We start from the raw sequence: 144,179 nt of genomic DNA, 5'->3' as shown, positions 1-144,179 counted from the left end.
GCATTGTCTTGACACATGATAAAAATAAAACTGATATAAGTTGTCCAAAAAAACTTTAAGAGGCCAAAAAGAAAAGAAACATTTTATCATGAATTTTGTACGGAGACCTACTTTTGCACTAGTCTGGAAAATTCAAAGGGCTGTCAGATGATGAGAAAAATTTTTTCTCATTGGATATTAAGAGAAATTTCTTTTTTGAGTTCAATAAAAAGACAAATTTTTGGACCAAAATCAAAGAGGGTTATGAGCAAATATTGGTGTGTTTGGCATGAAATGACCCATGTAGTCAGCTGCATAAAATTTAGATGAGCTATATTACATGCACACATCTTTTTTTTTAAGCAATGTTACTGCCTCAGGACTTATAAAGGTGGTATGTTTGGGTGGTTTCGCTAGATGCTAAAATAAACTGATGACCACTTGCTTTGAACATGTATAGCAGACCTACCAACATGACAACTTTGGCCCAATACACAAATTCAAATGTTATGCTCATTAAATTTTTCTGGTGCTGGCGAGAACGGTGGTAGAAGCCGCGTCAGAACTTGAACATTTATTGTGCCGAACACAAAACAATTGAACACTTGTAAATTCAGAAGTGGAAATATACCAGTAATACAAAAATGGCAACCCTTATCCATTCATTTTAATTAATGAAATACAACCAAATTAAACTATTCAGTTCAAATCTGCATTAGCTATTATAATTTACTCAAGTTCTCTCATGGCCCATGCAGAGGCAGTAAGAGAGGGGAGTGAGCGGTTGCAAAGTGATACATAAGAACAATGCTGAACTGCAGGTTTTTCCAGGAAAAATAAATGCACGTATATATTAAAATATTGCAACATCATTATACAGGATTACAGGGCAAAGGAAATACACATTACACATTGCTATAAAACATATGTCTTGTACAAAAGATATTAGGGTGAGAAACAAAACAATGCAAGCCGCAGTATCATAATTGGTTCAAAATGTTTAGAAACAGGCGCAACAGCAGCAACCAACAACACCACAATGGCAAAACAATGTATAATTTGTATCAAGAACAATAAAAATAATGCTCAAACATGAAAAATCCGCTCAGTGAATAAATTCAGTGATTTTGGTAGAATATTTTAATTTAATTGTTTCAATTTGCTTGGAGATGAGTATTGCACTTCCCTTAATTAATGCATTAATTACTGAAATAATGAACTCGATTCCGCTATTGCACGCACTTAATGACATGTTCAATTCTAAGAGATTCACTTGTCAAATGGTTTCACTTGTATATAGATTCACGAAATTATGCAAATAAAAATGCGTACATGCTGTCCTATAGCTGCCACATCTGTCGAAGACAGGATAAGGAGCGGATTACCTCCCAGGCGCAAAAAAAAATGTAATAACGGTATGCATAGCATGTGCCCATCACCTTGTCACTTCAATACGGCGAATCGAAACCATGTGCGCCCGCGCTTCGCATGTATACGGCAACGAGCCACGATACTCGATAATGCTGTATTTCGAGCTGGCCAGGTTACTGATACGCCTATGCGCGGGCCATTTTGGAGCATGCATATATGTTTTCTTTGCATTTCACGCGACAGTACGCGCTAACTCGTTCATATGGTTTCTTTTTCTCCTCTCGTTGCAGCTGCCAATCCCTACAGTGAGTTGTTCGCCGCGAAAACTGACAGTGCTGTCTTGATAATCGCAGCGCTGATAAAAGCTGAATGTATACATACCTTGAAAACGAGCAGCACTTGCTTTGTCCGGCCAAGAAATGCTGTCTTGTTTGGCACACAGTTGCAGTCGCCGTCAACGACGTGCTGTTCGCGCGCCATTAGTTGCATCAGCAGCCGCGTTTTGTGGCACTCCGCGCTGTGTGCTGCGGCTCCAGGGGGGTGGTATCGCTCCGCAAGACAATCATGTTCTGAAGAATAAAAGACGATATTTGCGCTTACGAACAGCCTGAGAGTGCGTGACGCTTATAATAAGCGTGCAATCGCTCTGTGTAGCGCTGAGCATAATAGCACGAATGTACCAAGTCTTTCGCACTTTAGTTGCACATTTCTGAATTGCGTAGCAGTTCCCGTTTCGAAACCGAAACTACACTTTGGCGATTGCGCCGACGTGCGGGACGGGAGCCGTTCAGCCTCTCCCGTAGTTTTACAGAATTTTCTAACAGTGTACACGTCAAAAACCAGACAATGTGCTGTCACGTGGGTCCGGAAAACCGTGACGTCGGTTGGGCACGTCGTCTGCTTAACACGCACGTGCGTAACGGAGACGACGGAGATACGGGAGCAGGGCAAGTCGCAAATTAATGGCGAATAGTTCCGAGTCAGAAGCCGAATAATTTTATTTTGGCGAGGACACTGATTATGAGGCATCGGAGGACGACACAGACGATGAAGAAGACGCCGCGTTTGCGAACCCAGCAGCCACTTTATTTTTACACAAGAACCAAGGGCAGGGATAAAGGAGGGACTGGGAGAAGAAAGAGGTGCCGTAGTGGTGGGCCGCCACTACTGCACCCGATCCTCTCGCCCACGTGGCTCAGCTACCCAGGCTGCGCGGCAGTGGCTAAGTACCTGGCGGTGTTGCGCTGGCTTGCTAAGTTTCTCCTTCTTTTTGTCTGTGCCTGTTTGCTCCTGTTCTGGGGTGATTGGGTGCGGGACGAGAGCTTAATGTCTACTTCTTCTCCTGGCCAGGGGTTTTCCCCTTGGTCGGCATCTCTTCCTAAAGACCAGCTCCCAATTGATCTCTTTTTCTGCAGTGGTGTTTCAAGCATTCCGGTCGCTTTAGTGCCTACCGATGGCGGCGCTATCCGACTGAACAACCCGGAGGCAGTGCAGGCGGCTCTTAGGTCCACATCGCAGCACTTCATGCACATTACCGATGTCCGGCAGTTCAGCAGGGGTGGTATTTTGTGCAGGTCGCCGGATAAAGACTGTATTGAAGATCTTAAGTGTACGACCTTCGCCAGCCACCCGGTGAGTGCATTCATTCCGCCTCATCTAGCATGTTCCAAGGGCTTGGTCCGAGGGGTCGACTCTCGATTGAGCCCTGCGGAAACGCTTGAGAACCTCTCGCCTGCGGGAGTGATTGCTGTCCATCGATGCAGCAGGATGGTTGACGGAGTAAAAATTCCTACGGAGTCCGTCATTGCCACATTTGCAGGAATATTTTGCCCGTCAGAGATTAAGGTGTGGCCTTTAACTCTCGGTCCCTTCAGTGTCAAAACTGCTGGCGATTTGGCCACAGCGGCAAAGCCTGCAAATCGGCCTTACGCTGTTGTGCCTGTGGGGAACGTCATTGCAGAGAGGAATGTCCTGAACAGCAAGAGAAATGTTGTTTGTGTAGCGGTGCTCACCCTGCTGATTCGCCTGACTGTCCTGCACGAGCACAAGAAGTTCAGGTGCTCGAGCTTATAGACAAGCGCCGATGCACGCGGAGAGAGGATTTTGCCGCAGTCAAGGGGAGAGCCTCAGCCTACTCTAGTGTGGCCGCCAAATGCCCACCCATAATGGATTCTAGTTGGTCCCAGGCTATTACAGCGGCAGTTGAGAAAGCTGTGGCAAATGCAATGGATCGAATTATGGAAACCGTGTCCACGTGCATTTCGCAGGTCATAGCTGCTCAGATGACCAATCTTCTGCAGGCGTCCACCGCTCCGCTCTTGTCTTCTTTGGCTTCGGAAGCTACCCCTCCTTCTGTAGTAATCGATTCCGCTCCACAGGGCCAAAAACAATGTGAGCAACAAAATACCTCTCAGGCCTCTCCTTCGCATAGCGTTATGGACGCATCCTCTATGGATTGTATGGATATGGAGTCTGATCTCCGCGCCCAGAAACGAAGTGGGTCTCCTCTGAATATTGCAGGTCCATCTTGCCCCCAGTCAAAGACAAAGAAAAGTAACGCAAGTCAAAACGCTAAGACCAAGATTCTAGAAAAGGCAGTCGCGGCTGCGGCACTTCCGCCAAGATAGGGTTCTTAAGTGTACTCCAGTGGAATTGTCGATCTATATTCTCAGCTTCAACAGATTTAAATTGCCTATGCAATCAGCTTCTACCAGATTTAGTTGCTTTACAGGAAACATGGCTAACTTCAAATTTCAATTATCATCTCAAGGATTACCATCCGTTCCGGCTTGACCGGTCATCACGAGGGGGAGGGTTGTTAGTGCTCGTATCTACAAAGTTTTGCCACAGGGCATGCATTTCTTTTCAATATGCGGACAATGAATGTGAAATCCTTGCGGTTGACCTCAGTGTCCCAGGTCAACAGCCCTTTACGGTAGCTAATGCATATTTCCCGTCTGGTGTGCGTGACACTCGGCCCCCTGACTCACTCATGTCTAGTAGCCGATCTCGGGTTCTATTACTTGGCGACTTCAATTCGCACCATGTGACTTGAGGGTTTAAAACAGACAGCTTTGGTTCTAGACTATTTGATTGGGCTTCTGGCAACAACTTGATCTGCAACAATTCCGGATTGCCTACGTTTGTTCGCAGTCAATGCCGCTCTGCCTTGGATTTAACTTTTTCCTCCCCAGGAGTCACTGTTATGTCTTGGGCGCCTGTTGACTGCAACAAACAGTGATCAGCTACCGATTAGTTTCAAGTTTGCGTGTAAATTAACTCTTCCTGAGCGACATCAGCGCACGTTAATAAATTACAGTTGCTTTAAAGACACGCTAAAATCAGCCCTCCAAATCACACTTGCGCTCAGACAAGTGCCGAAAGCAAGGCTGCACATCTATGTTCAGTACTGGACCATGCAACGCAAAAGTCTGAATTTTTGGTTAAGAGAACAAAGGGTGCAATCGCGAACAATTGGTGGAATGTTGACTGCATGCGTGCATATAGACGACGGAAAGCAGCTTGGAAGAAACTTCTCATCAATCAATGCCCGAAAAATTGGCTGGATTATAAGTATGTTGCAGCAACATTTAAGCGCACTGTCGCCCGTGCAAAGGAGGAGTATAATACAAATCATTATGATTTCCTTTCCCAATCAGGAAATAAACGAGCTTTGTTTGATTTCATGAGGCGCAACAAGGTAATTCCTCCGGCTGCCAACATTGAATCCCTCGTTCAGTCCCCTGCTGACATCGCAAAGGCCTTAGAAGATATTGCGTGTGGCCTAGAGCTTCGCTTTACATCTGCTTTACCTTCTCCTACTATATTCACATGCACCCCAAGTGATTTCACTGAGGTCTCTATGCCTGAGCTGTCGCAAATTGTTCTGCGCTTATCCCCAGCGGCTCCTGGCCCCGATAAGGTCACTTCATCTATGATCAAAATTTTGTTCAATGAATGTCCTGCAGACCTGCTGGCTCTAATTAACCATTCTATTAAAGGTCCTTGGATACCGCATGAGTGGCGTCTTGCTGAAATAGTTCCATTGCTTAAAAAGCAAGGGGAGGGCTTAACTTTAGACAATATACGCCCTATTTCGTTAACATCGAACCTAGTGAAATTGGTGGAAAGGGTCCTTCTCAGCCGTGTCATGTCATTCATTTCAGAAAATGCTGTATTGAATCCATGTCAAATTGGTTTCAGGCCGGGTTGTTCAATTTGGTGTGCTCATACTCACCTTGAGAGTCGTATTAAATTAGCTCACAATAGAAAAAAGTTTGCTGCGCTTGTCACCTTGGATGTCAGTAAAGCATACGACAGCGTGGAGCACTGGACTCTATTACTAAGATTACAGGAACTCAACTTCCCAAGCTATTTTGTAGCCTGGATTTCTGTTTTTTTTTGGAAAATAGAGAATTTTACTGCTGCCAAAAGGGTGTTTCCTCAAGGAGATTTCCGCAGACAAGAGGTGTTCCGCAAGGATCAGTTCTCTCACCTGTTCTTTTTAACATTTTTCTAAGCTCAATTCCATGCATTCAAAATGTGAAAACTTATGTGTACGCCGACGATATTGCATTTTTTGCATCAGCAGGTGGCATTCACACTCTTTATCGAACCCTGCAAAATTACCTCAATGTTCTTGACAACTGGCTAGGAAGAATTCATCTGTCCCTTAATGTGAAGAAATGCGCATTGTTAGTATTTCCAGTTTCTGTTCCTGTAAATATCTGCCTGGTCTATAGAAATAACATAATACCTCAAGTTCAGACGGTGAAGTATCTCGGTGTAATATACGACTCTACTCTCTCCTGGCGGCCACACATTGAGCAAGTTTCTGCAAAAGGAGTTCGGGCCATTGGCATCCTGCGCAGGCTTTGTAGTGCTAGGTCAGGCATGAGAAGGCATACGCTTCTGATGATTTATAAAATGTACGTCCGCCCAATTTTGGAGTTCGGGTGTGTTTTATTCTCAGGAGCTCCTGCCTATAAACTTCGCCCTCTTGTGCTTTTGGAGCGTGAGGCGTTGCGCCTTTGTCTGGGGCTTCCAAAATATGTCGCCAATGCTGTTCTGCACCTTGAGGCGCGAATGCCTTCGTTATCAGCTAGGTTTCGCCTTTTAACAGTTCAAACATTTTTAAAATTGTGCGACTCACCTCTTCACGCTTCCAGTATAATATTTCTTAGTCAACCTTCCGCCTTTTTTAGTGCTGCCTGGTCTCGATTTCATACCCCGCAGATATGTTACGTGCAGTCCCTCCTTGATCGCATAAATATTCATTTCACAGATGTCCGCCAAATATATAACAACTCCTCATCTGTCCAGAATGAATTCGATGACATTTTCCCATCGAATGCAAAGCTGCAGCCCTTCCCGCTTCTTCAGGGTCTATTGCAGGACCACCTAAGGTCCTTTCCCTCTCATGTTCTTATTGCTACCGATGCCTCGCAGGATCGCGAAAAGGCAGGTGTGGGAATTTTTTCGCCTTCACTGGATTGGTATTTTTCTCTCCGTCTTCCTGACTTCCCTCCAATTTTTCTGGCTGAATTATTAGCAGTAATCTTAGCCTTACGAAACTACCGTTTCCCAGGTCGTGGTTATGACAGACTGTCCATTTGCTCTTCCTTATCCTCACCCACTGAGTCTCGGGCATTACGCCTCTTTAAGTTCCTGATTCCGCTCCATCTAAATTCGGTAAGGTTGCTTTGGGTACCAGGTCACATGGGCTTTCACTTAAATGAGGTTGCAGATTCCTTAGCAAGAGCCTCTCTCAGCGGCCCAATTGTTGCTGTCCTGCCATCGTGTGCATATACAGCTGCGGTGAGGTTTCGCAGCTACACAATATTTCAGGAATTTGCTGCCTCGGCTCTTACATCATCTCCCGAATATCAGCATCTTCTGCATACTTGGAGTAGCAAAGACTGGCGCTCACGCAGACTAGAGGTCTCTTTCACGCGCTTGCGTTGCCGGGTTCCCCTTCTAAATTTCTACCTTCACAGATCTGGCCTGGCAGCTTCCCCACTGTGCCATTTTTGTGCCGAACCTGAGACAATAGATCACTTCCTGCTGTTCTGCCGCCGCTTTTCTCATTTGAGGAAGCGTCTTTTGCAAATTCCATTTCATCAACTGGGCTTGCCTGTGTCTTCCGCGGTTGTTCTTTCCATTGGCGCTTCTTTGCTTGGACGAAGCGACAGGAGTGTGCGCTCTGCTGTGCAAAATTTTCTTCAAAAAAAGCAGCGACTCCCATTCTAATTTCTTTTTCCCGCTCTCAGACAGTAAGACATTGCAACATTACAGGCATTGTGTAGTATTATGCACATTAAGCAATTGTCCCGTCTTCGATCTCCAAGTTAAATGGACCCCTTTCCTTCCCTCTTCCAATCTATCAGACTACATACTATTGCCACTCCTTTTCCCGTCAAAACTTTCCTGTATCCAGTAATTAACCGCCTGTGTCTTGGCCACTCCCCGTAGTGGGTATGTGCCAGCAACGTCTGAGGCCTTCCTTCCTTCCTTCCTTCCTTCCTTCCTTCCTTCCTTCCTTCCTTCCTTCCTTCCTTCCTTCCTTCCTTCCTTCCTTCCTTCCTTCCTTCCTTCCTTCCTTCCTTCCTTCCTTCCTTCCTTCCTTCCTTATTTTTACACCGCTTGAGATAAACATGGATGAGTTTTTTCCTGTTTGGATCTGCACCAAACCCTGGCCTATCCCCCATCGTGGGTATGTGCCATCGCATTTCAGGCAACAACAACTTTATTTTTGACCCGCTGGCCAGCGATTCCGAAGAGGAGGCAGGCGACAGGCCCGACGCAGTTCAGGTTGTGCTCAGGTTGTGTTCAGGTTGTTCAGGAGTGGCTGCCTGTGTCTTGGCCAGTCCCCCGTAGTGGGTATGTGCTGGCAACGTCTGATGCTTTCCTTCCTTCCTTCCATCGGACGCCGAGCGTGTAGGCAACGTCAACTGGTAAGCAGCGTTGTTGTCGTGTTATTTTGCTGCTCGTCTAAGGGATTTTTCTTTGTTTTCGTCCCAACTGCAGTGCCCGATCTCTTTGCCATTATGTCAGTCACTAGCAGTCAAACATATAACGCGGACAAAATTTAAACGAGGCCCCTAACACGTGCAACCCCGCATGTTTTAACTCGGTCTTTGCTGTTTGCGTAAATAATGCGTATATATTTGGTCGCGAGCACCCATTACGCCGTTTGGATGCCATTTCTCTACTCGCTCAAGACACTATTGTGGCCGCAGGGCAGTGCGCGCACCCGTGAGCGAACTATGGTGAGCCTCTGTGCATTTCTCGAACAGCTAGACGGGCTTGACGTCCCGTCTGTTCTGCGCCAGGTAGTGATGCGCTGTGACCGAACGCTCCCCGTGCACTACCTCGGACGCTTAACAGCTGGGCGCCCCACCCCAGCTGTTGTGTGCAAAGTGTTGTGCGCGTACTGTGTTTTTATTTCTTTTTCCTTCTTCACTGTACACGCGCACAACCTGGACAACTTTATTATTACCATTTGTAAATAGTGTATATATGACCACTCCCTAGCTAGATGCCCTTTCTTAATTGCTGTCCCCTCACCTCTTTCATTTCTCTTCTTCATACTGCCTGCTTTCCTTTATTTCCGCTGCCCCAGCTCGGGTGCCGCCGACACAGTGATGGCAGATGCCGGGGTTGGAAATAATCTTTTAACTTCTTTTTATTATAATTTTTCTATCAATAAACACTTACTACTACATGCCATTTCTCTCTGAACTGTTTGCACGTGTTCTCCCACGTACACGTATAGTTACGCGTAGACTTTGCGTGATTGAGGGGCATAATTTTGCCGCTCCAGCAAGCCATTCGCACACCTCCATTCGTTTCTTTAATTTTGTTTGTGCTCCGTGAAACACATGATCTTGCGCTTGTCGCATGATTCGTGGCGAGCGTGCGCTAATTCGAGAAGTCGCAAAAACGCGCCCGATGAATGCACAAAGCGGTCTTTCCGAAATTGCCTTCGGCTGCGGGCGCGACGGCTTGCAAGCGCAGTTTTGCGTGCTGCAATAGTAGTAGGAGTAATAATAATAATAACGACGTTTATCCTAGGTGTGAATGCGACCGCTGTCGCGCCATGGATGGACACCGTGCTCGAGTCTGTGCTGCCGTGAAGTGGCCGCATTTCAAAGATTTATATCCCCGCCCCGGGTGTCCAGTCTGCAAGAACAGAGACTGCGAGGCGGATATCCACCACCTGTTGCGGGACTGCCCGGCGCAGAAGCCGACGAGAATTCGGCACCTGGCGTCAGTGGGACTCTCACCGGAAAATCCGGATTCATATATTGCATGGACACAGGGTCCATATCATCGTGCACTTCTTGATTTCATCAGATCAGCTCCACTTTTTTTTATTTATTTAAGCATCTTACTCATCTTTCACTTCATAGTTTTTATGCCCTGAGGCAATAAACATCGCTTCAAAGAAAAAAAAATCCTTGAAGCAGCTGCCCACATCCCCGAGTGTGCGCTGTGCATCACCAGCAGCCACATGTTTGTACAGGGGTGCCTTAACATCTACGCACTAAAACTTGCACATTTGGCGCTACTGGAAGACAGTACGGCCTTGTCAACGCACCAGAGATCCACAGGTAACTGGATGTTGCATGTTCGATCATATATAAGAGGCACTTGCGATATTGTCATGCTCCACTCCTGTATCAGTTTCAATGATGACATTTGTGTCTCCTGCATTAAACTCCACATCTGTCTTGACCTTCAAACCTAGCTTCGCCACCATTTCGCTTGCAGCTATATATAGTTTGAATGCAGCCACCTTCGTATGAACTAATTAAGTTTTAAAGTTTCAGGACAGTGGTTGAAATTTTGGCAATCCTGACAGCAAGGCTGAAAGCAGTGAAAATATAGCTTCCTACATAATATTGCTACATACTCTCCTTTTCTGTCTATACACCTAGCCTGGCGCCTCAGTTGCTGGCACTTGCCACTGATATTGAACAACTAATGGAAGAACTGATTCAGGGTTCTGTAACTAACAGTTTTTTTTGTGTTTTTCACATCACCATCATAAATCAGCGACTATTTTTTGCAGTCGTTACAGGTACACAACGTACCGACAGTTTGTGCGCTGGATTTGGCGTCGCCTTGGGAGGAGGAATCGCAGAGTTTTGCAAGCTGTGTCATGGGAGAAATGAGAAATGCTTTCCCCGCACAGCGATACTGTAGGTTTCACTACCTGGAATAAATCAGTGTCAGAAATGAACTGTGCCCACTGAAGGTAACAAGGTGTACAGTCATTTATTTCACATCAAAATGCAAAGCAGAACAAATATATGCACTCCAGGTAAAACAAAATAATAAAATGTACATTAGTCTGAATTATTAGAACTGATATTTCGGACAAATGTGTACAGATATACATATACATACTCTGGGCTGGCCTAGCTTCACATACAATTCATATGCATGAAATGCTGCCTTCAACAATACAACTGCCGAAATTCACACCACATAACAGGGGTTGTACCTGTGATATAATATCACACTGCTCTGTAATCACTATGAATGAACACACACATTTTCATACGCAACAGTAAAATGGCAGAACAGCTATACCTGCATTAGCTCCCATGCATAAAGAGTGACCCCAGCCGAGCCAGTTTGTGCCAAGCATATGCGGGTATGACAGACATCGCTATACAATAGACTTCCTCAGTTGTATGCACTTTTTGCAAATTCCTGAGAAGTGCATCAAGCTCGCATACTGCGTCAGGGTGCATGCCTTGCCTTCTGCAAAGCACTGATTATTATCATGTTAGCATTTCCTCAATATGCATGTTATCCAGATGAACCAGTTTCATAGAATCAAACCTTGCCTTCTGCAAAGCACTGATTATTATCATGCTAGCATTTCCTCAATATCCATGTTATCCAGATGAACCAGTTTCATAAAATCAAACTCTCTCCCATTATCTTTTTTTTCTCCCATTTGCTGACCTCTGTTTGAAAGGAAAAGCAAACAAATTCTACCCTGATCAGCAATACACTAATGAAGTTTTGTACACGCAATACAGCATTTAAAGTCATTTCCAAATATCAAATGACTTTAAAGGGCTGATTTCGTTGAAGGCGAATAATGAACTTAATATAAACTTCCCCAATCAGAGCATTTAAGAAATGCACAAAACTTGCATTGCTTTAAAAAAACTACTATAGTGACATACGTTAAGGTAATAATATTTCCGTTAAGAATCTTGGAACAGCTGTGCTTCACAATGCAGAACATTAAAAACAAGCATTTTCTTATTTCTTTCTCATGCAGAGCCTAACCCAGAATATTACGACTACGATTAATAATAACTCCACCGATCTCAACAGCTTCCTTATAATTCAACTAGCCCACTTACCAGATATCGAGATGTTGAGAACTGAAGCTCGATGCCGCACGTAAAGACTGACATGCCCAAAGCATGCCAGCAATTTAACCTGTTTCTCATTTCCATCCAGAATAAACAAGCTTCTAAAAAGTTGTATTCTATACCACTGTTTAAGTACTCCGTCGGATCGAGAGAGGCACTGGTAATTACGTGCATGAGATCTACGGATTTTAAATTAATCAAGGGTGGCGCTTTAAATTTCACTGCCATAATGTTCTCGATTTCAACGTTTTAATTTCCAGTACAATGAACATATCGCACGTTCCTTCAGCTAGTGTGCTGTTTATTGCTTAATCTTATTGTCATTCTTTATTTTCACTTCAGTATGGTCAAATTAAGCCTATGTGGTAAGGGGCTTAAGACATTCTGAAATAATTCCGCTCTCGAGAGCTTAGTAAATAAAAAAAAACGGTTGCATGGTTAGCATCGTGTTTTTTGCGGGCGAAAGCAAACTGCTAGAATACGTCAAAAAATTGATCTATATTTGGTACTGCAAAATGTGCGCACTGTGAATGAGCTCGCGTAGTTCTTATAGTACGAAATATTTTTTTTAAAAGAGCGCTCTAAATACAAAAAAAAGTTTGCTTCGCGCTCCTCCGAGCGCGCGTATCACGGCGCGAATTCAACGCAAATGCACCCACCCGCACCACAGCGCACCAAGCGGGCGCCGCCGGAAATCATCGACATCGGGACCTTCGCCATAGCCAGCGCTTGCCACACTAGGTAGTATATTTCTAGGCGCACAGCGTCGGTGCGTTCGCTCTGCGACTGACAAATGGGGAGCGCAGAGACGGCGTGCGACGTGGGGTCACGTGGGAGCTGTTGCCGCGGTGGAAGCAAACTGTCTATTCTAATCAAAACTTGCGAAATATTGCCTTGCATCTAAAAATACGCTGGTCATAAAATCAACACATATTCCGTGTGACGTTTCTGTCGCGGTTAATAATGGGTTGCCTATGCAAACCTTGCCTGTCCCTCCGACCAATAACGCTGTGTCGTTGTTGCATGCAAAGACAGCGAGGGAAAATCGCACTGCGGCCTCACCGAGGACAACATTTTCGGTCCAGTCCCTGAAGCGGGCCTCCCGTGGATGATAACAAGTAAGCGGCGAGCAATTCCGTGCCTTTTGAGCGCTGTCATACCCAGCGAAAGCGCAGGCTTACGTCAGCCAGTTTACGCACGCAGCGAGGGAGCAGCGGCCGTCGGTCGGCTGCGGCCACCGGCGCGAAGTTACTTTCGGCAAAGACGGCACATCACGTGAAGGAGTTAGGGTTGTCAGGCGCCACTGAGATGCGACAAGCGCGCCGCTGTACTTCCAAGGCGGTACTTCCTCACGAGGAAGAACACTTCATTCATCGGCAAGGGTTGGGAGATGGCGGGTTGTTGGTCGCAATAGGTGGCCGGAAGCCACTGGCTCTCGGGAGCCTCTTTGGCCCGCTCGACGGCCCGGTGTTGCACCTTCGTGTCGGAGCTGAGCAACACTGCCTCCCACTGCTCGGAAGAATAAGGAGCTGACCAAGGTCCGAAAGAGGCGGGCCTTCCGGGCAGTTCCAGAGTGTATGAACTCTTTTAATGTGACTTTATCGCCACAATGAGTGCAGGAGGGAGAGCATTGACTGGGGTATATGTGAGATTATACTGCAGGGTAGGGGAAGGAGTGGGTCTGTAGCCGGCGCCAGGTGATAAATGCTCAGTATTTTGCGTGCCTGAGGATTTCGCTGCTTTTAAAAAGACGATTTAGCGCAGCCGCTCGGCCGTCCAATACGGTAACGCGTGGCCGCTGCTACCGTTGCGCAGTGTTTGCCCGCATTTTCCATGCGGTCGTTTAGGTACTTTAGTTAGCGTATTTACCGTGTGGGAGTAACCGTAAGAGTATTTACCGTATGAGAGACTAAAATACTCCCTGTGTCCTGCGGCTGTAGTGCGCAAGCAAAAAAATTTGAGCATGGTGCAACTGTCGTGCTGTGCACTCAATACGGAGAAGTTTCGGTCACGAATCAGAAAAGCACAATGTTAACGCTTTCTACAGTTAGAAAACGGTACTGAAAGCAACTGCCGGTTGGTGCACATAAGGAAGACATCACTGAGCGAAGGAAGTAAATAATAGTTAATAATCCGGCTCAGGTGGAAAGACGCCAAGTGATCAAACAGTTGATTCCAGCTGAAACCGGTTGGCACCACCTGAAAAAAGCTCCCTTAAACCACATCTGGGACAAGAAGGGTGACATGTTTACAACGAGCCCTACCGACCCAGTAGTGAAATAATGACATTTGAAGCGAGACGAAGTAAACCGTTCCGGCATGCCCTTACAAAAATTGTCTATAGACAGTCTATAGACTTCTTATAGGCTTTATTGCTTTCCTATAGATATTTCTTTTTCTCTATTCATAGTCTATAGACTGTCTATAGACGAAAGTCTACTAAAAGTGTATGGCCATAAATATATAGATTGTCTATAGGGTTTGTATTGCCTATAGACTGCTCTCTAGGGTTTGTTTATAGAGATTCTATGGGCAGTCTATCGACTGTCTAAAGAAATGTTTTGTAAGGGTGAGAAAATACCCTGAAGCTATATTTACTTTAATAATTTTCCATCGCGCATCGAAACTTTCCAGGTGATTCATGTACCGCAGTGTGCTTCACGTATACAAACAGGTTCCGCAGCAGAATCGCCTTCCCCATGAGCCGTTGTTTTCTGAAATCATCATGCAGTGGTTTTCAAAAGGGATAAAAGTTAAAATGATAATTTGCGCTCAAAACAAATCGGCTCCAAATGAATTTTTTCTCACAGAAAAATATGCGCTAACATAGCGATCCTCTGGCTCGATAAAAGTGTCAATTTAACAACAGTGCCAAGCGGTAGTAAGCCGGGTGGGTCTCATTTGGTTCCGCACAGCCAAGGAAAGCTTGCCACATATTCTCGAGTGACTTATGGAGAGTCAATCTCAATTATTGTCGCATGAAATTTGCCTTCCTAGCTTCATTCTTCGGTAACCGACAAACGCTACAGTGCGTGTGATGCAGCGAATGCTTCAAGCGCGATCAAGCGACTGGAGCTGTCGAACCAACTTCCTGGCGAAATATCGCATGTGCAAGCCTGCGCAATGGACAGCGATGCGACAACTCAACGCTCTGTGTTTACAGTCGGCAGTCTTAAGCAAACTGTGAACGCAGCAGGGCGCGCTGCCGCGATCGGATTGCAGCCGTTGGAGTTCGCAGGGCGGCGAGCTAGTCCTGCAGCAGGTTCGCTCATCGCCGCGAGGGGCGCCCCTGTCGGCGCCGGAGTTACGTTCGCCCGTTGCCTCAATCCTGAGGTTCTTTTCTGCGACACAGGACCCTAAACGTTAATGCGTTAAATGTAGCTACGTTACAGTAGTCCGGAAAGCGAACTCGATAAAAGGATATACTGCTCATACACGAGCTCGAAAAAGCCAGTTCAGCACCTCATTACCAGCTGAACTTCACAGTCAGAACCGATTCACATTAAGAAGGAAGCGCGCTTTTGTCATTTCGAAATCATTCACACAGAACGAGCTGAGCATCAATACACGTGGCGCGCCTGCCGGCTTGATTGAAAACCACATCCCTCCCTGTGTTTATAATACCTATCAGTCGGGAGACCAAAAAATAAAAGGAAAGCATGCGTCAGTCTCAATAATATTTCGACAGCATGGACGCAGGGAGACACGTTCCGCAAACCGCAACACCACTCATGGCAGGCGCCGTTGTACCTGCTCGCTTGGTTGAAAAATAACGAGCCAGGCTGTTTTAGAGCGATAGCTCTACTCAATGCATAACTCGAGTTTCAGTTCGAGTGATCCGCATGACATTGAAGTGACCTTCGGACTTGTCATAGCAATAACCTTCAGTCAGATGTCGAAGGATACTTTGACTGTGGCCAATCCGATGGTCTCTCGAAATTAGAAGCGGGAGGTTTCCAAAACGCTGCCCATTCCACCCCCAAATTTGGCCCACCCCACTCCCGAAGACCTTCACCCATTTGGACCAAAATCGATGTACAGGCTAATTTAATTGTGCTCGATACGATGGTAGTCTACAAACTTTACCAGGGTACTCCTAAATTTGGCCCACCTCCGAAAGTTAAACTTCTTCGACTTAAAATCGAGGTGCAAACTAACTTGACTACGGGCATCACGGTGGTAATCTCCAAATTTGACCCGGGTCACTCCCAAAATTTAGCCCACCCAACCCCCAAAATTTGACCTTCGATTTGGCCCAAACCATGTCCAGCCTACTTTGACCTTAGACATTCCGTTGGTTTGACCTTTGCGAAGCCTCGGCATTTAAACGGAATCCAAAGCAAGAACAGCTATCGCTCGACCATTCGGTGCAACATGCTTAAACCGCTGCTTTTTTTTTTCTAAGCGACAAGCACTGCACACACATGACTCAACGGGGAATGCACGAAGCAACGCTCCCGCCTTAGTTCTTTGACGAGAGCCAAGGCGCAAACACGTTAGTGCACATTTCCCCATTTTCGATCCATTCACAAGCCACTAACCCCCCTCCTCGCCGAGCACACCAACAATGTGATATCGGAAATGTACGGGGCATTCATTCGTAGATCACAATCGGCACATTGGCGGCGGACGGCGCTTGAGGACCTCACACTGCACAAGAGAGCGTACGAAGGCGTACGAACGTGAAACAACAACCTGCCACAGAGATGTCTACTGCTCGCCGCGATGCGACGCGTTACTCGTCGGTCACTCAGCAACGCGCCACAGTGGTAGTTGTCGGGGCGCGGGACCACTGCGCAACTTAGCGCATATCCGAAGGAAATTGTCAACTGGCGTGGTCAAATCAGAAGGCGTTGGCTCCGCGTTGCAATTAAGGCGGAGGAGGTTGTGGGCAGAGGAAAGGAGCGGTGACTGACGCGCTCTGTCACTGATCTCTGGCGGTTCGCGGAGCGACAGCTGGCCGCGATTTTGCGCCCACAAGTGAAACGACCCACCTGGTGTGAAATCCCAGGAGTGTAGGCCATGTAGTTATCGCTGCAGAAGTGCTGTGTCAAGATAAGATGATCAGATTCACTGGCACTTGGATTATATCAGCTGGCTGTGAAATAAACAGACCCAAAAAAGCCTGTGGGGGCGCTACCACAGCTATACACTGAGCTGATTGCTGTTATTATCATTTCATCGAAACACTGAAGGACACGATGAGGTGGCTTGAGGTCTCGATCGTAATTTATCGAGCTCGATTTGCTAAATTTTGTCTTCTCATTCCTTTATTGGAAGCGCCAGATTTTAATTGATGTCCAGAGCCGCAGCGGACGTCCTGTAAGCAAGGCCTTTCTACGCGCACGCCACGTAAGTTTCCTCATAGCTGTCATTCATATCGATCATAATCTCGACGTACAGAAGGAAGCACATGGGCCGCCGCGGTGGCTGAGTGGTTATGGCGCTCGGCTGCTGGCCCGAAAGACGCGGGTGCGATCCCGGCCGCGGCAGTCGAATTTCGATGGAGGCGAAATTATAGAGACCCGTGTACTGTGCGATGTCAGTGCACGTTAAAAAGCCCCAGGTGGTCGAAATTTCCGGAGCCCTTCACTACGGCGTTTCTGATAGCCTGAGTCGCTTTGGGGCGTTAAACCCCCATAAACCATAAACCAAACCAGAAGGAAGCACATGCTTGACTTGATGGCGGATTCGCCTTTCTCCCGGTTGTATTTAGGTGCCTGTGAACATTGATTGCCGTGTCATCGACTCCTGCACCCCTCGGTACTGGAGATGGCTGACCGCAACCTGCGATGGCAAGCCGCTTGGGAGGTCTCATCCTTTATGCCCGGTAAGGTGCAAATAAGTCACGTCTGTAGCGGCATTCAATCGTGTGAAACAGCACTGAACTCTGTTGTCCTCCATGTCGGCTTTCACAGGGCGCGGCGTCGACAGGCTGCATGACGACTGCGTCGGCACTTACTGGCAATCCGAGGGCCAACTTCCGCACCTAGTCAACATCCAGCTTCTAAGAGAGACGACAGTCCGCGGTGTGATGATTTACACTATCTACATAGAAGACTTCAGTTACACTCCTCGCAGGTACGTGTTTCCTGCAAACCGAGTCGGCACGCCTCACTCATGCTCTTATATGGCAGCATCGCTAAGGCTCGTGCACAGCTCAAGAACGCGTTGCATAGCAGCCTCCGGAACCGTAGTTCCTCCAAAGAAATGAAGAAATCACGGTGCAATATAAAGCGGCTGCAATAATGGCAGTTCGTTAAACGTTCCCTGGCCGACCTATGGAAGAGCTGAATGCACTTGTTTAAACGCTCAATCTATTATCGTGTCATTAACATGCCGGTCTTCCGTTGCAGTCCCTGCTGGAGGGGGAACGAGACGCTGCGCTGCGTCGTATGATTGGCCGAATATTGTGGTCGCTGCTACGTGTCATGAAGACGTACTGTTTTGTGCACACCCCGGTCTTGTTCATGTTGACGCTGACATTGGTCTTCAACTGTACTCCTACATTTGCTGCAAAAGGTCGGCTCTCCACGGATCCTTCCTTCTTTGAGTCTTCACTTACATTCCCACGGTTGAAAAGAGGAAAAGCGGGAGAGTCTTCAGTTAACGTGTTGCCAGTTAACGTGTTGGCTTTCGTCATATATGTCGTAACGAGCACCTCTTTTTCCTTCCCTTTGTCTGCTCAATGTCCAAAAGCGTCATTTCCGACTGGGGCCTCTCTGAGGAGCTAGAACGCCATATAGACTTCCGATGACGAACACAAGTATCTCCATCCAGGCCAATGATCGCCAAGATCGTAGTTGAATTCGCTGGGGACTTCGGGACAACGATAGAGCGAGCACGACCTGCCTGCCTGTTAAGTAAAAAATGCCCATAAACACAAGTATGCGCGCAAAAGCTCTACGCATCCATTAGCGAAGTTCACGCTGCAGATCCTGTCAGCTCTTATCGGCTGTTGTTTTCGCCCTCTTTCATCATTCAGAAAGCCTACGTAGCTGCTTAATTACGCGTATACATAATCAGAACATTCGACTCCGCAGCAACTCGACAGCACTGAAAAATGCAGCTAGCTGTCGCCAAACGAGGTGCGCTGCACCAGACAATTTTTTTTTTCGGCAACCAAGCCAGACAGCGGCAGTTGCACGTGCACCATACCTTATCTGGGACATAGACCAGAAAAGATTTTCAGGTTTCAAGACTGGTTCGGTTGCTTCCGCAGCAGAAACGTTTAGGTTTGATGGTCTAGCGGTCGATAACGTGGTATTGGTCGAGGGCTCAGTGGTGAGGGTGCTCGGCTTCGTACTCGAAAGAGGCGGGTTCGATCCCGGCCGCGGCGGTCGCATTTCTACTGAGGCGAAATGCTAGAGACCCGTGTACAGTGGTGAGCAGCCTTGTCTAGAGCGCGCCGACGGTGCTGTGCGGAGCAAGTCAACGCCATCTAACGTTAGGCTCTGGGTTCAAGTTGTGCGTCCCGTGCGCATGCGCGGCCAGAATAAAGCAGTACCTGCTGGTGGGCTCTCGACCTCATTTCCGCTCAGTGCTTGGGCTTCACGCCGCCAGGACCGCGCTGAATGATATAAAACAGCGGCCGGAAAACCAACGCGTTTCGCGCGAATCACGAGGCGGCTAGGCAAGCAGGCGGAAGTGATATCGGGTGATCGCGCGTTTCAAAAGCATGTGCAAGTGATAGCGGGTGTTCGCGCGTTTCAAACACGCACTTGTTGGGTGTCTGTTTTCGTCTTGTCCTTATAAGGTTAATTACAATTGCAGTGGCATAAGAAGTCCCAGAGGCAGCCAAGTTGGCCGGTCTGAGCAGACGCGAAATGCGCCGTCTCTCGTAGCTTTAGTACGCAGCGCAGATACATGCCGAAAGACACTATGGCCGAGGCCAGTGGTGCGTATGCAGAAACGCACGATCATCCGCTATCACTCGCGCTTGCTTTCCTGGCCGTCTCGTCACACTCGTGAAACACGGCGGCATGGCGACGCCCTGGCCGCCGTCATAGCGGCACACATGCAGGCAGCGCGGCCCTGGCACGAAACGAACTCGCAAGGCGGTAGCTGGACAAGGAAGCGATGAGCAGGCATCCCTCTGTTTTTGCCAGGCATGCGCGCGGGACGCATAGCTCAAACCCAGAGCCTAGCGTTGTGACGTTCCTTGTGTGTGCTACGAGGGTCCGCGTTCGACGGCGCGGCGTAGACGGAGCCCCAGTGGCGGCAAAAGCACTCAAGGGAAAACAATTCAGCTGGAAGAGAGGAGATCGGCGATAGCCGGTCTCGTTTTGGAAGCAGCCAGCACACATGTTTCTACTGTATATGGCTGCAAGCAACTTGAGTGGGATTGCTTTCGGGCCTGCCGCCATGGACCGCACGGAAAAGACCCAGGTGACAGCGGCGTCATCAATTACCGAGCCATACTCGTTGAGAGTGAACGACCAAAACGAAGGGGTTTAAGCACAACCGGACCCCCTTTCCATAGTGTCGGCACGTGTCGAACGCCGCCGCCGCGGGGAGACGGGCGTTATCTTCCCCAATTGCCGTGGCCGTCCCGGGGACAATAGGGCCTCGTTTCGGCGGGCCTGGCCCCGTGGCAAGACGGCGGGCATCATCACCAACACTCCCGAGCACATCCTAGGACAAGGGACCACTTTCCCGGCCTTTTAGTGACCTCGCGTTCCGGCCTTGAGTGGCGAGTGTCATTTGATGGAGAACGGAGGCCGGTGACCCGCGGGAACAGTCAGCGGGCCAGAGCGCGCCTTACCACAGCCGACGCTATGCGCTACCTCGACGACAACCTTCTTTCCCTCGGACTCAACACGTGACGGGGGCGAGACCATAAGTGCGGTGGTGTGTTTGTGCGCCCAAGTGAAAGCCCTAGGCCCCTCCCACTCCGGCGTGGGCGTCCTCACCCTAGGGAATGTGGGGATAAGAGGATATAAAAATCGACAAGCAGTACGGAAGAAGGACGCTCAGGACGACATCGTTCGCCAAGGGGGCCTTCAGCGCCGAAGCCCGACGGCGTGCAGCTTCTGCCAGCAACCGTTCGAGCTCAACTCCGGAGCCCCTCCATCGTCCCCATGAAGTCGTCGGCACGTAAGCTCGGACGCCCCAGCCTCTGAATCATAATAATGTATAATTATTGAATATATTTGTTTGTTTAAACTGAGCCATACGGTGTCTCTTTGCCTCTCCGTCCCGTGTGGACCTGCGCATTATGAGGGGTCGTCACAACGTTAGATGGCGCTGACTTGCTCCGCAGGGCTAGGGTGCCTCGATGGTAATCATAATAATAATAATTGTTTTTTGGGGAAAGGAAATGACGCAGTATCTGTCTCATATATCGTTGGACACCTGAGCCGCGCCGCAAGGGAAGGGATAAAGGAGGGAGTGAAAGAAGAAAGAAAGGTGCCGTAGTGGAGGGCTCCGGAATAATTTTGACCACCTGGAGATTTTTAACGTGCACTGACATCGCACAGTACACGGGCGCCTTAGCGCTTTTCCTTCATAAAAACGCAGCCGCCGCGGTCGGGTTCGAACCCGGGAACTCCGGATCAGTAGTCGAGCGCCCTAACCACTGAGCCACCTTGGCGGGTGCCTGGATGATGATAATAATAATAATAATAATAATAATAATAATAATTGGTTTTTGGGGAAAGGAAATGACGCAGTATCTGTCTCACATATCGTTGGACACCGGAACCACGCCGTAAGGCGAAGGGATAAAGGAGGGAGTGAAAGAAGAAAGAAGAGGTGCCGTAGTGGAGGGCTCCGGAATAATATCGACCACCTGGGGATCTTTAACGTGCACTGACACCGCACAGCACACGGGCGCCTTAGCGTTTTTCCTCCATAAAAACGCAGCCGCCGAGGTCGGGTTCGAACCCGGGAACACCGGATCAGTAGTCGAGCGCCCTAACCACTGAGACACCGCGGCGGGTCAAAGCCTGGATGGTCCAGCGCCGCTTTCAGGGTGAAGACACCGCTCTCAGCGGGGTCATGTTGAGTCCCACTCTCCCATTCAGCTGCATTGAGCGCAATGCGGCGGCGCGCCGTTTCGAAGAGAAAACTAGCTGCCGCGTGAAATTGAGGAAATTTGGTTTTCTACCGACAGAGTGGTACCAGAGATTGTTTGAAAAGTGAATCGGAGGCAGTTAATCTAAAGTATACTATCTTTCGCAGCTAATCTGCCGAGAAAGTCGACGCCTAAGGAACAGTCGGTGCACTCATGCGTGTTGGTTCTCTGCTGTAGCGTTCATTTTGCGCTGTGTTCCTTCATAATAGCATTATTTCAATTCGCGCAGCATATTCCAGTGCAATCTCTTGACCCGGATGCTGTACATTTCAGTTACTTTTCCAACAATCAGGATTACTTATTTGGAGCTGCAGTTGCATATTGGCCAAAGCCTGCCATTCAGGCAGGTTCTCGTTCGGCATGAAACAAATGCGAGAAGCTGCTTTCATGGCTGCTAATTCAAATAATTATGAGGATGCAAAGATAGTTTGTTCATTATTCCTCCGTCCCCAGAAAAAATTGTTCTGAAAAACGAGCGTTTTCGCATGCCTTACCTCTCATCATTTGGGGTTAACTGTTGGTCAGGGCGTCTGGTTTGACCTGCGATTGGCCATTTTTTCGGCGCGCGCTGTTACGAGCAAAGCCAAATAGCCGGTGCACTTTAATAGTGTGGGCAGAACACCCGGGAAAACAACAGTGCCTCATAACTTGGTCTCGAACTGCTGCATCACACTACGAGCTCGCTTCAAGCAAATGGGCGTGGCCCGTTTTCGCCACGGTTTTGCAAGTTTCGTGCGCTCTCCGCCGCCTTTCTTCTTCGGATTAGAGGCGCCTCGTTGTCGTTACGCGTAACGGCGTCTCTTCTCCCGATTACAGCCGCCTCGGTACACATCGCACGTTCTTCACCACGCTGTCAGAAGTCGCATGTTTTGTCCACCAGACCACAAGCGCTAGCATTGATGACGTAGACCAAGACAGCTAAAAAGCGAGTGTTAAAACCTGCCAGACCACATCAAAAATTTGCCGAGCGGCTTCTTCACAACCTGATCACAAAGACATTTCCCAATAAGGCAGCTGTATTATTTAGACGCTCTTGCGGTTAAGCCAGTATGTGAAGCTCTCGTCGCAGCGTTTTGTTCAGTTTATTATTTGTTTTGTCTTAATGGCACGGAAGCATTATAACCCCTCCCCTATCTTTACTTCATTGCGCCAGCTCACTACGAATATCCTGGCGCCAAACCTATCTTCTGTGCGTCAGTGAGCATACAAGCCGTGGCTGCGTGACGCGAACGAAAGGCGGCTTGTTTCCCCAGTAATCGTTTATTTTCCCCCCTTTTCGTATCGTTTTTAAAGAAATCACAACCGGGGAAAAAGGGCTCCCTTCATTGCCGTCACGCAGCCACGTCAGTAAAATTAGTCACGCGTGTTTCTGGCCAACCATATCCTATAGATTACTTTTTTCTGCCTGTTTCGATGACAGCAGCAGCAGAGATGCAAGCTTGTCAGTCGTGTTCACTAGCCCGCGTCTTTCTGCGTGCTTTACCTCGAACGTGGTTTTCCAACTAGCCCAGACTCATTCCTTAATGAGAGATCTATTGCCTCGCCCGACGACTACCGAGTGAGACAGCAAGCAAGCGTCTCATAGCAACTGGAGCAGACGGTTATTCCGGCTGCGGTAGCCGCGTTTCGATGGAGGCGAAACGCTATGGCGCCCGTGTGCTGTGCGATGTCAGTGAAAGATCCCCAGAGGGTCGAAAATTTTCCGGGGACCTCCACTACGACACCTTTTTTTCTCTTTATTCTTTTACTCCCACCTTCCTCTCTTCACTTACGGCGCGGTTAGGGTGTTCGCCGAGATATGTGAGACAATTACTGCGCCATTTCCTTTCCTCAAAAACCAATTTTCAATTTTTTTCCTGTGCTGCTCTGGCTCCCCTTTCTTAGTTTACCCTGGCAGAGACAATGGCATGGAAAATAAGTAGTTATCAGAGGCTGAGTTTGTGAGGTCCCTTTGTGGATCAGTCGCTTTTGATGATTTTTCTTCATGTTTTGAAAGGAGAAATAAATTGGTAATTTAAATTTGTCCACGAATAAAGCGACTTAGTCGCAATGAATTAGGAAGACGTCGTCGCATCGCATCATCAGTCTACGTGCAGTCAACACCATTCAAAAGGAAACGCAACCATTGAATTATTTTGTTGCGGCCACAAGCCTCTAAGGGAAGCAGTTCAGAAAATATGACTGGTTTCAGACGCGTCCCCAGCTTTTCACTCCAGAGCAGTGAGGCGACAGATTACTTGGAAGAGAAATTTGACATAATTACTTTGAATTTTTCACATACTGTGCAGCAACAATACAAAGGGACTTCAAAGAATGTTCGAAAAGTGGATGTTGATTACGCAAAATTATTGTATTTGGCAGGTCATGCATGCTCCGCGCTGCTTCTATACAAGAGAAACTTGCGGTCTTGTGAACACTCTATATGTTCAAAACAAGAAAAGCAATAATTCTATGCAATTCAGTGACCCTAATATAGTCCATATTATCACTATCAAGGAACATCAAACAAATGCTGTCCCTTTGAAGTGCAGCCGTTGACTGCGAAACAGAGCAGTCCGTCATAACTTTTCGATTATAGTGAAGTCGGAGCGAGTGCATCATGCATAAAATACGCTCAAAACTGCCAAAAAACTACTGCCCGTGACTGAAAAAAGTATGCACTCTCTATTTCCAGACCAGTAGCATTATTACAGTCGCCACGCGACCGCACAGGAACCGTGCCAGACGCACAGCGCTCTGCACGCAACTGACGCGTGGGACTCAACATGCCGCTGCGAGGGGGAAACGGCGGCGCGGGTTACTACAGAGGGTGCCCCCACCCTGAAAGCTGAGGAGAGCGGGTATCCAGGCAACCTACGGCAGGACACCGTCGGCAAGCTCTAGAAGGGCTGCTCACCACTGTACTGTGCAACGCCAGTGCATGTTAAGAACCCCAGGTGCTCTCCAGTATACGGCGTCCCTCATAGCCTGTGTCGCTTTGGGACGTACAACCCCATAAACCAAACACCAAACCTAAAGACTTCACTACCGCACCGGGTGCGACACTGACAGGGTGTGCAAGGTTTTGGTGTGGTTTCGGAAAGTTTTCAGGTTAGCCTAAGGTTGGCACCAAGATTACCAAGGTACACATACAGCGATTAACAGTAAGCAAACAATGTGTGTGTACTACGGCCTGGGGGCGAAGCCGTTTTACGTGCTGCGATGTTGACGAGAAGAAAATAAAGCGCTCACAATTAGCACGACATTTGGCCCTTTTTGTTCCTCCTTTGTTCCTTTGTCAATCGGCGCACTTGTTGCGGTTCGGCCAATAGGCGTGATATGTCTCTCGGGGAGCGCGCAAGCCTGGTAGTTCTCAAGACCTCTGAGGTAGAAATAAACTGCCAACAACCTTTGAAAAATGCCGCCTTTGCCTTTCGGCCGCTTTGAGGCATAGCTATTTTAAATACGGGATTAACGCACGATAAGTGCGACCCATACGTGACACTGCATGCCGGCTTTTGTTTAGCTATAAACAAAGCAGGTCGGCTGTAAAGACATGTTCAGGAATTCTTCGATCGTTCTGAAGTATGGTAACTAAGAGCGCAATTGTTACGTTGCAAACAAGTGCTAAAGCGTATTTTTCATATCGGTAGTTCCCCACCAGGTGTAGAAGTGTCAGCAAGACTAGAGTTAGTGTGCTTTTCTTTTTTTGAACATTGAAGTGCGACTGTGCCAAGACGTACAGATGTGTTGTTCAGTGTGACTTGCAACGCGGAGGGTGTAGTCTGAGATTTCTTCAAGGCTACTGGTAGTTCGGTAGCTCTAGCGTAAATGAAAACGCATTGCTTCCAGGCGTGTTTATCACGGCAAATTCAATTGATATGCAAGGTGTTTTACCTAAGACTTAACACTGTTTTTAAAATAGGCTTTTTGAGTTATAAGAGCGCTTTTTTTTCGGCACAGCATTGTCACCGCTGTAGTACATAGAATACTGCTGAGACGTGCTAACTAGCAAGGTGATTAACTAATATTGAATAGTTAAGTTTTTAACTAATTACTTTTACGCTAGCTACTTAGTTACTGAGAGTCTACATCGCGCCAAAATACATGCGCTTTCGAGAAGCTTGCAGGCAAAGCAACCTCTCCAGTGTATGCACCTCGTAGAAATAGCCAAATTTTGTTGAGCCACATCGCCGAGGGTAACTGCGTTTTCGAAATCGTAAAATCTGATACGGATATTACTAACGGTGGGCTACACGCCTCTCAATAATTAAGGATCCAAACAGTAATAGCTCAAAAGTCAACTATTCAATATTAGTTAGCCAGCCTGCTAGTTAGCTCATCTTAGCTGTATTCTGATGTACTGTAGACCGTTTACAGAGAGCAGTTTGCTCTGTCCACGACAGGTGGCGCCACTAGGACGGCCGCCACTTCTGGCCTTCGGAGCCGTCGTTAGCAGCACCGGCGCGCAGTGCGAAACGCTGCTGCACAGCTTGTGGACGGACGTCAAGCGACGAAGTAATATCTAGAGCTAATGTCCCTGTGGTCTAGTGCCAGAAAAATAGTCGCACGTGTTACATATGGGAAACTTCGCGACAATATTGCCGCAGTTTTTCTAAGAGCTGTCTTGCCACTTCATGGTGCTTGCAGGGAGAACAGAACGTTAAAGTGTTGTTCCACTCACAAAAAAATCATAATCTTATCACAAACGCCATGCGCCACTTTACTTCAGAGCCAGCAGTAGCTGCGGGAATGCCAGAACGAGCGTACATGCCTGTAACTTTGCTCATCTTCAACACTGATCCAGCGCACTAAATACGTTGCATTATTATTCACCGATGCAGCTTAATACGCATTTAATGGCCGCATTTTATTTTCTCCCGTTTTTATTTCTTTTATTTTACCTTTCCCGCACCTCTCTCTTTCCGTCTTTAGCTCCCAAACTACCTTCCCCTTGCAGACTACCATGCCAGTGACTTCCAAACGCCGGCTAAATTATATTTTTCCATTAAATGATTTTTATCTATGTATAATCGGTGCTATTTTAGACCTTTGCAATAAGTGCTTCCTGGGCGTCGGCACAGTGCTGACTAAACTGTCGTGCGTACTTGGCGCTAGCACGGTGGAAGCGGTAACAGAGCTTTTGCAAAAGTCCTCAGAGGAGGCGTTTCGACATGCAATTCTCTCTCCCAATGCAAAGCTCTACGGAAGTACTCTAATGCACCGGACAGAGGTGAAATTTATCAAGACATGTATATTTTCGCTTACTCTGGCTGGCTACATCTGCGGGTGCTGAACTTCGGAGCAGTTTTCAGTTGTACGTAGCAAGAGAGCACAGTCGAACGTCGCCGAGCTTCTGAAGGGGCCCTGGAAAAAGATGCATATTCTTCTTTCGGAAGGCGGAATGTTAACGGATGATAAGGTAAATGGCTGGGCGATCGGCCGGCGATCGCACGCACGTTCGGTTGTAAGACGCGTGTGCACAGTGCGGAGCTGTGAACCCATATTCCTTCAGTCAGCAAAAACATCGAGCTCTAAAAAGCAAGCTTTCAGGCATTGTCCCGCTTCTAATCTGCAGTTCGACAACAAGGTATGCGATCCAAAAATAGCGTTATACAGTGAATTGACTGAATAAATATGAACGTCAGGTAGCTAAGCGCGGTTTGTTGACAGATTCGAGCCAATGCTTATGGTTTATAGGTATTTAACGTCCCAAAGCGATTCGGGCTATGAGGGACGCCGTGTGAAGGGCTTCGGAAATTTCGGCCACCTGGGGTTCTTTAACGTGCACTGACATCGCACAGTATACGGGCCTCTAGAATTTCGCCTCTATCGAAATTCGAACGCCGCGGCCGGGATCGAACCCGCGTCTTTCGGGCCATCGAGCCGATGCGGGCGGTCCGAAGGAGACGAGTAAATGAGCTGGTTGAACCAAACATTTTCCAGTGCCAACACGTTCTATGAGCACTCACACTAAGTTTTTGTGCCGTCCAACAGCTCGTTATTCACATTGAGAGCTGGAGAAGCGTTTTGCAGCCGGGCACCAGCGCGCCGGCAGCCGTCGGAACGAGAAGGCCCGAAGGCCGGCGATGGCGAAATGGTCACGTGACCAAATATGGCGGCGCTCATGCTCCCGCGCTGTAAAGCGTCTATACCGCTGGTAATGCTACGCCTAAAAAAGCTCTCCTCTAACTCAAGAAGCCTAACGTAAAAAAATTGCCTAAATTCTTAGGTGAAACACCCTGTGTAGCGCAAATCGCATTACATCGGACGTGGCTGCATTGCAGGTGAGGCTGAGTCCGACTGTGCATCCAAAAGAGAAAATTAGGGTTTTGCACAGGTAGCAGGAAGCAGTGCCAGTTCATTCGGTCTAGGAAATCGTGTCAGCAACTCGATCGATTCTGGCGTGCACGCTGATTATCACTTGAGGGCAACAAGCGGACCGTGGTAATGAGTAGGCATTAATGCTTTTCCTCTTTCCAGGGTATCTGTGCGAGTGGGACCCACCCTCCAAGACCTGCACGAAGTGCACGAAGCGCAGCTGTGCGCGCCCATGGGCTGGGTGTACCTGCCAACGGAGGACTCGGCCGGCCAGCCTGTGCGCACCTCCGTCGTACAGCTCGCGGTGCTCTCCAATCACCACTGCGGAGAGAACAGCCGCCTGCGGCTGGCCATGCTGCACTGTTAGCAAAAAAAAAAGGGAGTATAAATGGTTAAAGCCACTCTTTAAACTCCGTACGTGAAAACATTTACTCCATGAATATGGAGTAAGAACATAACTGTCCTTCTTTTTACTCCCATGAATGAGTAATGGAGTAAAATGGAGGATTGACCTACATTTACTCCAGTCTAGAAATGGAGTTAAGCCAAATACTCCCTCAGTCCTGAAATGGAGTAAAAAAGTTGTTTTTTATTTAGCAAGTACAATGTACGGCAAAATTTTTTTAGAAGTGATACATTCACATTAACAGGTACTGCGCTACAATTCACGGATACGTAATGGCATTCGCAAGTAAGGGGCACAAAAAGAAATTCCATTAATTAGCAATAAATTCACAAAAGGATGACATTTTTAAAAATTTCCTTTTAGTTTGACCCATATGCACTGAAACATAGCTGCATAATCGCTGCTGCGAACAGGATCTCTCGCGGCTCCCAGCTGTCAATGTTTGTGTCGATTAAAAAGTATGAGGACATTTCAGTCACCTTAAGAGTGGAATGCGATAGCATTAGATTTCACATTTGTCCCTGCTTCTGTTGAAACTTCTGTATGTGTTTGCGACAGTTTCTTCGCAATTGTCGGTCTATCAACTGTCATGTTCGTCATACCAGCGGCAACAGAAGGTATTCTTCTTTTGGTGTGACATTGCCGATATTTGAATATATCCCATATATTTTTATTTCGTTTTTGTTGCAATTTTTGTTGAACTGAAACACCTAACTGACCTGTATCCATTTATTTCGAGTAGCCTTCTGCTGCCTCTTCATCCATGCCATCAATTTATCTTCCACCTGCCACGGCGAGTCGGCTGTGAAGACGTCACAAGGCCACATGACTTCGCTCGCTATATCAGTATGTCGCATCAGAGTATGTTAGGATGACGACACGAGGGCACGTCGCCTCTCTGGACCAACCAGCGAATTTTGTTACATCGGACGGCGGATTTGGCTCCTGACGTGAGCTGCAATTCTATTACTACAATGATATTGCCCTTTTATGTGTATAGACACCAAATTTTAGGTTGCGCGTGTTCTTGCAGTCATGCTTAAGATGCCAGCATGCATGAATCGCCCTGTGATGTTCGCCTACGACCGCTAAATAATTTATAGAATATCTTCTCTCACTTGTTTCGGTTTCAACAACCAAGTGATGACTATGGCGCCAAAGGTCATCATAGGTCACGCGAGGCTTAAAAAATGTGCGGTGTACTCCCTGCTTCGTTGTTTTAAATATGTGCTGCGTCAAAGGGAGCCTGCATCAAGAACAGGAATCACACCGGATGAAAATTGGTTTCTTGGAAAAGAGTGCAGTAAATGTCTAATTTCTCAGTGAACACATCAACCTCGCCGGGAGGGAAGGAAGGAAGATGGGAGTGAAAGTGGAAAGAGAGAAATGGGTGGTGTAGTGTAAGGCTGCGAAATAATTTAGCCCACCTGTCTTTCTAGGAATAGTGTAGAAACAGCAACGGCAATTATGCTGCCGTTGTCCTCATGCCTGACGTGGCCTGCACTAAGCTTTAATGCTGTAGCCATTTCTTGGCTGTTGATACCGAAACAAAAGAGAGGAGAAATTCAATTATAAATTATTTAGCGGTCTAAGGCAAACACCCCTCGCGATTTCACGCTAGCATATCCAAGGGGATCAGTCAATTAAAGGGGAGAGGGGGAGAATCTGTCGACGCCATTGCCTCTAGAAGCTCCTATAAGGAGCATATCCTGGACTCTAACCTATACACTGACAGGCAACGTTTCTAAGTGTTATAATTGTCAAGGTGGTGCAATAAATACTTTTGCTTCCAATGGTCAATTATAATTCACTTTCGTAATGATCAAACGGTGAGTACCCTTGGTATATAGCAACAGAAAACTATTGGGCTGAACCTTGTTGGCATCTCCGATGGGCAGGTCGTGCACATAGAATGGCAACACTGAAGGCCAGGGCTGTCACTGTGTTCAATGCACAGAACATCGGTATTTATTATGGAACGAAATGCTCAAAAACAGCAAGCAGTGACAGAAAGCATCCAGACTTCCCAGCAACGAGGTGGCAACGCACCCAAAAACATAACAGCACAAAGAATTAAACATTCCCATCAGAGCAATGAACAGCATCAGACATAGTATGAGTGAGCTTATGTCCCACTGGACACAATCAGTTATTATGCTTTTGCTGAACTATTGCATTACGTTGCACTACAAGAATGCCCAGACAGTCAATTGTCTGACAGGCTGTTTTAATGAAAGTTAGCTTGTGCTCTAGGAAAAAGGTGAAAAGGGGAAGCGTAAAATATGCTTAGGAGAGCATGTTAAATGTAACAAAACATTTCTTTTTCTGTCCCGAGTCAGTCTGGTGCAGAATAAATGCAGTCAGCCTTTCAACCCGCGTGATCTGAAGCAATAAATAAGATAAACAGTAAAATGAGTCCACTCTCATACCTTTGTGTTATTACACGTAAGCCCCTTTTTGGACACTGAGATACATTCAGGAACTGGAGATATGTGCTTTATAGCGACACATGTAACATTATGCAACAGATTTTAAGAACCGCATACTTGTGACATTAACTGGTGCAGTCAAACACTCATGAAGCAAACGCAAAGTACAAAAAACATGTGAACAGAATGGGAAGTAAGATTTCAAAAAATGGTGTACAAATAGAAGGACGGTGTGCTATGAGCAGCACATGCTGTTTCACCAGATTCTGAACAGCGAATGGATAACACGACGTGGCACTAAGGTTTATATGCATGAAGAAACAAAGCAAACAGACTGCTTACAACTGTATTTTGTTCATTGCATGGCACACTCACATACACGTAAAAGACGATGAGGTGCATCTCTTACAAACTGCAGAGGATTATTTCTGAAGAGGTGCCGCAGACCACCAAAGAAAGAAATAACTTGTCACTTGTGCTGTAAAGGAAGTGTTGCACCAATCATGTCAACCGGTTTCTTTCCTTTATTAATGACTGTGTGAAAATGAGCAAACAAGCTATCATGGGCTGACTTACAATTTGCATAGATAGGGCAATGTGTAGACCCTTGTTTAAAAGCATACGCCTACTTACAATGGGTTACATCACACATAGACTCAGGCACTGAAATGTGCAATTGTTAGTGAAATTGCACACTTGAAAATGTTTTTGTAGTATCAGCAGAAATGTAAACGTAAAAAAACATACATTTCCACAAACCAAATCTGAAAATTAGTATACTTATGTACTTTTGGCGCTGAACATGGGCCATACTTTACTACATTTACAAGTAGGAACACAAAGCAGTGTAAATATGGTGCAATTAGGCAATTAAAACACTGAACATGCTAATTAAATGCGCTCTGTTCTGCAGTACCAACCGCTCCAAGCGGCCCATGCATAGCCTTAGCGCAAGGTTCATGGAATGAAAGCGAATACCGAATACACCTCACATGCGCGCGTCCAAATCTTATTGGATAATTGGCAGCACGACCTTATTGTGGGCATATTGCGATAAGATATCAGTGATTGCACTTCTGTCATCTACTCACGTTGCCTTTGCTGCATGACTGTTTAAGAAAAACACAACAGTGACAAATTGCAGGAAAAAGTATTAGCCTTAGACAATGTCCATGAGGTCCGGCTCCAATTCCTCACAGAAGAAAGCATACCGAGGACTAATGTAGTAGCATTCTCCCTGTTTGTGCAAACGCAGGGGTTCAAAGAACTCTCCATGGTGATTCGTATCTCCAATTATAACATTATAGTCAATGTGGGTTACAACAAAATCATGCAAATGTTCAAAATATTTGCTCTTAAGCAGAGCAGCAAAAATGAATATGTTCGTACCACAGATTGCAATTAATGTTATGGCTGCAAATTGAGGAAAATCATCTTCTGAAACAGTCAAATGAATCACGGAGCCTACAGAGAGCTTACTTTCCGCTGCTGTTAAAGATGAGACCAAATTAACATCCATGCCTACAAGGCCAAGGTCCTGAAGCCTGTCTTTCAAAAGGTCAGGTAGAGAGTTGGCATCTGCTTTCTTGCTACCCACAGTGCGCACCGATACTTGCGACTGGCTCAGGGCATACATGACCTGCCTCTGGTGTCGGCGAGTCAGCGTTGAGCACACGTTCTTGAAGTTCTTAGTTTTGCGGGTACTCGACTTAAAGAACTGGTGCTTCGCTTTGAAACGCATGGAAGAAAGTTTAGAAAGCGGGCCATACAGGAGCAGCAGCCTTGGGTAATGAACAAGGTAGTGCATCTTGGGGATGATGTTAAAATCTGGAAATGTTTGCCGGAATGAGGCATAGAAGTCGAATTAATGTTTCCAAGTATGGCACTGCACTGTAACTTGCGGTGCAAGAACAATGTCCATCAATGACCTTAAATCAAGGTAAACATTGTATGCTTATTTTCTTGGGGACACTGTTACCAACAATGAAATAAAAAATGCGGAAGAAACACAGCCTCTCTGCAGTGGGCCCTTTTATTGATGCGTTGCCAAATATTGCTTGATGGGAAAGCGGTGGAAGCCTGTATTTCTTATCCTCTCCGTGCAAAGGGAATGTGGCAAGCCTCCGGTTCAACTCCTCAAGGGTAATGAAATGACGATATGATTTGGCATATTACATGCTTGAGAACGAAGTGAGTAACCCCTTCAAACATGTCATGCATAACGGCACAGGGAAACCTCTAGTGACGTCAAATGAATGCAGTGTGGTGAAACAGCTTTCACCGGCGATGCCATAGACACTTGACAGTCTTGAGTCGGGTTTTGTCAGTTGTACATGTTGGGCATGCATCTCTTTTGTTCGCAAAGTGAAGTCATCTTCGTGCCATTTGTGATTTAATTTCGATTTGTCTGCTAAGCAAAAGTGGCATATAAAGCCCGAAGAGAAGAATTCGCGAAAACCGTCCAGTTGGTGGCTAGAGAGATTGTCACCACTCACAAATAGAAGGGTGCCTTTCACCACTTCTTCGTTGATCTCGTTTCCAGGCGTTGTAGATCAGCCAGCAGTGGCTGCATTGTCTTACGCAGACCGAGCTTCATAACAGCTGATGATTTCACAAGCAGGACAAGGTACTTGTCCTTTAGTTTGGAGCGAGATTTTGGTGAAAAATTAAAAAGGGTTAAATAGCTAGCCAAGAGTTTGTGCCTGCCACGTTTGCTTCCAAGAGGGTTACAAATTTCAAATTCATCAAAGTGCAACTGGAGAGCCAATGACTTTTCATCTTCAGTGTTTTTAAATGTGCTGTGTTCTTTGTAGTACCTGCCGTCAAAGACATCCTGAAGGAAGGTTGCGTTGCTTTCTTTTTCCTCGAAAAGACTGAACCTTTCCTATGGCTGTGATGGTGTCAAGACAGAAAAATACTCATAGTTGTCACTTAAATCTCCCTCCGTTAAGGACACAGACCGAGAAGGCACAAAAAGAAACAAATTTTTCCAATAGTTTTTTCTGCCAGTTTTCGTGGCAAATTTTTCAAGCTGTGACATGTCAACCACCGTATTTGCATCTGGAATGAATTCAGTAACAATATTTACGATGTCTTTTGCTACCTCGTCAACGGTACTCTCCGGCAGCTGCCTGCCCTTCTGCCACTTGGGCAAAATTGATCCCAAATGCATTGCAGACTGGTCACGAGCAGATAAACCGGCTTCGCATCGTTGCTGACTCGAGATGCTCTCAGGAGCGCCGTGTCCATTGGATGCACTTACATCCTGGTGCACGTCAAAGATTTCTTGGATCGAGGAAGGCAAGGGTTCCTCCGCACACGGCGGCAACAAACCATGGGAATCATCCAGGTGTGCTTGACTGGATGGAGGAGCACGTTTCTGGGAACATGATTGCGACAGATGCTGGTGGCACCGGCGGACATGTTTCCGGAAGGAACTGTGCTGCCTGAAGGTCTTCACACAACCTTCAAAGTTGCATGCCCAGTCGCTCTCAGTGCCCTGCCATGTGGCAAAGTGGCGGAAAAGTGCAGCCAACGAGTGGGTCCTCTGATGGCACCGGCTGCAGGCATGTGTGTTCATGGAGGTCATCTGAAATACAAAAAATGAATTTAAAAATGTGTTTTGGTATCAGGATGACCAATACTAAGTTTTCTCTAACAATGCCTCGTAGTATGAAGGGCTTGCATGAGAGGTAGAGAATACTGATCGCTTTTTAAAATTTCTTTTACAGGTGGCACTTAATTTCTGGCTTAATGTGAAAAAAGAGCTGATGCGTAATATCTATCCGTGGCACTGAATTGCCTCATGAGGTACCACTGCAACACAAAGAACTCGCTCGTGTTCTTAAAACATTTCGTGTCCGAGCCTTGACCACTTTATGTCAGTAAATCCACCTAAACTCAAGACCTCACGAAAATAAATTATATCGGAACACTCCACTACGGCACCTCTTTCTCCTTTCCCTCTTTCGCTACATCCCTCGTCTCTCCTCTTACAAAGCGGCTGAGGCGTCCACCGAGAGAAATCCCATTAGTGCACATTTGGTTTCACGAAATACAGTTTTCGTATTACGTGCCTTTGTAGTGCTAGATAGATATAGATAATTGAGGCCGCAACCTTTGTAACTAGGCGGGCACCACTAGGCTGGGCGCCCGAACCGGCTAGTAGTAAACTCGAATGTTCCAGTAACTTACTAGTTGCATGTGGCCCCCTCGGTAGGCAGCAGCCCTCACTAGACTAAGTGAAAGTAGAATTCACTCTACCGAAAGGAACGGTTCCGAAAGCGAAGCAAGTTGAGTCAAGGGCCATTGGTCTTAATAAGTTTTAAAAAATAAGCACGAGACGACCGCAAACCGTATAAACGCTGTGTATACATATGTGTGTGATCGCCCCAGGATGAATTTCCGTGGGAACTAAAGAAGTAGCTGCAGGCGTGCCGGTCGCAGGGCCAGTTTTAAAATATAGGAGGTAGCATAAATGAATCCGCGGCCGAATGTATTTATTCCGATGGTTGTTGTATATTTATTTCAGTCATAAACCGGTGCTATACTACTGCTATTACTAATGCCACTAATACTAATTATAATTACTGGCGTAAAGTGCTGAGCGCGCGTTTTTACGCGCTCACATTCCGACCTCACTGATGCAGAAGGGGGGACTGGCGAGCGCAGCTTGGCGCGAGATTTTCTTTCTGCGCGCCGCAGCGAAAAAAATTGATGTCTTAAATGAACTTGATAAGTTGAGCGGACTTTATAATAACACACACAAACACACAGAGCAGGGGCTGTTTAGGAATTGAAACCAAAGCCAAGCGGTAGGTTGTGTCTGCATGCGATAAATAAAGGATGCAACTCACCATCTAAGACCTTTTTCACAGCACGTCGAGGTGTGTTAGCTGTCGCTCGCCTTCGGCGTTGGTATCTGAGGAGGGAGACAGGCCTCGCAGTGGTTGCTGCAGCGCTTTTCACAGCACTGCGACGAATCAAACCTTGAAATTCTTGCTGCTATATGGTTTTCACTGCTCACGAAGTGCTCTGTTTCAGCGCATTTATCGGTCCCTCCGATCGGGCCGCGCGCGGTTAAGCAGACGCGATAGTCACAAGTACGTTTCTATTGGTTTTTAAAGGTCACGTGCAATGACGCCACTACCGCCGACTGGCGTCGGAATCTGTAACCGGTGCCTGTGCCCTTTTGCGTGACCGATGGCGTGACGGCTTATGCGTGCTGCGACAGACGCTGGCTACGCGTGGTTGCGTTGTTTACACTTTTCAGAAGTTTCGATTTCAGCGTGTGGATCCACAAACGCCGCTACTTCTTTGCATTGCGTTCACCAAAGTGCATGTGTGCTTTCGTCGCTTTCGTGGCCTGGTCACCCTGGTGCCGTTATTGGGGCAGTTCACGACTGCCAGCTGTGTGTGTGTGTGTGCGTGTGGTGCAGCGTACGTGGTGGCACCGGAAAGGCTTCCATTTCTTATGGCGTGGTTTCGGAATCGCCGACGCGCATTTTGCACTGCGTAAACTGCGTTCAGCGCGTGTACTGAAAACGTTTCTTAACGAAATCGCCGCGACCTCTTACAATGTGGAAATGCACGCGTAGACTTGCGATTTCTGTATGCTCTTGAACGGCGACCAGTGAGATAAAAAATTGGAGGACGCTTAAGCTTCGTCTTAAATAGTGGGACGCGACAGTGCTTTGCAGCTTTGCCAAGGGGTCCGACGCGCGGTGCCGACAACTACTACTACTACGTCGCCAACGGCTTTTCGACCGAACGAGCTGTATGCGCGCTGTCGCCTAAAATGACAGAGCTCAATTTCAAGGACATAGCACGTCCTCTCGTGAACAGAGCATGAACCCGTGTATTGCGCGCATGATCTTGTTGGATGAGGAAGCTTAGCAATCGGCGGAATTGACCTGTAGAGGCCAATACATCCGATCTTCTGAAGCGTCCAAGTACGTACAGCAAGGGATATGCGATGTTGCGCTTGTATTGCTTTATGTATAAATGTCACAATATGCTTAGGTGGTGGTGGTAGTGGTTTTATTAAAATAATAGTAAAAAGGAAGGAAAAGATTTTTGCTAGCCCCGGCATCTGCCATCGATACTGAAGCACCTGAGCTGGGGCAGCGGAAATAAAGGACAGCAGGCAGAATGGAGAAATGAAATGAAAGAGGTGAGGGGACAGGAATAGAGGACAGGGGGAGAAGTAATATGTACAAACTATTTACACAATAAGTAATGTGTCCAGGTTGTGCGCGTGATTAGTTCATTTAAGAGGAATTAAATCACACACGCGCACAGCACTGTGTAGGTTACAACTGGAGTGGGGCGTCCAGTTATTAATCGTTCAAGGTAGAACTCGCGGAGCGTTCGGTCACTGCGTGTAACTACCTGACGGAGAACAGACGGGACGTCAAGCCCGTGTGTTCGAGGAATGCACAGAGGCTCACCAAAGTTCGCTCACGAGTGCGCGCACTGCCCTGCGGCCACAATAGCGTCTTGATGGAGTCTGGTAGTATGCCCTGCGCCCTATAGGCCGCGAGCATATCGCGACGAGCATCGGCGAACGCGGAGCAGCGAAGGAGCAGATGTTCTAGTGTTTCCACTGCACCGCATCCGTCACACACATCACTCGTCGCGATTCCGTGACGCACCCGTCGTTCCCCGGGCCACACGCAGCCAATGCGCGCGCGGAGGATCATTGCACGTTGCGACCGTGTAAGTGCGCGACAGGCGGTGACACTGTCGATGCGCTCACCTCCCGCGATGCGTGGGTCGGGGTGCTGCTTTCGGAGATGGTCGTGAATGGCCGCACGCACGTCCTCCAGCGCAAGGGGCAGATCGCTGGCAGGTAGTTGGTGTGCAGCGGTCGCGAGGTCGTCAGCTTCTTCGTTGCCTGCGTGTCTAACTCGATCGTTTGCTGCGGCTACATACATGTACCTGTTAGTTTGAAAGACCAGCCGGGCATGCGCGCTTTGTAGCCAAATCAGCGTCTTGCTGAAGGAATAAGGGTTGCTCATTACGTACTAGTACGCGTCACCTTGTTGCAGCGCCGTCTACGATGGCTTCTTTTTAGCAGTACTTTTTTGCAAGTTGGTAGGTGGAACGTACGCCTCGATCGTGTATTGTAATCTTGTAGTAAGCATTCCTAAAAGTTTGTGGGTATACATATGGGAGCGTAGATTGATGTGTAGTCTCGAAGTTAAGTTTTTGCTTGTGCCATTGCCATTGATGGGTGCTGTAAAACCTCCAGTGTTGTCTCTGTGTACTGCAATGGTTCGAAAGCAGAGGTAATAAAAGGTTAGGTTTACGTGCCGTCTGTCCGTGTGTTCTGCTGTATGCATCATATCGCGTGCCGTTGTGATTGAGATTTACATAAAAGTGAAACATTCACATAACAGTGAATCTCGATCCAGGTGCAATACTTTCAAGCTGCTGTAGCCAGAAACAGCGCTTTCATTTGGGAAAAGATGGCAGCTGGAGTCCCAACAAGTGCCAAATAATGTATGCGTAAGGATGAAATGACGATATCGCAATGAACTGACAGCATATGTCAGAATGATGTCTTTAGTGAACGTTGCTGTCTCGAGCAGTCTGCTTGAATTTGTTTCATTGTCCGTTAGGAGGTACAGACTCTCACCTCTAAGGTACTGTTATTGCTCAATGTATTTTCAGGCATTTCGTCGCGATATATTGGAAGTTATTGAGGAACTAGTTTGGCAAATACAGGAGTGCGCGTAAGCACTGCAGTCCACCTTTCCGCAGTCACAAACGTTTGGGGCTTTGAAACTTTTTATCGACAAAACTAAATGCAAGTCCGTTATTACCAGTCATCAGGCAATGATATATAGGAATATCAGGCTTGTGGAAGTAGTCGAACCACACCTTTGCATGATCTCTGAAATTACCGAGCTTGTTAAAGTGAAAGCCATTAATGGCTCGTACTTGCGGTCATGACCTTGTCCGGTCTCAAGTCATGTCACACCGATGACTAAATTAAATCCTTATCATAAGTTGAATGATGGAAACAGAGGCGGCAAAATCTGCGCATTACTTAGGCGTCACAAGACGAAGAAAACCGCGAAATTAGATAACTCTCCGGCCCCACACGGGGCCGGGATCGCGATGAAGTCACCGCCATCAGCTTCGACTAGGTTCGACAACATCGGCTACCTCTCGCCACACGACAATTTGCTTGACGGAGCAGGGCTCGCAACATGCGTTGCCGCGTTTAACGGCAATGCGCCGTTTAGCTGCTGTTTTAGCTTTAGCTGCCATTTAGCTGCGTCTTCGATGCACCCACTCAAGGCTAGCTGAGGTCACAAATTATCTCTGTCATTATCTGGCCGCTTCCCTTCCTTGGCTGGCTCGCGGTTAGAAAACCGCTGGCAGCGAAGGATCCACTTTCGGCCACGATCGTTCGGTAGGCCTCGCACACAGGTTGAGCTCACAGCGCGCTGCGACGACGTAAACTAAGGAGCTAAAAGTGTCCACCTAGCGTGGCTTAAGCGTCACGACACCAAATCGCGATGTTTTCGCGCTTGACTGTTGGGATTTTTTTCGCTGAAGCGATCAGGCATTGCCAGCGGCGCCATTGTGGCATGAGCGCTGTATACATGGCCTCCGAGAGCAACCGCTATCTGCAACCCATGGTTGCTTCAGCTTGCTTGCTTGCTTGCTGTGTTTGTCAGGAAGAACGAAAAGGAAAGTGCACAGGTTTGCCCACTGGCTCAAGCTGACCCATAATCCGCTGACAAGTGCCGAAAGTATAGGAGAGTTGAAAGATAGGAGAGCAAAGATGGAATGAAGAGACGCGCGCTGAAATTTTCCGGGCCGATCCCGGAGGCAGTGCAATACCGGGCCAACCCGTGGGAGGCTAAGCAAGTGTCAAGCACTCCGCCACATTTGCAAAATTGAGTTCAATATCTTTGGTCCAAATGAGACTAGTATCAGATATACATGATATTCAGCCTTCTGGAAACGGTACTGGCTATGAGGGCAACGAATTTGAAGATAGCTTCAGCCTTATTCTAAAGGTGATGACCGTGACTATCACAATGCTGCTGGAGGCTACTGCATTATGCAATGGCACAAGCAGTTATTTCATACAGCGCCGAAGCTTCAACTGAGCAAATCTAAACAATTGAACAAGGGGCGGCGCCCGGTTTGCTAAAAAAGTTACCGTGTTCAGCCAACTGCATTGCGTTACTGAATCTGTGCATGGTTGTTTATCAAACGGTTATTTTAATTTATTCAAAATACGAGCAAAGACTGAGACGCCGTTCAAAAAACTCAGGAGGGCACTTTGTTGACCTAAAGTGCGGCGAGGCGAAAGCTTTTATCGCGAAATTGCTGCTTCCGCCCCGACGTGGGTGCGCCCGCGACGGCTACGGGGACTCCCTGAAAAGGGAGGTACACTAACGCGGTTCCTCAGGACCATCAATAAAGTTCTTTGTCTGTCTGCCTGTCTGCTTGTGCCGCGTTCGGTCATTAGTGCGCGCACGCTTGGTTGCTGGAGACACAGAAGAGCGTTTATGCGGCAACCTTGAAAATAATAATAATTGTTTTTTTTGGGGGGGGGGAAAGGAAATGGCGTAGTATCTGTCTCATATATCGTTGGACACCTGAACCGCGCCGTAAGGGAAGGGATAAGGGAGGGAGTGAAAGAAGAAAGGAAGAAATAGGTGCCGTAGTGGAGGGCTCCGGAATAATTTCGACCACCTGGGGATCTTTAACGTGCACTGACATCGCACAGCACACGGGCGCCTTAGCGTTTTTTCTCCATAAAAACGCAGCCGCCGCGGTCGGGTTCGAACCCGGGAACTCCGGATCAGTAGTCGAGCGCCCTAACCACTGAGCCACCGCGGCGGGGCAGCCTTGAAAATGAAAATTGGTTTTTGGGGAAAGGAAATGGCGCAGTATCTGCCTCACATATCGGCGGACACCTGAACCGCACCGAAAGAGAAGGGATAAAAGAGGGAGTGAATGAAGAAAGGAAGGAAGAGGTGCCGTAGTGGAGGGCTCCGTAATAATTTCGACCGCCTGGGGATCTTTAACGTGCACTACCATCGCACAAGCACACGGGCGCCTTTGCGTTTTGCCTCCATCGAAACGCGGCCGCCGCGGCCGGGATCAAGAATGAGTACTCCGGTTCAATAGGCGAGCGCCCTAACCACTGAGCCACCGCGGCGGGTAATCTTCGTGATCAGCGTTCAGGAGGCGTCTGGCGAGATTGCCTGGGCCCCTCGAACGATCGTGGCGCCAATAAATGACGTCACACGCATGCGAAGTAAGCAGAAGCGCAGGTGCATTAGTCTGCTTACGTGGAGGAATGCGCTAGCATGTGTTTTGAGGAAAAGAAAGGGGATTTAGGAAAGGAAAGGACGCAGTAGCTCTCAGATCTCGACATCTCGGTGGACACCTCAACTGCGCCTTAAAGTATACAACTGAAGGTGCATATGTCATTGTTCTGAACTACTGTCGCAAGCTAGCCTCCAACTTGGCTAAAAGATGTAAGCTTTATGCAAAGAGAAATGCTAAGACACCACTCACTTCTTTCACACCCTCCTTTATCCCTTACCTTACGGCGCGGTTCAGGTGTCCGCCGATATGTGACACATATACTGCGCCATTTCCTTTCCTCAAAAACCAATTTTGATTTTTAATGCAGCACGACGAACGTTCGCTCATTAGTTGGGTTAATATTGTTGCATTCCGGAATACTGCCACCAAATCGAAGTCAACCAGTGAAGACATCGCTGGGATTTCATGTGCACTTGCGATATCTGTTGCTGAAGCCAGTATCGCCGCTTCGGCGGACGCGGTTTTGCCACCGCGCCTCTGTTTCCATCATTAAAATTATGATAAGGATTTAATTCTAGTCATCGGTGTGACAGGACTTGAGACCGGAGAAGGTCATGACCGCAAGTACGAGCCATTAAAGGCTTTCGGTTTAACAAGCTCGGTAATTTCAGAGACCATGCCAAGGTGTGGTTAGACGTCTTCCATCAGCCTGATATTCCTATACATCATTGCCTGATGACTGGTAATAACGGATTTGCATTAAGTTTTGTCGATAAAAAGTTTCAAAGCCCCAAACGTTTGCGATTGCGGAAAGGTAGACTACAGTGCTTACGCTTACTCCTGTGTTTGCCAAACTTGTTCCTGAATAACTTCCAATATATCGCGACGAAATGTCTGATAATATACATTGAGCGAATGTTTAGAAGGCCGTATATAGACCGCGCACAGTTATTAGCGCGAAAGCACTTCTAGCCGCACTCCTGGGATTTCAGCGGTGTGTGTCGCAGTGAAGCCTCTGAGTAGAAAGGTTAACTCTCTCACTGCGTCAGTGGAAAGGAAAGTTCAATCTCGCGGTGAGTAGGCCATGGCATCCACCAGCAAGCTGACAGAGTAATGCGCCTTTGCTTTTCTTAAACCCATTAGAAGGCTGAGTTTGCTTGCGCTTCCTTTATGTAAGCACGGCCACCTTGATCGGCGCGCGCGGCGGGTTTGAGCAAGTCCCGCCGCGCACACCTGATCGAGGCGGCCGTAATATAAGTAACGTCGCCAAGGGGAGGCAGCGGGGAGCAAAAACTTGAGGTCCGCTTTTTTCAACTCCTAACGAGAAGACCGCCTACTAGCCTCCTTCTTGGGTAAGCGAGTATGTGAAGCTGTCGGCGCTGCCGTTCGTCCATTCTATTAATTTTCTCTTCACGAAAGCAGCACAGCAGATGCATCATTCCTACAATATGCCCCCCCCCCCCCCCCCCCGCCCTCGCTTTCCTTCTCCGCGCCACTGTGCTCTGAACACCCCGGTGCCCTCCGTGATTTCTATGTTGCCTGTTTTTTTCTTGGCCACCTTGCCTCATATTTCGAGCGTGCGAAATAAACTTTTTGCTACTGTTCCTCCACGTAGAGCGTCGCTGGCCCTAGTATTGTCGCGGAAACCCATTAACTGCTTTAACAGCATAAGATAGGCAAATGGCTTCTGTATTTGCTATATTAGAAATGCGAGGGATGCCATTTTAAAAATGCGCATTGCGGGAAGACAGCATTAGGAGATAAAGAATGCGTATTTTTGACGTTAAATATTTCGAACTGCATTGCCGACAAAGAAAATTTGAAAACTGTACTCAGCTTTTTTCTTGACGAACTTCAATTTCTCTATATAGTGTTGGCCCTTAAAATGAACAATAAAAATTTGATGAGCTAATTTAAGTTAATTAATCCTTTAATCACTGAGCTATATCACCAACATAATGTCTGCCTTGCTGTACGTATAATCTACGTGCACTGAGCGCACCGACGTATCTCACGCAGGGTTTAAAATAACTATCTGAAAACAGCGAAAAAAAACGGTTAAATGGTTTATGGGGCTTCAACGCCCCACAGACTCAGGCTATGAAGGGCGCCGTATTTGAGGGCTCCCGAAATTTAACCAGTGGGGTTCTTTAACGTGCACTGCCATCGCACAGTACACGGGCCTCTAGAATTTCGCCTCCATCGGAATTCGACGACCGCGGCCGTGATCGAACCCGCGTGTTTCAGGTCAGCAGCCAAGCACCATTATAACTAATGAGCCACCGCGGCGCCCCCCCCCCCCCCCCCCTCCTGCGAGGCGCACCTCCCACACACACACGCGCACACACGCGCACACACACGCACACACACGAGCGCGCGCGCCTGGTGGGCAGGTTGCCACCGGGTTGCTCCGGAGGCATGAGAAAACATCGTGTTTTTTTCACTGTGCGCGGGTTGATAGCGGAATGATATGTATTATGGCAATGGCACTCTGCCTCAGGTAAAGCGAACAACCGTGGCCGCAGAACTCTGTTAAAGCGAGCGAGGAGGAGCCGTAATCTCGCCTCTGCCGTTGAAAAACACGCGCTTCCCGCCAGACATCATGAGTGGCCGTTTACCAGTACCCTTAGAGGGGAAATCATATAAGAGCTGTATCCAGTGTTGTAGGCGTTATCGAAAAAAAGCAACTAAATACGTTAGTCTTTACGCAAAAGAAATGAACGCGTTACCGGCCTACGTTAGCTACAGTAAAAAGTAACGCATTACCGTTACCGTTACCGAAAAAAACTATCGCACGTTACTTTGCCAATGGAGTGCATAATGCAATCGCGCAAAACGACGAGGGACGAAGAGAAGAAGCATGCTCGGCATGGTTCTGCTCTTTAGCAGGTTGTGTGTGTAAGTGGTTTGGGAAGGGGAGGTAGGTGAAGGCAAGTGTGTGAATATGTGTTCGTGCACATGTTTCGTTGCTTATGGATACTCTGTCTTCTTCTTTTTTCTTTTAGTTGAGTGCGTCGTCAATGGCAGGTGTCTCCTGCCATGCAACAAGGGTCGTCAAGAGCACCTGTGCATTTTGTTTATTTGCAACATCGCTTTAGGCGCACTGGGCTTTCTTTTTTCTAAAAAGGGGGAGCAGGGGGACAATTGGAATAAAAAGTAACTAGTAACGTGACACCTAACGCTACCGATAAATGTTAGCGTAAGTACGTTACCCGTTACAGTTACGAAATGACAAGGAGTACGTTACCAACTTACCGAAGAAAGTAACGCGTTACCGGTAACGCCGTTACTTGTAACGCGCTGCCGCCAACACTGGCTGCATCTTATCGGTACTCACCTATGGGCCAGAAAGGTGGAGGCTAACGAACCGGGTTCAACTTAATCGTGTCAAGGCAGAAGCTCAGGCAAGTTGGTTAACTTAAATTGAGGACTACGCATCGAGCTGTGGAAAGGAAAATTATAGTAGATGTAAAGTTAAGACACAGGAAGAGAGCAGAGTGGATGAGGGAACAAACGCGGGTTACTGATATCCTAGTCGAAATCAAGAGGAAGATATGGGCGCGGGCAGGATATGTAATGCTAAGGCAGGATAACCGCTGGTCCTTAAGGGTAACGAACTGGATACGAAGAGGAGGCAAGGGTAGCAGGGGATGGCAGAAAGTTAGGTGGGCGAATGAGAGTAAAAAGTTTGCGAGGATACGGTGGCCGCACCAGCACAGAACAGGGTTAATTAGAGGGATATGGGAGAAGCCTTTGTTCCGCAGTGGGCATAGTCAGGCTGATGATGACGATTATTGTGATGATGTAGTACACGAATTACTCGCGCATTACGACCAATTTTGAAGCGGCTGTGCGCAAAAACAAAGTGTGCACAGAAATGTACAGTCCGAGGTCATTCCAACTCCTATAGGCGGCGCAGCGGTAGTACGACATGGTGGACGAGGCGGTGATGGCTCTGCTGCCATGGTGTGCGCATAGTAGAAGCAAAGCGGCTTCTTGACGTTGTGACTTCTTCTGTGTGGGACTTAGCGCCTATATAAGCAGCAGTTAGTAATTTTGAGTTATTATTGACAACCTATGCTTGAGTTTAGCTGCATTACAGGCTCGAAATAAACTTTTATCGACATGAGCATGGCTAGCTCGCAGCTGATAAATATAATTAATGAAACGAAGGCAAAGAGGGTGCCCAGAAGGATTGATATTCTGCCTACTACTCTGCATTGGGGAAGGGAAAGAGAAGAAAAAAGGGTTATGATGGGTGAAATGTGCACCAAACTCAGCAGAGTAAAGTGCAACAAACATTTGAAGCAGTAATTTTTCTGTGCTTTCACTTTCTTTTTCTTTCGGCGCGCTTCTTTGCGGTGATTAGCACCTCCGCCCGGGTCATGGAGTCAGGTTTTTCCGTAATTTTGGCCGCTTTCGACGCTTACCCGAAAAGGAAATTCTACAGGCCAGTTTTTAAGCCAGCTAGACAGTCTGACGCTATATTTGGTGCCTACACAAGTGCGGCCCTTACCTGCATAAATACGGCATGTGTTTATGTACGGACAGAATTAAAAAAAAGCAGTTGGTTGTTTAGGTAAAAAGGAAGGGTTTTCGAGCGGTCTATATTTTCTCATAACGATGTGGGCGAAGCTTCACAGCAGATTGAGCTGTATCCAACTATATATAGTTTATTTTCAGAGTACGTTGGTCACATATGCGGTAGTAGAAGAGGCAGTGTATACTGATGTTTGAAGCGACAGCCAGAGTGTCATTCGAGCTTAATAATACAGTCGGAATTGTCGCTCAAAATGTGTTTTCGACTAGCGTTGAAAAGCGCTGTGATCGATTGAGCAGACGACATTCGATACGAAATGTTTGAGGTTATTCAGCCACTTTGTACATTATGTCAGAGAAATGAAAATAAAATTGACATTTTCTTGAAATTCATGTCACCATTTCGCAATCAAGGTGTGGGCACAAAGCCGTGTTTGATCTTGACCGAAATGGACTGAAGCTTGATGACAGTTTTTCGTTTGCTGCAAACGTCCGCCTCAAAATATAACTAATATACTTCACATTAACTCAGTTTTTAAGCACTGCACTGCTTTCATGTAACTGCAACACGCACACGAAGGTCGTATGAACAAAGTTCCGATCTGGAAAGCATTGAAGACGCGCTGTCGTAGCGTCAACAAAGTACGTTCATTTTCATATTTTCATTTTTGACACGTATCTTCGCGTTCCAAACCACTGTGATCCCACGCGCCGCGCAGAGCGGTCACCGGCTCGCTGCTTCCGCAAGAGGCCGCGTGGCGCCGCCACCATCGCTGGAATGACCGAATCGACCGCCTCACCAAACGTCAACATACCAGGTGTTTCACGGAAGGTGATCACTAATTTTTAAACAGAAGGTTTTTGAGTTAACGAGAAGTACTTTGCGGCATAGTAATATGAGTGTTGCGGGACGTCAAAAAACACGTGAATCATCTTAACTAGCTAAGTGATTAACTAAATTCTAATAGTTAACTTTTTAACTATCACCAATAAGCACCTGATTGCAATTAGAGATTTTTAACCGGCCGTTAGTAATTGCCATATGGGTTTTTATAATTTCGAAAAGGCCATTACTCTCGCCGATGTGGCACTACTAAATTTGGCTATTTTGACTAGTTATGACCACTGGAGGGGATGCTTTGCCTGCATACTCTTCGAAAGTGCTTGTATTTTAGCACGATGTAGCCAGATTTTGTCGTGCCACAACTTCAAGAGTAATGGCGTTTTCGAAATTCTGAAAACTGATATGGCTATTACTAATGGCCGGCTACAAATCTCCAATTGCCATCAGGTGCCTATTGGTAATAGTTAAAAAGTTAACTATTAGAATTTAGTTCATCATTTAGCTAGTTAAGGTGATTCGCCTGTTTTTTTATGTGAGCCAACGCTGGCATTACTATGCCGGAAAGAGATTCCGTTTACCTAAACAAACCTATTTTTAAACACGAGTGATCGCCTTCCCTGAAACGCCTGGTATACAGTACAACACGACCGCACCCGTCACCTATTTATGAACAACTGCCGCATTACGGCTCAGTAAAAGAGATTCCCGGCAAGACTGGATGCCTCAACTGCTCGTCATTTACTTCGAACTCATAGGCGTGCGCAGGTTTCTACATTATGGGGAGCCAAGTTTCACCGCAGCGCCCCTCTCCCCTCAAGACCACTCTCACCAAGGCCCTCATGGCCAAAACGCAGAGCGAATGTGATGACTATTTATAAAACATTTATTTCATTGTGCTGTAATTGCAAAATATGCAAAATATTATGGAGCTGCAGTATTTACATCGGCAGAGAAAAGCAGCCCCTGCAACTCTGAGGCACCATTGTAAAAAAGCTCTTCCGAAGTAATTTTTATTCTCTGTAAACCACAGACAATATACGACACATCTGTATTTTGTTAACTGCAAAAAAAGTGAAGATATTGCCTCAAAGTTACTAGGCAAGTAAACAGTTCTTCGAACGCAACATAACGGGTCCTCGGCCGCCAGTATCGTCAGAAAACTGCATAGCCATAACACTGCATTATGAAAAATGACGGGACAGGTCCGACAGAGTGAAGGTATGGGGCACACTTGGCGCCCCCCTTAGATGATTAGGGAGGCGGACGCACCCCCTGCTCCCGCAGTGCGCACGCCTATGTTCTGCGTGTAAGTTAAATGGCTGAAAACTGCGTCGGGAACAGCGTCGTTTCATGCGGGGCAGTGGCTCTTTCTGCTTGATTTGATTTATGGGGCTTTAACGTCCCAAGCGACTCAGGCAATGAGGGACGTCGTAGTGGAGGGCTCCGGAAATTTCGACCACCTGGGGTTCTTTAACGTGCACCGAAATCACACAGTACACGCGCCTCTAGAATTTCGCGTCCATCAAAATTCGACCGCCGTGGCCGGGATCGAACACGCGTCTTTCGGGTCAGCAACCGAGCGCCATAACCACTGAGCCACCGCGGCGGCTTGGCTCTTTTTGCTGCTTTCGCTTTTCGAAATGCCGGGTCTTTAGACAGCAATTAATATTGTACTCCTCGAAATGAACGCGTAACATGCAAATATGCAAAATGAATGGGAACACTCACATAACCACATAGCTTTATTGGCTTCATCGGAAACGTCGCCTGAACTGAACTATCGCTAGCTAACAGATCATTTCGTTCTAGTACAGACTGCGTGTCCAGAGTTACGCGGAGTTGCACCGCAGCCGAAGCAGCGATTGGATTATCACGGCCCGACGCAGTGGAGGCAGTCGAACAAACCAGGCTTCAACTTATTGCGACGACGCCTGAGGCTGCTCCGGGGACCGGCACGTGCCTGGCAGGCCGCCAGACGCTCGGCGAACGTAGCGGCGGCCGCCATGCCCATGCCCATGATCCAGACGGCGAACAGGCCCGAAATGTCGTCGGCACGAATGGCCTCCACCGCGGGGGAGGAGCTCTCGATCTGCCTCCATGTCTGCAGCAGCACTTGGTCCAAGTGGCGATCGAGCAGCCCGGACTCGCAGATCCAGCGTGTCCTGCACGTGACGGGGAGCCTGCTTACGATTTGCCGCTTGTGCCGATGAACTAGGACACGATGACCTCTCTGCACGAAACAGCCATACTGTTACGACTTAAGTTGTCCAATGAGATCTACTTTCTGGCTGGATGGTAAAGGTTCACGTCACGAACGACTGTGAGGCTGAAAACAGAGACGCATAATGATTGTTTTTATTGATCATCCTACACTGCATGCCCTTCACTGCACCTAGGTTGAGTTGCATTTTCAGAGGTGAATTTTTTTTGCGAAGAGATAAAGGCGCGAAACAAAGAACTTAAGCTATAGACGCAAAGTAGTAGTTGATTTGAAGGTTAACGCACGGGAATTGAACGTTTGGGCAATACGCAAGGAGTGTCCTATCACATCACTATTCCTGAAGGCAGGTACATAAAGCGTGAGCTGGAACGCACAACTTCTATTTAATAAACTTTTACGGCAGCGCTGTCAGTGGTGGCAACACCATGCAGCGTTTTCAGTGGAAAGCGCATGACACAAGAAGTAGACATCGATTATCAAAGGAAGTCCTTTAAGGGATTAGGAAATCGTAAACCGAAATCCACACGCAGGTTTCTTATCATTTTCATGATATGCCTGAACCAGCCTCATACTTTTTGGTTTCATTTCACACCTCCTGCTTCAGACAGGGTTACATGCGCGCCGTGTTTTTCGCCTATGAGCAAATTAAGAAAATTAGGAACAATAGGAAACTTAAAGCTCTCCAACCGCGACCCGATCAGGTGTGGCGGCAACTGAACGATTCTCAGAACTAACGCTCAGTTAGAAAATCGAGGTTCATGCTCTCTACAGACAGAAAAATGGCTGTGTCCTTATCACGTCAGAGCATTAGAAAAGATGAATGCTGCTGAAAGCAGCTCCACTACTGCCATTAGAGCTTCAGTAGAGTGGAAAGCTGGGCGAGTTGTTGCATATTTAGAAAAAATAAAAACCAGGGGAAGGATGCAGACAAAGAGAGCCACAGCCTCACGAAAATTGGCTTAATTTGCGCACAGGGGTTGGTCAGAAAAAGAACAAAACTTCACAGTACATTCATACCGGGGAAAAAGATTCCACAAAAAACACAGGACAAGCGCTGCCTCACAACTCAGGGTTTATTCATAAAACCTGGGGTGTATCAAGGATGAAGGAAAGGCATGACAGGTGAATTAAAGGCAAGACATGAAAACAAAACAAACGTTTGCGCGCCGCTCAAAAATGGTCAAGAAATAAGAGCTTGTTAGATCACACAACAGTATGTTTACTAACGCAGCCGCGTTGCTCCATTGCGATAGAATATGCATCTGCCGATTCCAGCGTGGTCTTGTCCTTGTGGGAGTATAACACCTAAGCGTGACGTAACAGAGAAGAGCATTTTTTCTTTTTCTTCATCATCTCGCACCCCGGACAGTGTGTGACAAGATGAGACTGATCATTGCTGTCTGCAAGATTATTTTGTTGCTCTTGCAAACGCTTGTTTTTTCCAATATGAATTTATAGCAACTCGCCGAGTTGAACGTTCTACTAAGTCACAGTACACTGTAAACCACACATCGAAGTATGTCACCTGAGCAGCGCAAGTCGTCTATTGTACACCGTTATTTTGCGGGAAAGTGTACGTTGGTCAAACGGGCCGCTGTTTAAATGCCCGGCTTAGAGACCATGAAAGGTCTGCATTTTCTGATGACGGGGCGAATTCACCGAAGCATTGCAGGAAGCATAACTGAACTCCGTTGCTCAAGAACACCACCATTCTTGGGCGGTGTAAAACAAGAAGCCAACGTGAAATTTTAGAGGCATGTCACGTCATCAAAAAAAAGAACATGCATGTGACAGTGATACGTCAGCGAGCTTGCTCCATAAGGAAATTAGTTTCTTGAGCTCTTTAGAGCACACATATATAAGTAGTAAGCGTGGTGTGACGCGCATCTTTTCCTCTCATGTTGTCTGATTGTTTAATGTTGTCATGTGCGCATGTCTGGTTTCATTGCTGAAGGGTATGTATGCGTGAGCTTCACTGAAGTAAATTCCGTTGATAGTCCAGTGTTGTCCCGTGTACCTCCCTGTGTCTACGCCTTTCCGCTGGTTTTATTTGTTCGAAATATTAGAGCTCGATGGGACTTACGCGCGATGCAGCGTTTTCTTTACGAAGGTCGTGGCGTTGTAGCTCACGAATATGGCGCACGGAACGGTGAGAACGTTGACCTTGCCGAAATAAAACTGGCCTCTCGGGGGCTCTTGAGAGTAGTGGCGTCGAATGCCGTAGTGATACAGTGACTGCTCCATGAACACCACCTGCGGAAACAGGCCAAGATTGTATTAATCATGCGTAAAACAATCCCTCAGTGGCTTTTTACAACACAATGAAAATAGATGGCTGTGAGAATGTTCGATGCTCCGAGCAAGTATCAGGTCGTTTCCTCTCCTTTGCAGCGTACTTGATTCAAAATTATGTGGGTGCTTCGAATGCTTCCATCACGCCCAAGTATTCAGGGGAATGCGATTATTACATTGATGCTAAGATTTTTTTTTTCTATTTGGCAATCAGCACGTCTTAGTCAACTGCAGTCGTCACATACCCAACAATTCTGGACAAAAGTATTTTTGAACGGGAAAGAGTTTTTGAGGTCAATTTTTTATATATTGCAAGATTTCGGTATAGTTATCAACATATCTGCTGATCTCCCGCTGGGAGGCTTGCATAATGTTTTCTATCTATGTTTATGCTATCGTCAAAAGCGTGCCCCCTTGGTTTTCTATGGCAGTCTTAACTGCTCGATGCGAGCGATGGAAACACTACAAATTAAATATTTTGCTAGAATGGATCATGAGCTTCAATATTTCTATACTAGTACTTTACAGTATTTCAATATTCAAAATTTTTGTTCAAGAATGCTCGACATGTTAAGGGACGTAGCTTTAGTGCACAAGCCAAAATTTATACGCACATCATGGTGTCAGCATGTACTGCCTTTTTATACCCCTTTCCCTTCGTGCCGTGGACGCAAAAACTATCTTTACCTTCCACGTACCGATCGCTTGCGTGCTGATGAGGTCAGCACGGTATATTTAATTACATTATTTACACGCATGGACATCTCACAACACCAGAGCTTCTGCGCGTCAACACCTATAAAATGGTGCCATATAATCAGAAAAACATTTCGAGATCATGTTTATGAACATTAGCAGCGCGCGATTTGGTAGCTTGTTTAGCTGGTCAGGAGACTTCCTTAAATGTTTCAGATGATACAAAAAAAAAAGCACGTGAGGTGCGAGCGTCGATAAGGAGCAGCAGGCCAGCGTCCTGCTAGCTCACATCATGGCGAAAGTTTTACATGTCGATAGAGATTAAAGAGTTGGGAGCACCATAAAGGAGATCCAGAGAAGTGCGGGTGTCTGTTAGGGGCTGTGGGTTGAGGTGGTTCCGAGAAAAGGAAAGGCGCAGTAACTGCCTTCCAATGGACACCAGAACCGCGTCACGAGGGAAGGAATCTAAGAGAAGGCGAAAGGACGGAGACAAAAAAATAAAATAAAGCCGCTGTATTGGGGAGCTGCAGATTAATTTTGACCAGTTGAGGTTCTTTCACGTGTGTTGCAATCGCACAGAACATGAGCAGTTTTACATTTCTGCGTGGATAGATGCGATGAAGTGCATCTTGCAGGATCATTGCCAGCGTAACGGGACGGCGCATATATAAGACACAGGACAGCAGTACTCTTGTGCTGACTTAGCGCTGTCCTGTTCCTTCTCTTCGTGTGTCGTCTCGTTGCGCTGCAAGAAATCCTGCAAAAGATGCTAACCAACAAGCCCCGCTTGAAATTTTGCTGCAATGAAGTGCAGCGTGACGTTAGTCCCAAAATGAATTTCCAGACGTTTTTACAACACGCAAAACTTCGTCAATTCATAAAAACTGGACACTGAGCAGCATGGTCACGCATCCTTTTTATAGCGGTCCCTTTTCGTCCTGTTTTCGCGAGACCATGTAAAAAAACCTTAAGCTTCCAGTTCTTCCGCAGTCATTTACTTCAGTTTGAATGCTTCCAACAGAAACGCTAATGACATTGGAGCAGAAATTTCGATAGCTTTAAAACCTCCTTTGGTGTACCAGTATTGCATATGATCCAATAGCCCAAGTTGTCAAACCTCGTTAAGCCAAAATGACGATATCTCTATTAAAAGACGTGTTGAGTGCACTTCTATTTCTCCTGATCGTCCCGTTGAAAGGTGTGGTCCCACTTACACCACCTACAGTACTTTGAGTTTCAATAAAGGGCGCGATAAAATAGTCGGGGCATGAGTGTCTATCGAAAAAAGATAAACAGAGACCCGTGTCGAGAGATAAAGTTGGAAAGAAACTTCCGTGAAGTGTCTATAGCGGATGTTTCAGCGAACATTTTCAAAAAATTGAAAAATAGGGTTTTTGGGGCAAAAATATGGCTTTTGCGGCCTAGTATTGCATGTGTTGGCGGGCACCTAAAAACTGGTGAATCGTCTTAAGTAGTAAGCTGGCTAACTAATTTTTAATAATAAACTTTTTAAGTAGTAGAGTTAGGCACCTATTTGGAATTAGAGATTTTAACCAGTCATTAGTAATAGCCATACCAGTCTTTAGAATTTCGAAAACTCGGTTATCCTTGGCTCTGTGGCTGGACAAAATTTGGATTTTTTGACTAGTTACGTGCACTCGAGGGTTTTCTTTGCCTGCATGCTTTCGAAAGCGCATGTATTTTCGCACGATGCAGCCAAAATTTGTCGACCCACAGTGGCGAGCGTAATCGCGTTTTCGAAGCTCTCAAAACATATATGGCTATTACTAACAACCAGCTACAAATATCTAATTGCAACCAGTTGCTTATCTGTGATAATTAGAAGGTTAGTTTTCAGAAATTAATGAAACAGCTTAACACTTAAGACAATTCATCTGGCTTTCGATGTCCGCCAAGACTGGTAATACTATGCCTCAAAAGCCATATTTGTACTCCAAAAAGCCCACTTTTGAAAATTTTTGAAAATCTTCTCTGAAACACCTGGCATACTGGCGCGTGCTTAACGGCGATTTTGATGCTAGGCAGACGTAAAAGTTCTTCGCTTTTTATTGAAAATGCAGCTGCCTCACCTGCCGACCATCCAGGACAGCCTCATACGTCTCTCGACGGAAGACCTGCCTGAACGGCAGCTGGCTTCGGTGCTGCTGGACGCGGCGCCATAGCTCCTGGTCCTCGGCGTTGGCGGACGTCTAGCGCCGTAAAGGAAAAAAAAAAGGATTGGTTTTAGGACCAGAAAAACTCATCCTTGCCTCAATACCACAGATTTCTTTGACACCTTGAAAAACACTGCGTAAACATGAATGAGCCTTCGAAACCTCGTGGCCGTTTTTGTGCGCAAGTGTGAGCAAAGAAAGGTTCACGCAGTGCGTTTGAGCGCTAATAAAGGGACGCGAGAAATTATAAGTGCCACTGAATTCACCTGTGAAGGGACATAACGCGCAAGAAACATCCTTTCTGAGAGTGCCATTGAATTTGAGCATCTTCGTTTGCAGCGATTCGCCTATGTTTTTTGGCATAAGATACGCTCACTACTCGATCATTCTCAGTTTTCTGCAAAGTGCGTGGGACAAGAAAAGAAGAGCATTGAATTTTTGAATTTCCTTCAAGAGTGCCGTTCCGCTGCACTGGATATGCATTGCACCTCTGGGGTCGGTCGGAATGGCCGAACCCTCTGGCAGAACTGACTGCACATATGTGTGTTTGTGCGGTCCTAGAAGCAGTACTTCACAAATCAGCAAGTTTCAGTGCAAAGAATGTCATGTAGGACTTACTTCAAATGTCTAATGCACTTAAGTGGACATGACAATGTTTGAGGCACCACAATAACGCAAAGCAAGCAGACAGCATTCCCCTGATGCGAAGAAGAAAGAAAAAACGTCAGGTTGAGCATGTACATCAGGGCATACATCAGTAAGCGCTCAACAAAAATTGATGGCAGGGGTCTACGATGCAGAAATCTATCGTCAGCCGTGAGGAAACCGAGATTCGCCATTTGTTTCTGTTTGGGTAAAGTATAGGCGGCCTGTTGGCGAAAGGACAGAGATGGAAGGTGAAGCGAGTGAAGTGCCGCACGTGGCCTTGCCGCGGTTGCTCAGTGGCTATGGCTCTCGGCTGCTGACCTGAAATACGCGGGTTCGATGCCGGTCGTGGCGGTCTCATTTCGATGGGGGCGAAATTCTAGAGGCCCGTATACTGTGCGATGTGAGTGCACGTTAAAAAAACCCAGGTGGTGAAATTGTCTGGTGCCCTTCACTACGGCGTCCCTCATAGCCTGAGTCGATTTGGGACGTTAAACCCCGGTAAACAATAGCAAGTGTCGCAAATGTATGTGAGCTGCTTTTCAGAAATCCCCGTGCCACTAAGAGTGCGAAAGGGAGAAGGGGTGCTTCAGACAATTAGAATGCCAGTCGTCACTGTATGAATTCTGTAGGGCTCAAAAGAGCTTAATAGCTTCTCTGTGCACTCGCCTAATTTTGGGTTACGAAAAACATAATCCAATGAGCGGGGAGAAAAAATCCCGCCAATAAAAGAAACATGCAACGGACAACGAAGAGGCACTTATGATGATAACAGCTTTATAATAAAGTAGAAAACTTGAATTTTAACTCAGAAATGTCGTCTTAGTGGCTACCTCTTTGATCATGTTCTAATAGCTATATTTACACAATGAACATTTTACTGTTAACAACATTGCATGATGACAATTTGGACGGCCAGAGGGCGCGAGGAAATTCACTTAAACGAATGGCGCGAATAAAAATTAAGAAATCACGTGATCTTTGCAGATGGCAGTTGTAACGTGTTTGCCAGCGCTCTGAACAAAAGTGGAAAATCAGAAAATTTTGCAGCAGCAGCCCGTACTGTGAACATCCAGCAACTGGCGGCGCCTGCATGAGGCCCCTGACATAGCCCAACCGCGGTCGCCGTCAGCGCGCTGCAGTCGCGAAATTCTCCCGCGTTTCGTCTGCTTGTTTCACAGCGAAAAAAAATCTCTGGAACAAACTTATATTAAAAGAAAAATGACCTTTGGGTTTTTTTTTTCTAACACCTAGACTTTTTTGACTAAAACATTGTGCGCATTTTCTTTGATGTTAGTGGGCATTGTTAACAAATATTAACTTTAAAAATGGAGAAAAAAAAACAATCGGGGCTATTCGGGGCGGCCGCAAGAAGTCCGCTGTTCCAGTCTTGCTCTCGCTATTTGTGCCTAGCGCCGTATTTTGTGACGTTTATTTTTGTAAAATAAAATTTTAAATTGCGGCGCTTAATGTCCTTTAGCGGCGCCTGGGTAATGAGGCACGCGTAGTTGAAGGCTCAGGATCAGTTTAGAAAACCCGGGGTTCTCTAACGTGCGCTGACACCGCACAGCACACGTGTGCCTTTTCGCGTTTTGCCTCTATTGAATCCGGCTAGCGCGGCAATGATTGAACCCGGGTCCTCCGAATCTGTAGCCGAGCCCCTGAACTAATCATCGCTGCGGGTGCATTTCTTTTTCAGATCCATTATTTTATCCTCCCTCCCACCCTCCCCCTCTTTTCACACTTGATGCCTTATGTTTAGCACTGGCAGCTTGCAATACTCGCCAGCCACCGCCCCTGAGATTAAAGGCCGGGTTTAACGCTATCAAAGGTAAATAAGTCACTTGTGAAGCGAACTCCGGTTCATTCACATTGCGCTTGCACGAACTGAGTGTGCTCACTTTTTCACACTAACACTTCAGCAGACATTGCTATTAAAACTACGCCGATTAATAGGTACCGATACTCCAGAGAAAACAAATCCTCCTGCTAAAGAGGTCATAAAAATTAATTGTGAAGAGAATGGTTATCAATATGACGACAGTTGTTTTTTGCTTTAGCCTGTGGCTTAGATTACGTGGGAAATTCCGCAAATCATATCACTCAAAAGAATAAGAATATTGGTTTGGTCGAAAGAGCCCAACATCAGAGAATATGCTCGAGGTGGTCGTAGAGCTGGAAGGCTGTGCCGTGTAAAAGAAAACAAAACTTCAGACAGGGAAATTTGCTAGTGTTGTTCAGGGTGAGCTGTTAAACAGCGCGAGCCCTGCTACGCTTAATGGACTCAATTAGGTTTGACCAGAGCGCAACATAAAGTGGACAGGACTGAGCAAATGCATAGATGAGCAGCGTGGCACTGGTGTGGATAACTTATAACGAAGCCAAGAAATAAACTAAAATGAAACTTGATCCTATCTGCACAATCGGAACACTTTTCTTTCAACCCAACGTGCAAACTCGATGCCTACGGGCACTTTAATCTACCCCCCCCCCCCCCCCCACACACACACACACACACCGGTCGCAATTCACCGGGACAGAACTTTAATGCAAAATTATGCGCATAGAACTTGATAGTAAATTACACAGAGGTGTTGTGTGAACGAAAATCCAGATAATATAACGACTGACTAAATAACGCGTAGGAAGGAAACGGCTATCGCTGGCGTTTACTTCACACGAGAAATAATGAGGAGCGATTTCGGCCAAATTAAGCTTCTCAAGCGCATATCTACTGTACATTTAAATACGCTGGTTTCATTTCACAGTGAAAAAAAAAACATCTCATCAACCTAAGGGAAGCGGCGGCACGTCGTACCTTAAAGAAGACGTCGAAGGCCATGCCGTCAATGATGGTGGGCACGATGCGGCGGTGCTTGAGGATGTCGGAGACGCTCTCCAGGCGGGCTACCTCAGTCTTGATGGCCATGCTGGCCTGCATGTGGCTTGTGAAGGAGGTGGTCGCGAACACCACGGCTACCCACCACACGCCTATCAACACGCGTGTGTTCTCGGGACATCGGGAAGGGCCTGCGTATGTGTTGTGACGATCAAAGAATGGTGGCTCCGATGTGCTGTAAGGAGCCGCGTTATGTGCACCAAGAGTGTGCTTGAAAAAGCTTCCATTCTATCACTGGCGACCCTACGGAAATAAATTTGGCCCAGTAAGTATTGCTTTGAAAGCACTGTAGTAATAGGCATGTTTGGCTTTGGTTTTATGGGGTTCAACATCCCAACATCCCAAAGCGGCTCAGGCCATGACGAACGCCGTAGTGAAGGGCTCCGGACAATTTCGACCTCCTGTGGTTCTTTAGAGTGGACTGGCATCGCACAGTACATGAGCCTCTAGCATTTCGCCTTCATCGAAATGCGACCTCCGCTGTCGGGATCGAACCCACTTCTTTTTGGGCAGCAGCCGAGCAGCATGACCACTGAGCCACCTCGGCCGCTGGCAATAATCATGCGCTCAATGATGCAGTTACAAAAGGTTCAAGCGCACGATATGACCAAGGGCAAAAGTGCGACTGCGTTCGCCATTGCTCGTGCCGTATAGAACACGTTGCATAAGCTACAAATCGAGGGAGGCTGACAACAGATTATATGTATATCGAAGAATGTTAAAAAAAGCCCTGATGGCCTTCCACCTAGCGTCGGAGTTTACGCATAGAGAGGACGTCGCTGCTATGTCTCAGCTAAGGGGCACTGTCCTGAGCAGTGCTTAGCGCAGCGCCGAGAGAGGTGTCATTAGTGTATCAGAGCGGCCTCGTACGCTTTATTAGCTCAGAAGCAGCCGCAGTGCAATGACGTCGCACGGTTGCTCAAATGTGTCTGCCATTGCTTGACGGTCGCGATGCCGTAAGCACGCCTCTGCATGCCGACACTGATAGCCTAGCTAAGATGCGCCTAATCCTGAAATACTCTCATGCTATATTCCAATCAATAGACCAGACTTATTGCAACGACTGAATGAATGCCACAACGACGCACGATGGCCGCCTGCTCAACTCTGCTCACATTCATTTGCTTCACCGGCGGCTGTGCTGCGCCAGTGGTTCTTGAGCTCCCGGTTTCACTTCTCAGATATTGCGGGCACAAGCAGATATTTAGCAGCACACGATAACAACAGCTGGTAGAAAAGAATCGATGTGTTACGAGCGAGCACCTCGCAACAGCTGCGAGAGTAGTCATGGCCTGGACAACGGTGACCAGCCGTTGACCAGTCAAAGAAAGTCTTCGGAGTTGAGGTGCCGTACCTTAAATCCTTGCGCTCTGGTTGCGCACTAGGGGAGAATTGATTTGGAACAGCATCGCTTGTAAAGCGCCGTTGCGACTTTAGGGCGTTTCTCGTGATCGACAAAGAAGTGACCATCACTGGGCACGCCAATGTGTCCTAGGGCGACGTCCGGAAAAAGGGAGGCAGGATAGAAAGAGACCGTATAGATAGGAGGTGGTCTCTCCCATACCACTGCTGTGTAGTCAGTAAACAACCGAGGGGAGAAAAATATTACTTTATTAAGACGGCTCGGTCGTCGGCGCCTTCTTACTACTTAGTATAGCGTAGATGCGCCTTGAATTGCTATGCCCTCCCGCTGATGATGGAAAGGATTGCAAGTGAGGAAATTCAAGCTCTGACCCAGTTAACAACGTGCCCTCAGTGCTTCAGATCCGCAAATACGGTTTTAAGTTCAAGACACTTGGAACTCAGTGTTTAAGGAACGCTCGCGGCGACAGGGGCGAGGTTCAGAATAACTGGCTTGTCACAGAAACGGCCACTAAAGTTTTTGGAGATTCGCTGCGTCTGGATGGCACAGCATTTGCTGGTATACCTTCGACTTCCACAAACCCCGTCCGTTCAGGGCAAGACACGGATAAGCTCTGAACATCGCTTGTTATTAACTAGATTCTGCGAGTATCGCGGCCGCATACTGAGGTGTCACGCTACGTTAACCTCCAATTGGTCCGCGAGGCCTACGGGAGGCGGAAGTTTATTTCCTCGGAGTCAGGCTGCGGGCACGCAGTGGAGTTTGGAAGAAGTCAACGACAGGTGTGGAAGCGGGGTCCGGGAGGAAGCGGAGAGCAGGCTGGGAGACCATTTTTCGCTGTTCTCGAAGCCTAATTCACCGAAGGACGTCTGCGTGCTTTGGCTCGCTTGCAGTACTGCGACGCGCTGAGACATCGTCGCCCTGCTTTGGAGAACTTGGGAGCGTCCGATGATATATGCTGAGTTCCAGCCGGTGCTCATCTGAGTCAGTGTCGATTTCCGCCGCTTTTCCTGCCGTAACAGGCAGAGGTAAGCATTTGACCTCAAATACCTCGACCTCACCTCAATCTGAAGCAAAATTTGGTGACCTCACTCAACCTCAACCTCAAGTGGTGAGGTTGAGGTCTCCTCAGCCACCCTCACCTAATTTTTGCAGAAGCCACTAGCGACCTCACTCAACCTCACTTCCACCTCATAATGTGAGGTTGAGGTCGGATGCCGGACCTCAAAAAATAAAAAGAAATAAAACTGAAGTTTGAGCAGGCAATTAAAAATTTATCCACCGAAGATCCTGTGAGTGAAACGAGCTAAAATGATGAGAGTAGCTTATTGACATCTAGTTATGGCATTTAAAGGTGTATAATTATTAGATCTGCGCTTTACTGTGACCGAAGGTGACAGTTTTTATCCAGCAGCATGTCATTTTGCTCGTTTCGATGCGTGGTGCTCCAGCTTGGCCTAAATGCTGAAAGGCGCCACAAACGCAGCGAACCATGCAACCTCGACAGTAGCATGTCATTTTTGCACCGGACACTACATACATCATCCAATTTATATGCAAGAAGAAAAACCGGTATTCTGGCATAAGAGCTCGAATGGCTTTTGTATGACTTCTACGTAGACAGCTACTAATCCCGAGTCTCGTTACGGTCACTTTGGAGGGATTATTGTTCAGGCGGGTCATTAACGGTTTGATATATAATACAATCATGAGCAAATATACGAATTTTACAGGACACACGCGACAGGAATAATGGTCACTGAGGCGCGACACAAACGAGTTGTATTCATTTTTATGTACTAGTAAGCGGCTACATTGTTGTTGATTTGCCTGTTATCATTTTTTATTATTTTTCACGAATGTCCACTTCTTTTAATTTACACTTGTGAAAACAGGTAGGCCACAGTGGCACAAAAGTTGAAATGTGCGTCTTTTACATCGGTTCGCCCCTCAAAGTCCGCTTGAATGAAACCTCTCGCCCCTCTGCAGAGCATCTGAAGTCTCTGCAAAACGCCAGACGAAAACTGCACGGTGTTGCCGATCCTCTCTAGAGCAGCTCACCAACGTAACTAACGCTATAAGAGAGAAGGACATGGAAATAAAAGTATAATGGCTAACCCATCATCATCATCATCAGCGTTACTACTGTTGTAGGTACGAATTGCGCACAAAAGACACACACAGGAAAAAGCACGAGGGAGACTGTGTGTGTCTTTTGTGCGCAATTCGTACCTACAACAGTATGCACCAACTCGCCCAACAAGAAGTTCTTAACTACCAGCGTTACTACTGCAGGACAAAGATCTCTCCAATTAACTCTGTCCTTTGCAAGTTGCACCCACCGTATGCCCGTCAACTTCTTCACCTCATCCGCCCACCTAACTTTCTGCCGCCCCCTGCTACGCTTGCCTTCACTTGGAATCCACTCCGTTACCCCTAAGGACCAGCGGTTATCTTGCTTTCGCATTACATGCCCTGCCCAAGCCCATTTCTTCGTCTTGATTTCGACTAGGAAGTCATTAACCCGCGTTAGTTCCCTCACGCACTCTGACCGCTTTCGGTCTCCTAATGTTACACCTAACATTTTTCTTTCCATAGCCAGGTGCTTTATCCTTAACTTGAGCTGAACCCTTTTCGTTAGCCTCCGCGTTTCTGCCCCATAGGTGAGTACGGGTACGATACAGCTTTTGTACACTTTTCTCTTGAGGGATATTGGCAAACTGCCATTCATGATCTGAGAGAACCTGCCATATGCGCACCACGGCTCCACGCCTCCACGTCATTCTTATTGGTCTAGTTATTTCCCTTCCATGATCCGGTTCAGCGGTCACTACCTGCCCTAAGTAGACGTATTCTTTCACCACTTCTAGCACCTCGCTACCAATTGTGAGCTGCTGTTACCTTGCGAGACTGTTGAATATTAGCTTGGTTTTCTGCATCATAATTTTTAGACCCACCGTTCTGCTCTGCCTCTCTAACTCTTTGATCATGCTTTGCAATTCATTTGAGTGACTCAGCAAGAGAATCTCATCAGCTAATCGCAGATTACTTAGGCATTCTCCATGAACTCTTATCCCTAACTGTTCCCAATCCAGGCCTCGAAATACTTCCTGTAAACAGGCAGTGAAAAGCATTGGCGTGATTGTGTTTCTTTGCCTGACGCCCTTCCTTATTGGAATTTTGTAGCTTACTTTATGGAGAACTATGGGAGCTGTGTAGTTGCTATGGACGTCTTCTAGTATTTTCGCATAAGGCTGTTCTACCTCTTGATTCCGTAGTGCCTGCAGACTGCCAAGGTATCTACTGAGTCAACTGCTTTCTCGTAATTTATAAAGGCTATATATAGGCTTTGGTTATATTCTGCGCATTTCTCTATTACCTGACCGATAGTGTGAATATTATATAATGTGGAATATCCTTTACAAAAGCCTGCCTGATCATTTGGTTGATTGAAGTCTAAGGTTGTCCTGATTCTATTAGCGATTACTTTAGTAAATACCCTATAGGCAACGGACAGAAAGCTGATCAGTCTAATTTTTAAAGTCCTTGACGTCTCCTTTCTTATGAATTAAGATAATGTTATCGTTCTTCCAAGCTTCTGGTACTCTCGAAGGCATAAGGCATTCCGTATATAGGGTGGCTAGTTTTTCTAGTACAATCTCCCCTCCGCGTTTCAACAGATTAGCTGTTACCTGATCATCACCAACCGATTTTACCCCTTTGCGTTGCTTACAAGGCTTTATTTACTTCCTCTTTCTATACTGGTGGGATGTACCATTGTAGTGCGCTACTGTCTCTCTCATCAACGTTTTGATTACATTGGCTGCTCTATAGATTTGCGTATAATTCTTCGGCTACTGTAACCATATATGTTATCAGTATTTTTAATGATTTTTCACACTTTGCCTCTTAACACATACACCGGGGATTTACCTATGCCTAGTTTCCTCTTCACTGCTTTTAGGCTACCTCCATTCAATTGTCTCCATATTAAACTTGCGTATGTCGGCTGCCTTGCGCTTAATTATTAACTTCGATAGCTCTGCTAGTTATATTTCGTCTCCATGGCTAGACGCCCTCATGCTTTAGCGTTTCTTAATCATATATTTCATCTCGTAAGGTAGCTTGCCGGTATCCTGTCGAACCATCCTACCACCTACTTCTAGGGCGCACTCCGTAACGATAGCAGTGCGATTGTCGTTCATTGTTTAAACATTAGGATCGTCTTCCTCAGTTAAAGCCGAATATCTGTTCTGCACGGAAGTCATGAATTCCTGTACTTCTCCTTTTAATGCTAACTCGTTAATAGGCTTCTGCTTCCCTAGTTTATTAAGTTCCTTCCTCAAATCTAGGCTAATTCGAGACCTTACCATTCTGTGACCTTACCGCACCTTTCCAGAAAACCTCCACATTCTGCACAATGCCAGAGGAGCGCATAGCATGAAGTCAATTTCAATTTTAGTCTCACTATTGGGGCTCTTTCAGGCCCACTCTTCTTCTCTCGTTTGCCGAGGAAGGTATTCATCATCCGTAAATTATTTCTATCGGCGAACGCTACTGATAACTCTCCCCTGCTATTCTTAGAACCTATCTCGCAGGCGCCTAACGCCTGTTCGCCAGCCTGCTCCTTTCGCATCTTCGCTCATGAGTACAGCGTATTGGGATTTTACTTACGTTATTACCGATTCCGCGTCTTCATAGAAGCTGTCAACGATCTGGTCATCATGGCTGCATGTAGGTCTGCATGCCGGCACCACCTCCAGCTTGTACTACCTCCTATTGAGCTTAATTACGATAGCTGTCACCCTCTCGTTAATACTATAGAACTCGTCTATGTTTCCAGCTATATCCTGACTGATGAAAAATCCCACACCTAGTTCTCGCCTATCCGCTAATCCGCTACAGCAGAACATGTGCCCGCCCTTTAGTACTGTATACGCCTCACCTGTCCTCCTAACTTCACTACGCTCTATGACATCCCATTTAATGTCCGCTAATTCCTCCAGCAGCACTGCTAGGCTAGCCTCGCTGGGTAAAGTTCTAGCGTTAAACGTTGCCAGGTTCAGATACCAATGGCGGCCTGTCCGGAGCCAGTGATTCTTAGCACCCTCCGCTGCGTCACTGGTCTGACCGTCGCCTTCGTCAGTTGCTGCGCTGCCGCTCGGAACTGAGAGTTACTTGGTTCATAGAAGGTTGTGGTCAAGTACAACACCAGGGTGGCGAAATCCTGTTCAGGTGAGGGAGTGCGTTGTCAGTGCTGGTCACCGCGATCAGGCCGCTCCCCAGCCCTGGATATGCAATTCCATCGACACGCATAGTTTTTTTTTTCTAACCCGGTAGAGAATTGCGCGGCCCCTAGATTCGAACCCCGGTCCTCTTGCACGCGAGGCGGATGCTCTACGTCTACGCCATCGCTGCATGCCAATATGTCAACATGCCAACTCACGCCAATAAAATTCGCAAACTAAACAGAGGGCAACTGCCGGAGAAAAAAAGAGGACAACTGCGCGCCTGTAAAATGCGTTCCACAACGTCTCTTTGTAATCGGTTCCATTCCCTAGTTCTGAGTGAAAAAAAGAAAATGAATGAATAGATTTGCGCAACACCAGCCACGAATTTTGAACCCATGATCAACCCATCTACATACAAAATATGCCGGAAAAATATACATTTTCTAGAAAAACTATGTGTGATGTAGCATCTGGAATGTATTATTTCAGCGTCTAAATAATAGTTCCTAACGCAAATATCCTGGAATACGTGACGTTATTAGCGAAGCAACCGAATCAATCAAAGCTTGTGCATTAGTCGCGTATGTCAGTCGCATGATGTTAGCCGGACCGTACCATGATATCTTCTTTCTACATTTGCATTGTTTTCCCAAATGGCCTATTTTAGCACAACGCTATACTATATATTCATCAGATATAGCACTGCGTTCCGCCGTTATCGTGGTTCGGGATTATATACAACCGTGCGTCGTTATAGTACGGACTTCGTTATGGATACGCTGAATTATGGAGACCTTTCGCAAGGACTTAGCTTTTTCAGTGTGTTTACGTCATGTTTGTATGAAAACTCAAACTTTGGGTAAAGGAGAGTACATTAAGGTAACAAAGCTAAGAGCCTCATTGCGGCGTTAATGATGCTTTCCTGCTTTTGAGCAAGCATTTCGACCAATGCGAAGCAGTAGCCTTGTCTTCGTGGCAACACACGATTAAACGTTTTTTTTCTCGATACCCTACTCTAATTTGCCGGAAGCTGACGTGATTTGAGACCGATAAATTTCCTCACCAGGGAGGCAGCGCTAGGGATGGATCTTGCTTGATAGAGGCAGAACGTTCTTGGAGACGAGGAACTTAGGTTTACATGCAACCAATAAAAAAAAGATTGAAAATTAAAAATGACACCCGTCACCCGGTTGGATGAAATTAGAAGTCCCCTCACCCAGTGCCCGTTCGCTGCTGTTTTCCGTGCGGCAGTTCTTCCAAAAGCAAAAAGAAGATAATGAACACCTACAGTTGTCTTGCCTGCGGCTAGAGAGGAAGCTCCAGCAGCGCCTTTGCTCTCTACTACATGTAGACCTCGGAAGAAGCGCTCCGAATAATACCGCGAATCTGTATACTGTTTGGCTGCTCATTCTTCACAGCTACCTGCGCGCGGCTTTATCGCTTTGTTTGCAAGACGCCTCCAGATTGATCTAGACTGATCGCATCCAGTCAGAGCTGATTCTGCGTTGTTCCAGACTGTTGTGGTAACTTTGAACACCGAATATCGAAAGTTCGCTGTTAGCTTTAAATTCAGCACGGCCGAGAACGGCGGGCATTCTGTTCGACGACCGCCGAGAACGCTTGTTGCTATACCGCCGCCGAGTGTTTCATTCCATTGTGGGCACAAGTTAGCCCAAATAAAGAGCGTTGTTTAGACGCCATTTTTGCTATATTTCTGCTCTCCGGATTGCAATCATCACTACGTGACATCTGGTGGAGGTGCTGGGAGCAGTCCATTTACCGGACACCCCCTTCAAGTCGTGACGCAAGCCCTCTGTTCTTCACACCGAAGGACGAGCAACCAGTTCACCGAGCCAGCCGGCGTTTCCAAGGAGAGCAGCCTGAGTTCGCGACCCTGCCGGACCGCACCCGACAAAGAAAAGACGCTGCTACGAGCACCACAACCTCGCCAAAAATGTCGACCCCGATCATACTGCAGCAGCCGCGGGTGCCGCCAACTTCCAATGCATCCCTAGGCGAAGACCCTGAAGAAGGGTTGGACAAATTTGAGCGCGTGGCATCATTCAACAATTGGGATGAGGCTCGAAAATTGGTTACGTATTTTTCTCAGTGGAGGGCTCAGTACGTACGTGGTACCTAACGACATGGGGGCTATTCAAGAAGGAACTTTTGAAGTTATTCAGTAGTGTCGCGAGGAAAGAAAGAGCCGAACGACTCCTTGAGTCCAGGATCCAGGTTGCGAACGAGCCCGTCCGCGGTTACGTCGAAGAGATGAAGCGCCTCTTTCGCCGCGCCGATCCCGAGATTACCGAGGAAAAGAAAGGTCAGTTTTTTAATGCGCGGCGTAAAGCAAACTTTGCTAGCCTCATCCGCCAGCCGGCAAAAACCGTCGAGGAATTCGTGCAAGAACCCTGCACGATCGAGAAGACTCTCGAGGTCTGGACTCGGCAGTACAACCACCCTCCTTATGCCTCTGAAATTCGTCCGGACACGACGACCACCACCAGCGACAATTTGTGGGAAGTTATCAGCGAAACAATCTCTGAGGAACTACGACGACTGCTGCCAACTTGCCCACAGCCTCAAGCAGCGACCCTCATGGATGTGGTGCCAGAAGTGCAACAGGCACTTGAATATACGCGACTTCGACGGCCACACAACCCCAGACCATGACTTGCGCCGTTGCCTTGCGCAGCCAAAGGCGTCCTCCCACTCAGCGCCAGGAGCCGTATACACCACCCCAAAGATCCCAATCGCCCGCCCTCCCAACTCAGTTGCAAGATCACGCAGGATAAGCCGACCTCCAAAAGACCCATGACCAGCGCCTCCCGCTCTGTATCCATTGCGGCGAACCCGGCCGGCCACATTCTTCGGCACAGCCCCTACAAAAGAATCGGCTTGCGTGGCTTCTCAACTGATGCCCCACGACCCCGTCCTGGTCAAAGACCACGGGATATCCACGAGTATCTGCGTCGAAAGGAGTACGTGTCATCTAGCCGTCAATGGCGTAGCCAGAATATTTGTTCGGGGGGGGGGGGGGGTGCTCATGGGGCAGCGCGGCCTCCTCATAGAATTTGTGGAGGAATGGAACGCAAGAATAATAACTGCATTGCCATTGGCAATGTCATTGTGTATTAGATAACGCTACGCACTGTCTAGACAAGTGAAATATGTGTTCTTTGAACAAAATAATGCATTCGTACGTCTTAAAAATCGTGGCTGGCAGACATAACTGATACCAATGATTCTATGTTTTTGCGTATTTAATTAGTAAAGAAAATATCACACGATGTCTAAAACTATATCAATCCGAAACCAGCAAAGCGGTGCATGCCACTGATGCGAAAAACGATAAGGAAATGAAATGAGCAAGCAGAGGACTTTAATGAATCTTTGTAGTTCAAGAGCTTTTAGATTTTTGTACATATCCAACGGCCAGGGAAAAGTCTCAATGACACTGTCCGTCGTTCCAGTGTACTGCGCAGCAGCGGCTGTCACCGGTCATGTATTGCGAGTAATTGCAGCGAAATTTTATTCGTAACAGCAAGCACATGTATAAACGAGGAGTTCTGCAAAATAGACATTAGAAGTGCGAAGAATAAATGGAGTATTAGAAATGCAAAGATACAACTTGATAAAGGAGAAAAAGTGTAACTGGAAACAAAGTCACTGTATGTACGCACAAGACCTCACCACAAGGTATTTAAATACACGTATGTCTCCATTAAATCTACGTATCTAAGCAAAAGTCACTGCATACAATGCGTCAACCAACTAAACATCTTGTGCAATCGCAGATAGTAAACTTTACACACAGAAAGACAGACGATCCAGGCAAGAACAAAACTATGATAGCAGAAGTCGCGATATGTACTTGAGCCATGCTGCGGTCGCGGCAGCACCATATGGTTAGAATAATAGAAGAACAATGCAGAAATCAATACGAAAGTAACTGCCTGCACTGCGACAATTATTCGGCACCCATATTTAGAGAAGGTTGTTCATTTGATTCAAAGAAAAAGTAAAAGCATTTAGATAAAAAGAAAGAAAAGAAAAACGAAAGCCACGAACGATGCCGCAAGTTGAAATAACTACTATCTGAGTGTGTATGTTGGGAAACACCGCGTAGGCTGTGCTTTCAATGAGCAAGGTCAATCAAAATCGGTTATTGATGTACTCAAAATTTTCGTATTCGATTGCTAAATTTTATCATGATGCTAACTGTTACAATGAACGGCACAAATTTCTCCGGTATGCATAGTCATACATTTTCGTAATTGCACGTTTATATACCGGAAGGAACAGAGCTTTTCACTTTTATTGATTTTTGCGGCTCCACTGTCTAAAGGACAAAGTTCACTTGGCGGGGAAGTTTAGCGAAGCGGGCAATGACTTCATCCACGTTGATATCGATGTCTCTGTGGGCGTATAGAAGCGCCAGCCCAACCATGCGTTCCTCAGACATTGTTGAGCGCAAGTAGTTTTTTAGTAATCTTATGCTCAAGAATGTTGTCTCTGCGCTTGCAGTTGTCACTGGAAGGGTGACTAAAATCTGCAGCAGTTTGTACACATTTGGGTAGAACCCGCAGTCGCAATGAAGGAGGGCATCTTTTCCTGTGCTGGGGCGCTGGCTTGCTGCTTCTTTCGCCCACTTTGTCCACCATAGTCGCAGTTCTCCCAAAGTAGCCCTCGTATCTATGTCTTGCGCAAAAACGGCAAGGAGATTTTCTGCTCCTTTGTCTCGATCACCTTGCATCGGTGGTATTACGGAGGGTACAATTGCACAAAAGTCCTTAAGTATTGTCCTGTGCTTTTCGAACCGTTCTTGTAACTGTGCTAATACGTGGTCCATGAAAGGAAGGAACACAGTTCTCCGGAAATATTCCTTGGCATTTTCTGATGCAAGGCTCCCAAGGTCCTGCTGTCGGACAGCGACTCGTCGGCTGGTGATTTGCACACCCAGTTTTTCTGCCAGTTCCTGTACATGTGCAAAGATTTTCGAGAATGAAGCATTCCCATTCTTGCGGTCATTTTCGATGGCCTGCTGTGCCACATCTACGTCGTCAACGGCGGTGCTTATGTCGATTTTCCTCGCCTGCAGCTTCTTTGACAGAGGCAGAATCACCGCTAACACATGTTCCGCCACATGCATGCTCACGAGGAATGCCGGTGACAAAAGCGCCAACGCCAGGCTATTTGCCTGAACTGGACTTTCGCCATTGCCGTTTAATTTTATCTCTTCTAGTGCCGCGATAAGAGGTTCAAACAGATTCAAAAATAAAAGAACTGCATCATGCTTTTCCACCCAGCGCATTTCACACAATCCCAAACTGCCTTGTGAACTCGGGACACATCAAACTTATCATTTCTCGTAAAACGTCTGAGCGGATAGCAGATTTGCGGAAAAAGTTCGACGTTGCCTTTATCGTTCCAAAACAGTTTCCGATATCTGTAATGGAGCACGCCGCACAGAGAACTAGGTTGAGGGAGTGGCTGGCGCAATGTGTGTACAGCGCGGATGGATATTTCTCACGAACGGCAGCTTGCACACCATTCGTTTTACCAGCCATCGAGCTAGCACCATCATAACCTTGGCCACGAAGGTGATGCATGTTAATTCCAAGGTATAGCAGAAATTTTATAATGGTGTCGGCGAGGGCTCTGCCACTTTGGTCCAGAATTGGCACAAAACCTAAGAACACTTCTTCGATGTCGTTGGCATCCTTGTTTAGGTACCTTGCACAAACGGTGAGCTGTTCGATTCCAGCAATGTCCGTTGTTTCATCAGCGAGTACGGAGAAGCAGCCTGCAGCGTTTACTTTTGGAACTAGGCTTTCTTTGATAATTTCACAGCATATTTCTATAATCTCGTTTTGTACATCTGGGATTCAACACGAGGCATTACTGGGGCAACATTCCAAATGGTTCTTCAGATCTGTATCTCCAAAATAAGCTCGCGTGCGAAGAAGGGCTCTGAAAATACCAGTATTTTCACCGGAGGCTTTCGTCAAATCCATAGGACCACTGTCCCTATGGCCACGGAGAGCCAGACCTTGTCGCCCGCACAAGACAACTGTCTCAATAATAGGCCGTAACTTTCTTCCGTTTTCTCTTATTTGCCTTTGCCGGCACTGGTCCAGCTGATCGATCACATTGGGTGCGCTTCCTGAGAAGGTTTGGAGAAAATTATCGGCTGCCAGCTGGGACTCACGGTGATATTTAGTATTTTCGTGTGTCGAAGATTTCGAGTGTGTGCTTCCATTTCTGGAACGGCTTGGACACGAGGGCTCCCGTGCGCTCATGTTGGCCCGTGCGAACTTCATGTCTACAGAAGAGGACACTGTAAGGTTTCTGGCGACAGCCGGTGGTCTGATTCAGCTGCGTATTCGGCCAGGACACCTGCAGCCGGGGTCCCTGCACGGCGATAGGCATCTGGGTTCCCACGGCCGGTCCTCGCGAGGTTTATTGGATTCGAGACGGAGGATTCCACTGCCGTTTGTAAACCTTGTTCCCGGACGATCTACCGTGCGGCACGGAGGCAGTTAGCGACCGCCAGAACCGAGCAGGGGTGACTCACCCCTTCAACTATGCCTGCTCGCCGGCGCCTCGCCCATTCGGACTTCCCGGAAGACGTGTCCGGCTGGAGCGTGAGAACTGTCGTTCGGACGCGAAGACAACGCTCTCTCTGGTGGGGGCGATTGTCCAGCGGCACCCTCTTTCTCCGGCGAGGCATGTGACGGGGGCGTGTCCCTATGTGAAGTGGTGTGTGTACGACAACGCAAGTTAGGCCACGCCCAACCTGGCGAAGACTTTCTTGAACCTGGGGAATCCTAGGGACCGAACCCTTTTTAAACCGGACGACGAGTGCCGTGAGAAAAGAATCCTCGATCGTCCTCAGATCTTCTCAGATCCTCCGACCTTCCCCCATCACACTGCAATGGGTTCCAAAATCTTGTAAATAATGTAAAATAAACCCCCTGTACAGTTTCCTTCATAACCAAGTCCGACAACGTCATTCGGAGAAGGGACCTGCGGCGCTGAGTCAGCTCACTCAAGGACCCCTCGTCTCCAACAACTGGTTGAGAGAAGCTGGGATGGACCGTGCGACATCGTGATTTCTCAACCGGTAAGCGTTTCGGCATTTTGCTATAGGATTCGCCAGGCTTCAGATTTTGAGAGAATATTCTAGAATCACTGGGAAGTGTATGTCAATTGAGAAAGGGTAATCTCACGACATTTTGAAGATAGCATTGCCAAAGCGGAGGAGGCATTGTCATGGACCTTATGAAATTGTCAATGTCGGACTTGCTATTGTTATGCGAGGAACTGTCAATAGAAGTACAGGGAAAAATTACAAAACTTGAAATATGCAAGACAATTCAAAAGGACGTAGATGACGATCAGCTGGTAGATACGTGGAATTTGGTACATGAAGAAAAAATAAAAAGGGAAGCGGAATGGGAAAAAGAGAAAGAACTGCAAAAGTGGGAAGCTGAAAAAGAAGAAAGAAATCTAAAGCGATTGCAGCTTGAAAGCGAAAATCGAAAAAAGGCGACAGTTCGAGAGCCGGGTCTCCTGAAAGAGCAAGCGATGTACAATCATATAGAATGAACAGATTCATGCAGCCCTATGAAAGTGGAAGGGACATAGGATTGTACCTGGGAAACTTTGAGAGAACTTGCGAAAGGGAGAACTTTGCTCGGAGTACATGGCCGCAACGGCTTTTGACACTCTTGCCATGTGAAGTAGCTGAAGTCATAACGAGACTTAGCACACAAGACGCAGCTGACTACGAAAAAGTCAAAGCCAGCCTGCTAAAAAGGTACCGGCTGTGAGCCGAAGCTTTCCGACAGCGCTTCAGGAACGCAATGAAAAACGATAGCGAGGGCTATCCGGATTTCGCGTATGGACTAAAGACGAATCTGCTAGAGTGGCTAAAAGGAGCCGAGGTTTATGAAAGCCGAGACAAAATCATTGAGTGTTTTTACCTTGAGCAATTTTACCGAAGCATTCCCCAAGTGGTGAAACTGTGGGTTCAAGACAGGGAAAAAGTCGACACAGTTGAAAGTGCCGCTGAGCTAGCAGAGGAGTACGTTTCGCGCAGAAGCTTGAGCACTGAAGAGGGTGCGTTACACGCTCGAAACGCGATGCGAGATAAAGGGCCTAGCAGAAAGACGCGAAGTGCTAGAAGTTCGGAGCAATCAGAGGCAACTAAGGTAGCGCCAGAAAAGCGTGAAGAACAGGCGAAGAGACAGGGAGCATACAAAGCCGCAAAAAAAGAGTTTGAGGCTAGTAGGCCATTTCGTTGCTACAACTGCAATGGTGTCGGGCACATTGCAGCCAAGTGTACAAAACAACGTTTGGTGCTCTCGTGCGTCGAGGATAACGACGAGAATCTAGAGCTCCTTAAGCCATACCTGCACGAGCTGCACGTTAACGGGAAACCGTGCAGGGTGCTTCGTGATAGCGCCGCGACGATGGACGTTGTCCACCCGTCTTACGTGTCAGTGGACGATTTTACGGGAGAAGTCTCGTGGATAAAACAGGCAGTAGAAGAACACAGTGTATGCCTTCCCATAGCTAGAGTGATAATTTGTGGACCATTTGGAGAGCTAATCACTGAGGCCGCAGTTTCGAAGGTCGTGCCACTTCAATATCCTTACCTCTTCTCGAATCGATCAGACCAATTGCTACGCGAGAGAGGCCAGAAACTCGGAAGCGGGGTGATACAAGCTTTGGCAAGATCGAAAACTCGTAAGCTCGCATCTCAACAAAGTCAGATTCCCGAACCTCAGGTAGCCAGAGACGCACAAGCCAGCATATCGTTGCAATCAAATGAGGCGGGAAGTGAACCAAGGAGGAATGAAAGCCAGACAGCTGACCGAGCAAATGAGCGACGAGGGACTTCAACCACTAAGTCGGTAGAGGAATCAGAAAACGCTGAAGGATCCGTTTTATCTCCAACATCGCGTAGTTTTGATCGCCTTCTGCAGGTGAACAGGGAGCCCCTAACAAAAGAACAGAAGCAGGATCCCACTTTGGAAAGACTGCACCTTACAGCTAAAGAGGGCATCGCGAGACGCAAAATAACGATGCATGAGAAGGGAGGCTTACTATACCGACACTACCAGGACAGAAAAGGCAAAACATTTAATCAGCTGGTCGTGCCCGAAAAATACAGAGCGGACATTCTGAGTCTCTGCCACGGAAATGGCTGGGCAGGACATCTGGGAATCAATAAAACAAAGGAGCGCCTATTAATGGAATATTATTGGCCGGGTTGTTTCAAAGATGCAGAACGCTACGTAAAATCATGCGATGCGTGCCAGCGCGTGGGCAAGCCGGGAGAGACATGGAAGGCTCCAATGAAAATTGTCCATTGATCTCGGAACCCTTTCGCCTGCTTGTAATAGACACAGTAGGCCCTTTGCCTAAAACGAAATCAGGCTATAAGTACTTGCTTACTATGCAATGTCCCGCCACAAAATTTCCCGAAGCAATTCCGTTGAAGGACTTGAGCCCCACAGAAATAGTTGACGCCCTTTTGTCAGTGTTCGCGAGAATAGGATTTCTGGCCGAAATCCAAGCCGATCAGGCGACGGTCTTTACAAGCGCCTTGACGACCAACATTCCTAGAAAGATGCGGAATAAAACTGTTGCACAGCTCGGTGTATCATCCGCAGTCCAACAGTGTAGAGAAATGGCATTCTGTGCTGAAGCGGGTGCTACGCGCTCTTTGTTATGAGCATAAAGCAGACTGGGAGGATTGTCTGCCGGCCACACTTTTCGCTTTACGAACAGTCCCCCACGAAGCTACGGGGTTTACGCCAGCAGAACTCGTGTACGGAAGAGCCCTCCGCTCTCCCCTCCGAATGCTGAGAGAAATGTGGGAAGGGACAGAAGAGAACCAGACAGTGGTTGAGTACGTGCTTAAGCTACTGGACCGCCTTAACAACATGAGGGAATTAGTAAATCGAAATATGAAAGCTGCCCAGGAGGCCGCCAAGGTCTATTATGACAAAAAACGCTCGCCTTCGAGGTTTCACCGCGGGCGATCGCGTGATGATCCTCCGGCCATCGAGAAAAAACAAGCTGGAAGTTCACTGGGAGGGTCCAATGGAAGTGTTGCAAAAATTTTCGGAGACGAATTATGCGCTAAGGGTTCCAGGCAGGGGAAAGCAGGTGAGAATCTATCATTGAAATCTGATGAAGCCGTTCGTGGAACGCAGCGGGATCGTCAATCTGACTCTAAATGAACCAGAAGAGCTTGACAGCGAGAGTCAGGGTTAGAAGGGAGGTGCGGACGCTAGTGACAACGTGGAGAACATTCTGGCTCGCTCCGTGAATGCAGATTTCCTAAGCGGGACCCAGGTCGACACGCTAAAGCAGTTGTTGAGCGAATTCGCTGGCCTATTTAGCAGTCGCCCGGGAAAGACACTCCTCCTGACACACGAACTCGAGCTCACCTCTTATGAGCCGGTACGGTCGAAACCCTACAGGGTATCACCGCGGCAAAAAGAAATAATGGACGCGGAAATTCAGCGCATGTTGGAGTTAGGGGTTGTAGAGCCAGCGGAAAGTGACTATACCTCACCGCTAATTCTTGTTGAGGCCCCAGGGAAAGATCCTCGTCCCTGCGTGGATTATAGAAAGCTTAATGCAATTACCAGGGATCAGCTATACCCGATTCCCAACATAGAGGAAAGGATAGAAAGGGTGAGCGGCGCGAAAATAATTTCCACCCTCGATCTCGTACGGGGATATTGGCAAGTTCCCCTCTCAGAAAGCGCGAGCAGGTATGCCGCTTTCATCTCCCCAGCGGGCACCTTTCGACCTTTAATGCTTAGTTTTGGGTTGAAGAATGCCCCTTACAGCTTCTCGAAACTCATGGACATCGTACTGAAGGACATGCAGTGCTTTGCACTCCCTTATTTAGACGATGTGGAAATTTTTTCGGAAACGTGAGAAGAGCATCTAGAACACCTAAGGACCGTGTTTTCCAGTTTACGACAGGCTTGACTGACACTGAAGGCAGAAAAGTGTAGATTTGGTTGCGCACAGGTGACGTACTTGGGCCACGTTGTAGGCCAGGGAACTAGGAGCCCATCCGAGTTAAAGATTGCCTCGATCTCAGCATTTCCGCAACCACGGACGAAAACGGCCATTCGCTCATTATTGGGATTAGTTGGTTACTACCAGCGATATATTCCTAACTACTCACAGCGGGCTAGTCCCTTAACTGACGCCTTGCGAAAGGGAGCACCTACTAACCTGAGTTGGGATAACCAAAAAGAAAACGCATTCAAAAGCCTGAAGGAAGCACTCGTGTCCCGACCCTTGCTCAGGACCCCTGACTATGGGAAAGAGTTCATAGTCCAGTGTGATGCCAGTGATAGAGGGCTGGGTGCTGTCTTAAGCCAAGTTGGCTACGACCATGAAGAACACCCAGTTCTGTACATCAGCCGCAAACTGACCAGTAGAGAGGAAGCGTACAGCGCTTCCGAAAAAGAGTGCGCGTGTTTAGTTAGGGCAGCGCAGAAGTTGTCGTGTTACCTGTACGGAGCAAAGTTTGTATTTGAGACTGACCATTGTCCTTTAACGTGGCTGCGACAGATGTCCCCTAAAAATGGTCGCTTGCTCAGATGGAGTCTGGCTCTCGAACAGTACAATTTCTCGGTGCGTTATAAGAAGGGGAAACTGCACGGAAATGTTGATGGCTTGAGCAGACTGATGTAAGCGGGAGAACTAAGAGGAATCTCCTCCTGTGTGAGTGTTTTTTTTACTTTGTTCCGAGTAATCCGGCTGTGGCAGTTTCAAAAGGAGATGTTTAGCGCTCAGTCGGCACAACACTAACCCAAATTTGAACACAATTTTTTTAAAAGTGTATTGTTGTCAATGGAAGAACCCTGGTGATTCTTTGGCGAAGTCCGAGCGCTTGCGGGTGGGGCAGTGCTTTGCTGTTTGAAACGTCCCACCTGCGCTTTCCTTTGTTGGTGGTGCTTTGGGTTCTGCCTTGGGGGCGATGATATTGCAATCCAGGGGACCAATACGGACGCCATCTCATCTCTTCCTGCCCAGCGGTCGTCAACGCTGGACATTCGAGATTTTTCGGGCCGCGGTGGAGCTGTAAGGTTTCTGGCGACAGCCGGTGGTCTGATTCAGCTGCGTATTCGGCCAGGACACCTGCAGTCGGGGTCCCTGCACGGCGATAGGCATCTGGGTTCCCACGGTCGGTCCTCGCGAGGTTTATTGGATTCGAGACAGAGGATTCCACTGCCGTTTGTAAACCTTGTTCCCGGACGATCTACCGTGCGGCACGGAGGCAGTTAGCGACCGCCAGAACCTAGCAGGGGTGACTCACCCCTTCAACTATGCCTGCTCGCCGGCGCCTCGCCCATTCGGACTTCCCGGAAGACGTGTCCGGCTGGAGCGTGAGAACTGTCATTCGGACGCGAAGACAACGCTCTCTCTGGTGGGGGCGATTGTCCAGTGGCACCCTCTTTCTCCGGCGAGGCATATGACGGGGGCGTGTCCCTATGTGAAGTGGTGTGTGTGTGTACGACAACGCAAGTTAGGCCACGCCCAACCTGGCGAAGACTTCCTCGAACCTGGGGAATCCTAGGGACCGGACCCTTTTTAAACCGGACGACGAGTGCCGTGAGAAAAGAATCCTCGATCATCCTCAGATCTTCTCAGATTCTCCGACCTTCCCCCATCACCCTCCAATGGGTTCCAAAATCTTGTAAATAATGTAAAATAAACCCCCTGTACAGTTTCCTTCATAACCAAGTCCGACAACGTCATTCGGAGAAGGGACCTGCGGCGCTGAAAGAGTCAGCTCACTCAAGGACCCCTCATCTCTAACAACACACACTCGGCAAAACACACCTTCTTGAAGCGCTGAGAAGCTGAGCCATCGGTACCTATCTAGCCAAGCCATTTGAAACCTGCGTTTTTGCTTCAAATTTTTCGTGCTTTTGAACATGCAACCCTGCGGTGGAATCCAAGGAGACGTTAGCAGCTGATATCTGGTCTGATCGTCTACTTTTGAGCCATCCAGGTACGTCCCAAATTCCCAATGTCAGACTTGCTTGTTTCCACCTGCTGTGGATCTGAAAGAAGCAAATATTTAAGGCATCACTATGTATTGCACTATACATGACTCCGCTGGTTTCAAATTGTAAACTAATTCAACGTATAATAAAACTTCGGCAGGAATTCTCACCAGAGGAGCATGTTGGCACAGGCGATGCAGCCGCCCGCGGCACAGTTTTCAGATTAGTCTCTGAAGCCAGTCTCTCGTCTTAGGGGCGGGAGAAACATTTTGTCTGGACGCAGTACCTATGTAAACTGGAAAGAAAAAAAAAATTAAGCAGCGGCTGTCAGATGTGGCTGTTCCCCTTGAACCAAAGTGGTTTCAACTTTCCAGGTTCAGCGGGAAAGGTATGTTGACAGCCGGACAAGACGCCGCCTTTGTTTCTTTTTATAAACCTTCTTACGTCGCGTATAGACCCTAAACGTCATGTGAAAGTGGGTGTTTTGCATCTATGAGCAAGGCCCTTTCTGTATACTCGTAGCGTAACGCACTGGTCCGCGGTTCGTGACTTGACTGAAGAGCTGTTTTCGAACAAACTGGCGGAAACATCCCGAGTGTAGTTTTCTTGTGATGTTTTATATTTACGCGTATGTGCCCGCGACACAGCGCAAAGGTTTCCGCCAGTGTTGTGGGAATATGTGTAATTAATAATAAGTGATGAAATTAAGGCCGCTGTTGTACTACGTTGCCAATGTTCATCATGCCGTCACTGCAAATAAATCAGTGCTCTTATGGCGCTGCATCTTTGTCTTCACCCCTCCTGGAGAGATTGTTAACATTCGATTCGGATGATCCGAAAGTAATTAACTGGCTTGGTCTTCCGTTTTGCACGATTCAGAAAGCAGTTGTGCTACACAGGTAGGCTAGCTCATTAGGGAGCTTCACCACCTCAGAATTAAGAACGCTATGAAGAGCAGAGTAGGTAAATTACCAAGAGTAGGTTCTTCATTCTCTTGGAGGAGCCCGACTTGCGGGACATCTTCCTGCCCAGCATCAGCCTCAGTGCTCGTCTGACGCCCTGGGCAAGTAATTATTTCGTTGGTGAATGACAGTGAACTATACATATCTTTTGCAGAATAAACGTATTACTGTAGTTTAGTATGAGCGCGACAAAATAAATATGCAGTCTATAAAAACCATCGTGCCCCTAGTTATTTTTTAAAGCAACGGTTATTCGAACGCTATGAGAAATGATGGAGAATTGTAAGTCAGTCATGACCTAAATTCGAGTTGTGAAGCTGTCAGTAATTTTTTGTGACAAGTATATATCTAAAATCATTTGCCTACCTTACAAATCAATTACTTCGTGACCATGGTGCGGTTAGAAGAGTTGTGGGGCATGGTTAGAAAAAAAAGTCCCCGGAAGGGCGCAGCAATGAATGCAATTCCTACCTTTTTTTGTTGTACTGACTCCCTTGCCTCAATTTTGGCTTGTTAGACCCCCTAACCACCAGCAGCCATCTCTGTCACGAAAACTGAGTTGCCCAAATTATTAGGTCATCTCATGCTTGACGCATGCAATCTGCAATTCAAATAGTCACCGCCTGGTTATGGCCAATCCCCCTTGTGGGTATGTGCCATTTTGTGAGGGAAACAACAACAATGAATGCGATAGCAACACATTGGAAAACTTAATCAACGAGCATGGTGTTGGAGCGTGCACAAACATCAACACATCTCATTCTATGACACTCGTGAAAACACTGGCGTGGGCAAGAGCTGCTGCATCAGATAACTTCGTGCTGCCACTCCCTTCAACGCGGAGAGCAAGACGAACAGCACCAGACGCACTGTGTACCCATCGCCTGCGCGGCCGCCGCTACAGCTACGCTTTCTCGGTCGCTTTCAAGAAAAGCGTTGGCGGCCGTGCCATAAAGAGCCACCCCCCCCCCCCCCCCCGAGGTTATACGCATACTGCTCGGTATCCTACACCGGCGGCGAGGATCCGGAGAGGATCTGATAACATCGCCGAGAAAGTGACGCCGTCAAGCGAACGGCGTCACTTTGCGGCGGGCCCCCGCAACGATGGAGGCAAGCGGTCATAGTTTATTTTTCTCGACTGCTGGCCAGAAAGTGTCCAAAACGCTGTCAGGCCAAAATCCACTCGGCCAGAGAAAAAACGAACGCGCACCAGAGTGCGCCGCGCGTGCGCTGTAGTCAGAACAATACGGGAAAAACGTATGCGCTCTGGCTGGCTCTGGCAGCATGCGAGTAACGAGAACAAAAAATTGAAGAGGCTCAATGTGTCCTCGCTAATATAAGTCAAAATAGAAAAAAATAGATAAGAACATGATTACCTTTGCTGGCTTTGGTGTCTTGGCATGTGCGCTTTGGAACAGGTGAAAAAAAATGTTGATATCCTCTTCTGTGACATGACGGCACAAACGAATCACCACAACACTTCGTCTCATCAGACCTCGCTGTGTGCTTTGTGAACTTCTCTCACAGTGTGGTGATTTGGCTTGTCTGGCTGTTGTTAGATGTGCTGATGCAGAGACGTTCTGACGGAACCACGGGTCAAAACGACGCTCGCTCCGGAGCCGCTGCCACCACCAGGAGGACAAGGCAGGCCGACGAGTGAAGGAGTTGGATTATGGGAAGAAAGATTACTCGTGGGATTTATTTACATTGTTTACAGGACCAAAAGAACTTCTCCCCGAAGAGAGGATCTAAGATAGCATTATCTCAACAAGAGCATCATAAGAGGGGCACACATAAGGGCAACGATATCACTGCACTCGCAGTCCAGTTTTATAGCCTTCTACGTCCACAGGGGATTCTGGGGGCCTTTGTCAGTGCACCTTTGGCGTCAAAAGTTTACCACAATAATAAATCAATTGAAGTTCCGGATTTGAAAATCTGAAGAACGACTTTTGAAATGTGCAGCTTTCTCGTCAAAAGTTTTTGGGAAATTTATATACATTGTTTCGGAATTGAAATGCGTGACTGCCGCGAGATGCCACGGCGAGCCCGCTTGCCATCGATAGGCCCTTGAAAGTTTGTGCTAAGATGGGGCTCCTTGCGTTGCGTGACTCCAGGTGCATGGGAGTTGCCATGCAATCCAACACGCGTTAGCAATGTTTGCGCAAAAATGTATTTTCTAGAATGAAGAAGGCATTGCAGGTGACAAAATCCAGAATGACTTCCGGCGCCGGTGGTTGTTTTGGTGGGCGGTGCGTGACAGTTCGAAAAAATTTCGGAGGGGGGGTGGGGTGAAGCCACATAAGCCTAGCCGTCTCTCGCGCTCACCATCACCGTCCACGCCACGTTTTGCGTCTACGGGTCGCAGCTACGCAGCAGTTCTTCGCGGAAGGTCCCCCGCCCCTCAGGGGAACTAAAGAAAGCAACCTTTGGAGGTGAGGTTAATCACCAGCGAAACGACGAAAATCCTTCATCGACAACGCCGCATGAAGACGCCGCCTCCACTAGGCCGACGCCGTACACAAACACGAGCTCGACCACGAAGCGACCGGACTTCAAAATGACGCCCCCACCCAGAAAAGTCCCGACGACACGCCTTACCCACGATTCACATACCCGACGAAGCCGTGACCTAACGCCAAAGACTACCTGCAACGCAAGGGCCAGGACACCTGACTTAGAGGCTGCTATCAACGGCCTGAATGTTACCGCTCTAGTAGACACAGGGGTAGATTATGCAGTGATGAATGAATCGTTCGTTGCGCAGTTGAGGAAAGTCGCGATCGCTTGGTGCGGCCCACAAATGCGCACCCAGGAGGACAGCTCATTACGCCATCAGGAAGATGCGCAGCGCGAGTGAATATCACTGGTCAAACCTATCCTACGACCTTCGTTGTGTTACAGCATTGTTCCCGCTTTATAATGGGCATAGATTTTCTAAATGAAAATCAGGCGTTCATCAGCCTTCGATCCAAGCTCATCACGCGTTCGATGGAGGAAGCTGTGGCGTTCCTTGTGTGTGCTACGAGGGTCCGCGTTCGACGGCGCGGCGTAGACAGAGCCCCCAGTGGCGGCGAAAGCACTCAAGGGAAAACAATTCAGCTGGAAGAGAGGAGATCGGCGACAGCCGGTCTCGTTTTGGAAGCAGCCAGCACACATGTTTCTACTGTATATGGCTGCAAGCAACTTGAGTGGGATTGCTTTCGGGCCTGCCGCCATGGACCGCACGGAAAAGACCCAGGTGACAGCTGCGTCCAATTACCGAGCCATACTCGTTGAGAGTGAACGACCAAAACGAAGGGGTTTAAGCACAACCGGACCACCTTTCCATAGTGTCGGCACGTGTCGAACGCCGCCGCCGCCGCCGCGGGGAGACGGGCGTTATCTTTCCCAATTGCCGTGAGTGTGCCGGGGACAAAGGGGCCTCGTTTCGGCGGGCCTGGCCCCGTGACAAGACGGCGGGCATCATCACCAACCCCCCCCCCGAGCACATCCCAGGACAAGGAACCACTTTCCCGGCCTTTTAGTGACCTCGCGTTCCGGCCTTGAGTGGCGAGTGTCATTTGATGGAGGACGGAGGTCGGTGACCCGCGGGAACCGTCAGCGGGCCAGAGACCGTCTACCACCGCCGACGCTACCTCGACGACAACCTTCTTTCCCTCGGACTCAACACGTGACGGGGGCGAGACCATAAGTGCGGTGGTGTGTTTGTGCGCCCAAGTGAAAGCCCTAGGTCCCTCCCACTCCGGCGTGGGCGTCCTCACCCTAGGGAATGTGGGGATAAGAGGATATAAAAATCGACAAGGAGTACGGAAGAGGGAACGCTTATGACGACATCGTTCGCCAAGGGGGCCTTCAGCGCCGAAGCCCGACGGCGTGCAGCTTCTGCCAGCAACCGTTCGAGCTCAACTCCGGAGCCCCTCCTTCGTCCCCATGAAGTCGTCGGCACGTAAGCTCGGACACCCCAGCCTCTGATGTATAATCTTTGAATATATCTGTTTGTTTAAACTGAGCCATACGGTGTCTCTTTGCCTCTCCGTCCCGTGTGGACCAGCGCATTGTGGGGGGTCGTCACACTGGTGTCAGGAGTTGGGTAGCAAAAGCAAATGTCCTCTGAATGCTGCGACATTCATGACTTCAAAATTGTAATCAAAAGGGAATCACGGGACTGATTGTGGGACTTTTACCCTATTTGAGAGGCTTGAGGCACCGGAGGGCTTGAGCGAAAAAAAAATATCTGTATCTGAGGGAGCTCCCACTCCACAGCCGTCGCTCGGAGCAAGCATGCTGGCATTAGGAAGCGTCATTCCGACGTTTACGGGAGATAAGACAGGGGTTCCAATCTGCGATTTCTTTTCCATGCTAGAAGAGATTGGGAAAATGGGGGGATGGTCCGATGCTCAAATGCTGGGAATGGCGAGGTGTAAGATGGCAGGAGCTGCTCATGATTTTGCATGGCGAGACGAAAAATTAAAATCCACAAAATCATTTGCGGAATTTAAGAAGCTCGCGTTTGAGCATTTCGACACTGAACCACGTCACGTGCGGGTACAGAGGTTCCGTGACGCCGGACAGATGGTAGGGGAGGACGTGCGAACGTTTGCGTCGCGGCTTCAGCGGCTAGCACAAGATGCGTTAAGCAGGGAGGAGGAAGGAGACCAGCTAAAGAAGAAATACGCGGAGGATCTACTTAAAGAGGAAATGACCACTTTGTTCGTGGCTGGTCTGGAAGACCCCGTGCGCCGGTTCGTGCTCTCGCGCAAGCCGATCAATTTCGACCAAGCCGTGGAGGCCGCATTGGATGAGGAGCGAAATGAGGCGTTAACGACAGCCGCAGCGAGAGTACGCGTCATAGAGAGAGTGGTGCTCAACCCTGAGGTTGCTCTCTTGACAGAGCGGTTAGATCGCTTAGAACAGCTGCTATCTCAGCAGGTGGAATGCCAGGTTGAAGCGCGCGCTCAACAGCGCCCATTCGCTGGAAACCGGAGACCGCCACAAAGCTACAGGCGCGGTATGCGAGATTTTGAAGAAATCGTAAGCTTCGCTTGCCAGGGTCGCGGACACATCGCCAGGTTCTGCCAAAACGTGCGCCGTGGGGAGCCACAAAGAGAAGCAGGCGAGACACGCCCTAAGCAAGCCTACAGCGGGGCTCCAGATACCGAGACAAAAAACTAGATAGTCCTCCCCATGCTGAGGAGCGTGGGGAGGGAGCAGTGGATGATGAGGTGGTGGTGGTTTGTGTGGCCGACGAGGCATGCCCTGTTGTGCGTTGCAAGTTAAATGGTTGTTGCATGGAATTGTTGATAGATACGGGGTCAAAGGTGACATTGCTTAAGGAGAGCAGTTTTAACACGCTTCGAAGGAAGGGGGACCGCGAGGTGTTGGAAGCGTCTGGTGGTATGGCAACCAAATTTGTAGGCATAACGGGGGATCCTCTTGGCATAGGTGGACGCTACCGGTTACACTTCTCTCTCGGCGGAATTGCATTGGAGCACCCCTGCTACGTATGCCCGGACACGGTGTCTCTGCCAAACGGAGTGTCAGGTATATTAGGGCAGGATTTTTTGAGAAAAGGGAAGGTAGTAGTCTCATTCTCTGAGGAAGAGGTTTATGCGGGCGGCTCAAAAGTTCCGTTTTTGAACAGGAGAGGGGCTGAGATTCGCATTACCGATATTGACACCCGTCAAACAGTGGGATCATTGAAGAAGGTAAATTCGCGGGTTGCCGTCAGACTGGTCGATGAGGCGGTCGTTCTTCCTTGGTCGGAGCACATTTTGTACGCGTGTGTGCCTTCAGATGTAGAGAGCGGCGCCGTGGGAGTGCTTGTGCCGGTCGACTCTCTCAGCAATGGCATGAAGGCTGCCGCGTGCCTCGTTACAGTTAATGACGCCCACAGAGTGCCCCTACGGGTGGTTAACTGTAGCCAGCAGCCACTGAGCCTTCCCAAGAACAAAACATTGGCTTTCTTCACCTCTGCGATAGAGAAACGTGAGCCCACCGATACGGTACTCGCAACTGTAGAGCATGCTAGTCCTTCGGCTGCTCCAAAGGCGTCGTTCGATCTTTCTCACGTAATATCCAGGGAGAGGGAGGCTCTGGCTGGTTTGCTGAACGACTACTCGGAGGTATTTGTCGCGTCCAACCTGGATTTGGGCTGCTGTGGCGTTATAAAGCACAGGATAGAAACCGGCTCTTCATCGCCCGTTTACCAGCGTGCGTACAGGATTCCTTACTTCCAACGTGAAGAGATGGAGCGGCAGGTGCAGGACCTGATTGATCGCGGCAATGTCGAGCACTCAAAGTCACCCTGGGGAGCACCAGCACTATTGGTGGAAAAGCCAGATGGCTCGTATCGATTGGTAGTGGACTACCGCAAACTAAATGCCGTAACTCGCATCGATCCATACCCCATCCCTAATATACAGGAGACGCTTTCTCAGCTGGGCTCTGCCAGGTACTTCACGGTAGTGGACATGGCGGCGGGATTCTGGCAGATAGCAATGGATCCGGCAGATGCCGAGAAAACGGCATTCAACACGCCCTCAGGGCACTATGAATGGAAAAGAATGCCGATGGGTCTGGCCAACAGCCCTGCTGTCTGGCAGAGAACCGCTGATGTTATCCTGGCAGGTCTTCTGGGGAGGCTGTGCTTCGTGTATATGGATGACATAATCATATACAGTGACAGTTTTGAGAACCATTTGCGCGATATTGAGCAGGTTTTGGTGTGACTAAGAGGAGCGGGTCTCAAGCTGAAGCCCTCTAAGTGCCAATTCCTCAAAAACGAGGTGAAATACCTCGGGCACGTTGTTTCAGCTGACGGCGTGCGACCGGAGCCTGAGAAATTAAGGTGTGTCTCGGATTTTCCATCCCCGACTAGCGTCCGCCAGGTCCGGCAGTTTCTCGGCCTGATCGGTTACTACCGAAGGCACATAGAGGAGTTCGCCAAGCTCGATAAGCCGCTCACCGCCTTAACAGCCAAAAATGTCGCCTTTCGCTGGGACGAAAACGCGGAGGATGCTTTTGGGGCCCTGAAAAGGAAGCTAATGAGTGGACCGCTGTTGCGCCACCCGGATTTTAATTTGCCCTTCGTTATGGCCACAGATGCGTCAAAGTTCGCAGTTGGTGCCGTGCTATCTCAGGTTATCGAGGGCAAAGGACATCCCGTTGCTTTTGCTAGCCGACAGCTGAGCCCCACAGAGCAAAAGTACGGAGCTACGGAAAGGGAGTGCCTCGCCGTTGTCTGGGCAGTAAAGCACTTCAGATGCTACCTTTACGGCCGCAAATTCAAGCTAGTCACAGACTGCCATCCTCTGAAATGGGTGATGAGTGTCAGGGACCCTAGCTCGCGACTCGCTAGATGGAATCTAAACCTGCAGAAATACTGCTTTGAAGTGGAGCACAAGTCAGGAAAGACACATCTGAATGCTGATGCACTCAGCCGCACAGCTGCCGTGGCAGCTATAGATGAGTTTGTCTCCGTAGTCGACCCCGCCGAATTACGCACAGAGCAGTGCAAAGATCCTGACCTGAATCGAATAATCGAAAGCTTAGAGGGCGCACCGTCTCACCCCGAACAGCTAGGTTATTTCATTGGCAAAGACGGCACCCTGTGTCGGCGCACGACGCCAACCAGGAAAGGGAAACCAGAGAAAACCGCTAGGGAGAGAGTCGTCATACCGCGGTCGTGGACAGAAAGGGTTCTTCGCGCGTTTCACGATGCGCCATGCGCCGGTCATTTTGGCGTAGCGAAGACACGCAGGCGTGTGGAGCGTTTGTACTTTTGGAGTGGCATGCGACAGGATGTTAGAGACTACTGTGCGAAGTGTCATTCCTGTCTCGAAAGAAAAACACCCAAGGGACGAAGACCAGCTCCAATTCAGCCGTTCCCTTAGGTTTCGGCTCCCTTCGAGCGGACAGGTATGGACATAATGGGCCCATTGCCCACGACCACTTCCGGAAACAGGTACCTTTTAGTATTTGTCGATCACCTTTCAAAATACGCGGAAGCGGTAGCACTCCCAGATCAGAAGGCAGACACGGTTGCAAGAGCATTTGTCGAACAGATCGTGCTCCGACATGGACCCCCGAGGCAACTCTTGACAGATCGGGGAACGAACTTCGTGTCGCAGCTAATGAGGAGAGTTTGCGAGCTGCTTAAGATCGCTAAGAAGCAGACAACACCGTACCATCCGGCTTGCAACGGCGCGGTGGAGCGACTGAACCAAACCGTGGCCGGGTTCCTGTCGCATTTTGTTTCGCGCGACCAGTGGGACTGGGACTTGTGGCTCCCGTATGCAATGATTGCCTACAATTCCGCAGCACACGAGAGCACGGGCGAATCGCCAATCTTTCTTCTCTACGGCCGTGACCCGGACCAGCCTAGTGAAGTGCCAGAGGGACGCCGTCGTGTCCCATACGCTTCACTGGGCGACTATAAGGTTGAGCTAGAATCGCGCTTGCAAGTGGCGAGGGATATCGCAAAGGAGGCCTTAAAGAAAGCGGCGAAGCGCAGGAAGGAGGTGCACGATCGCAGTGCTAGAGACGCGCCGTTTGATGTGGGGGACAGCGTGTACATTGAAACCTGCCAAAGGCAGATTGGGCTAGCTCGTAAGTTCCAGACGAAGTGGAAAGGACCGTGCGAGGTTGTCGAGAAGCTTTCTCCGGTAAACTTAAGAGTCCGAGGCGTGAACCGGCGCTTGATAAGGATACACGCAAATCGCCTCAAGTCGGCACCGGTTCAGTATTCACGAAATGAGGAAAGGGAAAGCGCGGATTTTGATGGGGACAGAAGTGAAGCGGAGCGCGCAGATAGTTCGCAAGAAACGCCCTCTCCTGCATTTGTTCGGCAGGCGCCCGAGGTGACGGCCGGAATGCCACCGGATTTACTTCATGCATTGCTAGAAGAAGAAGAAGCGCGCGAGGTTGCCGCGCAGATAACGCCAGGAGAGGCTTCTGCCACGAGCCCTCGCGAGTCTCAAAGCAGACAAAGGGTCACAGACTTACTTGGTATGACTCATGAAGGCCGATATCCGCTGCGAAATCGGAAAGCTAAGTCGGACTAATGGCATAAACAGAGCGGAGTTGTGAACTGGTTAGAATTGTGTAATGCCGCAGCTCATAACATTGCTATGTGCTTATGTGTTAAGATATCGGAGTTGGTAGTTAAACCTTTCTGTCATTAAGTAACACCTTCACAGGAGAGCATGCGGAGCGCATGCAGAACCTGCCCTACTTCCTTTCGTTATCTATACTGTTGTCTGTGCCGTGATCGTGCTAGAAGTGGGAGCTCCTTTGTAAGTGTGGTAAATTTATTTCGTCCAGTTTGGACTAGAAAGGAGAGGCTTGGGTGCTGAGTTTTATGTTTATCTGTAAAAGAAGAACAGTGCTGCCCCTGGAGGCGCCAGTTATGACAGCTGAGGCATATGGTGTTGTGCAGTGGTGTTGAGTGCAGCGAAAAGTGTTTTGTCGGACGCACTGTGCGAGGCGATTCAGAAAGCGAAGGGGAGCTGCATGGACTCAAATGTTCGGAGAACATTTCGCCCCCAGTGGCGGCGAAAGCACTCAAGGGAAAACAATTCAGCTGGAAGAGAGGAGATCGGCGACAGCCGGTCTCGTTTTGGAAGCAGCCAGCACACATGTTTCTACTGTATATGGCTGCAAGCAACTTGAGTGGGATTGCTTTCAGGCCTGCCGCCATGGACCGCACGGAAAAGACCCAGGTGACAGCTGCGTCCAATTACCGAGCCATACTCGTTGAGAGTGAACAACCAAAACGAAAGGGGTTTAAGCACAACCAGACCCCCTTTCCATAGTGTCGGCACGTGTCGAACGCCGCCGCCGCCGCCGCGGGGAGACGGGCGTTATCTTCCCCAATTGCTGTGACCGTGCCGGGGACAAAGGGGCCTCGTTTTGGCGGGCCTGGCCCCGTGACAAGACGGCCGGCATCATCACCAACCCTCCCGAGCACATCCCAGGACAAGGGACTACTTTCCCGGCCTTTTAGTGACCTCGCGTTCCGGCCTTGAGTGGTGAGTGTCATTTGATGGAGAACGGAGGTCGGTGACCCTCGGGAACCGTCAGCGGGCCAGAGACCGTCTACCACCGCCGACGCTACCTCGACAACAACCTTCTTTCCCTCGGACTCAACACGGGACGGGGGCGAGACCATAAGTGCGGTGGTGTGTTTGTGCGCCCAAGTGAAAGCCCTAGGCCCCTCCCACTCCGGCGTGGGCGTCCTCACCCTAGGGAATGTGGGGATAAGAGGATATAAAAATCGACAAGGAGTATGGAAGAGGGAACGCTTAGGACGACATCGTTCGCCAAGGGGGCCTTCAGCGCCGAAGCCCGACGGCGTGCAGCTTCTGCCAGCAACCGTTCGAGCTCAACTCCGGAGCCCCTCCTTCGTCCCCATGAAGTCGTCGGCACGTAAGCTCGGACACCCCAGCCTCTGATGTATAATCTTTGAATATATCTGTTTGTTTAAACTGAGCCATACGGTGTCTCTTTGCCTCTCCGTCCCGTGTGGACCTGCGCATTGTGGGGGGTCGTCACAAAGCCATTCCTTCGATGACAACCATGGAGCAGCATGTTGCCCTCAGTGTGTTCGATGAATAAGTGAGCGTCCCACCGCGATGAAGCGTCATGGTCACCATGGGTGCCGCTGATGCCAGGAACATGGAAGCTATCATCGATGGGAGCGCAGAACTGCTTCTAGACCGAGGAATCGGCATCGCAAGAGCCACTGCAGCTTTCCGCAATGGTCAAGCTGAAGTGCTGTTGAAGAACTTCAGCGAAGAATACCGGCACGTTAACAAAAGAAGGACGATCGCTTTCCTCCACGAACTGTCCGATGTTCGCGACACCTTTGCCCTCTCCGATCGAGCCCCAGAAGATTCACCGAAGGATGTTCACAAGCCCGTCTTCGACATGAACCCAGCCATGCCCCGGAACAAACAAGACCAGATCCGCAATTTGCTTCGAAGATACAGCGGGTGCTTACAGTCATTGCCGAAGGTCCGAGAAACGCCGATTACCAAGCATTGTATTGTGACCGAGCAGCACGCCGGACTTCTCCGCCAAAGCTCTTACTGTGTGTAACCCCGAGAACGACAAGCCATCCGGGACCAAGTGGAAGAAATGCTTCGCGACGACGTCACCCAGCCATCGAAAAGACCCTGGGTGGCACCGGTTGTTCTAGTGAGGAAGAAAGACGGCGCACTTCGATTCTGCGTCAATTAAAGCCGCTTAAACAACATAGCGAAGAAGGACGTCTCCCCCTTCCCCGCATAGACGACACACTGAACCAGCTGTGCAATGCCAAGTATTTCTCATCAATGGACCCCAAGAGCGGCTACTGGAAATTGAGATAGATGAAAGATATCGCGAGAAGAGTGCATTAATTACTCCGGATGGCCTCTTCTTAGTTCAAGGTGATGCCATTTGGTCTCTGTTTCGCCCCAGCGACGTTTCAACCAGTAATGAATACAGTGCTGCCAGGCGCGAAGTGGCGAATTCGTCTTGTATATTTAGATGACGTTGTTTTCTTCGCCTCGAACTTTGAATATCAATTAAAAATGCTTCGAACAGTACTAGAGGCAATCAAGTCGACCGTTCTGATCTTGAAAGCCAAAGAGTGCGAATTTGCCTATGAAGAGCTGCTGTTTCTAGGCCATATCGTTAACAAGGTCGGAGTACGCCCAGACCAGCAGAAAACAGCTACTATCGCACAGTTTCCGCCGCTGGCTGATAAGAAACCTGTGCGCAGATTGCTCGGACTCTGCGCATATTACCGACGATTTCTCAAGACGTTTTCGCGCATCGCCGAACATCTGACCCAGCATACGAAGGCAGACGTACAATTTAAATGGGAAATGCCTGAAGCACAAGCCTTCAAGGAACTTTGGCGTCGCTTACAGTCCCCACCGATACTCGCGCACATTGATGAAAACTCCGAGATTGAAGTTATTACGGACGCAAGCAGTGTAGGCTTAGGCGCTGTGCTCGTTTAGAAAACCGACGGACTGGAGAAAGTAAATGCACCCGCTAGCTGTTCCATGTCCATGGCCGAGAGTAACTAATCGACAACGGAGAAGGAGTGCCTTGCCATCATCTGGGCTACGTGAAAATTCCGCCCCTACGTGTACAGATGGCCGTTCAAGGTGTCATCGATCACCGCGTACTGTGCTGGCTTGACAGCTTGAAGGAACTCTCCGGCCCCCTCGCTCAATGGACCCTGTGTCTCCAGGAGTTTGACGTCATCGTCATTTACAAGTCCAGACGCAAGCACTCTGACGCCGATTGCCTCTCACGAGCCCCTGTAGATGCACCGCCGCGGGACGACGATGAGGACGCGCTGTCCTGGAACCCTGCACAGCAGCAACGCTGAGACCAAGACTGAAAACTCCTCATCAAGTACTTGGAAGGCAAGATATCTTCGACCCCCGCCTCATTCAAGCGAGGACTGTCTTCTTTCTGTGTACAAAATGATGTCCTCGTGAAGAACTTCGCCGAAAACAATACAGCCTGCCTCCTTGTTGTGCCTGCTTGTCTCCGCAAAGAAATTCTAGAGGCTTCACACGAGGAACCGACAGCTGGACACCTCGCGTTTTCTCGCACCCTCCACCGCATTCAAGACAAATGTTACTGGTCCCAACTGTCCACCGATGTAGCACATTATGTGAAAACCTGCCGACATTGTCAGCGACGAAAGGCACCTCGCACCCTACTAGCAGGATTCCTGAACCCTATTGAACCCCCCCTCAAGGCCCTTCATGCAGATCGGCATGGACCTGCTTGGCCCTTTCCGAAGTCAATGTCTGGAAATAAGTGGATCATCATAGCGACAGACTACTTGACCCTATACGTCAAGACAAAGACCCTACCAAACGGAACAGCAACAGAAGTCACCAAATTTTTTGTTGAGTGCATTCTTCTGCGACATGGCGCCCTCGATGTGCTCATCATGCACAGAGGAACAGCGTTCGTGGCAGAACTGACGCAAGCCATTTCGCGCTACAGCCAAAGAAGCCACGGGAGGACAGCTGCATGCCATCCATCTGCAGACAAACGGACTCGCAGAGCGCCTGAACAAAACCATCGCTGACATGCTCCCCACGTATGTTGATGCCGAACACAAGACGTGGGACGCTGTCCTGCCTTACATCACCTTCGCATACAAAACCGCACCGCAGTGCAGGGGACCCTACAGATGACGCCATTTAGGCTCGTTCATGGCAAGGAGGCCATGACCACGCTAGACACAACGTTACCGAAGAAGGTGACGTTGATGCCGCCGCCTATCTTCAGCTCGCAGAAGCTGGAAAACTGGCCCGATTACGGTACGGATCAAAGACCAACAGCGGACCGACGCCAGACGCTACAACCTACGAAGATTGTACTTTTTAGGCGCCAAAACCACACACACACAAGAGAAGGAAACGAGACAGAGCGCCACTCACAACTGGTTTAATTTGGGGAAGCCACATACATGCCTACATATACAGTCAACCGGCGTCTGCGCAAGGAGCATATTCATACATCAAGTAGTACAAGATAAGCATTTTCAAAAAACTGTTTTCCCGCCTTATATAAAGATAATGACGTTTCACTGACGCACAAACTGCCTTTCTTGCTGATATAGAATGCTTCAATAAGTTCTCTTGCTTTTACATTGTCACTCCTGGCCAGAATCCGCACCGTTGAAAAACATGGCTCACAAGAGTGCGAAGGGCAGGATCTAATATGTTTTGGTAAATTTGGGCACTCTTTATTTTGTTCCACTTTTCTTTCATGTTCCCTGATTCGCTCATTGACACAGCGCCCGGCTTGTCCTATATAGGAACGACCGCACGAGAGGAGAATTTCGTATACTACCCCTTCGGTACACCTCATGAATTGTCGCCCGTGCTTGGTTCCGCAGCCTGTTTCTTTTTGCTTTTTGCTTTCTTTTTTCTAATAGAGGGTAAACACTTCCAAGCTTCAGGGGGGCTGTGAAAACGAGCGGGACACCATGCCGGCTCGCCACCTTTTTCTGGTTTTGGGTCAACTTGTGCACATACGGCACCGCCACAGGTCTCACCTCTTCTCGAGGGACCTCTGCCCCAGCTCTCACTGCCCTCGACTTCATCTTCTGCAGCAGGCTTTCGGCGACCCCTGTACGAGCGAACCAGGGAATCCGGCTGAAGCAAGCCTGGCCAATTGGTTGTCGAAACTTAGTCGCATCTTGTGAACACATGACTTCTTTAGTCGCATCTTGTGAACACATGACAAGAAACAGGCTGCGGAACCAAGCACGGGCGACAATTCATGAGGTGTACCGAAGGGATAGTATACGAAATTCCCCTCTCGTGCGGTCGTTCCTATATAGGACAAACCGGGCGCTGTGTCAATGAGCGAATCAGGGAACATGAAAGAAACGTGGAACGAGATAAAGAGGGCCCAAATTTACCAAAACATATTAGATCCTGCCCTTCGCGCTCTTTTAAGCCATGTTTTTTAACGGTGCGGATTCTGGCCAGGAGTGACAATGTAAAAGCAAGAGAACTTATTGAAGCATTCTATATCAGCAAGAAAGGCAGTTTGTGCGTCAGTGAAACGTCATTATCTTTATACAAGGCGGAAAAACAGTTTTTTTTAAAAAATGCTTATCGTGTACTACTTGATGTACGAATATGCTCCTTGCGCAGGCGCCGGTTGATTGTATATATAGGCATGTATGTGGCTTCCCCAAATTAAACCAGTTGTGAGTGGCGCTCTGTCTCGTTTCCTTCTCTTGTGTGTGTGCGGTTTTGGCGCCTAAAAAGTACAATGATCAAGTACCAACTTGCCCAACAAGAAGTCATCTTAACCTACGAAGAGGCAGTGCGGAATACGAGCCAAGAGACCGAGTGTGGGTTTGGACGCCCATTCGCCGCTGCGGATTGAGTGAAAAACTTTTGCCCTGCTATTTCGACCCACAAGGTTTTTCGTCGACTAGGTGAACTGTACTATGAAGTCAACCCTGAGGAAATGACGGCATCCCAGCGACACCGCGTACGACCAAAAGTTGTGCATGTCATCGGACTAAAGCCCTATTATGCGAGCTAAGGGCCTCTGTGTTTCCATTCTAGGCGTTTTTTGGGCACTGTCCGTTTTATTCGATTCTAATCACCTCATTCGTTTTAAGACATCGGGTCGATGCTTCCTTGAGAGGGGAGTAATGCCGCGAATCTGTGTACTGTTTGTTCATTTTTCAAAGCTGCCGGCGCGCGGCTTTATCACTTTGTTTGCAAGACTGGTCGAGATTTGTCTAGAATTGTCGCATCCAGGTGGAGCTGATTCTACGTTGTTCCAAAATGTTGTAACTTTGCACGCCGTATCTCGAAAGATTGCTATCAGCTTTAAATTGAGCACAACCGAAAGCGGCGGGCCGGGCATTCTGTTTGACGACCGCCGAGCACGCTTGTTGCTACGCCGCCACCGAGTGATTCAATCCATTGTGGGCGCAAGTCAGTCTAAATAAAGTTTTTTTAGACGGCATTTTCGCTGTATTTCTGCTTTCCGGATTGCAGTCACTACTACGTGACAACATCGTCATTTCTTCAAAAAAAAATACAGCACATGTCTCTAAGTCAAAAATACCAACAGCGCGGCAAGGCAGCCTGAGCAGCTCAGGTTACCCGCAGGCCGCAGCGGTCCACGAATCCAGAGCCCTCAAAGCACCCCGCTTCTCTCGTGGCACTGAGCTTCACGGCTACGTAAACTCGGCCCGGCCGCGGTCGCCGCGACGTGGAGGGACACTGGAATCCAGCAGGGCGTGGACCTCTGGCACCACCCAAGCTAAAAACAACCTGCGGCATTCCTCGGAGGAAAAAGGAATTCGACCACTCGCTTAGAGAAAGTAGCCCATGTTGGTTTTTATTCATTTACAAAAATGAAAGCTTGCCTTGGCCTGTAACAGTTCGACCCACTGATGCACTTCGATCGAGTCAGTGCACTAGCTACCACTCTTTCTGAACGACCACAGCATCCTACATCTCAACCAAGCAGGCGGTTCGTGTATATGCAGGAAATTCTTTGCAAGCTGTCAAGTAAGGCCGATACGAAGCCAGTCGGAAGCCTTACGATGGTTTGGTTTATGGGGGTTTAACGCCCCAAAGCGACTCAGGCTATGAGAGACGCCGTAGTGGAGGGCTCCGGAAATTTTGACCACCTGGGGTTCTTTAACGTGCACTGACATCGCATAGTACATGGGCCTCTAGAATTTCGCCTCCATCGAAATTCGACCGCCGCAGCCGGGATCGAACCCACGTCTTTCGAGCCAGCAGCCGAGCGCCATAACCACTCAGCCACCGCTGCGGCCCCTTACGATGGCCAGCATGAAGTTCGGAAGAATGGAACTGAATGCTTCTGCGATGCGCAAAATCTACGAGTACAGGTGACGGCCATGCGGCGTGTGCTGCGGGAAGACCGTTTTAATTGGTTTCGTTTACCCCCGTATCACGTACCATAATTTCTGGAGTGTCATTTTCCAGGCATTCTGCTCGCATAAGTCTTCAATTCGCACCACAACTCTCCAAGGACATAACGGAAACTGGCAAACTTTTTGTTACATTCTTCCTAGGAAGTCTGAGAAAGTACAAGATGCTGTTCTGGAGTGTAATTAAGAACACTTCATTGTACCTAGAAAGAAACGCATGAAACTGACTGTTTTTTCTCGTTGAATTACTTATTTTTAATGTTCCTCGCAGTTCTCGAAGAAATTACAAAAAAAGTGGTATGAAAAGGCATCACCACCAACAAAACCATAAAATTTGGGACATAACAGGCGTCGACTGACACCAGTTGACCTCGGTCTCTGCACTTGGCACTTTAAAGGGACAGTGAGGAGAACTCTCAATTTTTTTTTTTAGCAGAATCTGATAGTTCGGCATTTCATGGCTTTGTTGCCACTTGTCCAGGAGCGAACGATGCATTTATTTCAAAGAAATTTAGATTCGAATTTAAAAAACTTTTTTCTGCCCTCCGATTCAAACTCGACGCACTGTTATGACGTCACAGGTCGGAGTGACGTGAAACGTGAAGTAAACGGAGACTCCGTGATTTCTGGCACCTAGCGGTGCGGTCTAGCAGCAGCCGAAATGAAAGCTACCGCCGCCGCACGCTGAAGGCATCTATCGGGGGTCGCTACCGCCGCTTCGTTTACGTTTGCACCGGCGTCTTGCCAGCGTTACGAAGGATCCCGTTCCCAAAACCGCCAACGAAGTTCTCGCAAAAACCCCGGCCTGCATTTCAGCGACTTCAGCCCCACAGAGCGTACGATGCTTTTGAGGGAGCACGGTTAAGTTAGGCGCCGGCGGGTCGTTTCCCCCTTTCTCAGTGAGCAGTCGTTGCTAATTAAATGTCTTAACCCCGTGCGGGGAGTCGCGAGGGGCGAGGACAAGGTCGGCACGACGCGCCCATCGGAGGCAGGCCGAGGCTTTGGGGCCAATGGATTGTGATTACTTGAAAGGCGCTGTTGCACGGTGCAGCAGGCGGCGTCGAGGAGGTCTCTCACAATGTTGCAAGGGTCAGGTAATTTATTTTTTTTTTGCCGCAAAAAAAAACCAAACACGAATGGGTGCTGAAGGGCGCTCGCGTTTAAAGTTGGCGGCTTGAAAGTAAAACCGATGCACGACGCTTCAACGGGTTCCGCGCGTTTCCGGAGGTACGGGGTCCACTGGATCGGGTTCCCTCGCCCACTTGCATGTACCTTCAGATTTGTGCTGTGAATGGACTAAATTAGCCGAGAGCTCGAAGAGAACAGCTCCGCCCAACCGCCGAAGCTATTGAATGGAGCCGCAAACAAGCAAGTTTGAGGAGAGCGGAGTCACGCTCTCTGCAGGTTCCGAATGTCTTTTAATGCGAAAGCTTTACTGGCCGCGAACTTGCGATTTCGCCATGGAGGTGCTCCGAGGAGGCACGTGAAGTCACAACGCGCGCCTCGCCGCGGAGCTGAACCGGTCTGGCCGGGCCGGCGGCGGTTGGCGCCCTCGGCGCGATATAGAGACGTGCTCCAAGTCTCTGCCAGTGCGGTCAGAGTGCGCCGAAGCCGCCGAACGCGTCGGCGGTCAAGCGCAGCTTTGGCCGACGTGACGTCGCCGTGCAGCGCGCGCGCGCGTTACGCCGGAGAATAAACGCGCCTTAACAGAGCCTGCGCTTAGCCGCTAACCAACGTATTCAGTGGCGGCATCTATGGAAGCCACTGAACGCCCCCCCCCCCCCGCACACTCACTGAATAAATAAAAAAGAACCTGTGCCGAGGCTCGGAATCGAAGCAGTGCCTTTGGCGTTTGAGGTGGGGACGCTACCACTCCGCCACGACAGAATTGTTTTTTCTTTATTACACGGAAATAGTGACGAAAAGAAAAGTCTAAGCACGCTTACGCCACAAAACCCCATGTCACCTGGCTCCGCCACGACAGCTCAAGCTTTCACCCTGAATAAAGGCGCATCTAGTGAACGCACTCTTCCGATGCAGAAGTCTCCGCTCTTTCGCTACGTATATCCTGGCTTACAGAGCTAGGCACTCAGCAATTTTTTTTCTGAACGGCCTTGTATGTTGTCTCCCTTCCCTAATAAATGATTTCCGCTAAGTAGTTCGAAGTTGACTGGTACAGCCGGGAACGATTCGTCGGGCAAGCGTACGAAGGCACAAGTGCTCTTTATACTGCTAACTGCCTTGTACGATCACCGACCATCGTCCATCATAGTTTTTCATGAACCGTGGCGATCACCTGACCAGCCTTAACAGGCTCCTTCGAAAGTTAACTAGCACTTGAAGTGGCACTTGCAGTTCCTCTGCTGTTTGGCGCTTGTAAATCGAGGCGGGTCAAAAACAAAACCACGGGGCACGCAAAATTCATAAAAACCGAAACTCTCATGGCCGCCTGTGGCGCCACCAAGCTTCGGTTTTCTTTGCTTCCAACATTCAAGTTGTCTTTTGTCTGTCTTCCTTTTGCGATAAAAGTGCACTATCGGTTTCAAAACAACACTTGCTTCAATATTAAACCGCGCAATCTTCTTTTGTCAGCCTCAGAGATTCGTGGCTCCATGCAGTAAGGAAATTTCCTCCAAGTTGGCGTCTCTTGTCCTATGACGTCATCACGCGTGTATTTGCGAGATTGGCCTGTGGCGGCGATACCTGTATTTTGGTCCTTGCTATTTCCTACCTTACAAGAGCTTTGTTTTCAGTAAGAGTGGCGTTTTTGAATCAGGAGAAAATATTCTAACGATACAAGCCAACTTCAATTTCTCCTCACTGTCTCTTTAAACTGAGGTTCCTCGTTTCTTGTTGACGCGTACACCATTCGTCGTCATAGCATACCTGCCAACCTGGCGAGATCAAAAATTGGAAGATTTTTTAATTCGGGCAAGAGGAAGGGGGGGGGAATGTTCACCTTTTGTTGATGTCAAATTTGACATCAACATCGCAATCAACTTCTACAAATACCGTACTTGCATAATTTGCGCGCTTATTTTCTTCGAGTTAAGACTGCATTTTTTGAGCACGACCGAAAAAACGCTACAGTGGTCAAAACTCATAACGCGCAATATATACTGTATTGTCGCATCTATGCGAGTTTCGGTTTTTCGCGCTATTTGCTGGAGCCGGCAACAGACGAGCGGAGTGCGCCCTTGGGGCCATCTGTTTTGGTTTAGTTGCGCCCTTCTAGTCGCGAAGCAGACACAGCTCCCCTCTTGAGAGCCCCGCGTGCTTCACCCACTTCTGTTCACCGTGTTCGGGTGCCGTTTCCCCGGCCTGGCCGCGCAGGGGTCTTTGGCCCGCGTTCCGGGGTAAGCGTTTTGGTAGCGGGTGTCCTCCAGCAGATGGTTCGCGCGCGTTCAGTCCCCGCTCGTACAAGGGTGAAAGCTGGAGCCGGTGGGTGTTTTTGTATATTTCAGTTTGAGAAAGTGTATGTGTTTGCTGTCGGCACGTCTTGAAAGGATGGGCTCTGATTGGTTCAGATAACGGCTTTCTAGATTGGTCGAAAGAAGGGTCGCCAGACTGCTGGTGAAGTGTAATGAAGAGCGGGTTTTTCAACGCCAAAGGGACTCGAGAGAGGAACGGCTACCTTCCGGCTGCTGCTCGGGACCTCCGCTCTGAAGATGTTGCGCGCCCCAGGGTGGGACCGAGAGTTGTGCTAAGTGACCTCATATATTTTGTCTCAGTTTGTAAGTTTAACTAATGATTCGAATCTATCTTTATAAAATCAAGTTGATCAATGCATTTCATCGACATCTGCTGTTCCCCTTCTTCGATGCGGCGGAGCTCTCGTCCAAGCACGGAAGCCTGCTTCGTTACAGTATATTGCCGCCTGTATGTAGACCTGGCCCCCATCTCGCATCCCTGGCTGGCCAAAAAAAAAGTTAACTAAAAAAATAACCCGCATACGTTCCGCCGCCCCACGTTACGTATTCCACACTGGAATGCATGACGGCGCGAGCGCAACTGAGAGCAATAAAAACCCAACGATACCATCAGAAAGCCAGCAGTGGGAGGCAAAGGAGATAACGGGCGCGATAGAACGGCGCCCTCGTGAGCGGCCCGGCCCCCTAGCGACAAATCGAGCAGCAAACGGTTCGGATACATACGATCGGATTCGGGCGCGCGGGCGCAACTGACTGTATGGAAAAGCGACCGCCAACGCGGGCAACCGGCTAAACAGCGCACAATTCGTGCCCTCGTCAGTCGCACCTTTCGCAGCCACGCATGGCGACGCGGTCGCGCCAATCTTCCTAAACCTTGCGCGCACCCGCTGTAAAGATTCTGGGGACAGCCCGTCTGGATTCAGCTGCGTAGGCGGCCCGGGACACCTGCAGCCGGGGTCGCTGCACGGCGATAGGCATCTTCGATCCCACGGCCTGTCCCCGCTTGGGTTATTGGATGCGAGACGGACGACTCTGCCGCCGTTTGTAAACAACATTACTACGGAGGCAGTTAGTGACTGTCAAACCGAGCAGGAGTAGCTCACCCCTTCAACTGTGCCGGCTCGCCGGCGCCTCACCCATTCAGACTTCCCGGAAGACGTGTCCCGCTTGACAGCGTGAGAACTGTCGTTCGGACGCGAAGACAACGCTCTCTCTCTGATGGGGCGAGGGTCCAGCGGCACCCTTTCTCTCCGGCGAGACATGTGACGGGGGCGTGTCCCTATGTGAAGTGGTGTGTGTGTGTGTGTACGATAGCGCAAGTTAGGCCAGGCCCAACCTGGCGAAGACCTCATCGAACCTGGGGAATCCTAGGGACCGAACCCTTTTTAAACCGGACGACGAGTGCCGTGAGAAAAGAATCCTCGATCATCCTCAGATCTTCTCAGATCCTCCGACCTTCCCCCGTCACCCTCCAATGGGTTCCAAAATCTTGTAAATAATGTAAAATAAACCCCCTGTACAGTTTCCTTCATAACCAAGTCCGACAACGTCAATCGGAGAAGGGACCTGCGGCGCTGAAAGAGTCAGCTCACTCAAGGACCCCTCATCTCCAACAACTGTTTGGCAGCAGCTGAAATGGACCGTGCGATATCGTGCTTTCTCAACCGATAAGCTTTCGGCATTTTGCGATAGGATTCGCCAGAATTCAGATTTTGAGAGAATAATCTAGAATCACTGGGAAGTGTATGTCAATTGAGAAAGAGTAATCTCACGACATTTTGCAGATAGCATTGCCAAAGCGGAGAAAGTGTTGTCATGGACCTTATGAAATTGTCAAAGTCGGACTTGCTGTTGGTATGCGGGGAACTGTCAAAAGAAGTGCAGGGCAAAATTGCAAAACCTGAAATACGCAAGACAATTCAAAAACACGTAGAGGGCGATCAGCTGGTAGATACGTGGAATTTGGTACAGGAGGAAAAAAGAAAAAGGGAAGGGGAATGGGAAAAAGAGAAAGAACGGCAAAAGTGGGAAGCTGAAAAAGAAGAAAGAAATCTAAAGGGATTGCAGCTTGAAAGCGAAAATCGAAAAAAAAGGCGACAGTACGAGAGCCGGGTCTCCTGAAAGAGCAAGCGATGTACAATCATATAAGAATGAACAGATTCATGCAGCCCTATGAAAGTGGAAGGGACATAGGATTGTACCTGGGAAACTTAGAGAGAACTTGCGAAAGGGAGAACTTTGCTCGCAGTACATGGCCGCAACGGCTTCTGACACTCTTGCCATGTGAAGTAGCTGAAGTCATAGCGAGACTTAGAACACAAGACGCAGCTGACTGCGAAAAAGTCAAAGCCAGCCTGCTAAAAAGGTACCGGCTGTCAGCCGAAGCTTTCCGACAGCGCTTCAGGAACGCAATGAAAAACGATAGCGAAGGCTATACGGATTTAGCGTATGGCCTAAAGACAAATCTGCTAGAGTGGCTAAAAGGAGCCGAGGTTTGTGAAAGCCGAGACAAAATCATCGAGTGTTTTTGCCTTGAGCAATTTTACCGAAGCATTCCTCAAGTGGTGAAACTGTGGGTTCAAGACAGGGAAAAAGTGGACACAGTTTAAAGGGCCGCTGAGCTGGCAGAGGAGTACGTTTCGCGCAGAAGGTTGAGCACTGAAGAGGGTGCGTCACACGCTCGAAACGCGATGCGAGATAAAGGGCCTAGCAGAAAGACGCGAAGTGCTAGAAGTTCGAAGCAATAGGAGGCAACGGAGGTAGCGCCAGAAAAGCGTGAAGAACAGGCAAAAAGACAGGGAGCAAACAAAGCCGCGAAAAAAGAGTTTGAGGCTAGTAGGTCATTTCGTTGCTACAACTGCAATGGTGTCGGGCACTTTGCAGCCAAGTGTACAAAGCAACGTTTGGTGTTCTCGTGCGTCGAGGATAACGCCGAGAATCTAGAGCTCCTTAACCCATACCTGCACAAGCTTCACGTTAACGGGGAACCGTGCAGGGTGCTTCATGATAGCGCCGCGACGATGGATGTTGTTCATCCGTCTTACGTTTCCGCGACGATTTTACGGGAGAAGTCTCGTGGATAAAGCCGGCAATAGAAGAACACAGTGTATGCCTTCCCATAGCTAGAGTGAAAATTTGTGGACCGTTTGGAGAACTAATCACTGAGACCGCAGTTTCGAAGGCCGTGTCACTTTAATATCCTTACCTCTTCTCGAATCGATCAGACCAATTGCCACGCGAGAGAGGCCAGAAGCTCGGAAGCGGGGTGAAACAAGCTTGGACAAGGTCGAAAACTCGTCAGCTCGCATCTCAACTAACTCAGATTGCCGAAACTCAGGTAGCCAGAGACGCACCAGCCAGCATATCGTTGCAAACAAATGAGGAGGGAAGGGAACCAACGAGGAATGAAAGCCAGACAGCTGACCGAGCAGATGAGCGACCAGGGACTTCAAACACTAAGTCGGTAAAGGAGGCAGAAAACGCTGAAGGATCCGTTTTATCTCCAACATCGCATAGTTTTGATCGCATTCTGCAGGTGAACAGGGAGTCCCTAATAAAAGAAGAGAAGCAAGATCCCACTTTGGAAAGACTGCACCTTGCAGCTAAAGAGGGCATCGCGAGACGCAACATAACAATGCACAAGAAGGGAGGCTTACTATACCGACACTACAAGGACAGAAAAGGCAAAAAAATTGAACAGCTGGTCGTGCCCGAAAAATACAGAGCGGACATTCTGAGCCTCTGCCACGGAAATGGCTGGGCAGGACATCTGGGAATCCATAAAACAAAGGAGCGGCTATTAATAGAATATTATTGGCCGGGTTCTTTCAAAGATGCAGAACGCTACGTAAAATCATGCGATGCGTGCCAGCGCGTGGGAAAGCCGGGAGAGACATGGAAGGCTCCAATGTAAATTGTCCATTGATCTCGGAAGCCTTTCGCCTGCTTGTAATAGACACAGTAGGCCCTTTGCCTCAAACGAAATCAGGCTATAAGTACTTGCTTACTATGCAATGTCCCGCCACAAAATTTCCCGAAGCAATTCCGTTGAAGGACTTGAGCTCCACAGAAATAGTTGACGCCCTTTTGTCAGTGTTCGCGAGAATAGGATTTCCGGCCGAAATCCAAGCCGATCAGGCGACGGTCTTTACAAGCGCCTTGACGACCACATTCCTAGAAAGATGCGGAATAAAACTGTTACACAGCTCGGTGTATCATCCGCAGTCCAACAGTGTACAGAAATGGCATTCGGTGCTGAAGCGGGTGCTACGCGCTCTTTGTTATGAGCATAAAGCAGACTGGGAGGATTGTCTGCCGGCCACACTTTTCGCTTTACGAACAGTCCCCCACGAAGCTACGGGGTTTACGCCAGCAGAACTCGTGTACGGAAGAGCCCTCCGCTCTCCCCTCCGAATGCTAAGAGAAATGTGGGAAGGGACAAGAGAGAACCAGACAGTGGTTGAGTACGTGCTTCAGCTACTGGACCGCCTTAACAACACGAGGGAATTAGTAAACCGAAATATGAAAGCTGCCCAGGAGGCCGCCAAGGTCTATTATGACAAAAACGCGCGCCTTCGAGGTTTCACCGCGGGCGATCGCGTAATGATCCTCCGGCCATCGAGAAACAAGCTGGAAGTTCACTGGGAGGGTCCAATGGAAGTGTTGCAAAAATTTTCGGAGACGAAGGCAGGGGAAAGCAGGTGAGAATCTATCATTGAAATCTGATGAAGCCGTTCGTGGAACGCAGCGGGATCGTCAATCTGACTCTAAATGAACCAGAAGAGCTTGACAGCGAGAGTCAGGGTTAGAAGGGAGGTGCGGACGCTAGTGACAACGTGGAGAACATTCTGGCTCGCTCCGTGAATGCAGATTTCCTAAGCGGGACACAGGTCGACACGCTAAAGCAGTTGTTGAGCGAATTCGCTGGCCTATTTAGCAGTCGCCCGGGAAAGATACTCCTCCTGACACACGAACTCGAGCTCACCTCTTATGAGCCGGTACGGTCGAAACCCTACAGGGTATCACCGCGGCAAAAAGAAATAATGGACGCGGAAATTCAGCGCATGTTGGAGTTAGGGGTTGTACAGCCAGCGGAAATTGACTATACCTCACCGCTAATTCTTGTTGAGGCCCCAGGAAAAGATCCTCGTCCCTGCGTGGATTATAGAAAGCTGAATGCAATTACCAGGGATCCCCTATACCCGATTCCCAACATAGAGGAAAGAATAGGAAGGGTGAGCGGCGCGAAATTCAGTTCCACCCTCCATCTCGTACGGGGATATTGGCAAGTTCCTCTCTCAGAAAGCGCGAGCAGGTATACCGCTTTCATCTCCCCAGCGGGCAGCTTTCGACCCTTAATGCTTAGTTTTGGGTTGAAGAATGCCCCCTACAGCTTCTCGAAACTCATGGACATCGTACTGAAGGACATGCAGTGCTTTGCACTCTCTTATTTAGACGATGTGGAAATTTTTTCGGAAACGTGAGAAGAGCATCTAGAACACCTAAGGACCGTGTTTTGCAGTTTACGACAGGCTGGACTGACACTAAAGGCAGAAAAGTGTAGATTTGGTTGCGCACAGGTGACGTACTTGGGCCATGTTGTAGGCCAGGGAACTAGGAGCCCATCCTAGTTAAAGATTGCCCCGATCGCAGCATTTCCGCAACCACGGACGAAAACGGACATTCGCTCCTTTTTGGGATTAGTTGGGTACTACCAGCGATATATTCCTAGCTACTCACAGTCCCTTAACTGACGCCTTGCGAAAGGGAGCACCTACTAACGTAAGTTGGGATAACCAAAAAGAAAATGCCTTCAAAAGACTGAAGAAAGCACTCGTGTCCCGACCCTTGCTCAGGACCCCTGACTATGGGAAAGAGTTTATAGTTCAGTGTGATGCCAGCGATAGAGGGCTGGGTGCTGTCTTAAGCCAAGTTGGCTACGACCATGAAGAACACCCAGTTCTGCACATGAGCCGCAAACTGACCAGTAGAGAGGAAGCGTACAGAGCTTCCGAAAAAGAGTGCACGTGTTTAGTTTGGGAAGCGCAGAAGTTGTCGTGTTACATGTACAGAGCAAAGTTTGTATTTGAGACTGACCATTTTTCTTTAACTTGGCTGCGACAGATGGACAGATGTCCCCCAAAAATGGTCGCTTGCGCAGATGGAGTCTGGCTCTCGAACAGTACAATTTCTCGGTGCGTTATAAGAAGGGAAAACTGCACGGAAATGCTGATGGCTTGAGGAGACTGATGTAAGCGGGAGAACTTAGAGGAATTTCCTCCTGTGTGGGTGTTTTTTTTTTACTTTGTTCCGAGTAATCTGGCTGTGGCAGTTTCAAAAGGGGATGTTTCGCGCTCAGTAGGGACAAAAGTAACCCAAATTTAAACAATTTTTTAAAAGTGTATTGTTGTGAATTGAAGAAGCCTGGTGATTCTTTGGCGAATTCCGAGCGCTTGCGGTTGGGGCAGTGCTTTGCTGTTAGGAAAGTCCCACCTGCGCTATCCTTTGTTGGTGGTGCTTTGGGTTCTGCCTTGTGGGCGCTGATATTGCAATCCAGGGGACCAACACGGACGCCATCTCATCTCTTCCTGCCTTGCGGTTGTCAAAGCTGGACATTCGAGATTTTTCGGGCCGAGGAGGAGCTGTAAAGATTCTGGCGACAGCCCGTCTGGTTCAGCTGCGTAGTCGGCCCGGGACACCTGCAGCCGGGGTCGCTGCACGGCGATAGGCATCTTCGATCCCACGGCCTGTCCCCGCTTGGGTTATTGGATTCGAGACGGACGACTCTGCCGCCATTTGTAAACAACATTGCTACGGAGGCAGTTAGTGACCGCCAACCCGAACAGGGGTGGTTTACCCATTCTACTGTGCCGTCTCGCCGGCGCCTCGCCCATTCGGACTTCCAAGAAGACGTGTTCGGCTTGACAGCGTGAGAACTGTCGTTCAAACGCGAAGACAACGCTCTCTCTGGTGAGGGCGATGGTCCAGCGGCACCCTCTCTCTCCGGCGAGACAATTGACGGGGGCGTGTCCCTATATGAAGTGGTGTGTGTGTGTGTCTGTACGATAGCGCAAGTTAGGCCAGGCCCAACCTGGCGAAGACCTCCTCGAACCTGGGGAATCCTAGGGACCGGACCCTTTTAAAACCGGGCGACGAGTGCCATGAGGAGGAATCCTCGATCATCCTCAGATCTCAGATCCTCCGACCTTCCCCCATCACCCTCCAATGGGTTCCTAGATCTTGTAAATAATGGGAAATAAACCCCCTGTACAGTTTCCTTCATAACCAAGTCCGACAAGGTCATTCGTAGAAGGGACCTGCGGCGCTGAAAGAGTCAGCTCACTCAAGGACCCCTCATCTCCAACACCGCGTTCGTGTCGGTGGTATGGTGAAACAGGACGCCAGCATTATCAATGCAACATGAGAGCCGTTATTGCGTTCCAGCTCACTCGAAGGCCGGGAAACTTGACACGGTTTCCTCTTTCAAAGCGTTTCATATATACACAAAAGACCTGCTTAAAGCTGACAGAAGCACTTTTGTGCAGGCTATTTTGCAGCTTGGAGGCACAATCACGATTATTTTGTGGGCGTCTGCGTAGCTCACTCCGCGCGTGGCGCCACTGCACAAAGGGGAGGTCACTACGTAACCAGGTGGCGTGCGTATAGAGACACACTGCGGGGGTTCGGGGACAAAGCCGGAGATCCCGATAAGCTCTTGCCGGACACGTACGCTCTTACGTACAGAGAATAACAGCACGGACATTTATTTCCGCATTTGGCTAGGATGAACAAATCAGGGCCCTGTATTATCTTTCCTCAGATACGAGGCACATGTCATCCACCGCAACCCGATTGTGGGCCGCCGCGGATATGCGCGCGTGGTCAAGAGGGCGCGCGGAACCCGTTAGTGCGATGAGACAGATACATACGGGAACACTAGCGGCTAACTGATGATAATAAATTTTAATAGCGCAAGGGAAGCTTTGTCGAAAGAGCGTCATGGCACAGGGTGCTTTTCGTTTGCGCAAGACGAGGTCGGAAGATTTCCTCTTTTCCAAGCATTTCACCCCTTAGAAGCGAAACGCCAGGCCACGGTGAAAGCTTGTACCCATTGTATCGCCGGTGGGTACCCGGCGGCACTGAGAATCGAACCCCGCACCTCCCGCATGCGAGGCGGATGCTCATACCGGTAGGCCATCGCTGCGGTCAACTATTTTTTTCTTCATCGATCGCTGCGGTCAACTGATGCCAACCAGAGCAGAAATGCAGTACTACCGATTGTTCTCAAATGCGCTTATATTTCGTCGAGGCTAGCCTGGGCCCATATTTTGGAAGTGCTCGCCGATAATACATATCCGAAAGTGCGTGCGCGCTCTGTTGCTGTAAAAAACGGCACGCGTGACGTCATCATAATCGTGCCTACGCTCCCACGCGAAAGCAACTTGTTTGCTTTTTAGAGTGTTAGCTCTACTCGCGTTTCGGGTCTCGGTGCTATGCTCAAAATTTTGGAAGAGGCAGGATCTCACCGGAAGCGGCCAAGATCCTTAGCCAACCACCGCTGGATAGGAAAATTAATGTAATTTGGACACACGCCGCCGACCGCGGTAACGAGGCGGCTCACGAGCTAGCCCGACTTCTCTATTTCCTGGTAGCCGTATAGATCCCCTCGAGCAGGGGGGGAAAGAGGAGTGCCTGCAAAATTACGGGTAAACGGTTAACCATTACAAATTGGAAGGTAGGCTGGTACCCCCAACAGGCCCAAAATTAAACAATAGAGAAGCTGTCTCCTGGAGGCGGCAACAAACCAATACATTCATGAACCCGGTATGGGCTTACCAAGTGTACCCAGAGCTGACGTCGCATGATCGATGCACACACTGTGGGGCGAGAGGGACCCTCGACCACCTAATTGGAGAGTCCCAAATTCTCCCGAGGCGAGCAAAAATATTAATAGTAGAGAAGCCTGGGAGACCCTGCTAAGAAGCCTGGGCCCTGAGCTCCATCGCAACACCATCCATCTGGCGGAGGAGGCCGCTACGAGTCGAGGACTGCCAGCCAGCCAATAACCGCGGACGCGCAACTCCCCGTCTCCCAGCCCTGCGTGCCGGGGGCGGGGAAAAACGTCTTTTCTGGTGGAGAATAAAGTTGTTCTCTCTCTTTCGCTGTTATGCAATGACACAAATCGTAACTGGTAGCCATTGCAACCGAGGTGGCTATATAATGTGGAGTAAAATAACAACCGGCAGCAGCGTGACGCCCGAAGACCACAACTCTGAATCAAATTTTGTCGATCCGCTATAGATATCCCTGTCTGGCAGGCGTCAAAGTCGGGCTTCTTAGTCACGATTTTCGTGCAAAATTTATGGACCAATCGTTTGCGGCAGAGTATTCCTGATCGCGTCATACGACTCACCGTTTCATACAGTGTAAACTTAATATTTAAGTTAGAGCCTAGCTCGCGGCAGGGTTTCGAACCGTCGATCTAATTTAGGTGCGTTAACGCTCGATATTCGACCGCTGACTCAGCGTCGGTTCATTTTCTTTTTCAATACGGGGTGTGTTACGGTTAAAGGGCTTGCACTTGCGCGGGCATAGACAGATCAGCCGCTCTCTATGCTCACAGGACAGCCCGGCGCGGAGGGATGGGCCGAACGTCGCCGACGGGCCGAACTCCATGCCATGCGCCGCATGCAATCACAATGGCAGACGAAAGCCTATAGAGGGACACTGTTGGGTCCGTAGAAACCGCCGGTAAACACACGACGCTGCCACAGGCATCCGGCAGAGGAAGAGCTGCGAAATTTCCAGACGTGCAAAGAAAAACGCTGCGCAATGTGTGGCGGCCAAGCAAACGTTAAGGGGAGATAAGCTAACGCTCTCCCTGCCACCGTTGCCTATACAGCACCATGGCGCATTTAGACCGCGTGCGGCTTCCATCATGGGATGCGCGGTCGCCTTTGCCTTGCGATCACCCGTGTAAACACCGTTATATGTGTAACACCACGCGGACCTGCCACTTGTCCGCACGAGTCAAGGCAAGCTCATTCAGGCTTCGGTTGGAAATGATGAGGGACGAAGAAAATGGAGGCGGAGTGGACTTACAGTTCTCCTTTGGTAGAGGGGTTGATAATACTGCACATAAAACGGCGATGCAGTCAAATTTGACAGAAAAACGAAGCAATGCAGAAACATCGCAGGACCTGTCGTTAAAACGCCAGCACTGCGCGAGACCAGAACAGTCTTCAGTAAACCCAATTTAAAAACAGAACACAGGTTTGGCACGATGAACGTCTCTAAGTTACTGTACGACGATAATTTTCCTAGAAATAAGAGCACGCGGCAGAATTTTTTGTTGCTTGACAATAGAAAAAGTACCAACAATTCGGCGGCGTGGGTGCGGGCATTCCAAATGCAAAAAACGCTCCACGTGTGCTAGAACACGTTTTCATCGCGGGACCCAGTAGAGTGCCTTACTGGCAAATCTGCGCATTACTTAGGCGTCACAAGACGAAGAAATTCACGAAATTAGAAAACTCTCCGGCCCCACAAGGGGCCGCGATTGCGATGAAGTCACAGCCGTCAAGTTCGACTAGGTTCGATAACATCGGCTCCCTCTCGCCACACGACAATTTGCTTCACCGAGCAGGGCTCGCAACATGCGTTGCCGCGTTTAACGGCAATGCGCCGTTTAGCTGCTGCTTTAGCTTTAGCTGCCATTTTGCTGCGTTTTTGATGCACCCACTCAAGGCTAGCTGAGGTCACAAATTATCTCTGTCATTATCTGGTCGCTTCCCTTCCTTGGACAGTGATTTGTATAATGTAATGATCACTGCCCAATGTATGCTGAGTTCTGTTCCAGGTAACACCGCGGATGTAGCGGCTCAGCGTCAGGTCCGGACTGGTGTCCATGCTGACACTGTTGCCGATCCGCGTGGGCATCAGGAACGTGTTGTGAACAGTGAGCTGGAGGTTCTGCAGGAGCAGCCACAGCCTGCGACGTCGATGTGTCGTCGTTGTGTATCCCCAGTCAGTATGCTGACTGTTGAAGTCCCCACCAATTAGTAGAGGATGTTTCCCTGCTAGGTGGTGTAGCTCTCGCGGAAGTGATTCTAACGAGGCCATCGGCTGGGACGGGGGGTGGTTTATATTTGCTATAAAGATTGAAGGAAGTGTATGTGTGTTATGTATAAGTTCAGTGATCATGCAGGGTGTCTCGGACGTGATGTGATGAGTTTTATAGGTGAGGCTGCGGTGGATGAGTGTGGACGCCCTGGGTTTGCTAGTGGTGTCTGAGTGTGTAGATGTACAAACCACGCCGTCACTCCTATACAACACATAAACCGGTTCACTGGGACGCACTTCGCGCTGCACGCACCGCCCACCCAGACACTCCTATCACAGAGATCGACGCCTGGGTGCAATCACTCTAGCATGACGTTCACCACAACACGCAACACATTGAAACGACCACCGAAACCCCTACCCTGGATACACACCTAGCCCACCTCTGGGAGGCTTATAACAGCCTCCTGGAACGCTGAAAAGGCAATAAATATAACAAGACACTTAAAAAGCGGCTTGCCGCGCTGCAGACAAAAATCCAACAACACTCGGAGGAGCTCTGCCGATCCAACTGGGGACAGATATGTGACGGCATCGCCGGAAACCTGTCAAGCAAACGAGCATGGTAACTCCTCCGACACCTCATCGACCCCACAAACACCAAATCATCAACACAACGCCACGTGACACGCCTCACACACCTACATATTGACGATCCAGAGGCCCTCATTAACACACTTCAGAACACATACACCTCTCCGGGTGCCCCCACACCTCTACCCACGTACACAGGACCAGCCAATCCAACACTCGACACAGACATCACTGAGACGGAAGTCAGAGCGGCCCTCCTGACTCTACGAACCAACTCCGCACCTGGTGCAGACGAAATCACAAACTCCATGCTCCGTAATCTGGACGACCAATCGATCACCCAAATTACGCAATACTTCAAGCAGTGCTGGAGGGAGGGTATCCTCCCGCAGTCCTGGCGCCACGCGAAGGTAATATTCATACCAAGACCCAACAAAACACTTACACTTCAAAACCTTCGCCCGATTTCGCTAACCCCATGCCTCGGAAAGCTCTTCGAGCATGTTGTGTTAGCAAGACTCACAACGCACATGGCGGACAACAATCTATACCCGCATAGCATGGTGGGATTCCGCCGCCATCTATCCGAACAGGACGCCATGCTGCAACTCACTCATGACATTTTCGACCGGCTTCTGCCTGGTCACACAAAGGCAGTCTTAGCTTTGGATCTCTCCAAAGCTTTTGATCGCATCGAACATCAGGCGATCATGACTGCCTTATCTCCATTGAATGTGGGTGCGCGCACGTACGCCTACATTCAAGCATACCTCACTGACCGCACGGCTGAGATACATTTTGGACCTCTCTCTTCTCCCTCCTACACGCTTCAGAGTATCGGAACCCCTCAAGGGTCCGTCCTCTCCCCCTTCCTCTTTAACATCACCCTCATCCCCCTCGCCCGAAAATTGGCAACTATTCCCCCCCTTAAGCACACTCTTTATGCCGACGACATCACACTGTGGACCACCCACGGCAGTGACGGCGACATAGAGAACACCTTACAGGAAGCAGCCACCCTCACCCAAACTTCTGCACAGGACATCGGATTGTCTTGTTCCCCAGAGAAGTCCGAACTGCTCCTCATCCGGCCTAAGAACTAACGTTCCCCCCGCTCCCCGATTGCCATCGAACTGAATGGGGACCCGGCACCGGAGGTTGACACCCTCCGCGTATTAGGCCTGCATATCCAGAACGATGGCAAAAACACCACCACCCTAAAGAAACTCAAGCAGGTTGCAGGCGCGATATCGCATCTCATCCGCAGAGTTTCGGGCCATCATAGAGGCATGAAGGAGCGCGACCTCTGTCGCCTCATTCATGCCTTTGTCCTCAGCCGTGTGCTCTACACTACCCCATACCTAGAACTATCCAAACACGACATAAATAATTTGGATGCCTTGATCCGCAAGGCATTCAAAGCCGCACTTCATCTTCCCCTCAACACCCCCACAGACAGATTACTAGGCCTGGGCCTACACAATACGATCGGGGAACTCGTGGAGACCCATCGACAGGCCTAGTACATAAGGCTTACACAAACCTCCACAGGCCGGTATATCCTGGACTCCCTCGGAATCAGAATACCGGCCAACGACCCAACCCCCCTCCCCATTCCTCGATCCTTTCACCGAGAGCTGGTCATCAAGCCACTGCCAAAAAATATGCACCCCTCCCACCATGAGCAGCGCCGCAGAGCCCGTGCGAAGGCACTCCACCGAGTGTACGGCTCCGAGCCGGACGCCGTATGGGTGGACGCCGCCTGCACGGGTGACGAAGCAACCGCAGCCGTGGTGGACTGCTCTTCATCCGCCCTCCTCACACTACCTCTCCCCCTGACACCACCCCAGAGGCTGCAGAGGAAGCCGCCATCGCAATTGACATCACCCGCACGGAAGCCCAGTACATTTTAACAGACTCTAAAACTGCAATTCTGAATTTTGCGCAAGGTCGAGTCCACGTCCCTGCTTTTGGCATACTGGGCTCGCCCGATGCACCCCCACCCCGCCATGTAGAGCTTATATGGGTGCCTGCGCACTCCGGGAATCCCGGAAACGAAGCCGCCAACCTTTTAGCCCGAGGTTCTTTAAACCGGGTTCAGGTGGCCTCGGATCGGGGATTCGCGAGGGAGCGAATGCACTCGTTCAGCGAGATGACGCAGGCCTAGAGAGCCTCGCGCCAGCTCTACCCTCCGCCCCACCCCTCCCTAGATAAGAAACACGCAACACTCTGGCGCAAACTACAGACACACACACTCCCCTCACCCTTGACCCTAGCCCACTATCACCCCTCCTTCCCCACTCCTGCCTGCACCTTGTGCCCAGAACCATTCGTCTCTTCCCTCCACATCCTCTCCCTCTGCCCGGCGGACCCTCTCCCGCGCGGCCTAGAGGACCTCAAGACCTGGGAGGACTGGGAGACCCTGCTGCGCTCGGAGGACCCGGCCGTGCAGACAATCGCCACCGGTCGGGCTGCCAGTGTTATGGACCTTAGGGACATAAACACTTGAGTGCAGTGGGGTCGTGCGGAGACGCAGGGGCGTGCCCCGACTTCCTCTCCAACAATAAAGTTTTTCTATCTCTCTCTCTCTCTCCCTTCCTTGGCTGGCTCGCGGTTAGAAAACTACTGGCAGCGAAGGATCCACTTTCGGCCACGATCGTTCGGTAGCTCTCGCACACAGGTTGAGCGCACAGCGCGCTGCGACGACGTAAACTAAGGAGCTGAAAGTGTCCACCTAGCGTGGCTTAAGCGTCACGACACCAAATCGCGATGTTTTCGCGCTTGACTGTTGGGACTTTTTTCACTGAAGCGATCAGGCATTGCCAGCGGCGCTGTGGAGTTCGCTGACCGTTCTTCGAACGAAGGCTGAGAAAGGCCGCGCCAGTGTCGGCGCTGCGTGCCGCATCAAAGGGAGCCGTCTGTTCCCTACTTCCTCCGTCTTGCAGCGGACGTCCTTGTTTATCCGCGCCGCCTCGGGCATAATCCGCCTTGAAAAAGACTAACCAGATGCAGCTGTCGACATGGGTGCGTCGTCAAGGGGTGACGAGACTTCGGCGATGTCATTTCCTTGAGTAATGTGAATGTTTGCGAGTAGAACCACCGGGTCATCAAGAAACCCCGATTTCATCATCAAGTAGTTTCCTCTCATCGCCACCGGAAGGGGAAACTCAACTGGCGCCATTGTGGCATGAGCGCTTTATACATGGCCTCCGAGAGCAACCGCTATCTGCAACCCATGGTTGCTTCAGCTTGCTTGCTTGCTGTGTTTGTCAGGAAGAACGAAAAGGAAAGTGCAGAGGCCTGCCCGCTGGCTCAAGCTGAGCCACAATCCGCTGACACGTGCCGAAAGTAGGAGCAAAGATGGAAAGAAAAGACGCGCGCTAAAATGTCCCGAGCCGATCCAGGAGGCAGTGCAATACCGGGCCAACCCGTGGGAGGTTAAGCAAGTGTCAAGCACACCGCCACATTTCCAAAAAAGAGTTCAATATCTTTGGTCCAAATGAGACTCGTATCAGATGTTAAATCTGATGTTCAGATATACATGATATTCAGCCTTCTGGCAACAGTACTGACTATAAGCGCTACGAGTTTCTATGAGCGCTAAGAGTTTGAAGATAGCTTCAGCGTTATTCTAAAGGTGATACGCGAATTTCTAAATGCTGCTGGAGGCCACTGCATTACGAAATGACACTAGCAGTTGTTTCATACAGCGCGCAAGCTTCAACTGAGCAAATCTAAACAATTGAATAAGGGGCGGCGCCCGGTTTTCTAAAAAAAGTTACCTTACTCAGCCAACTGCACTGCGTTATTCAATCTGCGTATGGTTGTTTATCAAACGGTTAATTTAATTTATTCAAAATACGAGCAAAGACTGAGACGCCGTTAAAAAAAACTCAGGAGGGCACTTTGTTGACCTAAAGTGCGGTGAGGCGAAAGCTTTTATCGCGAAATTGCTGCTTCCGCCCCGACGTGGGTGCGCCCGCGACGGCTACGGGGACTCCCTGAAAAGGGAGGTACACTAACGCGGTTCCTCAGGACCATCAATAAAGTTCTTTGTCTGTCTGCCTGTCTGCTTGTGCCGCGTTCGTTCATTAGTGCGCGCACGCTTGGTTGCTGGAGACACCGGAGAGCGTTTATGCGGCAACCTTGAAAATGAAAATTGGTTTTGGGGGAAAGGAAATGACGCAGTATCTGTCTCGCATACGGCGGACACCTGAGCCGCGCCGAAATAATAATAATAATAATAGTTGGTTTTGTGGGGGAAAGGAAATGGCGCAGTATCTGTTGAAAGAGAAGGGATAAAAGAGGGAGTGAAAGAAAAAAGGAAGGAAGAGGTGCCGTAGTGGAAGGCTCCGTAATAATTTCGACCGCCCGGGGATCGTAAACGTGCACTAACATCGCACAAGGACACGGGCGCTTTTGCGTTTCGCCTCCATTGAATCGCGGCCGCCGCGGCCGGGATCGAGCATGAGTACTCCGGTTCAATAGGCGAGCGCCTAACCACTGAGCCACCGCGGCTTATAATCTTCGTGATCAGCATTCAGGAGGCGTCTGGCGAGATTGCCTGGGCCCCTCGAACGATTGTGGAGCCAATAAATTACGTCACACGCATGCGCAGTAAGCAGAAGCGCAGTTGCATTAGTCTGCTTACGTGGAGGAATGAGAAATCATGTGTTCTGAGGAAAGGGAAGGGGTTTTTAGGAAAGGAAAGGACGCAGTAGGTCTCAGATCTCGACATCTCAGTGAACACGTCAACCGCGCATTAAATCATGCAACTGAAGGTGCATATGTCATTGTTCCGAGCTACTGTCGCGAGCTAGCCTCCACTTGGCTAAAACATGTAAGCTTTATGCAAAGAAAAATGCTATGACACCACTCACTTCTTTCACACCCTCCTTTATCCCTTACCTTACGGCGCGGTTCAGGTGTCCGCCGATATGTGACACATATACTGCGCCATTTCCTTTCCTCAAAAACCAATTTTGATTTTTAATGCAGCACGACGAACGTTCGCTCATTAGTTGGGCTAATATTGTTGCATTCCGGAATACTGCCTCCAAATCGAAGTCAACCAGTGAAGACATCGCTGGGATTTCATGTGCACTTGCGATATCTGTTGCTGAAGCCAGTATCGCCGCTTCGGCGGACGCGGTTTTGCCACCGCGCCTCTGTTTCCACCATTCAACTTATGATAAGGATTTAATTTAGTCATCGGTGTGACAGGACTTGAGACCGGAGAAGGTCATGACCGCAAGTACGAGCCATTAAAGGCTTTCGGTTTAACAAGCTCTGTAATTTCAGAGATCATGCAAAGGTGTGGTTAGACGTCTTCCATCAGCCTGATATTCCTATACATCATTGCCTGATGACTGGTAATAACGGATTTGCATTAAGTTTTGTCGATAAAATGTTTCAAAGCCCCAAACGTTTGCGATTGCGGAAAGGTAGACTGCAGTGCTTACGCGCACTCCTGTGTTTGCCAAACTTGTTCCTGCAATAACTTTCAATATATCGCGACGAAATGCCGGATAATATATTAAGCGAGTGTTTAGAAGGCCGTAGACTGCGCACAGTTATTAGCGCGAAGGCACTTCTAGCCGCACTCCTCGGATTTCAGCCGTGTGTGTCTCAATGAAGCCTCTGAGTAGAAAGTGCAACTCTCGCACTGCGTCAGTGGAAAGGAAAATTCAATCTCGCTGTGAGTAGGCCATGGCGTCCACCAGCAAGCTGACAGAGTAATGCGCCTTTGCTTTTCTTAAACCCATTAGAAGGCTTAGGCTGCGTTTATTTTGAGGAAAAGAAAGGCGCATAACTGACTCCCTATGTCAGTGGACATTTCAATCGCGTTTTTATGTACGTGGCGGTGGTGCCCACCTGAGAAAAAAACCGTGCAGTTCGCACACCATTTCACACTTAGCAATGCTAAACCACCAGCAATTTTTTCTTCAGGGTTTCTGAAATGTTTTCATGTTTTTCTAGGAGTTCTCTGACTTAGCGGGCAGGAATTGTGCTATAACTGTTAGGTATTCGTCTTCGAGGACGAAACACTGTACCCACAAATAATTTACGCTGTGTTCAACCCAAACTTATTTTCTGAATAAGATAAAATTCCCCTACTCGTATTTTGGGGATAAGCATATGTACTGCGTGTTTATGGCTTAAACTCTACTCCTTCGAAGCAGCAGAGAAGGACACAAACATAATACTCACTAAAAATAATTTTGGCTGTTATATAGTCCATCCAGATATTGTGCATTGCATGACATTTCTATGTATTAAAAAGAGGTTGCATAATATTGCCGGTTTATAAGCTGCAAAGGCTCTGAAGAGGACTGTACAACTATGGAGACAACTCGCAGCTTTATTTTCTGTTGCATAATATGAGTTGCCGGTTAAGTAAAGCAATAAATGCTTTCAGCTGTGCATTAATTCAAAAGACGCGCGACAGGATACGTCATTAACCGGATAATGCGAAAAATTCCATCCAGTTATTGTCTTCCGTAAAAAAATCTGCGGACCTTAGCTCAGCGGCCTTGCGCATTAATCAGCGAAAGCTGATTGACAGTAGCGGGCGAGACGCCCGGAGCTGCGGGTCCATTTTAACGTTTCACAGGCGACTGTATGGTTGGGCGTCTCTACGTTCGCGTGCATACTCGGCTTCCTTCCGCTTGTTTTCTCGGTTCGACTCTATTTCCTGCAAACGTCATGGACTCGAGGACCCACTTGCACGAAGCAGATGAGACTGTACTGTTCACAGCCTAACGTTATTCGCTGTCGAGGATCTCCCCTAGATTTGAGTAAAGTAATGGCGCATAACAGCTTTTCTTTTCGGTGGACACTGTAACCGCGCAGTGACAAAAAAAATTGGCAGTGGATTAGCTCAGCTATGCCAGAATATAGGTAGCGAGAGCTGTAGTTCTCCGCTGGTTGCGCATGTTGTCGAGTTTGTTGTTGTGACTAAATGTTAAGCATTGAAGAAGAAGTCGGAGAGACACGTTGTTTATTTTGTAAATTGTTTTTACAGAGATAAACACTGCCCGATGATCGGCAAAGTAACACGCAGTTGTATCAATGCTGCCTACACAGTATTTAGGCTGGTTGCTTTCTCTCAGATACACAAGGTCAATCCTTTCTGTCCAGGATCCAGAGTGCCCAGGTTCGAACTCGACCGCGGCGGCTGCGTTTCGATTCAGGCGAAACGGTAAGGCGCCCTTGCACTATGCGGTCAATGCACGTTAAAGACACCCAGGTGGTCGAAATTATTCCGGAGCCCTCCACTACGACACCGCTTTCTACCATTCTTTTCTCAGCCCATTTTTTATCCCTGCACTTACGGCGCGGTTCAGGTGTCCGCCAATACTGTGAGACATAATGCACCATTTCCTTTCCCCCAAAACCAAATTTTCATAGAACGCCGGTGCACTTTGATGCGTTCAGCGAAACGGTAGGTGTGATCCATGCGGCGCCTGCCGTGGAGACCGACAACGCGGACCACGGCAGTAAGGTCAATTGATTATTACTGTTTCACTATTCCGTGAATAGGCATTCTATCCCATGTTAAATCGCTCACAAGCCATTCCTGTTATTTGCTCAAAGGTGCGTATGATACCTCTTTTATTGGCTCGCCTTACAGGCTTAGCGTCATGTCTACTTGTGAATGTCAATGTATCCGGTAACCTTGGTATGTGCACCACTGTAAATAATTTTTTTTTCCAATGAAATTGGTTTTTGGGGAAAGGAACTGGCGCAGTATCTAACATATCAGCGGACACCTGAACCGCGCCATAATAAAGGGAAGGGATTAAGGAGATCCTCCGGAAGAAAGCGATGACGGCGGCGGCGAAGCGTGCGGCGCACCTACTCCTCCTCCCCGGTTGCCATGGTAACGGTGCATGCGGACAACTTTCCTCTCGCGTGTACCGCGAAATGCTAGATTGGTAGCCTAGAGTAGCTCCCGCTAGAAAACACGGGAAGGTTGAAAGGCGGCTGCCGTGGCCGGGACTGAAATAGCGTTGCTTACGGGTGGTCCAGTGCAAGACGGTACTATATAAAGCGCTGTGCATGACCAGACACGCATGCGTGAATCAGAGCGTTGGTCCGCTTCATGAACTTCTCCTTGCAATCCTTCCCGGCACTGTCCAGGGCTCGCCTGTTTGAAGTAAATTAGGCAGTGTAGTTTCCAATCAAGCATTATTCGGAGTTTTGACCACGTTGTTAGAAGTGGTTTAAACCCTTCGCGCTTGATTTGAGGATGGTATAAAGGCGCATAACTAGTTCACGTTTTTTTTTGTGAACGCCTCAACCATGCCGTCTCGGAAAAACACGAACGCTAGCTGGAAACAAGCTTTTAGTCGGCGTTCGTGTTTCTCTCTCAAGGCGCGGCTGAGGTGTCCATCGGCAAAGTGAGCCAGTTATGCGTCTTTCCTTTCCTCAAATCTAGCTGCGCGTCTACACTATGAATATGGCTGGACCGGTAATCTATTCACGGCCTAAACTCTCCCTTGGATTTGAGGAAAGGAAAGAGGTATTCCTGGCTCTCTTTGTAGGCGGATCTTTCATGCGTGCAGCGAGAAAATGCAAAAGCAGCAGGCTAACGCTACGCGCAACGCGTTACGGCTGCCGTTGTACGCCCAAAATGGATTATGACACAGCTATTCGAGTTTTCGCTGTAAAATTGATTATCTGACTCTCTCTGGCTACATTGTTTGTCCAGCAGAAAATAGGGCATTTATAACTGAGAAAATTGGACCGCGGAGGCCCAGCGGCGGGAAGTCAGCCATGCTGTTAGGTTAGGCGCCTGACGGTCAGAGACAAGCGAGAGACATTTCAGAAAACAGTGCCGGTTGTCGAGCTGAGTGGCGGCCCCAGACGAAGACGTTGTTGTTACTGCATTGCATACATAGTGTAGAATAAACTCTGTGTGTTCTGTATTAGGAGTGATCAGTCTGGATTTATCGGGAGGAGAGAAGAGTAAAAGAAGAAGGTGATTTAACTGAGGAGTTGCCGCCATTTTGAATTGAATGGCGGTATAGCATAGCTTCTGGGATCCGTGCTTTAAAGTGTCGACGCACCCACTGTACTTGCGAGTTCAGCCCATGGTGGCGACACCTGCGTAGCGCCCCTCGCGTCGCGCTCTGGCCGCGCAGGCAAGAACTCGTGCCGTGTGCGGCGCCGGTCAATGAAGAACAAGTTGGCTTAGGCGCCACAGCGCGTGCAGCGCAATAAAAGCTCCGAACGAAGCCCATTGTTGTCGGAGCTATTTTTTCCTCACCTTAGCTCGGATACTTGCATTTCACGTATTGGTGCTTTCTTGCCTATAACAGCTCCATTTCCAGTGAAAGAGGTCTCTTTATGAATAAAATACGGTACTCTATCGATACATACATTTCTACTTGTTCCCAGGGGGACCCTTTAGGGGAAGATTGTTTTTCTGGGTTTTAATAGGAAAAGTTTATTGGGATATACATTTGGCACTGATTTATGAGGGCGGCATGCCTGTGCGGACTTGCATTTTCTGGCAAGGTAAACTGAGCAGTCGCAATGCATTCAACGGAGAAGTCGGTGTTTTCAATGACTTGGATAGCTGCCACTGGTGACAAGAATGGAGGCCAAAAAACGCAACACTCTCAACCATTCCTCGTTTTTTCTTTTAATTCGCACAAGTTAACAGCGTCAGTTTTGCACAAACAAATGCATGTGATTTGCCTTTCTACTTTATCGCATAAAGCAGTCACCATACCTTTGGCTGCCCGAGTGGCGTTTCGGGGATTTCTCTCAATATGTGAAGTATGTCTGGTTCTTAACAAGTCCCCCACTGCGTCGAAGTTTTGCATACTATTCAGATTAGACAATTAAGAAATTGGATATAGGCACAATCGGCAGGTCCGAGCTGATAAAGCTGCTCTTAAAATGAATTTAGGCTCCGACGCTTATACCAGGTGTTTCAGCGAACAGTTTCAAAACTTTTCAAAAGTAGTCTTTTTAGGGTAAAACATGGCTTTTGCGGCATAGCATTACCAAGTTTGGCGGGCCTCAGAAAACCTGAGAATGGTCTTAAGTAGTAAGCTGTTCAACAATATTTTTATTAACTTTTTACTAGCAGAGATAGGCGCGCCTAGTCGCAATTAGAGATTTGTAGCTAGTCTTTTGGAATAGCCATATCATTTTTTAGAATTTTGAACACGCGAGTAACCTTGGCGTTGTGCATGGCTCGACAAAATTGGGCTAACTGGTATATTTACGCTCACTGGAGGGGGTGCTTTGCCTGAATGCTTTCGAAAGTGCATGTATTTTCCCACGATGCCGTAATATTTGGCGAGCCGCAGCGGCGAGGTTAATTGCGTTCTAGAAATTCTGAAAACTGATATGACTAGCAGTAACGGCCGGCTACAAATCTCTAATTGCAACTAGGCGCCTAGCTCTACCAGTTAAAAGGGCAGTTATTAAAAATTGATAAACCAGCTTACTACTTAAGACCATTAATCGGTTTTCTGGTGTGGGCCAACACTGGTGATACTACATCGCAGAAGCCATATTTTTGTCCCAAAGAGCCAATTTTTGAAAATTTGTGAAAGTATTTGGTGAAACGCACGTCATGTATAATGTCACCTGAGGGTGCATCGCTAAGTTGTCTACTTATTCTCCTCTCTTTTTCCGCAGGGACAAGCAGGCATGAGCGGAGATTCCGAACAAAAGGTAAGTATAGGGATTAGCATGGCGTCAATCTGACCCACTGAAACGCGACTGAAAGGGACACCGATAGGACTTGGGAAGGCTGCATTGAGGCCTGAGAGGGAATGAAATAAACACTTCACCTTTTGTTATGTCTGAGCTGCAGTCAGCATATGGCGCGTCTTCCCTTGCATGCTTCTGAAATTTTCGATTCTGATGAGATAAGGCGACTACCGACAGCACACGAAACAAAGCTTTGCAGGAACGCATGTGCACCGCGTACCTACGCCTTGCAGGCGCGGGAAGAGCAATCCGCTCTACCTCGAATGAAAACGAATGCAGCGGCGGCGGCGGTGGTGGTGATAATAATAATAATTGGTTTTTTTTGGGGAAAGGAAATGGCGCAGTATCTGTCTCATATATCTTTGGACACCTGAACCGCGCCGTAAGGGAAGGGATAAAGGAGGGAGTGAAAGAAGAAAGGAAGGAAGAGTTGCCGTAGTGGAGGGCTCCGGAATAATTTCGACCACCTGGGGATCTTTAACGTGCACTGACATCGCACAGCACACGGGCGCCTTAGCGTTTTTCCTGAAAAAATTTATTAATCATAGAGAGAAGTGTTGGGGGTTGTGACCTGAAGAGTCCCGTCCTTACAACCACTAGGTGGGATGCCTAGTCAGGCACCCCACAGCAGCGGACATGAAGGGAGGTTTATTAGTGCATTTGGAGTGCGTGGCATCAGGAGTTGCTTACAGGGGAAGCGGCTGAGTAAGTACGTGGCCAGGAGTTCGGTTTCAGGAGCTTATGCCAACCTCACCACCCTCAGGCTCTACGCTATCATCTGTACAAGAAGAAGACTTTATTTCCACCATGTGCAGTACACAGATGGAGGACGACGGAAAAAAGCCGTCAATAGGCGGCGTCAATAGGCATTAAGCTTCTACTTGAACGTGCCTTGCCCTGCGTTTTGCGCGGCGGGGATGTGAATGAACACATATCGGCGGCGAAATTATTGCTCGAATTTGTTTTCGGCGGGCAGCGGGTGACTTTGGCGCCAGAACGGAGAGAAAACACGGCGCGGAGCAGAATGAGAACACGGCGCCGAACAAAAAGAGAACACAGAACCGAATCCTCTTCCCTCCTGGCCCGGCTAACACAGCCGTGCCTTAAAGCTACCACTGGCTTTTGCGGACGCAGTTAATTTGCGCGCGCTACTGTCGTAGTGCTTACAACTACGCCGCCTTGAGGCAGGGCGTGCCTCAAGCCTTGAGCGTGCGTCCTGCTCTTGCCCTTCCTTTGCCCCTCCCCTACCGGGCCCGCCTCCTCTTACTCTATCCTCTCAATCCCCCTCCCCCTGCGTAGCGCTGTGGCGATGATCCCTTTGAAGGAGACAATAACAGCGCTGCGCTGAGTCCCCGCTTTTCACCTCTCCAAGCTAGGAGTATTAATAATCACTGAACAAATGAACGAACGAACCTAAACAACATTGGCGAAACTTTCTGTCTGCCCCCTGATTCCTACGCGCCACACTGCCGTCAGAGCAGTGCATGAGTCAACAACAGCGTCTTCCTATTCCCATGGTAGGCGAAGCCAATTAAATCAGGCGCGTTCGGGTGTTTTTGCGGTCAACCCATTCACCGCTCGTAGCGAAAAAAAAGGAGTTGAAGTGGTTTCTCCGCACAGGGCGAGGCTGCACTGTCTCTCCATTACGGACAAAACAACTCTAACTACGGGCGACCACATCGCGTCAACAGGGACAGGGCCGAAGCATGCAGAGAGGCGTGTTTCATTACCCAGACGTGTTGACAGGCGTTCAACGCAGGCACAGGCGTACTTTGATAGCTTCCAGAAACGACACCGAAGTTAAGGCACGCCCGTAAACAACCACAAGTAAGGATGCCACGGTGCATTTCGCCCATCGTATCGTGATATGATCTAGATACAGACCAGACATTGTTAGTTGATTTGAGGGCTGAGGAGAAGAACGTTCTGGTTTTATTCCGCGGAACATATTGGGGAGCGCAAGTAGGTTTCTTCTTCAGTGTAAAAACTTCTGTGGGTTACGATTCGCGCATCAGAGGTATCAAATGTTTTTCCAGCGCTCTAATACTGAAACAACACATAGATGATTATCAGCGCATAGATAATTACAACGTGGTATCTTATCCTGGTGGAATTCTTTGTCTATGATTAGTCAGCTTCCATCAAGGTACAACCACAGGGAAAGTGCATTGCAGGAAAAGGGCACTGCCTACCTTTAGTCAAGAGCATAGCGAAGAGTAGAAACACGTAGTCAAAGAGTTTCCCTCCCGCGCCGGAAAACTTGAAATTGTTCTGGAACATGACCATGATGATGGCGACAGCCGCCAGTGCAAGGCCGATGCCCATCCAGACCTGCAGCACGTCGAACGGAGACGGTCTACCACAGGGAATACGGCAACGCCGTCTATTCTTCCGCGCTCAATACGATAACAAAGACACACATCCAGACACACATCCAGATACACTTCACACACGACGGTGATGAGAACGGTGAGCCGAGGAAAGTAGAGAATCTTACACACAGGTTCCAAATGCATCCCCCACCAGGCTCCCTTTTGAAGCCCGTACCATTCTCGCCATCTTAGCATCCTCTTTAAGGAAAAGTGCCCTCATTCCCAGTGCAATTTCACCCTCCCTCATTACTTATCGACCTTGGGGGAGCCTGGTCGGCAGAAGACGTCATGGAGAGGCTTTAGGAGGAGATATCCCTTAGAAGGATAAGGGCTGGGGCGGCCCTTAGCCCGTCGGTCACGTGCCGATAGGGCTATCAAGAAGGTGCAGAACCCACCACGTGCCCGAGGTGTTCCACACCGGCTGCAGAGGTGGAATTTCGCCCCCTGCTGTGGAGTTGTGCAGAGACAAGGGCCTTAAGGGCATTGATTTTACAGGAAGTGGGACTAAATGCGACAAGGGAGGAGGATTTCTCCAAGTGGCTGACCAACAACAATAAGAGTAGCAGCCTTCTTCTCCGGTTCCTCCATGAAAACAGCTTACACGATTTACTCTAATTAGTAGGCATCGAGACGATATTAGGCCGTTATAGCGAGTCTGCGACATAAAAAAAAATTCTGGGGGTGACATGATAAAAGAAATGAGCACGTACAATGTGAGCAGCTTTACGCTGGCAGAGATCGCAATCGTGTGCGGCTTTGGCTGGCCAAATTAGGCATCATTATTTGGCTGCGCACGGGCAATATATTTGTAATATAAAATGGCGCCCACAATTTCGCCAAATTTGTAAATAATAGCAATGCATCACGAAAAATGCGAACAAATTATCATCGGCAAAAACTGGTATGGTGGGCATTTCATGCTTATTTCTATTCGTTATAATCTGTTTTCAGTGGAGCGAAATATACTGGGTGTCCCAGCTAACTTGGACCAAGATTTGAAAAAAAAACAAACAAAACCTAAGCGTTCTTCAGAACTGAAATCGCGTGGATGTTGTTAAGGTTTATCTAAAGTTACAGTACCATTGTTTCGTCGTCCTACTTGAATAATCGTTCGATATGAACTAATTAATTTTTAAAATATAGCTTGAAACGTTCAGGCGTCAATTGGAAAGTTGAGGAGCTCCACCAATATTGCCCAACCCTGGCACTTCAAACGCGATTGCCTTAGCGTGGCCGTTTTTATCCTGGAAAAACGAAAGCCCGCGGAGTTTAAAAGATACCACGTGACAGCGCCCTCCGTACGCCCGAATGCGCCGCGATTACTGCGCTCTCATCTGTGATTTGTAAAAACCATCGGCAGCGCCGCGCTTTCTCTTTGCTTACGAGAAAGGGCTTCTATTTTTCCTCGGCTCTGGCGTTACTGGTGGCGGCTGGCGACGCATGCTACAATCTGCTAGCGTGATAGCGCAATTATCGCCGCAGAAACGGGAGCCGGCTTTATTTCAACTGCCACCCGAACCCCACTGGCGCTTACCTTGGAACCAACTGTAGTCGGGTACAACTTTAGAAGGCAGCAGCATTTGCCCCTCAAAGGCGGATGCACACGAGTTTCCGCCAATAGGCGCGCACTCCAGGTTACGTCATGAGCCGGACGGCCGGTGACCCCGCCGACGGAGAACATGGCTAACATAGCCGCCCTCGATTCGAACAGTGCCGAGTCGCATCAGCAGTGTGCGTCTCCCTTCTTCAGATTGAATTGAAATTGTTTGTGGGCGTCTGTCATGCCGGAAATATTATTGCGAGCTTACGATGCACAATTTGTGCCGCGTGCGTTTGTTCTGAGCCGTGAGCCGACGAGAAAAGATTACAGGGAACATCGGGGACGCTGCGCTGCGCTTCGTCTGGAAACAGGATCCCAGGAAACAGCTCAGCGCGCAAACGATCGATCGTTGGTATCAGTATGATAAGATAGCCGAGCGTCTAGCAGGGCGTCGTTCGAGTATCGTTCGGTGCCGTCGATCTTGCTGCGTAGCAGACGACGCACAGCGTTGTAGAAGGCACGGAGTTATTTTTCTCTCGCGATCCGGCATGTGCTGAAGCATTTGCATCATGATAGTTTTACTAAACCACTCATCAAGATACACAAATCTTATTTATACCGAGAAATACGCGTTTTAGAAGCAGCCACAATTTTTAGAGCGGGACTATTTCATCTGGGCGGGGCCTCTCCTGTCTTCTAAAGTTGTACCCCACTATACAACGCGATGCTCTGTTGTGTGCAGCACGAAAGGCGCGAAGCGAGCGATGTTTTTTACAATGCACGAATGAGAGCGCTGTAACTGTGGCGGGTTTAAGCGCGCGGAGCGCGCTCTCACTCGGTATTTCTCAAACTCTGCGGGCTTTCGTTTTTCCCTAATTAAAACGGCCACGCTAACGCAATCGCGTTGGAAGTGCCTTGGTTGGGCAATATTTGTGGAGCTCCTGAACTTTCCTATTGACGCCTGAACATTTCAAGCTGAAGAACGCTTAGGTTTTTTTCGAATTCGTCGTGGAGGCGGTCTGTGCTGGTATGAAGACGCCACTGCTCGGTGACCAGCAGTGCCACCTGTCGAGCTAGTTGAAGATGTTTCGGACGCGCTGTTCGAAGCAGCGCATAGATTGAGTACGGCTCTGCGAACCAAGCACAACCTGCCCAAGTAAAGGATTCTTGGACATCAATGATAATTGCGAGGCAGCTGTGGATTATTTCATGCACTGTTATGGAAATATTGAAGGTAATCGTCCATTGTTGCGATTCGTAGCAAAATCTTTCTTTTCGAGTTTGTCCATCGTTCCCATCGTGTGGTTATAAATCCCATATAAAACCAATAGGGAAACGTTTCTGACGATAGTAAAAATTTTAGTAGCAAAAAAAATGTAAGCCAGCCGAGGGGAGATCTCCGGATATATTGATTGCTACAGTGAAATGTTACGATATATGAGAAAGCTGCCTTCATGAAACACTTTGCATTGAAAAATGCGTTTGTTCAGAATCTCTGGGTTTAGCCGAGGCAAAATAAATGTCGATGAATATTTCACAAAAAGCAGTTGGCTGGCTGCACGGAAGTTTTTAACACTGGCGATCACGCTTGCGATGTAAATTAATAAATGCACACGCTTCTACATTTTCTGGTGCTAGAAAAAGCGCGAAGAAGAAAAAGAGCGCACAGATGTGTATCTAGAGCTGAACCCGCGTTTTTTTTTCTTGTCCACATAGGCGCTCACAGAGGCTTAATAAGCAAATTTTCTCTAGCCACCAGCGGGTGAATTCTAAAAAGTTATGCAGGTAAGTACAGAGCAGATTGCATGCTGTGATAAATGCCACAGCAGCGCGATGTACATAATTTTTATTTTGCTGCAGCGAAGCGAGGTCTTCGAGCAGGGCAGTGTTTAAAAACTTCTATTACGAGTTTGTTTTCGCGTGTCCGATAACAAAAAGAAAAAAGAGCTTGGCTGTGTCGAGCGCTGTTGAGCCGCTGTTAGGTGTTGTCGCTGCAGTATTTAATTGCACTTGTACTAAATCTTGCCATCAGCCATAAAAAAAGTTCAAGATAATAACCTGTCAATCTGAAATGTTCATTCGCGCACTTTCGAGCGCCTTATGATGTACCTTTTGATCGGATTGAGAGTGCAGTGTTAGGCGGAGGCTTCGAGCTCATAACAAGATTCAAAACATGCGACTTCATGCTTTACAGTACGCTAGAAAGTACAAAACTGGCAAAAAAGGCGATGGTCGCGGGCAATATAGCCTGCACACAGTCCACCATAGGAAACAGAGTCTCAACGGTTACGCTATGAATAAAAGTAACTTTGATTGCACACTTTACATACCCGTATTTAGTGACGATATCTGACTGACATCAGCAGAAAGCAATGAGTGTTGAGTTGAACACGCACAAGCAGCCCACGTATGCTGCAGTGCTACCGTCGAACCTGTCTTCCACGCGCCATTTAAACTTACGATCTATGGCTGTGTCGTGGAACGACCGATTTTCGCAATTGCTGACTGCAGGTGACGCTATATGTACGGCTGCAACCATCACCTGTTCATCGAATGCGTAGATGTACCCGAAGACGTCGCTGACGAACACTTGTCTGCGGCCGGCCATGTGGCTGGCGTCTGCGTAGAAATAGGCCGGCAGCGGCTGCATGGCGCTCACACGATCGTTGGTCAGAGCCAGTGGGCCCACGGCTACGTCGCACTCCTGCAAGGGCAGCAGGAAATGAAACATCCCGGAAGTGACCGTGGTGCGCACTGCGCACGCCCCCGTGGCGGCAGGTGGGGTTGTTGCAGCCACGCCAGCTACGGACACCGGGGGCTGTGCTCCGATGGAAATATCTGGAAGTGGGCCACAGTCGGGCCATTACTCTGCTGCTAAAGCTGATGTGTATGCGTTATCGTCTGCGAGAAGAAGCGCTTCCGCCCCCTCGCCAACCTTTTACGTTTTGTGTGCTGTTAATTTTATGCGCGAGGAGCAAAGAGCGTGCCAATAAAACAACAACAACAAAACTCTGTGATGGACAACACCGTGACGCTTGGTTCATTGAAGCTCCTGCTCCACCTGGACTTTTGAGTCAGCGCAAGGCGACGGTATTCCTCTTAATTTTTTGTCGAGCAACGAAGGAGAGTTTAATCCGCTCTCAGTCAGTACCTTTCCCTTTAAACTGACCATCGCATCGTGTAACACTACGGCAGGGTTGCACGAAGTCGTCAGCGCCAGGCATGGCATTAATTAGTTTACGGTCCATCTCAACAAGACATGGAAGACTGTCACAAAAGGTTGAGAAGGCAGAAGCATGTTACAAATTCAGGGCGAGTGGCCATATGCGCTATAGAGTGTGTTGGATGCGGAAAAAGCGGGGGGGGGGGGGGGGGGGGAGAGCTTCATGAGGAAAGGACGCTTCATATGTTTTAATGGTATTTTCATTTTTAACTATTGTGATGCGGCGTTCTGGTACTTAAATTTCATTGGGTAAGCGATAATTACGTCGAGAAACAGGAAATAACCTCCGGAGTGTTTTGTCAACTAATAATTGCAAATCGCCAAATCCGGAGGCGACAGTTTGGGCCGCAGGAAGTTCATCGGTCGGCGAGGCTCTTCTTTGCACGTGTTACAGCAGCGTCCCTTAGGTTCGGCTGGTCAGAGCAGTCAGTAAGAAAGAAAGGCATGCATTGCGTTTTTTAATTCTTAAAACGCTCTTCTGTCGCCACAGAGAACTCCTTGAAATCGCTAATTGAAGCACATAAAAATAAGCCTGGACTTAATGAATAAATTCAGTTGAAAGAAAGAAAGAGAAGGAAAGAAGGAAAAAAGAGAGAATGAAATGAAGAAAGAAAGAAAGGTGGAAAGAAAGAGATAAGAGAAGAAATAAAGCAGGAAGGAAAGAAAGAAAGAAAGCGAGGAAGGAAGAAGGAAGGAAAGAAGGAAAGAAAGAAAGAACGAGAGAAGGAAAGAAAGAAAGCAGGAAGGAAAGAAAGAAAGAAAGAAAGAGAGAAAGCAAGCAGGAAGGAAAGGAAGAAGGAAAGAAAGCAGGAAGGGAAGAAAGAAAGAAAGAAAGAAAGAAAGGGAGGAAGGAAGAATGAAGGAAAGAAGGAAGGAAAGCAAGAAAGGAAGCAGGATGGAAACGAAGAAGGAAAGAAAGAACGAACGGAAGAAAGATAGAAAGAAAGGAAGAAAGGAGGAAAGAAAGAAAGAAAGGAAGAGGCAGCGAAGTTTGAGAGAGTGTGACGCGTGGCACTGACGTTGCGGACGACGAGCCCCACTTGTCCGCCCCAGGAGCCATCAGGCAGGCGTCCGCCCCAGTTGCCGTCGGTGGGCATGTGGTAGGTGTACCTGCGATGCATGCAGGCGCATATGAACAGAGCTGCGATTTATTTTGCCCTGTGACTGGATTTGCTTGATCACTGTGCCTGCAATACTGACTCTGAAGCGTTTTAGCCGCTATTACAGCTAAAGAGGTGCCAACAACGCAGCGACTAGGCAGAATGCACCCATTCTTGCGACAGCTTCGCAAGACCAGCTCGGTTCCATTCAAACGATCGAGCGCCGAGTGGTTGTCTTTGAAGACTGCCGGGTGGCCTTATGACGTCTGCTTTGTCCACAAAAGCAGGAAACGTAAAAAATGGAGAGCAGACTTAAGCTCCCCTCGTAAGGGTACGACGCGATAGCCTTAATGGGTTAATGTCCGTATATGCGGAGTTGGTCATTCTATGCTTTGCATTAAAAGACAGCTGAGGGTCTTCATATCACTGCTAGCATAGTGGTGCCGCTGTTAAGCGATGCGCCACTGCTCTGGCACGTGACCGTTTAAAACACAGCCACCGGTAGAGCTTGTGAGACCCAGGTCGATCTTCCCGAGCTGCCTCTTGCAACCAGTCTTTACTTTAACTGCCACCTGTACGGTGGACAGTTAGCTCACAATTCGGTGAACAGGTTAGGATGACGTCACAATGTCATTTGACCTAAGTGGCCTACCTAGGTTGCTTCTCTGGGGATTTTTCGCTCGCGCTGCCGCCGCACACGACGACGACGCTGGGTTTTCGGCTGAACCTTTTCAAGCGTCTTTTTTTGTTTCCGTAGAAAACAAACATTTTTCGCCTAAAAGCTATACTAGGCCTCAATGTAGCTATTCTGTTAGTTTCCCCGTGCAAAATGGCAGCGATTAATTTTTTACAGGGATGTGCTAAATTTCGTGAAAAGTGTCAGGATTGATGGAAGCACCAACACCAAAAAGCCAGGACTTGTCAGATAAACACATGAAGGAGAGTGAAATCAATATGTGGTTTGAAGATGCTCATTATGCTTGAAAACGTCGCAGAAAATGTTCATTATTACGGGTGGCAAAAGTCTGTCCACGCAGAAATGGCGGTCGACATGCTACCTCACTCACTGGTTCCCGATATATTTCTTGCTGCATTCGCTGTATGGCTTAAAAATCATAATATTGGTGCCATGGACGATGCTAAATTCGCCTGAAAGAAAGACATCGCTGCTAGGTGGAATACATTCCCAGAAAAAGCCGTGAACTTGCTTTGTTCACAACTGTGGGCAAACCACCTTAAAGGGGTAACGCTATTGAGTTAAATGGTTATTTTCTTTCGGCAACACTCAAAAGAAAGGTATAATATTCGGCTATTTGGTTCATTCTCATCTGAAAATAAAGAAAGGATGGATGCAGCATAAACGATGACATAGAAAGGAGACTAAGATCAACAGAAAAAAGAACTAGCGAAAAATGACGCAGGACCAGGAGAAGACACACACTGGCTGGCGCCGTAAATACTTGTTGAAAGTTGAAAGTCCGGCGACAGTCTGTGTGTGTTGTTGTCGTTGTTGTTGCCCTCATACAATGGCACATACCCACATAGGGGGATTGGGCAAGAATTGGGGCTTCTGCTGGTCCTGCGTCTTTTTTTTTTCGCAGGTTTTTTTCCTATTGAACATGTACCAACTCGCCGAGAATTCACGCTTAGGAGACTAAGAGGACGAGCTCCCGTCCCCAGTCACCCACTCTAAACATTTGCGCCGCATGGCGCGTTCAGCCACATTTTCCAACAGCGCAGATTCGACGACTGTCATTATTGCCATCGGCTTAGGAAGGTTCCGTGCTTGTTTAGTGTCGCAGAGGTAGCAGGGTATTGCCACTTAATGTTCGGAATATTACCATGTCTGAGAATGTGTAACCAGGCAAAGGCACATTGTGTATTTGGTACAGCTGTATGCAGGAATGTGCTCTTACTTGGTCACAGCACACCGCACTGTAAACGGTAAGCGCATCATACTTTTAAATGTGCACATGCTGCTGTTCAACCTCGATGGGCACAATGACAAGAATCTTAACTCGGTGATGGATACCTGGGGCCTGTGAGCTGGAGCCGCTGAATGGCTATTGACCGTTTACAGCGCGCAGCTCTTTCCCCTGCCTGTCATCGCTTGAAAGAAAGCAGCAACATGTGATTTATTGCATCTGGCAACAATGTAATCTTGGCGAATACATTTTGTAGACATTTCTTACTCGCACGCGACTGCACGATGAGCGCATTGCAGCGTGTAGCCCATTTTGTCCCCGCAAGATTTTTCATCTGCAGTCATTTTCTTCTCATGAAACTACTTTTTATTCTGTGACGAGCTTCAGGCTCTATACGCGTCGCTGTACAATACCGTTCTGTAGAAAGCGAAAAATGTTCTCTGGCTTGGCGTTTCCCCCCAGTGTCATGAGAATGTGTATTTTAGGCTTGAGGGGCGATACGCAGGTGTTTCTGGAGTAAAAAATAACCTACAACCGAGCCTAGGTATATCGTGCCCGGATATTTCGAACTACTGGCTATATCGAACATACGGATTATCCCCTTGAAAACTCTATGTAACAGTATAAGAAAGTCAGGCGGTATATCGAACTCGAATTTCCTCTGTCAGTTGATACATCGAACTGCGCGCAGCGCCCCTACAAATGGCGCTTCACCTAACAGCGCTCTTCGATCACTATTCGCGCGCTGAGGCGGGTAGACTGAGTGGTTTTAGACACCTGCTGGCAGCGCCACTGCTGTGAAACCATGTTATGAGGTGAACGTGGATGTGGTTTAAGGTGGTCTTCGATCCCTTGTGCTCATTTTTCCACGTCGAATTACTCTCATGCAGTGAAGCCAACCTAACTTGCTAAGTCCTTACGGCGGAACTCGCCTGGTGCGCTTCGTTGCCGAAGGCGCTGTGAAAACCAACTGCAACTAAATTTTAATGAGCGATTATTCTAATCATAGTGTACTGGTAATATAATTAGGCATCTTATAATTGGCGCTGGCTTGTTTTAAAGAACCGTCCGCAGAGGCTTCGATGCGAGACAGGTTAGGCATATCAACGCATAGTGGCCGGTGCGCTGCCAGCATGTCTGCGGCCGGTACGTTGCTGCAAGAACCGAGCCACTAGCATGGGTGCAATGCATCCGTGCTCCTAGGCTACAGAAAAGCTTATCTGCTGCCATTTCTATGTATCAAATTATCGATACATCGACCTATTGCGCAATCCCCTTCGAGTTCGATGTATTCGGGTTCGACTGTATAGCCCCTTTGCCCCATAAATGGATAAAAGACGCGGAAGTCAATGTCGAGCACTTCCGAGAGATTTGCGGCGTCGCATTTAGGGAAAATATAGTGTTATCTTCACTGCGTCCAGGCGTAAGTCTCTGCAATGCGTGGCAAGGCTTGTTTGCACCTCGTTACGTAGTAGCGTACAATCGTTCGCACGCGACTCAGCGCTCTCAATTGGCCATATCCTTTTCAGACGGGGCAGTGGTAAGATTGTCCTGTATTTGAGCACGACACCGCAGGAGCGGGCGCCAAGGGAAAAGGTTAAGTTCCCTAAAACGTTCTTTCTTAGTTATATTCGGAGTCGCCTCATTTCTCTCCTGCTCAGGAGCCCTGATAAAGGTGGGAGTGCGGGAGTTATACTCCATCTCAGTAGTTCCTTGCACCATTACCAAAGCTGTGATGAGAGCAGAGGCGACGTTCTGACGCTGTAAAATGAAGTGTCAGTATGAAATGGGCATAAGGAATAGAGTACGCTAAAAAATAGCGTGCCTCGAACTGTACACGTGCCAAAGGCTATTTGAAATGAAGCCTTACCGTACGCTCGCGTTACGTACAGGGGTAGTCAAAAAATCCCAGGCCGCTCCGAACGGCCGCAGAGCGGCTCCTCTCCGCTATCGGGGCGCTGTTATCGCACGCTTGTCTCGCCGCGCTTGTGTTTGCAGGGTATGCGCAGAGAGGGGGTGACGCCCCCTCTCTCTCGCTCTCCTCGATAACGAAGCAGTGAAAAAAAAAATAGTGCGGCATACGCCTGCAGCGTTCGCTCTTCGCTCTCCGTAGTCGGCTGTGGTGCAGCGCATCGCGGTGCAGACGACCATTCGCATAAAGTGACGCACTATGCTGGCGGCCGTATTTAGTATGACCGCGTGTGCTTCTTCCTAAGTTTCGGTTTCCTGGCGTAGGTGAAGATAAATGCACTATATCGTGCGCCAGGAAACCGAAACGTAGGAAGAAGCACACGAAGTCATACTAAATACGGCCGCCAGCATAGTGCGTCACTTTATGCGAATGGTCGTCTGCACCGCGACGCGCTGCACCACAGCCGAATACGGAGAGCGAAGAGCGAACGCTGCAGGCGTATGCCGCACTATTTTTTTCACTGCTTCGTTGTCGAGGAGAGCGAGAGAGGGGAGGGGGGGCATCACTCCCTCTCAGCGCATACCCTGGAAACACAAGCGCAGCGAGACAAGCGTGCGATAACAGCGCCCCGATAGCGGAGAGGAGCCGCTCCGCGGCCGTTCGGAGCGGCCTGGGATTTTTTGACTACCCCTGTGCGTAGTATAGCGTGGGTGGCTTTTGCGATTCTAAAATGTTCCTTCCGAAATGTCGGCCCCCTCGAACCAGGACCCCTCCCCTAGCACTGGAGTCATCGTTGTTACTGCCGTTTTATGTACGTTCACTGGGTATAAATTGGACACTGGGCTTTCGCTTCGTCTCATTTCGCCTATAATGAAGCCTATGAGCGATAAATTTGGCTTATTTTTGTACAGAGTGGCGATCCTGCAGCGTTTAGGTGCAAAAAGGCGCATTGGTTTCTTTACGAAAATGATTTCCGTTACAGGCTCAGCTTATCGCTGCGTTTCGATTTGCATACGCTTAACTAAATGTGCTAATGTGACGAATGGCGTAAAGGCCCGAGAAATGTTCGCGTTTAGTGTACGTAAGCGTGCGTATGCTTATGGTACGTAAACAGCGTCGATTTATACACTTTCATAAAGGTATCTGTGTACGCCGTGAGCCGAAGACCAGGCGCGGAGGGACACGTTTTACGCGCTCTCTTGATTAGCTCAGGCGGTATCTGCCTTCCATAGTGCTGCGAGGAACTTATGAGATGAAGTATAGTAGGAACAAGTTTTACGGTGGCAGAATCATGTGCGTTTTAACAAGTGGTAAATACGCTTCACTACTAATTAGTACTCGCTATGTACAGTTTAAAAAACTTACGCAGACACACATTTGAAGGAAGAGACGGCCGTAATTTTTCTCTGTGCCACGGGAATTTATGCTTTTTTTAATACGGGACAAAAGTTCCAAACGCAGTAAAAAAATTATGGATGGCCATTAAGACTACTTACATGCTGTGAAGGCGAAAGCATTAATTTTTAATTTATATTTTTTCATATTTTCTAATGACCCACCTGTTCATTAACATACAGTCTTAAAGCAACGTATACACTAGCTTCGCCTTTATTCGCCAAGAAGAAATCCCGTTTTTTGGCCTATGGGTCGCATGATCGCCTCGCAATCTAATGGTCCTTTCCTCACTTCGCCGCACCTTCCAAGGAATTGTTTTTGTTTCCTGATGTTGTCATTGTGGTTTCCTGGACCAACTTTTCCTGAATGCCGACTGGTATGGATGCTAATGGGTCATATAAGGCCTTCGCCTTAAAATATCTCAATCATATATGTCTGGAACCAAAACTATCATAACGTAAGCTTTAGGAAAGAAATCAGTAGTGTAATTTATACACTGCGAGTATTAAAAAACTGTGGCAGCTAGGTGTGCCGATAGTCTTCTGGAACAGCGATACGAGAGAAGGTATTGTAAAAAGAACAGAACAACAGTTCAAAGGAAGGGGCCAAAACTAGCGTCGGTGTTGAGCTCATATTTTCTTACTTCCGTCCAGCCTTTCGGATATGTCGAAGCAACTAGCACGTACCGCACCCTCGAGAAAAATGGCACACCAAGCCGGTTTCCAGAAATTCGAAAACCACCAGCACCTTTCGCTGATCGAACGCCACATTGGCACGAACGGCGCTAGCAACCTAGCCACAGCTCGCTCCTCTATAGCGTTTGCTTTTGCGAAGCACGAGAACCGGACAAGTCTCTCGTCTCGAAATATCCATGAAACCACTCCCGCCATTCAGGAAGAAACCTTGAATAAGCTATTCATCGAGCGAATTACATGGACGAAAGGTGCCATGTTTCGACGGCTGCCAACCTGTGCCTGACGTACTACAAGTGCGTAAAGAAGTAAACAGACCATGACGTCGATGGTGTGACTGAATCACGTTCTGCCGGAAGGATGCACTGTAAAACATAAAACGCGCCGATCAGCAGTGCTGGAAGCTGACGTTTCGACTCCTAACGCGACAGCCTTGCTCCAAGCTGTAACAAGTTTCCCGTGCGCGGAAGCGAAGCGTTATGTTCTAACTACCGTTTGCCGTACTTGTTTCTACTTTACCATCCACAGGTCTTAACGCCTTCGCGCCGGAGGTTAAAAGCCACGTCACTCATGGATATACCACGCAAGCTTGTGTCCATTCTGGTCTGCGTGCTGGGGATAGGAGCGTTGCAACGTGCTTGGTTTGCTGTCCGCGCCATTTTTTGTCTTCATACTGTCTTTTTGCAAATAATATTAATTTTGCTCTGTGAGAACTTGAATTTCCTGTCGATACTTTTGCACTATCGGGGTCATTGTTTACTGGGTTTTGTCAAATAGTAATCTGCACTCGATTAACAAAATAAATCTTTACCTAGCATAGTAACCAGGACGCCCTTTGGCCCAACTGCACCTCCGTAATTAACATCATACAATCATAAAAAAATATATGTTTTTCATTTTGTGCATATGCAATGTGGCCCATATTACCTCTGTTCTTCAGGAAAAGATGAATCTGGCTTAATGAGCTCCTCGGGCTACCTGTTTATACTTTAAACTTGTCTATAAGCTATAAGCTAGTCTAGAAACTTGCCTGTAAATGACATCCAAGTCAAAATCAAGAGGAAGAAATGGGCTTGGGCAGGGCATGTAATGCAAATGCAAGATAACCGCTGGTTCTTAAGGATAACGGACTGAATTCCAAAAGAAGGCAAGCGTTGCAGGGGGCGGCAGAAGGTTAGGTGGGCGGATGAGATTAGGAAGTTTGCAAGCATAGGGTGGGCGCAGCTGGCAAAGGACAGGGATAATTGGAGAGACATGGGAGAGGCCTTTGGCCTGCAGTCGGTGTAGTCAGGCTGATGATGATGATCTTAAGCTGACGCGCAATGACAGTGACCTGAGCTATATGAGATGCCATTAACATACGAGCGATACACCTCCCGTCGCCTAATTTCGGGAAGAAATCGCTGCGCGAACAATTGCAAATGCATTACAAGCGACAAAGTGGGTAATGACATCTGAATGCACGTTTCTCAGGAAGTAACTTGGACTTGAGGCACAGGCCCACTCGTCTGCTGGCATGCACCATTGTTCCATTGTGCTGATTTCTACTTTAACGTCTGCAGGGATGTTCATTCTCTGATTGAAAACAGAGTTGTGCTTAAGAACGACATGATTACCAATTGGTGTTCCTTCAGTTAATTCTGCGAGCGAGGTTGGGCTGCACTAGTCGGCATAATACCGTAGGTCGTTACACTGCTTGTTTCTGTGCAGGGGTGGCGTTACCGGGAGTTTGCTATTGGCGTATTTTTGACCCCTTGTCTATAAGCAAGACTTCGACAAAGAGTGCTTGAAAACTTGCCAACGTAACGCTGGCATTTATTGGTAAGTTTCCCGGCAGGCAATGCCGGCTTCGCACTTGCATGTTGCGGTTAAAATAGACGCAACTTTGCTTTTCGCGACCGCCCTTTATCTTTTCAATGCGACAGAACTTAGTATGCCGTCATGCAGTTTAATGATTCTCCTTTACGAAATATCCTGATTGGGCAATTCCCTGACGACAAAAACAGGGTCACGTCATCCCACTTACCAATCAGAGGGCATCGCCAAATTTGAAATTTCCCACGAAATTCCCCGATTGGTTAAGACAGGTCACATGACCTTGTGACGTCTTCACAACTTGCCCACTGTGGAAGGTGGCAACCTGCCCATCGGATTGTCAGCAATCTGCCCACCGTTACCTAATTCAATGCAGTTGCCCCCTGCCCACCGTGACGCTAGAAATGAGGCTTACGGGAGCTCGGGAACAGCAACCTGGGTCTCACAAGCCCCGCCGGTTCCTGTTCAAAGCAGCCACCTGCTGGGGCAGCCGTGCACCACTGCGCCAGTAGGAGTATGAGGGCTCCCCGCATCAACACCGTGTAGCTACCAGTGGTCCAATCATAGGGCATCGTGAAATTTGAAAATTTGAGGACACAAAAATTTGGAAGTTCCTAACGACCTGCCAAAATTTTGGTAGCAGACCCACTCCAGGAAATGGATTACAATGGGTTACTGAATGGGATTAGTATAATCCAATATGATAATAAAATAGAAGTTACTCAAACATTCCAGAAGGTGACGGCTAATGCATATCATTTAAGGGCAACTGAACCGGTTACAACCGGAGTTTTGGCGGGAAGATAGCAAGAAGAACATTAGGTACTTATTAGACATTACAGAACATTTGACTAAATGGTATCGTATTTTCTTTAAGACGTGGTTAAAAAGGCCCCCAAGTCTGTTCTTTTCTGCGGCGCTACCTTTAGCTTCGAGTATCATGCATGGGAGAGTTCAGTGATTTTCTGGACTAATTAAACCCATGGTTAGAAAACATGGTGAGTGAGGTGGGCTGCTTACGTGAATCCGAGACAAGCCGATAGTGTTTCCACCAGGTAGCCAGCCAAGCCCGCCAAGCGCACCGTCCCGTTTGGAAGCCGGGCTGGCATCGACAGCGGAAGAAGCTGAGAGAAAGCGAATTCCTTTTTGGCACTCCGAGCGCACACTGCAGTGATTTAAGAGTATTGCGATGCTGCGGTGGGTCCTTCTTTGCCTTCCTTAGATGCAATTATATTAGAAATAGGGTCTGGAAACACTGCAGTGCTTGATTCCTACGTTACCGCAAAAACATACATCACAAAAACAGACATGGTGGTGCTTTTGGAAACATACCATTCGTCATTGGAGATCTTTTTATGTTATATGGTGTCACTGTAACACCTGAAAGTTCCTGTATTTTATCTGTTCACTGCGCTGAGCGGAAAGCCGTCTTCTCTAAAAGTGTAAAGGATTTATTTTTATTGCGGTTGTCAACACCGCACGGTTTTCCATTTGAACGACTGCAACAGCAGCGATAATTACTCAAGCTATGCATATTGAGACTACAACCATTTTTCTGTATGTTGCTGGATTTACGGGCAGTCTTCATTTACTGCCTCCTTAAACTTTCAATTTTCATATTCACATCGCCTCCTGCTGACCGCTCTATTACTGGTTCATTTTACCATTCCACAGTTCTTGAACAGTCTACAATATGAACACACTAGCTGATTATGACTGCGCCACAGTGATGTACAAGCGGCATGAAATGCATGGAAAGCGCTCTTGCAGTGCGCGAAAGGGTATAAAAAGCGAAATTAAACAGCACCGTATGGTTGTCAGGTAACATACTCGTGCCCACCTGGCTTGTAACAGGCCCATATGTCCTTGCTTTCGCTTCGTTTCATTTTTTCATTTTTTTAATTTCAGTTTATTTGTTTCATTCTGATTTACAGAGACCGGAGCAAAGGCAAAATGCAAGAAGCCTGACAAAGGCCTCTGCTCCGTATGCAGTTCAGCAGACAGGCATCAGAAACATATAAAACCACAACTGCAAAAGATAGCTTCCCTTTTTAGGGCACAAAAAAGATAAAACAAGCAACACTGTAAGGCTCAAAATGGTAACAAAGCACAATAAAAATAAATCAAATTAATTCAATGTTTTCTTGCAGTATTACATTCTAAAGGAACTTTTGAGATTTGGCTTGCTGAAATCAAGTAGTTTTTCAGTGCGATTTAGTAGAGACGGTATGTAGAATTTTACGTCTTGTCTACCGTACGTAGTTTGTCCTGACTATAGGGATTTTTCTGCTATGCGTGCGGAAGCAATACTCTGCAGCGGAGTTTGCTGCGCTGTAAAGTTTCTGGTTCTGGACATGTTGTAAGAGACTATAACAGTATAATGGGTTAGCCTTTATGAGTGAATACTTTCTGAATAATGAACCTGTCGGTAAATACTGTGGATGCCCATGGTAGTTTTCAAATATGCTCAAGACTCGCTTCTGTAAAGTAATCAGCTTATGAAAATTGCCTTTACGTGGTTGTTCCCCAGATTCGTGAGCAATAATACATTGTGGAGTCGAAAAGCGTATAATATAGTCACGTTATAAGCCACCGGGGAACCAATGGGCTAAGTTTTGTAAAGACAGCCTACTACCTTACTTAACTCGGCCGCCAGTTTCGACACGTGAACATTCTATGACAAGGTGTCCTGAAACCACACCCAAAAATTTTTGAACCTTAACCCGCTCTAGGCTGACACCATAAAAATTTGAGCTAAATATTAGATGTGATTGGTTTATTTATAGGAGCGATTATCATATAATTGGTCTTGCTGGTGTTAGGCTGCAAGTTATTCTGTTTAGGTCAGCCCGAAAGAAGTATCAAGAAATAATTAACACCATATTGAAGTTCAATAAATGAATCACTCACGAAAAAAAACCATTAACGTCGTCTGCGTACATAATTATTTTCGGAGAGTTCGGTATGCTGCAATTATTATTAATTCACATGAATTTAAACAATAGCGATCCGAGAATAGACCCCTGGGGAACACGATTCTTTACTTTGGCATATGAAGAAGATTCTTGAATAACGCTGACGTATTGATACCGGTCGGATAAGTAACTGTGCATTAAATCTAGGGCGATTCTGTGCACCTCATACGCATTTAGTTTAGATGAGAGAGTGGTGTGCGACACAGAATCGAATGCTTTCTTCAAGTGAAGAAATAAGCGAAGTGTATAAAGTATACGCTCGAAATTATTATGTCATGTTTGATGTCTAGCAATGCTAGTTCCGGCAATAGTTTCTTTCGAAACCCGGATTGCATGTCATTTGATACAGTATATTTATTGAGAAAAAATTTTCCAGCCTATTATTTGGAGCACTTTCAAACACTTTGGAAAGGACTGGCAGTATCAAAATAGGTCTGTAGTGATTGACTGCGTGTTCATTACCACCTTTAAAATCGGACAAACGCGTCCTATCTTTAAATATTCAGGAAATACTCCAACTTCAAACATTCTGTTCATAATATGAGATAAAATTGGAGATATTATATCTGAGACATATTTTATAGTTCCTTTGGAACTTAGCAGCCGCAGACAACTTTCGGCACATTAGTAGAACAGAGTGTCACTGAAGCGTTTTACATAAGTTTGGCGTCGGTTATGCCAGCAGACCTCGTTGGGAATTCACATGATGTTCGAAAATTCGTCAGCTGGAGTCAGTGAGCTGGCAGTGAAGAAGTGTCATGAATTCTTAACCGCATACTGAGTTGAAGGCTATGGATTACAGCACATTGCTGCGAGATCTTGAGCATAGCTTGATAAAAAGAAGCGCAACAAAGGACAGCGCACACAAGGAAGGAAGGACGGGAGAAGCGCTTCCCGTCGGGAAGCACATGTCCCGTTTTTCCTTCTTCTGTACGCTGTCTTTTGTTGCGCTTTTTGTTCCCAAGAAATCAATGTCCTGCGTTGAGCTCAATGTTCTTTGTAAGCCGAGCGCCTTTGGTTCCATTCTCATGAGGGAAGTTTGAAAGAAAGTCCTGGTGTTCCTGAGACTTGAAGAGCTGCGCGCCAAATGTTCAAAACGAGTTGCAGGCCTCATCTATTCATTAATTAGCCTTTTTTCCAGAGGTCTCAGAGCCAAGTTCTTTGCTCTCTTTGTGTGTGCAAGAGAAACACGGCTCGTTTTGTGAACTTCATAAAAGGTACCGTTCCTCTGGTGCATGTTGCGCTTGTTTTCGATTCAAGAACTTCTAAATTAAAGGACAGCTTTCCAACATTTCAGAGCAAAATCAAAAGCATCTCTAAGAATGAGTACTCACGGGCGCTGCCGCAACGCGAAGGGTCATGTTCGCCATCCTTTGGTACCTGTTCATGACTAATCGGACACCCGGGCTCCAAACACAGCAGTTTGATTCCAGGCCGCACTAGCCACAAGCTCTCGCAGAAACAATCTGGCCGTTTCGCTGAAAATCGTCTCTTTCCGACGCCGCTGCTCTATAAAGGCGGTGTTGTGAAACACTTTCTGTTAAGTTTGTACCCGGGCGAATGTTGTCCGGGAGCATCGATTGCTTTCAATACTGCGAGGACACCTAAGCACATGAGATCTCTGGGACGTACAACACGAAAAAGGATTTTCTTATCAGTTCCTCTGTTTTTGATTCCTGGAGTTTGTGTCCCTGCGGTACGGAAGCCCTTTAGAGCGCTAGACAGAGTTGCGTTTAGGCACTTGAGGTACCGGGGTCGCTTGAAATATTAAGGAGGGAAACGCGCGACTTGTTTGCCTATAAAACGCCACTTTTGTAACATATGCGTGCAGTGTGCTTCATAACGGTCGGCAACTTTTCTACCGAGAGCAGAAAGAGAGCAGGCACAAGTATTTTACTTTTCTCCTCCTGGCTATTTCTTACCGTTTTTTTTTTTAGCTGGCAAGAACTTGGCAATGCCGCTTTGTTTCTTCTGTGTGGCTGGAATTACTACGGGGAAAGTGCTGCGATCACTTTCTTGTCGGTTCAACAACAAATGGAGTGCTCTTTGCCAAAAACCAGAGAACAAAACAGCCAATGCTTATCCTCTCAAGTGCTGCACAGTACTGGCGACCCTCAGTATAAATGCGTGCCAAAAACCGCGTGCGATTGTGCCAGCGATGCCGGACTCGAGGCTGCAACAGCGCCCGCAATCAGAAGGCCGGAATCTCGCGCCGTTTGTCATCCTCTCCGGCAAGCAGCACCATGAGCTTTCATAACTGGGACAGTTTCACGTGTAAGCGAAAGAAGCACCGGGTGCTCCAATATAGACTTCGTAATCAATAATGTTTGTGAAAAAGGAAAAACAGCTATAGAGGTGAAATTTTCTGAGCGCAAGGGTGAAAGAAATTTACAAGTGATTGGCCTTGCGGATAACATCTGCTCGTTTGCTTCAATTTTACAAACAAGAAGAGTCTAGGGTTTTGCATAAATAACTGCGCGCAGTTAGGCCTCATATCACTAATATCCGATTCCACATAACTTGAAGGTATTTCATAGATGAACGTGAAGGCGATGCTCTTCTCCAGTGCCATTGGTTATGACCCGCCGGACTTCAAAGGTATTGAACGCAAGGTACTGGTAAAGGCTGCTGGTCAACGCAAACTTTGATTAAACAGCTCATCTTCAGCATCTCCTCTTTTCTTTCTGCATTCCACGTTTACATTTACACGCTATGGATGTGCCACTTCACAAGTAGACATTTCCAGCATTACTTAGTAGACAGCTTTGACATACCCGTGCTGCATAGAAGTGCCGTAACGCTATGAACAAAATATTTGGAGGAATTTCCGGGCGACGGCTTTTTTCTGTGAACTAGACAACAAATGAGCTTATGTTAGGGACTCAATCCATCCTTCCCCTATTCTCACATTACCTGTTTTTTATTTATTTATTTACATATACTGTGATCAATACAAGATCATAGCAGGGTGGGGATAGTTCAAACATACAAGCATACATACACTCAAATTCAGAACATTTGCAATTATTTTGCAAACACCTTTAAAGAATACTCAGCTCCAATCTCGGAATTAAGGTTATTTCAGTCAGTAATTGTCTTGGGGGAAAAACAGAATATTTAGAACAGTTATTCCGGGTGTTCAAAGGAGTTATTGTTAAAACATGCCTTCGTCTCCTGTTATAACCTGAGGAGTAAGTAAAAAAATTGGGAAGGTGAACTTTATAATGACCTGATAATGACCTTTATATAACTTAATAATTAAGTATTAAGTTTATTGTAATGATTATAATAAGTATGTGTCTTATTCTCCCTCTCGCTTAAGCCCTCGTGCAGAATAGCAGTTTATAGCAGCGTGCCGTATACCGATCCATTCTCGGTCTTTTTTATTTGCACTTAACCTTCCTGTCGTTTCCGGTATCGTATTGCGTAGTCTTTGAGAAATACAAAATCTCAAGCCACCTATTGTTTTGGTGCATGCTAACAAAACTCTTGCCAGCTTAATCCTGAGCTCTTCACTGAGGAGTAATTTTATAGTTGCCTAATCGGCGTAGCTTTTGCTCGAAAGGTAATTTAATTTACATCTCCAAATATTAATTAGTTAAGAGCTAGGAAAAATCTGGAGAGAGATTTAGTGTTATGCTACAACAGATTTGCGTGCAAAACTTCGTTTAGCTAAAACTGTTTAAAAAAGATTGTTTAATCGGTTCAACAGTATTGTCTGAAATGAAAACCCCCCTTAGATCGCATGACAGCAGCTGCTGAGCCGCGAGCATTGCATAACCATGCAGCGTAGCGGCAACACAATGTTTTCTGTGGTTGGCTTTGACACCTGACAGCGCCAATGCTTGTATTATTCATTGTTTCTCACGCCCAATGCCCATCTTTGATCAGAACAATAAATGTTATTTGTCGTGACCTAAAATGCTAACGTCTTGTCCGCATTGCAGATTTTTGCTCCCCTATTTTTCTCTCCTGAAGGAAAGCAGCAAGAGGTTTGTTGAGGTTGTCTTCCGGCGAATGAAGCCTAGCCAGGTGCTTATATTCCGGCTTTTAACGAGTGCAATAGAGTTTCCTGTTTTCCAGATGCAAAGCGGGATATCAGCCGAAATCGTGCCCGGCGTGTCCTGATTCAAGCAACCCTTTCAACTATGCTGCTACGGTGCAAAGACAGACTTCAAAAATGGTACGTGTGAATCAACTATAATTGGCCGCGTCTCCGGTACACAGACGAGGGCCAAAGTATGGTGGGGTCCGCCGCACTTCGGGGCACATTGCACGTTACGCTGCAAAATCTTAAAAACAGAGGTTAATAAACTGAGATTACAATAATGCATGTAGTCATTCTAATCCCGTAAGGCACTGTGCTAGCACTAGCTTTTGCATTAATTTGCGTTCAATTTCATCTGTACTGCTACAAATAAGATGTACATGCACATGCATAACCATGGAGTAGCGAGCTATGAAAAGAAAATGGTAGGTGTAACAAAAAGTGGCCAGAGTGGGTGAGAGAACAAACGTGGGTGAATGACATCCTAATCGAAATAAAGAGGAAGAAATGAGCTTGGGCGGGGCATGTAATGAGAAGTCAAGATAACCGGTGGTCTTTAAGGGTAACGAAGTGGATTCCAACAGAAAGCAAGCGTAGCAGGAGGCGGCAGAAAGTTAGGTGGGCGGATGAGAGTAAGAAGTTTGCGGGCATACGGTGGTCGCAGCTGGCAAAGGACAGAATTGGAGAGGCATGGGAGAGGTCTTTGCCCTGCAGTGGGCG

General features: G+C 48.2%; 2 protein-coding genes and 1 long non-coding RNA gene across 5 annotated transcripts; 1 reads left to right on the top strand and 2 right to left on the bottom strand.

Annotated features, from left to right (window-relative positions):
* Positions 1-12,765: 12,765 nt before the first annotated feature.
* LOC144101664 (anaphase-promoting complex subunit 10-like) lies at positions 12,766-29,409 on the top strand. The gene is made up of 4 exons (XM_077634803.1): positions 12,766-12,868; positions 17,467-17,580; positions 17,669-17,831; positions 28,288-29,409. The coding sequence occupies exons 2-4, from the start codon at positions 17,523-17,525 to the stop codon at positions 28,490-28,492; spliced, it is 426 nt and encodes a 141-aa protein (XP_077490929.1). The 5' UTR covers positions 12,766-12,868; positions 17,467-17,522; the 3' UTR covers positions 28,493-29,409.
* An 18,402-nt stretch (positions 29,410-47,811) lies between these two features.
* LOC144115688 (glutamate receptor 2-like) lies at positions 47,812-132,627 on the bottom strand. Of its 3 annotated transcripts, none has more exons than XM_077650158.1 (8): positions 132,513-132,578; positions 128,617-128,707; positions 126,917-127,078; positions 122,655-122,793; positions 57,492-57,703; positions 53,945-54,064; positions 50,950-51,119; positions 47,815-48,807 (listed from the first exon to the last, which is right to left on the bottom strand). In XM_077650158.1, the coding sequence occupies exons 2-8, from the start codon at positions 128,692-128,694 to the stop codon at positions 48,516-48,518; spliced, it is 1,173 nt and encodes a 390-aa protein (XP_077506284.1). In that variant the 5' UTR covers positions 128,695-128,707; positions 132,513-132,578; the 3' UTR covers positions 47,815-48,515. The 3 variants fall into 3 exon arrangements, with proteins under 3 accessions (XP_077506285.1, XP_077506284.1, XP_077506283.1); XM_077650157.1 differs by having other exon boundaries at positions 47,816-48,807; positions 132,493-132,627; XM_077650159.1 differs by lacking the exons at positions 126,917-127,078; positions 128,617-128,707; positions 132,513-132,578 and adding an exon at positions 124,369-124,701 and having other exon boundaries at positions 47,812-48,807.
* On the bottom strand, positions 76,093-78,269 carry LOC144101656 (uncharacterized). The gene is made up of 3 exons (XR_013308027.1): positions 78,194-78,269; positions 77,392-77,516; positions 76,093-77,278 (listed from the first exon to the last, which is right to left on the bottom strand). It is a non-coding gene; the product is annotated as an uncharacterized LOC144101656 (long non-coding RNA).
* Positions 132,628-144,179: the final 11,552 nt, after the last annotated feature.

The sequence above is a fragment of the Amblyomma americanum genome, chromosome 1 (genome assembly GCF_052857255.1).
Source record: "Amblyomma americanum isolate KBUSLIRL-KWMA chromosome 1, ASM5285725v1, whole genome shotgun sequence".
Taxonomy (NCBI): domain Eukaryota; kingdom Metazoa; phylum Arthropoda; class Arachnida; order Ixodida; family Ixodidae; genus Amblyomma; species Amblyomma americanum.
Note: the sequence above shows the minus strand (reverse complement) of the source record. Positions and strands in the feature narration are given on the sequence as shown.

Coding starts and splice junctions, on each gene's coding strand:
- LOC144101664 (XM_077634803.1), top strand. CDS start 17,523: ATGGCTGACCGCAACCTGCGATGGCAAGCCGCTTGGGAGGTCTCATCC. Junction 17,581..17,668: donor GGTCTCATCCTTTATGCCCG/GTAAGGTGCAAA, acceptor CGGCTTTCACAG/GGCGCGGCGTCGACAGGCTG. Junction 17,832..28,287: donor TTCAGTTACACTCCTCGCAG/GTACGTGTTTCC, acceptor TCCTCTTTCCAG/GGTATCTGTGCGAGTGGGAC.
- LOC144115688 (XM_077650157.1), bottom strand. CDS start 128,694: ATGCCCACCGACGGCAACTGGGGCGGACGCCTGCCTGATGGCTCCTGG. Junction 122,794..126,916: donor TCTACGCATTCGATGAACAG/GTGATGGTTGCA, acceptor GACGTGCTGCAG/GTCTGGATGGGCATCGGCCT. Junction 54,065..57,491: donor CCTTCGACGTCTTCTTTAAG/GTACGACGTGCC, acceptor TTACGGCGCTAG/ACGTCCGCCAACGCCGAGGA.